Source organism: Triticum urartu, chromosome 6A, assembly GCF_056163025.1.
Source record: "Triticum urartu cultivar PI428250 chromosome 6A, HENAU_Tu73, whole genome shotgun sequence".
Lineage (NCBI taxonomy): Eukaryota > Viridiplantae > Streptophyta > Magnoliopsida > Poales > Poaceae > Triticum > Triticum urartu.
Genome location: NC_141878.1, coordinates 151,654,494 through 151,798,672, shown reverse-complemented (window position 1 = coordinate 151,798,672; position 144,179 = coordinate 151,654,494). Strand labels below are relative to the sequence as shown.

The 144,179-nt window shown below is 46.6% G+C and overlaps 3 protein-coding genes and 2 long non-coding RNA genes across 8 annotated transcripts; 1 reads left to right on the top strand and 4 right to left on the bottom strand.

Annotated features, from left to right (window-relative positions):
* Positions 1–14,730: 14,730 nt before the first annotated feature.
* LOC147964546 (uncharacterized) lies at positions 14,731–15,222 on the bottom strand. Its single transcript, XM_087530023.1, has one exon. The coding sequence runs from the start codon at positions 15,220–15,222 to the stop codon at positions 14,731–14,733; it is 492 nt and encodes a 163-aa protein (XP_087386149.1).
* Positions 15,223–15,342: 120 nt separating this feature from the next.
* On the bottom strand, positions 15,343–15,957 carry LOC147964545 (uncharacterized). Its single transcript, XM_087530022.1, has one exon. The coding sequence runs from the start codon at positions 15,955–15,957 to the stop codon at positions 15,343–15,345; it is 615 nt and encodes a 204-aa protein (XP_087386148.1).
* A 29,118-nt stretch (positions 15,958–45,075) lies between these two features.
* LOC125535440 (uncharacterized) lies at positions 45,076–46,456 on the top strand. The gene is made up of 2 exons (XR_007294679.2): positions 45,076–45,982; positions 46,074–46,456. It is a non-coding gene; the product is annotated as an uncharacterized LOC125535440 (long non-coding RNA).
* A 740-nt stretch (positions 46,457–47,196) lies between these two features.
* On the bottom strand, positions 47,197–66,240 carry LOC125517350 (uncharacterized). Of its 4 annotated transcripts, none has more exons than XR_015607709.1 (4): positions 66,024–66,240; positions 65,053–65,173; positions 55,576–62,386; positions 47,197–50,646 (listed from the first exon to the last, which is right to left on the bottom strand). It is a non-coding gene; the product is annotated as an uncharacterized LOC125517350 (long non-coding RNA). The 4 variants fall into 4 exon arrangements; XR_015607710.1 differs by having other exon boundaries at positions 61,959–62,386; XR_015607708.1 differs by lacking the exon at positions 47,197–50,646 and having other exon boundaries at positions 53,905–61,134; positions 61,959–62,386.
* Positions 66,241–82,067: 15,827 nt separating this feature from the next.
* Positions 82,068–83,085, bottom strand: LOC147964544 (uncharacterized). Its single transcript, XM_087530021.1, has 3 exons — positions 82,582–83,085; positions 82,180–82,332; positions 82,068–82,076 (listed from the first exon to the last, which is right to left on the bottom strand). Exons 1-3 carry the CDS (start codon positions 83,083–83,085, stop codon positions 82,068–82,070), a joined length of 666 nt encoding a protein of 221 aa, XP_087386147.1.
* Positions 83,086–144,179: the final 61,094 nt, after the last annotated feature.

The window sequence follows — 144,179 nt, the reverse complement described above, 5'->3', positions numbered from 1 at the left end:
GGAAGTAATTTGCTGGCTTAAATTAAATGGTGGAATCACAGGTAAATATTTGCAATACAGATGCGTAATGGCGGCTTAAATAAGGGCTAATGATATATGAAGGAAAAATGAGCCGGCATGATAAGCCGCCATGACTAAAGATATTCAAAGGAGGCCAATGACAAAAAATTGGCTAAGTACTAAGATAAACAAGTTTCACAGGTTGTTGCTACTATTTTGGATCAAGATTGTTTAAAAAAGGAAAATAAGTCTAGACCTAAAAAAACTAGTGCAGAGGAGTTCATCAGTTCTAAGGAGGCCTTTTGAGCAAGAAAAAGGGATCCACTAGCATCCGAAATGGATGTGAAACAACTACTGCAGGAGTTTTATGCTTCTTTTGGATCAAAAGAGGATGCAGTGGAGAAACTACGAAGAATGCATGATGAACAGCGAAGAACACCGACGAACTTGCAAACCCTAATGTAGATCTAAGGTGCGGAAAGGCAAAAACTTACGGACGCAAATTTGCTGCGGAGGGTCGCCGCCGTTCTCTAGACAAACTCAGGGTGATGCAACGGCCAAGGTTGAGGACGACGGTGAGCGTTGCGGCGGCGGCGGAGCTCGAGCGACAGAGGGGTCGCGAGAGAAGGAAGAAGAAGAATGAGGAAGACCGGCTGTGCCTATTTATAAGGAGAAAGGTGAAAAGGCAGGTGCGAAAATCGAGGAAGGCTAAAATAATGATTATCCAACTAAATGGACGCCTCAATTTTCAGAAGACATTTAAGATAAGGATCCGTTAAAGATGATGTCATGGAGGGTTTCCAAATTTTCTGAAGGTGACGTCATGGCGGATTACAAGGTTTTCACAGCTGTGGTAGACGGATTTTTTCTAAGTGTTGAAGATTGACATGAACAAAGTTCAAATCAACCTGGGGCCTAATGTTGAGGATATGACTACCAGGAATGACCCGCCCAGGAGGGGCCGGGTCAATCACAATGGCGGGTTGCTTAAAGGAAGCCCGAAGAGTATACAAGGTGACGGTTTATGATAAGGCTTGTAGTAGGCCCAAGCCCAGAGGCGTCTTAAGGCACGTAAGTGTAAACCACCATGTATGAATAATACTTGTAAAGTAAGGCATGTAAAAGATGTCACCGAGCTGGACACGTTGTATGAGCCGACCGGGACTCTGTAGGCCACAGGGCGTTAACCCGTGTATATAAGGGGATGACCCGACGGCGGTTTAGGGCAAGAAACAACAGATCGAGAGCCAAGCTAGCGTATTTCTCTCCTTGGTCATCGAAACCTAGCAATACCACATCAACTGGACTAGGCTTTACCTTCACCGCAAGGGGCCGAACCAGTATAAACCTCCCGTGTCCTTTGTCCCGATTAACCCCTTTAAGCTTCCGAGTTGCGATGGCTCCACGACTAAGTCCTTTCACTAGGACATCTGCCGTGACAATTCCACGACACTAGTGGAGGATACGTTGTTATCTGGTAAACTTTTGCTTGCAAGTACATGTCAATAATATGAAAAGAGATAAAACACATGTTAGTGAAATATTTGACATTTTCATGGAGGACGTTCTCTTTTGTGGTAAACTGTAGTTTGACAAGTACAAGAAAATAATATGTAAATGGGTTGTACTGTAAACGGATGAAAGACATGCAGGTGAAATATTTGTCTATCCAGCAAGAGAAGCATCAGGGCAAATATAAATGGAGACAACAAGTCAGCCAGAAACTTTGACATTGACTCAAAAGAAAGATCTCAATAGGAACATGTACATACAGGTTTTAGGGTCTGTCTGGACCAAGTAGTTTATTTTATTTTAATTTCTTAACTCGGCAAACCTAATTATTATTTTAACTTAGCCAGCCTAATGACAAGTATGGGGAACATCCAGGCTATGCAAGTATTTTCTTTCCTAGGACTAGGACGCCAACCAAAGAATCTCTAAGAGCATCTCTAGCAGACCTCGTATATCGCCGACCTGCGAAACTCGTTTACAGTTCGTGGAAAAATGGTTTTGCTAGCCGGCGCAAGCGACGGCCGAGCAGACCCCGCATAGCAGAACTGTAGAACTGAGTATTCACAAATATTCTATTTTACAGTTTCACTATGCGGGGTCTGCTCGGCCGTCGCATGCGCTGGCCCGCAAATCAGATGCGGTTTGATCTAAATTTCACACTTATGCACATATTAGAGAAAATATCAATACCACAATACAACAATCATCCACATTACAAATAATTATTCAAATCACCGAAGCAAACTAAATAATTCAATATAAAACTTGTCACGGATACAAATCACACATGAATTAAATGAAAATGAATAGAAAAATGAATTTCGTTACTGCCCAACCCTTTGCCAATGGTGCTCAATCAGGTCCTGCTGAAGCTGAAAGTGGGTGTTTGCATTTTCAATCTCCTTGTAGGTCTGAAGAAAAGCTCTAATGCGGTTAGCGTCTCTAGCTGGTTTGACACGGGTACCCACATTGTCGTAGAAGAACTCCAAGTTCATGCCTCTCTCATCTTCGAGAATCATATTGTCAAGAAGAACACAGCATGTCATGATGTTTTTCAAGGTCCGCTTGTCCCAAAAACGAGCAGGACCATGAACAATGGCAAACCTAGATTGCAAAACCATGAATGCTATTTCAATGTCTTTTCGAGCCGCCTCTTGCACCCTTGCAAATTCACATTGTTTCCTAGTTTTGCGTTCTTTGATGCTCTTGACAAATGTGCACCAAGGAGGATATATACCATCTGCAAGATAGTACCCCTTCGTGTATTCATGCCCATTGATAGTGTAGTTGCAAGCAGGAGCATCACCACTAGGAAGCCTAGCAAACAAATGAGACCGTTGCAACACATTGATATTATTGAGAGTACCCGACATAGCAAAAAAGCAATGCCAAATGCATAAATCCAAGGATGCTACGGCCTCTAGCACAATTGTTGCATCACGAGACTTGCCACAATACATTCCCTGACATGCCTTCGAGCAATTTTTCCAAGTCCAATGCATACAATCAATGCTACCTAGCATGCTAGGACAACCTCTTCTCTCATTAGATGCCATCAATTTTTTTGTGTCTTTCTCGTTGGGTGCCCGAAGATATTCAAGACCAAAGACCCGGATGATCACTTTGGCAAACCTACGCATTGACTCAATTGTGGTATCTTCACCAATGCAAAGGTACTCATCGGCATAGTCAGCCCGAATGTCGTATGCAATTACCCGCATAGCTATCGAGATTTTTTTGATATGCAGTAAATCCCTTCAAGCCCGTGACATTTCTTCTTTGAGTGAAATACCGACAATTGGCCTCGCAACCTTGAACAATTTTCACAAAGAGAGATCGGCGCATTCGGTACCTTCTACGGAAGAGGTGCGACGGATATGTTGGATTCTCCGTGAAGTAGTCTTGCATCAACATCTCGTTCCCGAGATGACGATTTCAAGGAATGCAAAGACGGCCGACGGTCGATCCTCGCCGCCTCTTTTGGTTCCAATCTTCGTGCTCCTTCACGGCAAGGGATGCTACCTCTTGAGCATGCGTTGGTTTTCCCTTGAAGAGGAAAGGGTGATGCAGCAAAGTAGTGTAAGTATTTCCCTCAGTTTTGAGAACCAAGGTATCAATCCAGTAGGAGACTACACGCAAGTCACCTAGTACCTGCACAAACAATCAAGAACCTCGCAACCAACACGATAAAGGGGTTGGCAATCCCTTCACGGTCACTTATGAAAGTGAGATCTGATAAAGATAATAAGATAAATATTTTTTTGTTGTATAGATTGAAAAGTAAAGATTGCAAAATAAAATAAATAGTAAACTAGAATTGTAGATCAGAAACTTATATGATATAAAATAGACCCGGGGGCCATAGGTTTCACTAGTGGCTTCTCTCATGATAGCAAGTATTACGGTGGGTGAACAAATTACTGCCGAGCAATTGATAGAAAAGCGCATAGTTATGAGAATATCTAGGCATGATTATGAAATATAGGCATCAGGTCCATATTAAGTAGACCGAAACGATTCTGCATCTACTACTATTACTCCACACATCGACCGCTATCCAGCATGCATCTAGAGTATTAAGTTCATAGGAACAGAGTAATGCTTTAGGCAAGATGACATGATGTAGAGGGATAAACTCAAGCAATATGATATAAACCCCATCTTTTTATCCCCGATGGCAACAATACAATACGTGCCTTTCTGCCCCTACTGTCACTGAGAAAGGACACCACAAGATTGAACCCAAAGCTAAGCACTTCTCCCATTGCAAGAAAGATCAATCTAGTAGGCCAAACTAAACCGATAATTCAAAGAGACTTGCAAAGGTATCAAATCATGCATATAATAATTCAAAGAAGAACCAAATATTGTTCATAGATAAACTTGGTCATAAATCCACAATTCATCGGATCTCGGCAAACACATCGCAAAAGAATATTACATCGAATAGATCTCCAAGAACATCGAGGAGAACTTTGTATTGAAGATCAAAGAGAGAGAAGAAGCCATCTAGCTAATAACTATGGACCCGAAGGTCTGTGGTAAACTACTCACACATCATCGGAGATGCTATGGTGTTGATGTAGAAGCCCTCCGTGATCGATTTCCCCTCCAGCAGATCACCAAAAAAGGTCCCCAGATGGGATCTCACGGGTACAGAAGGTTGTGGCGGTGGAAAAGTGGTTTTGTGGCTCTCCTGGATGTTTTTAGGGTATAAGAGTACATATAGGCAAAAGAAGTACGTCGGTGTAGCTCCGTGGGGCCCATGAGGGTGGGGGCGCGCCTACCCCCCTGGGCGCGCCCCCTTGCCTCGTGGAAGCTTCGCGGACTTCCATACTTGTACTCCAAGTCTCCTGGGTTGTGTTTGTTCCAAGAAAGATCCTCGCGAAGGTTTCATTCCGTTTGGATTCCGTTTGATATTCCTTTTCTGCGAAACACTGAAATAGGCAAAAAAACAGAAACTGGCACTGGGCCTCCGGTTAATAGGTTAGTCCCAAAAATAATATAAAAGTTCATATTAAAGCCCATTAAACATCCAAAACAGATAATATAATAGCATGGAACAATCAAAAATTATAGATACGTTGGAGACGTATCAGCATCCCCAAGCTTAGTTCCTGCTCGTCCTCGAGTAGGTAAATGATAAAAACAGAATTTTTTATGTGGAATGCTTCCTAACATAATTTTCAATGTAATTTTATTTATTGTGACATGAATATTCAGATCTGAAAGATTCAAGACAAAAGTTTAATATTGACATAAAAATAATAATACTTCAAGCATACTAACAAAGTAATCATGTCTTCTCAAAATAACATGACCAAAGAAAGCTATCCCTACAAAATCATATAGTCTGGCTATACTCTATCTTCATCACACAAAATATTTAAATCATGCACAACCCCGATGACAAGTCAAGCAATTGTTTCATACTTTTGATGTTCTCAAACTTTTTCAATATTCACGCAATACATGAGTCTGAGCCGTGGACATAGCACTATAGGTGGAATAGAATGGTGGTTGTGTAGTAGACAAAAAGGAGAAGATAGTCTCACATCAACTAGGCGTATCAACGGGCTATGGAGATGCCCATCAATAGATATCAATGTGAGTGAGTAGGGATTGCCATGCAACGGATGCACTAGAGCTATAAGTGTATGAAAGCTTAAAAAGAAACTAAGTGGGTGTGCATCCAACTCGCTTGCTCACGAAGACCTAGGGCATTTTGAGAAAGCCCATCATTGGAATATACAATCCAAGTTCTATAATGAAAAAATCCCACTAGTATATGAAAGTGACAAAATAGGAGACTCTCTATCATGAAGACCATGTTGCTACTTTGAAGCACAAGTGCGGAAAAAGGATAGTAGCATTGCCCCTTCTCTCTTTTTCTCTCATTTTTTTATTTGGGCCTTTTCTCTTTTTTATATGGCCTCTTTTTTATTTTCTTTTAAAAATTTTCATCCGGAGTCTCCTCCCGACTTGTGGGGGAATCATAGTCTCCATCATCCTTTCCTCACATGGGACAATGCTCTAATAATGATGATCATCACACTTTTATTTACTTACAACTCAAGAATTACAACTCTATACTTAGAACAAAATATGCCTCTATGTGAATGCCTCCGGCGGTATACCGGGATGTGCAATGATTCAAGAGTGACATGTATGAAATTATGAATGGTGGCTTTGCCACAAATACGATGTCAACTACATGATCATGCAAAGTAATATGACAGTGATGAAGTGTGTTATAATAAATGGAACGGTGGAAAGTTGCATGGCAATATATCTCAGAATGGCTATGGAAATGCCATAATAGGTAGGTATGGTGCCTGTTTTGAGGAAGGTAAATGGTGGTTTTATGGTACCGGCGAAAGTTGTGCGGTACTAGAGAGCCTAGCAATGGTGGAAGGGTGAGAGTGTGTATAATCCATGGACTCAATATTAGTCATAAAGAACTCACATACTTATTGCAAAAACCTATTAGTTATCAAAAAAAAGTACTACGCGCATGCTCCTAGGGGGATAGATTGGTAGGAAAAGACTATCGCTCATCCCTGACCGCCACTCATAAGGAAGACAATCAAAAAATAAAGCATGCTCCAACTTCATCACATAACGGTTCACCATACGTGCATGCTACGGGAATCACAAACTTTAACATAAGTATCTCTCAAATTCACAACTACTCAACTAGCATGACTCTAATATCACCATCTTCATATCTCAAAACAATCATCAAGTATCAAACTTCTCATAGTATTCAATGCACTTTATATGAAAGTTTTTATTATGCCCATCTTGGATGCCTATCATATTAGGACTAATTTCATAACCAAAGAAAATTACCATGTTGTTCTAAAAGACTCTCAAAATAATATAAGTGAAGCAAGAGAGATCAATAATTTATATAAAATAGAACCACCACCATGCTCTAAAAAGATATAAGTGAAGCACTAGAGCAAAATTATCTAGCTCAAAAGATATAAGTGAAGCACATAGAGTATTCTAATAAATTCCGATTCATGTGTGTCTCTGCCAAAAGGTGTGTACAGTAAAGATGATTGTGGTAAACTAAAAATCAAAGACTCAAATCATACAAGACGCTCCAAGCAAAACACATATCATGTGGTGAATAAAAATATAGCCTCAAGTAAAGTTACCGATAGACGAAGACGAAAGAGGGGATGCCTTCCGGGGCATCCCCAAGCTTAGGCTTTTGGTTGTCCTTGAATTTTACCTTGGGGTGCCTTGGGCATCCCCAAGATTAGGCTCTTGCCACTCCTTGTTCCAAAATCTATCAAATCTTTACCCATAAACATGAAAACTTCACAACACAAAACTCAACAAAAAATCTCATGAGCTCTGTTAGTATAAGAAATCAAACCACCACTTTAAGGTACTGTAATGGACTCATTATTTATTTATATTGGTGTTAAACCTACTTTATTCCAACTTCTCTATGGTTCATACCCTCCGATACTAGCCATAGATTCATCAAAATAAGCAAACAACATACGAAAAACAGAATCTGTCAAAAACAGAACAGTTTGTAGCAATCTAGAGGTTTCGAATACTTAGGCAACTCCAAAAATTCTAAAAAATTAGGACGACATAAATAATTTGTATATTGATCTACTACAGTTGGAATTGGTATTTTATCGCTCTCTGGTAAAAAATGAAAATTATTCTCGTGAGCGCATACTTTCTATTTTTTCAGCAAGATCAAACAACAATCACCCAAGAAGATCCTAAAGGCTTTAATTGGCACAAACACTAATTAAAATATAAAAACACAATCATAACAGAATATAGATGATTTATTTATTACTAAATAGGAACAAAAATAAAATTGGGTTGCCTCCCAACAAGCGCTATCGTTTAACACCCCTAGCTAGGCATAAAAGCAAGAATAGATCTAGGTATTGTCATCTTTGGTGTGCAATTCTTCAATTGAACACTTAGAACCCTTAGGAGGTTCTTTGTTTTTGCAAATGATCAAACTCCTAGGTAGGAAATCAAGAAATTCATTTGTAGCAAAAGGTTTCTTAATGATATCTAAAAAGTTGGGGTGAACACTTATTGATTTGAGATCTTCGTTTTTCTTACTAGAAGATTCACCCTTATTTTTAGGAACATAGATAAATTTCGCAACTTTGGTAGGAGAAGGATTTGAGGTGTTTTTAATGGCAGAGACCCCAAGTTGGTAATAATATCTTCGAGTTTATCAATCCTACTGGAATCTTGATCTATCTTTTCATTGACTATGGGTTCCTTTTCCTTAAGATTTTTCAGAGTAACTCCTACCTTAGATCCATATTGAGTAATTTGGTTGTGGATCTTTTTATACAAATTTTCAATTAACTCTATAGTGGCAATTTTATTTTCAATAATATCAAGCCTTTGCATCACATGTTCCAAAGTTAAAATAGTTCCATTGACCAAAAGAGGTGGTGGCCCTAACAAATCTGTCATAGCATTATAAGAATCAAAAGTATGGCTTCCCAAGAAATTCCCTCTGGTAATGGTGTCAAGAACATATCTGTACCAAGGAGTGATGCCTACGTAAAAATTGCGAAGAAGAACGGAAGTAGATTGCTTTTTAGTAGATCTATTTTGAGAATTACAAATTCTATACCAAGCATCTTTTAGATTTTCTCCCTCCCTTTGTTTAAAATTAAGAACTTCATTATCGGGAGTGTTAACAATGATAGGGGAACTAGCCATGAGGGAAAAATAAACGATCTAACACACGGACACACAAGAGGCAAACGTTTGAAGGAGAACGGAAAAGTGTGAATAAAACGGCAAAGGTGAAGTGGGGGAGAGGAAAACGAGAGGCAAATGGCAAATAATGTAATCCGAGGGAGAAGAGTTTGTGATGGGTACTTGGTATGTCTTGACTTGAGCGTAGATCTCCCCGGCAACGGCGCTAGAAATCCTTCTTGCTACCTCTTGAGCATGCGTTGGTTTTCCCTTGAAGAGGAAAGGGTGATGCAGCAAAGTAGCGTAAGTATTTCCCTTAGTTTTGAGAACCAAGGTATCAATCCAGTAGGAGACTACACGCAAGTCACCTAGTACCTGCACAAACAATCAAGAACCTCGCAACCAACGCGATAAAGGGGTTGTCAATCCCTTCACGGTCACTTACGAAAGTGAGATCTGATAAAGATAATAAGATAAATATTTTTGGTATTTTTGTTGTATAGATTGAAAAGTAAAGACTGCAAAATAAAATAAATAGTAAACTAGAATTGTAGATCAGAAACTTATATGATATAAAATAGACCCGGGGGGCATAGGTTTCACGAGTGGCTTCTCTCATGATAGCAAGTATTACGGTGGGTGAACAAATTACTGCCGAGCAATTGATAGAAAAGCGCATAGTTATGAGAATACCTAGGCATGATTATGAATATAGGCATCACGTCCGTGTTAAGTAGACCGAAACGATTCCGCATCTACTACTATTACTCCACACATCGACCGCTATCCAGCATGCATCTAGAGTATTAAGTTCATAAGAACAGAGTAATGCTTTAGGCAAGATGACATGATGTAGAGGGATAAACTCAAGCAATATGATATAAACCCCATCTTTTTATCCTTGATGGCAACAATACAATACATGCCTTGCTGCCCCTACTGTCACTGGGAAAGGACACTACAAGATTGAACCCAAAGCTAAGCACTTCTCCCATTGCAAGAAAGATCAATCTAGTAGGCCAAACTAAACCGATAATTCGAAGAGACTTGCAAATATATCAAATCATGCATATAAGAATTCAGAAAAGAACCAAATATTGTTCATAGATAAACTTGATCATAAATCCACAATTCATTGGATCTCGGCAAACACACCGCAAAAGAATATTACATCGAATAGATCTCCAAGAACATCGAGGAGAACTTTGTATTGAAGATCAAAGAGAGAGAAGAAGCCATCTAGCTAATAACTATGGACCCGAAGGTCTGCAGTAAACTACTCACACATCATCGGAGAGGCTATGGTGTTGATGTAGAAGCCCTCCATGATCGATTCCCCCTTCGGCAGATCACCGGAAAAGGTCCCCAGATGAGATCTCACGGGTACAGAAGGTTGCGGCGGTGGAAAAGTGGTTTCGTGGCTCTCCTAGATATTTTAGTATATATAGGCGAAAGAAGTACAGCGGTGGAGCTCTGTGGGGCCCACGAGGGTGGGGGCGCGCCTACCCCACTGGGCACGCCCCCCTGCCTCGTGGAAGCTTCGCGGACTTCCAAACTTGTACTCCAAGTCTTCTGGGTTGCGTTTGTTCTAAGAAAGATCCACGTAAAGGTTTCATTCTATTTGGATTCCGTTTGATATTCCTTTTCTGCGAAACACTGAAATAGGCAAAAAAACATAAACTGGCACTGGGCCTCCGGTTAATAGGTTAGTCCCAAAAATAATATAGAAGTGCATATTAAAGCCCATTAAACATCCAAAACAGATAATATAATATCATGGAACAATCAAAAATTATAGATACGTTGGAGAGGTATCAAGGGCCATCACCAACGTTTGCTGCCGATAGTTGACAACCAGCGTCTCAACATCCGAGTCATCCGAATCAGATGAATCGTCGAGCAAAAACTTCTCGCACCGGCTCAATTCCATCTAAATTCACAAATAGGCACGCCGCGTTAACCAACTGTGCATACCGCTCGGCACAAGCACAAGTAAAAACTCACCGGTTGCTGGGGGCGGTGGCTCTCCGGCGGATCGGGGACGGTCGATCCCGGGCGGCGACGACGACTAGGGGTGTCTCGGATAGGCGGATTTGAGGGAGCTGGTGCAGCGGCTCGATGGAAGAGGGTAGGGGCGCCCCGCATCGTGATTCCGCCCGCAGATTTGGCCGGAATCGTCGGCGGCGGACGGGCGGAACCAATGGCGGGCGGGCGGCGGAAGGAGGTGGGAAAAGGTCGCGGGCAGAAATGTCCCTCCCACCGACCGCTTTCCTAGGATACGGGGCACCGTAGGGGCAAGGCGGAAACCTGCGTATTCGCGGGTTAGGGATGAGATTTTGCCGTGCCCCTCAAAAATATTCATGGGTCAGACGCATTTGTAGGGTCTGGTCGGGCAGCATTTTCCATGCCGACCCTTATTTTGGCGGTTATTTTGCGGGTCATGGCTTTATACGGGGTCTGCTAGAGATGTTTTAAGGCTACTCACAGTGGGGAGTGTCGTATACTAGTATCATGCATGTGATACTAGTGTATGATACTACCTTCATAGTGCATAGTACTCCCTCCGTTTCAGTTTACAAGTCCTGCGCGTATATCTAGGTTGTCAATTTTATCACCCTAATATAAACTATATAACACAAAAATTATATAGTTTGAAAATAGAACATCTAAATTTATGTTGGTATATTTTTTGTAATATATGACTTGTATTAGGTTGGTCAAATTGACGACCTAGGGTACGCACATGCCCTGTAAATTGAGAGAGGGAGTATAATAGAGTAGTATCATAGATGACCTTATTTATTACCATGCATGACACAAAGTAGCATAGTATTTAATATGATACAGTATCTACATGTGTTACGCTAACCCCCTCTCTCTCTTCTTTAATTATATGCCACATCAGCGTGTTTACTATTACCAAGTGCATGATACTAGCTAAGATACCATCACTATGGCCAACCTAAGCTCAAATCTTACATGCAAGTGCCATATTAATACCTACGTTAACTGCTTAATTTGCTGCTAATTAATAACACAATATAAATGACATTTATGAATTTCTACAGATTCACTGCCGAATTAAATGTGTATTAACAATTTTTGAAACAACATCTTTCAATTGCACATTTTTATCACTGCCACATCATCTATATATAACACCACCCATACAATTGTATCCCTACAAGTTCATCTTCACTACAACTAAATATTGAGTTTTGCCAACTACATGGACAGTCACCACAAAGGCAACATGTACGACTATTTCATGCAAAATTGTTTTCTCGGTTCAGACTTTTCAGTCCTAGTGCTTGCATTATTCTTGGATTTATTATAGGATTTTTGGTGATGCGCTTTCAGTGGAAGGAGACGTTCCCGTCGACGACGAGGCGCCTATGACGACTTCATAAATCTCAAGATAATATGCCGGCTCAGTCTCTCAAAGGTGGTCATAGGGGTAGGGTGTGCGTGTGTGCGTTTATAGGAGTGGGTGTATGCGCGTATGTATGAGCACTTGCGTCTGTACTGTGTTAAAAAAACGCATATTATTGATTTTCCTACGGGATGTGATCTTTTTTCGACAAAGGGCATTTTTTTATTAACTCATAATGTAGCATCAAGCGATACAATCACAATGAGTACATACCCTGCCTCTGCATAACTAGGATGCACACAGCCAACACTACACACACTCAAAGATCACACTAGCAAAGAGCAAAGTCAAATAAGACCGAAGCAATGCCAAGGCGAAGAAGAATAAAAAATAGAAAAACGGAAGCGATCAAAACAACGATCGATGATATACAACAACGACCATTGAACCAGTCATCTTTTGACAACCGAGGACTACGGAAAAGGGTTCTTCAAAAGCAACGCCTTCAGTAAGGAAACGACGCATAAGCGCCGCCGTCGTCAGATCCACCACTGAAGGCTAGATCGTGGGCTTTCACCCTGAAGATTAAGTCCGAGCAACTCCAAGCAATGCCTTCAAGAGGGTAACGACGCAAAAAACGCCGCCATTGCCAGGTATAACCAACTAAGGTTAGACCTAGGGTCATCACCCCGGAGCTCGAGACCGGGTACTCGAGAAGCACCACCCAATCGAAGTCATCCAATGTTATCTCCTCCACTTTTCACGAACCCAACAGCTTGATGAGGGAGGAAGATCACATGCAATGCACAAATCCCGAGTTTAGGACACTCTAGCGTACATGGATCGTCCTCACAAGGTAGTAGTAGATGACCGATCTGGATGAGACAACATCATCACATGCCCCCACTATCATCGTCTTTGTTGCATGTGGCAGCAGATTACACCGGGTGGAGCCGTGGAGGACATAACCTTCGTCATGCATCGTCATTGGCGATGCAGATCGCGAACCCCGCTGAATCTGAAGGTACAAGCCTCTCCGGCGACCTTAGTCCAAAGGAGGCCGTGTCCACCTAGGCAGCCAAGCACAACCGTCAGGGCCCAACAGCGCGTAGGCCAGATCAGGCGCGACGGCCGTGATATCTGCGGCCGCCACATTCCTGCTCGGAGCATAGGTGACGACGGACGGCCGCAGCATCAGCTGCGTCGCCACGGCCTCATCCTGTCTCCCCCCGACACAGAAGAGGTGCCTTGGAGCAGCGCTAGCAGCGGCTCAAAGAGTGGGCTCTCCACATCGGGGACATGGTGGTGGTGCCGGCTCCCTTCCCTTTCCTCCGTGGCCTGGGTGCCTGCTATAAGTGCTGCCATGAAGGATTGGGAAGGTGCTCTGCTGCCTCCCGCTAGCCACGAACTGCTGTTGCCCCTGCACCATTGCCTTCATTACTGGATCAGGCCGTCACCTGTACATCGTCAAAGGTCGCTCAACAGCAACAGGAACGGAGCCCCGCCGCCGCCATCGGCCATGCGGGCAAGCCCGCAAGCGACTCCCGGCGGCGGCAAGGTGAGGACGCTCGGGAAGAGGTTGCCTGAAAAAGTGGATCGCGTCGCCGCCCGTGCCAACGGGATGTGATCTGATGCACAAAAAAATTGTTCTACCCCCTTCGTCAACACATCAAACAAAAGAAACACACAAGAATTGCATAGAGGTTGTTAGGAAGTTAGGAAGATGAAGAAAGCTACGAAACTCCCAACAGCAGTGTCTCACTTGAAGACACCACAAAGGGTCATCCATTCAGGGCTGAAGAAAGGAATCCCACATGTGAAAAAATATCTGAAGGAACAAGGCACCAGCGTGGACCACTCCCAAGAAAATTTAAGCACATATTATGATATTTATCCTATGAAAATGTTATGCATCCATCAAATAATCAAGTAAAATAAGTTCATTACTTCATTTTGGCTGAACCTTGCTGCGGAGAATTGTCTAGTTACACAAATAACAATACCGGATTCTCTTGTCGGTGTTTGTCTGTTTAGGCAAGTGAAGGATGGTGGTTTGTTCCTGATCTGCCTAAGGTCTGGGCCATAGGGCAGGTTAGATAGGAAAGATATCTTGTGTGAATTTGGGATGAACCTCACGCACGCACGCACGCATGATGCATTCACGATGGATGCAATTAACATACACAAGCCTGTTTGATATGATGGACCGGTCAGATAATGCATATTGGTTCCTTCACTCACGATAAAAGATGAGACATGAGAGACTAAGAGCAATTCCAACGGGTTGATCCAAACAAACGGCGATTTCGTCCACTTTTTATCAGTTTGGATCGGCCACCCGCCCGGCGTCCGTCTTATTTTTCATATGGGTCGGCAGTACACCCAACACGTCGACCCATATATGCAGGCGTGGCCGGCTGGCCGCCCAATTTTACATTGCATTCAACATATTATGAAATAAAAATTTAACAAGCAAAATAGTTTAGCCGCCCAAATAAATAGTATTTTACAGGCCAAATAAAAATAAAAATGTTTCACATAGTTTTGCAAACGAATAAAAGAAGATACATTTATTGGTTGCCAACATGAGTCCACATATACTCAACCAAATCATTTTGCAGTTGCACGTGAGTTTCTCAATCACGCATGTCTTCATTAAACTGAGTGAACTGCTCAAATATTGCCGATACTTCATGCTCGGGCACAACATCCTCATCCTGAAACTGAAAGCCTTGATCATACAGATGTTCCAGGCGCTCGTCTTCTACGATCATATTGTGCATGATCACACAAGTAGTCATCACCTCCCATAGTTTCTGCGTGCTCCAAGTATTAGCAGGATACCGAACGATGCCCCATCGAGATTGCAAAATACCAAAGACACGCTCGACATCCTTTTTAGCACTCTCTTGCTCTTGGTCAAATCTTTTCCCTTTCTCTCCGACAGGGTTGGGTATTGTCTTTACAATAGTGGTCCACTGAGGATAGATACCGTCACCCAAATAATACCCTTTGTCGTAGTTGTGGCCGTTGACAGTAAAGTTCACCGGTGGGCTGTTGCCTTCGACAAGCCTAGCAAACACCGGCGAGCGCTGAAGCACGTTGATATCACTGTGTGATCCAGCCATGCCAAAGAAAGAATACCAGATCCAGAGATCTTGAGACGCCACGGCCTCTAGTATGACAGTGCAAGCCCTGACATGTCCCTTATACTGCCCTTGCCAAGCAGAAGGGCAGTTCTTCCACTCCTAGTGCATGCAGTCTATGCTGCCAAGCATCCCCGGAAAGCCCCTGCTAGCATTCATCGCCAACAAACGGGCTGTATCTTCAGCTATCGGCTCTCTCAAGTACTCAGGGCCAAACACAGTAATCACAGCCTTGCAGAACTTATACAGGGACTCTAGGCATGTAGACTCGCTCATACGGACATACTCGTCAATGAGATCACCGGGCACTCTGTATGCAAGCATTCGGATGGCGGCAGTGCATTTCTGATAAGAGGAGAAACCAATCTTGCCGATGGCATCCTCTTTGCACTCGAAGTAGTCATCATAGCCGACCACCCCCTCTCTAATACGGTTGAAAACATGCCTACTCATACGGAACCGGCGGCGGAATTTGTGATATTTGAACAACGGGTTTGTTATATCAAAGTAGTCCTTCCAGAGAAGGAAATGCCCGCTCTCCCGGTTACAATTCAACGCCGGAAGGTGGCCCGGAATGGAGCCACGGAACAACGGCCGCTGGTTGTTGAGGTGGTGATGGACCAACACGACAACCAATATCTCCTCCTCGTCGTCGGACGACGAATCGTCGGAGTCGCAAATGAAATTGTGGAAAAAGAACTCGTCGGCGGAGTCCATTTTTGTACTTTGACAAACTGTCGAACAGTTTGCGGGCGTCGAAGAAGGAGACGGCCGGCGAGGGGAGACGCGGCGCCCACAGACCAGCTAGCTGCCCTGCCGGAGTCCGACGAGTGTGATGGCGTCGGACGAGCGTGCCGGTCGTATGTGGCGGGGGCGGTGAGGCGTCTTCTTGGTCACGGGCGGCTGGGCAGTGGGGGAAGCGGCAGCGGGAACCAGTTTGCTCCCCAGTGGCAAAACAGTGACGGCGGGCGACTGGGGGCAAGGGCGGCGTTGCTGAGCGGATGTGGAGGCGGCGGCAGCTGGAAGAGTCGCGGGCAAAAATGGGTGGCGGCGTCGGTGGCGGAGGAGGCGGGGGCAAGGGTTGCTTGTTGGTCGGGGGGAGGGGAGGCCAATGTGTCACAGACCAGCGGGCCCGGGGACAGGAGTAGGCGAGCGCGCGCGTCCGTCGCCTATCCGCGCCAACGCAAATCAGGCTTAAAAATGGACCGGGAACGGGTCGCCCGCGGACGAAAAACGAACGTGCGTCCGTTTAGATCGGCATTGGGCTGCCTTTTCTGTCTGCGCCGACCCAAACGAACGGCCGCGAAACAAATGGGCCACCCTTGCTCTAATCTCATCGTAATTGGCGTGATAAATCGAAGTCAAATTAAACAAAATTCTCTTGTGTACACATGATCGTTAGCGTGCCGCAAGCGGACGTTTCCGTCCGTTGTGTCGCTCGTCTCGGCTGACTAGGACGGACGGGGTCGAGCGAGGAGAAACGAATCAGGCCAAAAACGCAGCCCAGAAACTGATCCTACACACTAAAACTTTTTTCGGTTAATCCCAACCTCAGGTGGATTGGAGGGGATTTGCAGGGATTTTGGCTTGCAGGGGATTAATTCCTCCTCAATCCCCTTCAAATCCACCTTAACCGAACAAGCCTTAAAGAAAACCTACCGGGTTGTCTAAAAAAAAACCTACCGACCGACCTGTATGAAATCGCAACGATAAACGAAATTTTTGAAACAAGTTACACAGCTCCACGTCACCGGTACGATCGAGGTTGGCAAAAAAAAGCGCCCAACAAAAAAAAAAGAAGCAATAATTTGCTGAGCTGGCTGCTCGCTTGGTGCTGCGCTGGCCTACTGCCGCTTTCTAGCTTTGCTGCTTTGTGTTTCTGTATAGTGTTGTTGCTTGCTGCCGCTGGTCTGATGATGTTGTTGTACACGCTAGGAAATGACGAACCAACATGGGACATCGCATCTCTGAAAGCGTACCACAAGGACTTGAAAAGAGGTATGAATGCTACAAATAGACCAGTGTTTTTATCTCATCTCACCCAATCAATTATTCTTTGTCTTTATTGTATGCCATTTTATTAATTATTATTTATTAGTATGTTGTATTGCTGTACTAATGTTTTTAGAAATTGCCGTATCCCATATCCCTGTATCTGTATCGCCGTGTTTCCGTCCCTGTATTGGTGCTTCACATTTAGCTGGGGTGACTCTCTACTTGCTTGGATTGGTTGTAGATTGGAGACTAGCCTATTGGTTGAGATAAATGATAGGTTTTTAGCGTGTCGGAAAGGAGTATGGAGTTGAATTCTAATTTTTATTACCGTGGATCACAACGGCAAGAGGTATGGCATTACTTGACTACACATTTATATTATGATTATCTTGAACAGCGTGTTTCAAAATATGGTGAACAATCATGCCTGATGCCAAGATGTATGGTGTTACTTGACTACACACGTTCATCTTATGATTATCTTAAACACCGTGTTTCAAAATAGAGTGACATAGTAACACATTATCTCGCCATTCTCACTAATTCTATGGGCATAGGTTATATCTATTTTACCAGTTAGCATGTTGCAGCTATTTCAAGGCATGGTGTTCTATGCTTCATGTATTATTTAATTTTGCAATACATCAAGATGACAATTCATGATGGTCCGGATTAAACATCTTTTGTGCTTACCAGGGCAACAGGTTATATGTGCCACATAAAAATAATTGGTTTAACCATGAGTGAAATCATTTCTAGATCTTTTCATCGAGGTGGTGAAATCACTACAAGAAACAAACTAAGGTTCTTATTCATTGAAATGATACTATTGGAATGAGCATGTATAGTAGCTAAGCTCAAATTAGTTCTTTAATACTTGGGCACTGAATACAATCGTTCATGTAGAACATCTTGAATCCAAATCTTTTTAGAGAAACTGGTTGGCTAATTTAACCATCATGCAACCATTATTCAGGTATGTCTATATGCATTTTTTTCCATTAGTCTTGGAACTTTAGACCTGAAAATTGAGCTTGACCAAACTTACTTTAATAGAATGGAGCAAAAAAGGAATTTAAATATACTGGAAGAACAATTCACTTATTTTCCAGTGGTTAACAACCTTTTTTGCTGGTTGGTATCAACATGGTTGAATATGTTCTAGGTTGTTGCACTAGCATTTTATTTCAACCGAGATCTATAATTTTGGGTTGCTAGCTAACAGAAGTAATTTGTAAAGTATGGTACCATGTTGTATTATATACGAATATATTCTTGCCTGTTTTCTGTTGTTATAATTTACATACATTGGCAGTAAATACTTTTTGTATATGGTAATATCAGTCATGCTTCCGAAGCGTCTTCTATTTTTGTAAACAACTATGGAAGTATTGGTCTTCACTGTTGCGTGCGGACCAATGAGCATCTTAATACCTTTTTAGTAACGAATAAGGATAAATAGGAAGCACAAAACAAAATCTTGGTGAAGACATTTCAACAAAGATGTGATAGTGTTGTACAAGATCCCCTTTCCAGGGTTCTTTTTGTGGGCATTCGGTTTTATTATTATGCATTAGCGCCTTGTAATAGAAGATACCTAACAATCATATTTGAAGTGAATCTACATAAGTCATGAGATGGTTATCCATTATTGTCCAAAATGTTATGTTCGATTTTGTTCACCACAATTTGCCCTTTGTTTGTGGTCATATGTCTTTTTTACCAATTATTTATTTACTTTATATTATACTTATATTTCATGCTTTTTCACGAGCAATATATGGACTCTATGCCACTATTGATCTAATCTTGGGTACTTTTAAATGCATGTTTGTCATGGTTTACTCGGCATGTGCAAATCAAGACGTGCGTTGCACGTGCAAGCTTACTAGTACTAGCAAACATGCCCGTGCGTTGCAATGGGAGAAGAAAAAGTACCACACACACCCAATTAACCCAACAAACCACGACAACCACTATAGAAAGGTGCATATCTGGATCATCATAAAGTTATTCTTGCTAAATCTTGTGTCAGTCATTTGAATAGTTACAACTAAATATGCTACATGACCTTCCATATTAGAACTTTTGTTAACCTAATGATGAATTTATATGCAGAAATCCGTTGGCCCATGCTTATCCAACACAAGAGGTGAACTTGATTAGTGACCAGGATCTGTGGCCCTACTTTAGCAAGGGTGGGCAGTGGCTCACCCTGCGACCAGGGTTCGAACTCAGTTAGGGTCGAATTTTCTGGTGACTCACCCCGGCACAAGGGTGGACAGAAAATTGCACAGATATTTGAATAGTACATAAAACAAGACTTAATAATTAGCATGTCAGAAATTACTGCGTATGTAGGATTCTCCACGCTCAGCACAAGAGTATAATTATAGTACAGGAACAATGTGAGTTAGCAGATGCTAATTATAAGTATGACCCTTCTGAATTCAATAATAGGTGGGATAACTTTATCCTGGATAGCCTGATAGACATCACAAAATCAGAACAGACTTCTTAAAAATGAAGCATGTAATGAAATATACGTAGTGATGATAGGTATGTACACAAGGAATGCTGAAAAGCTTGATCACTGTATCGTGCTATTAATGCCTTGTCCAACGAGGAGAGGCAAAAAAACACAGCCAGAGCTTTTTAGTTCCTTCCAACACCTTCCCCTGCTACAACTCAAACAGAGCACTTGCAGGTTGCTGCTGCCCGGCTCGTGACGCCAGGCTCGCTTTCTTCCCTTGTACACACTTCAAGTTATTTTCCGATCTGATCAACACTGAGCTTATTAGGCCATCTCCACCGCGTGACCCTATCCTATCCGGTCTCGTTCGTTTGAGGTAAAAGGAACAAACTAGGCGGCCCAGCGCACGGGAGCAAACGGATTTTTGTTCATTTTGTGTCTGCTTTCGACCCATCCCGGCCCAAGTTTGCGTCGCTTTTGGGGTGAAACGGACACCATGCGGATGCGCCGGCCGTCTGCGTGTGTCCTCCCCTGGCCCGCCCGTCGGTGGCACAGGGCGGGCCTTTTTCTATCCGCCCCCTCCCTTCCTCCGGCCGCACCCCACTCCACTCTTCTCCACTCTTCCCCACTCTTTCCCTTGCCGCCCCCGCCGCCACCGCTGCCATTGCAGCCGTGCAGCTCGGACGCGCGCTCGCCCAGCCCCTTTCCCTCGACGCCGCCAAGCTACCCAACCACGACCACCTGGTTTGCGCACCCGCCGGCTGGATTTGGGGCTGATCCGGTCGGTCTTGAGCTCGCCCGGCTGTAGGAGACTGGGGCGCGCCATGGACTGATCGGGCACATCGCTGGAAGGCCCTGGCAGGGCCGCAAGGCCACATGCAGGCAGTGGCTCCTCCTCTAGCCGCTCGGATCTGCACCGTCGGTGGTCCGCCGGCAGATACACGAATGGCGGCCGGCCGGGCTCGGTGCTTGGCCAAAAACTCGTCGGCGCACCGTTGCCACTCATTAAGTGCGACCACTGCCCAAGGATGGTCGTGCGCCGCGTGTCTACAACGCCGGAACATCCCGGATGGGTGTTCATCAAGTGCTTAAACGATGGGGTATTTGCTCTTTTTAGCTTCGGTTTGTGCTCTCGGATTAGACTAGTTGTGCTAACTTCAAATTTTATTGTGTAGAATGAATGCAAGTTTTGGTATTGGGAAGAAGAGTACATCGATATATTGATAGAGCAAAATTTAGTACATGTTCGTGCACTTTTAGCTAGCATAGAGGTTGTAGATGAGACAAGTGCACTTGTTGCTAGATTAGAAGCTAGACATGAGACTAGGTGTGAGGAAGCAACATCGACTTCTGGCTTGAAGAAGAAAGGAGGATGCAACATCGAGCCTCCTCCACAGATTAACAATGAGTGCATCGAGAAGGCCCTAACCCAACTCAAGGGAGCAGTTATGGAAGTTGGGTATCTTTTAAAATGTATTCTTGTTGTTCTTATTTTCTTTGGCCTTACTTTACTAGTCAAAATGTGATGATGTATTGTCATGTACCGAAAATGAAGGATAAAAAAGTTAAGGACTTGCAAAGAAAAATGCACGTGGACAGAATGCGGCCGAGATGCGTCTGCCGCTAGAACACGGCCACTGCATCCCAAGACACGTCCGGATACGACCCCAAATTCCTATCCAAACGAACAAAATCCGGACAAAACGGACGTCCGTTTGGAGTCGCGCGGTGGAGTTGACCTTAGCCATTGGGCCATCTCCCTTTTACCAAGCAAAGGGCAGATTAGAGGCCACTCTCATGGGCTTCCAAATTGAGCCAACGCAGATTAGAGGTTGATGAGGACAGAGAGCACCAAATGTACAATGAGACTTCCTATATGCCGCATTTTGCGGCCAATAGGTCGCGTGACGCACAGGGGGCGTGCAACTGGGCCGGCCCATTCGTTGTCCGTCAAGGAATGGAAAATTCGCCAAGAAGTAAAGTGTTGTAAGCGAGGAAGAAAAGTGTTGTAAGCGAGGATTCGAACCCACGACCTTGCTTAGTTGCACGCGATGCTCTAGCCACTGTGCGAGGCTACCTACTATGAAAGAATAGCAGCAGGAGTTTAAATAAACTTCGACCGCGGCGAAAAATAAACACCAATTTAGCCAATTCCATAAATTAAAACAAATTCAGCCAATTACAAATTTTCAAAAACTGCAGTATTTTTTGGAATATGTGAACAATTTTTGGAAACAGGAAAAAAATTGAATTAGTGAAAAAAATAAACATGCGGACATTTTTCTGAATTTGTGAAATTTTGAAACATGAACATTTTTTGAATATGTGAACAAATTTTGAATTTCCCACAGATTTTACGAAAACATGAACATTTCTGGAATTTGTGAAGAAATTTTTAAAGCACGAATGATTTTTGAATCTTCAGAACAACTTTGGAAGCACGAAATTTTTTGGAAGCATGAGCATTTTTTGAACCTTGAGAACAAATTTTGAATTGGAGAACAATTTTGAAATATCCTGAACAACTTTGGAAGCGTGAACAATTTTTTAAAGCACGAACTTTTTTTTAATCTAGAGAACAAATTTTGAAGCGGAGAACAATTTTGAAAAGTCCCGAACAAATTTGGAAGCGCGAACAATTTTTTAATATGTGAATAAAAATTGAAATCTCGTACATTTTCTGAATTTTGAAAATTTTTGAGCTTTTTTGTGTAACGAGAACAATTTTTGAATTTGGGAACATTTCTTGGAAACACGAACAAAATTTAATTTTTTGATTTTTTTTGAAAAAACAAAAAGAATTAAAAAAGAAAGTCCTAAACATTTTGTAAAACTGCGAACATGTTCTGAAAAAGAAAAGGAAAGAAAAAACGAACAAATGGAAAAGAAACAGAAAACAAAAAATAAAAGAAAAAGAAACAGAAAAGTGAAAAAAAAAGGTGGAAAACCAATAAAAGGAAAAAAAACGTTCATGGAACCTTCTAGAAGGTTCAGAAAACCGTAGTAGGGCAGTTCATAAGTTATTCACCTAAGTGGGCCGGCCCAAAATATCGCTTGGTCGCTTGCCCCCTGTGCGAAGCCCCGGCAGTTTGCCGCAATGAGCGGCCTATAGGATTTTCCGCGACATAGCACGGACCCCTCGAGCGATCCAGTGTATGGGCTGGCCCATTTTTCTGTTTATTTCCAAGACCGTCTATTTTATGTTTTCTCTACCCGTTTTTATTTTTGTCTTTTTCTTATTTTTTTGTTTTCTTCTATTTTTCTATTTTCCGTTTTCTTTGTTCATCGATTTCGACAAACTTTCCACCATGTAAAAAATGTTCAACAATTGAAAATATTCAGTGAATTCAATTTTTTTCATCAATTTAAAAAATGTTCATCAAAATTCAATTTTTTCCATCAATCTAAAAAAAGTTCCCATCAATTTATATTTTTGTTCATTGTTTTCGGAAAATGTTGATCAAATTCAAATTTTATTAACTGAACTCAAAATGTGTTCATCAAATTTTTCAAAAATATGTTCTTGAATACAAATTTTGTTCATCAAATTAAAATTTGTAAATAAAATACAACAAATTGTCATCATTACTATAAAAATGTTCATAAATTGTTTCACAAGAATGAAAAAAATTTAATTGAAAATTTTAAAAATGTACATACTTTTTTAAACCATGAACAGTTTTTGAATTCAAGATTTCTTTTTGAAAGTTCTCAACTTTTTGAAAATTTAGAGCCTTTTTGTAATCCTGGATTATTTTCACATAGAATAAAACAAAAACATAAAATAAATAACGAAAACTAAAAACAAAAACGAAAAAAACAGCGAGGGTACGCGCTTACGTGACTGGGTGCGCCTAGGTCGCCAAATAGGGGCACCCAGCCATCCGCATATAAAAAATCCACCGTGGAGACAACACGTGATCGGCATAGGAAAAATCACCGGCCGCATGCGAAAGACAGCAGACGCTGAGGGCATGTCCAATGCTGGGCGCCGCGCCAGGTGTGGGTGCTAGGCTAAAAATCCTACCCGATTAGCAGTTAGACTGATTAATCCTGGCGTCCAGACCGGCATCGGCGCAAAGAATGGTGCCGAGCACTTAGGTGTTTTTCCTTCGTACGAGTTAAAAGGCGTTGATGTGTGGCGATCAATTTTTCAAGTTAATTAGCGCCTATAGCTAGTGCCCAACATTGAGTCGGGGAGCGCTTCGATACTTTTTTATTTGATGAGATTTATTTTTTTATCCACAAGCGCCTATGTTGGAGATGCCCTAAAAGAGCCCATGCAAAAGAAGTACGCTGCGCGAGCCCACGTAACTAATTGTCATCTACAGTAGATGAGATGTGAATTAGCAAATCCGTTAAGTATATAGTATACTAATTAGAATATAGAGTTAAATGACCGCTGAGGTAGTTCGGGAGGAAGTCGTGTTTTTTTAACCGAGACGAGAGATGACCTGTAGCTTGGTTTGTTTCCTGTAACTGTAAGCAGAGGAGGCCTGGATTTTGCACCTTGTATTGGTTTGAAATGAAAATGGTTATGTTTTCCTCCTCGTCCCCTAACACTTTCACATTCCAGGACATTACTCTCATACGGCAAGGATGGGAAGCAAGTGCAAAACAAGAACAAAAATATAACGGAACTGACTGAAGCTTATATGACAGCTTGGTGTTACAGAGTGAAACAAACACACGCAAAGATGTCTAAACAGGTTGTTGGTCTACAGCAACACTCAGAAGGAGCGGCACCAACTTTGGAGGAATATATAGTAAACTAATAAGTGCATTCGGAAAGGTTAGCACGAACAGCGCCTTCGACAACTATATAACACCAAGCACCAAGCTAGAAACACTGCGAAGCAGCTATCCATCCCGGCAGTGCCCCTCAGAGCAGTTCTGGGACACTAATCTAAGCATTCATCAATACTTGACAACTCCAGTAGTATGATCCTCTCTTTGTGCAAGGCTGACCGAGTCCCACGGCTTGATAACTTCTTTCTTCTCCTGCAGATAAGATGAGAGACTATAAGAAAGTGTGAGGTTATTTCACTACTGCAGAGTAGTAAATGTGTTACACCCATCCATAGGGATATGCTCAGAGAAAAAGAGCAACAACCAGCTACATGTAGGATTAGGAACATCCAGTAACCAACAACGTGAGCTGCAAAAACTGTAGCGTTGCTGGTTATCAGCACTGCAATGACACATGTACCAACGACAACTGAGATGCTTATGTGCAGTGCAGTAGCTGCATGCATGCGTGCGTCCCCAGAAAACTTCTCAAAAAGGAAACTTAAAGGTTGATTAGTTGCCAGGTGCAGCAATAAGTGACTCGGGGTTCTTCCGTTTACTCAAACTCAAAAGCTGGACTAGCAAGCTATATAAATTCATAAAGCAATGTACAGGGAAGGGATAAAGGGCACTAACCGACCTCCTCCTCCCCTAGAACAGGAGAAACAACAAGACGAGGCCCCCGAGCAGTGACCTCAGCACTGCCGAGAGGCGCTGATCGCAGCTGGCGCTGGGCAGCGGTGGGTAGTCGTCAGGTGGTGGCATCGCGCACTCACCGCCGTCAAAGTACATCTTCCTGATCAGGAACGCCCAACCTGCATCGAAGGTGAAGTCCTGGTCCTTCCTCGGTAGGATCTCTGACTGCACGTAGCCGTCCTGCAGCAACCTCGTGTTGAAGTTCGGGAGCCCCCAGAACAGCTCTGTGTCGTCTGCAAAATCCATTTGTTTTTTTTCGAAACGGAGACAAGAGATTTGCCTCATCCATTAAATAAGAGAAAAATAGAGTTTAGAATTTTTACAAGCGCCCTTGCAACACGGCATGGCAATTACTCTCGTACAACAAAACACCCTAGTTTCTTAGCACCTGCCGTAACACATAATTTTGCCTCAAGCACGATATTTTGGAGCAGGATAGGCGGCGGCGCGCTCTTGTTACGAAACACCCGCGCGTTTCTCTCGTTCCAAATAGTCCAAGAGACGACCATGGTGAGGGAGGCCATCGCTCGTCTATTGGGGTTTCGCATGTCGGTCCTTTTATCCCACCATTGCATGAGGGAATCCTCAAGGTGCCAATTGAAGGTGTGCATGTGCACAAGACCAAACTTGTCAATGACCGATCGCCAGAGCCTAATGGAGAAGCGGCACTTGACGAAGAGGTGGATGCCCGATTCTTGCTCACGTTTGCAAAGAGGGCAAAGCCCACAGTTATCCCAACCACGCCGCACCAACCGGTCGGCGGTCCAGTTCCGGTCTTGCAAGGTCAACCAGGCGAAGAATTTAACCTTAGGGGGGCCCAAGCTCTCCAAACCATGTGGTGAATGGGCGAGTGCGTCACTCCAAGGAATTGCGCCTTATAAGCTGTGGACGCCGAGTACTGCCCATCATCAGCATGTTTCCAAACAATGTCGTCCTCAACCTGATCGTCAAGATGGAAGTCATGCACAAGTGCCCAAAGCGAGAAAAGTTCCCGGATGTGTGCGGCGGAGACAATAGTGGCATACTTGATGTGGGTCATCCAAGCGTTCCCTCGCAGGGCCTGGCGAAGCGTCGATCTCTTCCTTTTTGAGGCTTGAAAAATAAGAGGGGCAATATCCTTGGGCTTGCGGCCAAGCAACCACGGGGAGTCCCAGAACGGTGTTTTTGCACCATTGCCAACGATGATTGTGGTGGAGGCATAGAAGAAATCCATATCTTCGTCGGTGCACGGGTTGCCCAAGCCAACCCAAAGCTTGGTAGGCTCCTTCCATTCGTACCATGGCCACCTTAGTCGCAAGGCCCGAGCAAACTTGTCGGTGTTGAGGATGCCCAGGCCTCCATAGATCGTAGGCCTGCAGACCATGTCCCAATTGACCTTACATTTTGCGCCGGTCGTCTTGTCCGACCCTGACCAGAGGAAGGCCCTCTCAATCTTGTTGATATTATGAAGTGTGCCCTGTGGCACGATGAGAGATGTGATGGAGAAGACCGCTTGAGAGGTGATGACCGATCTGACAAGGGTAGTGCGCCCAATAGTTGTGATGCTTTGTCCCTCCCAAGTTACTAATTTTCCAGCCGCCTTGTCTTCAAGATACTGGAAGTCGACCTTCCGAAGTTGTCGTACTGAGAGCGGGAGGCCCAAATATTTGATTGGGAAAGCGGCGTGGGTCGCCGGAATGCTACTCAGAATATGCTCCAGAGGAAGGTGGCTGCATCGAATGGGCACAACCGAGCTCTTGCGGAAGTTGGTGCAGAGTCTCGTCACCTCGCCGAAACCCCTTAGGATGACCGACAGGTTATCAATGTCCTGCTTGATTGGGGCCATGAAGATGGCCGCGTTGTTCGCATAGAGGGAGGTTCTCATCATGACGCCGCGGCCGCGGATCCTATGGATGGTGCCCTTGTGAGTTGCGATGTCGAGGATATGTTGAAGGGGGTCAATTGCAAGGACGAACAGTAGAGGTGAAATTGGGTCCCCTTGACGAAATCCGCGGTCGTGCTTGATCGGGGGGCCCGGAAGCCCATTGAGGAGAACGCGCGAAGAGGAAGATGAGAGTAGAGCGGCGATCCAATTCCAGAATTTGCAAGGGAACCCCTTGCGTTGTAATAAGTCGAGGATGTATTCCCATTTGACCGAGTCGAAAGCTTTTCTAATGTCAAGCTTGAAGAGGAGGGCTGAAGTCCTGCGCTTGTGCAACCGTCTCGCAAAATTGTGCACATACATGAAGTTGTCATGGATACTCCTCTTCTTTATGAAAGCACTTTGGGCATTGGAGACGAGAACGTCCATGTGAGGGGCAAGCCGCAGGGAAAGAATCTTAGCGATAATCTTGGCCATGGCATGGACAAGACTAATAGGCCTATAGTCAGAGACTCCCTCCACCCCCTCCTTCTTGGGCAAAAGCACCACATTGGCCGAGTTGAGCCATTGCAAGTGGGATGTGTGGAGCGATTCAAAGCTCTGGATGACCCGCATGAGATCATGCTTAATAATTTCCCAACAACGTTTGAAGAAGATGCCCGTGAAGCCATCCGGCCCGGGAGCCTTGTCCCCCGGCATTGCTTTTATGGGCGCCAAAACCTCATCCTCGGTGATGGGATCACCGAGATCATCCAAGTCATGCGACTGGATATTAAGCTCATCCCAATTAAGGTCAACGCAGCTCGTGCTTGCTCTGCCCATGACCTCGGCAAAGTGGTTATGGATGATGTCCTCTTTTTGCTTATGTTCGGTGACCCAGCCTTGTGCGTTTTTATCCTATGGATGTGATTTTTCCTTCTCCTAGCGTTGATGCGGCGGTGGAAAAATTTTGTGTTAGCATCCCCATCCTTCAGGTTCGCAATCCTAGCGCATTGGCTCTTTCTTGCCCTCTCTAGAACCGCAAGACTGATCACGCGCCTCTTAAGCCTAGAGCGTAGGTCAAGCTCCTCCAGGGATAGCAGTCGCTCCTCTTGCGCAATGTCCAGGCGGAGGATGATGATGTTGGCTGCAAGGAGCTGCACCTTGGCCTTGGAGAAGATACGCTTGCTCCACTGAGCAAGGCGGAGCGCCGTTTTTTTGAGCTTATGGTGGAGGACCTGGTACGGTTCAGAATGACTCACCCTCTCCGCCCAAGCATCAAGAACGACCTCGTGAAATCCGGGCAAAGATACCCAGAAATTCTCAAATCTGAATGTACGCGGGCGCCTAGGGCCCTTGTCATCGGCGAGCAACAGAGGGCAATGGTCAGAGAGGGAAGACGACAGGGCATGTAACAAGTGATTGTTGTGAGTGGTGTCCCATTCGGCATTGCAGAAGAAGGAATCAAGCTTGCACAATGTGGGATTGGCGCGTTCGTTGCTCCAAGTGAAGCGTCTGTTCTCGAGGTGGATTTCCTTGAGTTCATAGGAATGAAGCGTCGACCGGAAGCGGTTAATTATGCTCGTGTTGACGTTCCTCTTGTTCTTATCCCTGGCTCAGTAAATTTGGTTAAAGTCCCCGGCAACCAACCAAGCCACATCCGTAGGTGGTTTGTGGTTGAGCAACTCCGCAAAAAAAACATCTTTGCACGAGGAATCAGTGGGGCCATAGACCGAAGTGAGCTTGAAGCAGGTGAAGGAAATATGCCCTAGAGGCAATAATAAAGTTATTATTTATTTCCTTATATCATGATAAATGTTTATTATTCATGCTAGAATTGTATTAACCGGAAACATAATACACGTGTGAATACATAGACAAACAGAGTGTCACTAGTATGCCTCTACTTGACTAGCTCGTTAATCAAAGATGGTTATATTTCCTAACCATGGACAAAGAGTTGTTATTTTATTAACGGGATCACATCATTAGTTGAATGATATGATTGACATGACCCATTCCATTAGCTTAGCACCCGATTGTTTAGTATGTTGCTATTGCTTTCTTCATGACTTATACATGTTCCTATGACTATGAGATTATGCAACTCCCGTTTGCCGGAGGAACACTTTGTGTGCTATCAAACGTCACAACGTAATTGGGTGATTATAAAGGTGCTCTACAGGTGTCTCCAAAGGTACATGTTGGGTTGGCGTATTTCGAGATTAGGATTTGTCACTCCGATTGTCGGAGAGGTATCTCTGGGCCCTCTCGGTAATACACATCACTGAAGCCTTGCAAGCATTGCAACTAATGAGTTAGTTGCGGGATGATGTATTACGGAACGAGTAAAGAGACTTGCCGGTAACGAGATTGAACTAGGTATTGAGATACCGACGATCGAATCTCGGGCAAGTAACATACCGATGACAAAGGGAACAACGTATGTTGTTATGCGGCCTGACCGATAAAGATCTTCGTAGAATATGTAGGAGCCAATATGGGCATCCAGGTCCCGCTATTGGTTATTGACCGGAGACGTGTCTCGGTCATGTCTACATTGTTCTCGAACCCGTAGGGTCCGCACGCTTAAGGTTACGATGACAGTTATATTATGAGTTTATGCATTTTGATGTACCAAAGGTTGTTCGGAGTCCCGGATGTGATCACGGACATGACGAGGAGTCTCTAAATGGTCGAGACATAAAGATTGATATATTGGAAGCCTATGTTTGGATATCGGAAGTGTTCCGGGTGAAATCGGGATTTTACCGGAGTACCGGGAGGTTACCGGAACCCCCCGGGAGGTATATGGGCCTTAGTGGGCCTTAGTGGAAGAGAGGAGAGGTGGCCAGAGATGGACCGCGCGCCCCTCCCCCCCTTGGTCCGAATTGGACAAGGAGAGGGGGCCGGCCCCCCTTCCTCCTCTCTCTCCTCTTCCCCCCCCCTCCACGAATCCTATTCCAACTAGGAAAGGGGGGAGTCCTACTCCCAGAAGGAGTAGGACTCCTCCTGGCGCGCCACACCTTGGCCGGCCGGCCCCCCTCCCTTGAACCTTTATATACGGAGGCAGGGGCACCCCTAGAGACACAAGTTGATCCACGTGATCATATTCTTAGCCGTGTGCGGTGCCACCTTCCATCATAGTCCTCGATAATATTGTAGCGGTGCTTAGGCGAAGCCCTGCGACAGTAGTACATCAAGATCGTCACCACGCCGTCGTGCTGACGGAACTCTTCTCCGATACTTTGCTGGATCGGAGTCCGGGGATCGTCATCGAGCTAGAACTCGGAGGTGCCGTAGTTTCGGTGCTTGATCGGTCGGGCCGTGGAGACGTACGACTACATCAATCAAATGCTTCCGTTGTCGATCTACAAGGGTACGTAGATCATACTCTCCCCTCTCGTTGCTATGCATCACCATGATCTTGCGTGAGCGTAGGAAATTTTTTGAAATTACTACGTAACCCAACAGTGGCATTAGAGCCTAGGTTTTATATGTTGATGTTATATGCACGAGTAGAACACAAGTGAGTTGTGGGCGATATAAGTCATACTGCTTACCAGCATGGCATACTTTGGTTTGGCGGTATTGTTGGACGAAGCGGCCCGGACCGACATTACGCGTACGCTTACGCGAGACTGGTTCTCCCGACGTGCTTTGCACATAGGTGGCTTGCGGGTGACAGTTTCTCCAACTTTAGTTGAACCGAGTGTGGCTACGCCCGGTCCTTGCGAAGGTTAAAACAGCACCAACTTGACAAACTATCGTTGTGGTTTTGATGCGTAGGTAAGATTGGTTCTTGCTTAAGCCCGTAGCAACCACGTAAAACTTGCAACAACAAAGTAGAGGACGTCTAACTAGTTTTTGCAGGGCATGTTGTGATGTGATATGGTCAAGACATGATGCTAAATTTTATTGTATGAGATGATCATGTTTTGTAACCGAGTTATCGGCAACTGGCAGGAGCCATATGGTTGTCACTTTATTGTATGCAATGCAATCGCGCTGTAATGCTTTACTTTATCACTAAGCGGTAGCGATAGCCGTGGAAGCATAAGATTGGCGAGACAACAACGATGCTACGATGGAGATCAAGGTGTCGCGCCGATGACGATGGTGATCATGACGGTGCTTCGATGGAGATCACAAGCACAAGATGATGATGGCCATATCATATCACTTATATTGATTGCATGTGATGTTTATCTTTTATGCATCTTATCTTGCTTTGATTGATGGTAGCATTATAAGATGATCTCTCACTAATTATCAAGAAGTGTTCTCCCTGAGTATGCACCGTTGCGAAAGTTCTTCGTGCTGAGACACCACGTGATCGGGTGTGATAGGCTCTACGTTCAAATACAACGGGTGCAAAACAGTTGCACACACGGAATACTCAGGTTATACTTGACGAGCCAAACATATACAGATATGGCCTCGGAACACGGAGACCGAAAGGTCGAGCGTGAATCATATAGTAGATATGATCAACATAATGATGTTCACCAATGAAACTACTCCATCTCACGTGATGATCGGACATGGTTTAGTTGATTTGGATCACGTAATCACTTAGAGGATTAGAGGGATGTCTATCTAAGTGGGAGTTCTTTAAGTAAATTAATTGAACTTAAATTTATCATGAACTTAGTCCTGGTAGTATTTTGCAAATTATGTTGTAGATCAATAGCTCGCGTTGTTGCTTCCCTGTGTTTATTTTGATATGTTCCTAGAGAAAATTGTGTTGAAAGATGTTAGTAGCAATGATGCAGATTGGATCCATGATCTGAGGTTTATCCTCATTGCTGCACAGAATAATTATGTCCTTGATGCACCGCTAGGTGATGGACCTATTGCAGGAGCAGATGCAGACGTTATGAACGTTTGGCTAGCTCAATATGATGACTACTTGATAGTTTAGTGCACCATGCTTAATGGCTTAGAATCGGGACTTCAAAGACATTTTGAACGTCATGGAGCATATGAGATGTTCCAGGAGTTGAAGTTAATATTTCAAGCAAATACCCGAGTTGAGAGATATGAAGTCTCCAACAAGTTCTATAGCTAAAAGATGGAGGAGAATCGCTCAACTAGTGAGCATGTGCCCAGATTGTCTGAGTACTACAATCGCTTGAATCAAGTGGGAGTTAATCTTCCAGATAAGATAGTGATTGACAGAATTCTCTAGTCACCATCACCAAGTTAGTAGAACTTCGTGATGAACTATGATATGCAAGGGATAACGGAAACGATTCCCAAGCTCTTCGTAATGCGGAAATTGATGAAGGTAGAAATCGATAAAAACATCAAGTGTTGATGGTAGACAAGACCACTAGTTTCAAGAAAAGGGCAGAGGGAAGAAGGGGAACTTCAAGAAGAACAGCAAGCAAGTTGCTGCTCAAGTGAAGAAGCCCAAGTCTGGTCCTAAGCCTGAGACTAAGTGTTTCTACTGCAAAGGGACTGGTCACTGGAAGCGGAACTACCCCAAGTGATTGGCAGATAAGAAGGATGGCAAAGTGAACATAAGTATATTTGATATACATGTTATTGATGTGTACTTTACTAGTGTTTATAGCAACCCCTCAGTATTTGATACTAGTTCAGTTGCTAAGATTAGTAACTCGAAACAGGAGTTGCAGAATAAACAAAGACTAGTTAAGGGTGAAGTGACGATGTGTGTTGGAAGTGGTTCCAAGATTGATATGATCATCATCGCACACTCCCTATACTTTCGGGATTAGTGTTGAACCTGAATAAGTGTTATTTGGTGTTTGCGTTAAGCATGAATATGATTTGATCATGTTTATTGTAATACGGTTATTCATTTAAGTAAGAGAATAAATTGTTGTTCTGTTTACATGAATAAAACCTTATATGGTTACACACCCAATGAAAATAGTTCGTTGGATCTCAATCATAGTGATACACATAATCATAATATTGAAACCAAAAGATGCAAAGTTAATAATGATAGTGCAACTTATTTGTAGCACTGCCGTTTAGGTCATATTGGTGTAAAGCGCATGAAGAAACTCCATGCTGATGGGATTTTGGAATCACTTGATTATGAATCACTTGATGCTTGCGAACCATGCCTCATGGGCAAGATGACTAAGACTCCGTTCTCCGGAGCGAGCAACTGACTTATTGGAAATAATACATACTGATGTATGCGGTCCGATGAGTGTTAAGGCTCATGGCAAGTATCGTTATTTTCTGAACTTCATAGATGATTTGAGCAGATATGGGTATATCTACTTGATGAAACATAAGTCTGAAACATTTGAAAAGTTCAAAGAATTTCAGAGTGAAGTGCAAAATCATCGTAACAAGAAAATAAAGTTTCTACGATCTGATCGTGGAGACAAATATGTGAGTTACGAGTTTGGTCTTCAATTAAAACAATGTGGAACAGTTTCACAAACTCATGCCACATGGAACACCACAGCATAATGGTGTGTCCGAACGTCATAACCGTACTTTGTTGGATATAGTGCAATCTATGATGTCTCTTACCGATCTACCACTATTGTTTTGGGGTTATGCATTAGAGACAGCTGCATTCACGTTAAAAGGGCACCATCTAAATCTATTGAGACGACACCGTATGAACTGTGGTTTGGCAAGAAAACAAAGTTGTCGTTTCTTAAAGTTTGGGATTGTGATGCTTATGATAAGCTCGAACCCAAATCGGAAAAATGTGTCTTCATAGGATATCCAAAGGAGACTATTGGATACACCTTCTATCACAGATCCGAAGGCAAGACTTTTGTTGCTAAGTTCGGAAACTTTCTGGAGAAGGAGTTTCTCTCGAAAGAAGTGAGTGGGAGGAAAGTAGAACTTGACGAGGTAACTATATCTGCTCCCTTATTGGAAAGTAGTGCATCACAGAAAACTGTTTCTGTGACACCTACACCAATTAGTGAGGAAGCTAATGATAATGATCATGAAACTTCAGAACAAGATACTACTGAACCTCGTAGATCAACCAGAGTGAGATCCGCACCAGAGTGGTACGGTAATCCTGTTCTGGAAGTCATGCTACTAGATCATGATGAACCTACGAACTATGAAGAAGCGATGGTGAGCCCAGATTCCGCAAAATGGCTTGAAGCCATGAAATTTGAGATGGGATCCATGTATGAGAACAAAGTATGGACTTTGGTTGACTTGCCCAATGATCGGCAAGCAATTGAGAATAAATGAATCTTGAAGAAGAAGACTGACGCCGACGGTAATATTACTGCCTACAAAGCTCGACTTGTCGCAAAAGGGTTTCGGCAAGTTCAAGGGATTGACTACGATGAGACCTTCTCACCCGTAGCGATGCTTAAGTCTGTCCGAATCATGTTAGCAATTGCCGCATTTTATGATTATGAAATTTGGCAGATGGATGTCAAAACTGCATTCCTGAATTGATTTCTGGAAGAAGAGTTGTATATGATGCAACCAGAAGGTTTTGTCGATCCTAAAGGTGTTAACAAAATCTGCAAGCTCCAACGATCCATCTATGGACTGGTGCAAGCATCTCGGAGTTGGAATATACGCTTTGATGAGTTGATCAAAGCATATAGTTTTATACAGACTTGCGGTGAAGCCTGTATTTACAAGAAAGTGAGTGGGAGCACTACAGCATTTCTGATAAGTATATGTGAATGACATATTGTTGATTAGAAATAATGTAGAATTATTCTGCAAAGCATAAAGGAGAGTTTGAAAGGAATTTTTCAAAGAAAGACCTCGGTAAAGCTGCTTACATATTAAGCATCAAGATCTATAGAGATAGATTAAGACGCTTGATAAGTTTTTTCAATGAGTACATACCTTGACAAGATTTTGAAGTAGTTCAAAATGGAACAGTCAAAGAAAGAGTTCTTACCTGTGTTGCAAGGTGTGAAATTGAGTAAGACTCAAAGCCCGACCACGGCATAAGATAGAAATAAAATGAAAGTCATTCCCTATGCCTCAGCCATAGGTTCTATAAAGTATGCCATGTTGTGTACCAGATCTATTGTATACCCTACACTGCGTTAAGAAAGGGAGTACAATAGTGATCTAGGAGTAGATCAATGGACAGCGGTCAAAATTATCCTTACTGGAATAAGGATACGTTTCTCGATTACGGAGGTGACAAAAGGTTCGTCGTAAAGGGTTACGTCGATGCAAGTTTTGACACTGATCCAGATGACTCTAAGTCTCAATCTGGATACATATTGAAAGTGGGAGCAATTAGCTAGAAGTAGCTCCATGCAAAGCATTGTTGACATAGAAATTTGCAAAATACATGCGGATCTGAATGTGGCAGACCCGTTGACTAAACTTCTCTCACAAGCAAAACATGATCACTTTTTGGGTCTTAATCACATAGCGATGTGAACTAGATTATTGAATCTAGTAAACCCTTTGGGTGTTAGTCACATGGAGATGTGAACCAATCACATAAAGATGTGAACTATTGATGTTAAATCACATGGCGATGTGATCTAGATTATTGACTCTAGTGCAAGTGGGAGACTGAAGGAAATATGCCCTAGAGGCAATAATAAAGTTATTATTTATTTCCTTATATCATGATAAATGTTTATTATTCATGCTAGAATTGTATTAACCGGAAACATAATACATGTGTGAATACATAGACAAACAGAGTGTCACTAGTATGCCTCTACTTGACTAGCTCGTTAATCAAAGATGGTTATGTTTCCTAACCATGGACAAAGAGTTGTTATTTGATTAACGGGATCACATCATTAGTTGAATGATCTGATTGACATGACCCATTCCATTAGCTTAGCACCCGATCGTTTAGTATGTTGCTATTGCTTTCTTCATGACTTATACATGTTCCTATGACTATGAGATTATGCAACTCCCGTTTGCCGGAGGAACACTTTGTGTGCTACCAAACGTCACAACGTAACTGGGTGATTATAAAGGTGCTCTACAGGTGTCTCCAAAGGTACATGTTGGGTTGGCGTATTTCGAGATTAGGATTTGTCACTCCGATTGTCGGAGAGGTATCTCTGGGCCCTCTCGGTAATACACATCACTGAAGCCTTGCAAGCATTGCAACTAATGAGTTAGTTGCGGGATGATGTATTACGGAACGAGTAAAGAGACTTGCCGGTAATGAGATTGAACTAGGTATTGAGATACCGACGATCGAATCTCGGGCAAGTAACATACCGATGACAAAGGGAACAACGTATGTTGTTATGCGGTCTGACCGATAAAGATCTTCGTAGAATATGTAGGAGCCAATATGGGCATCCAGGTCCCGCTATTGGTTATTGACCGGAGACGTGTCTCGGTCATGTCTACATTGTTCTCGAACCCGTAGGGTCCGCACGCTTAAGGTTACGATGATAGTTATATTATGAGTTTATGCATTTTGATGTACCAAAGGTTGTTCGGAGTCCCGGATGTGATCACGGACATGACGAGGAGTCTCGAAATGGTCGAGACATAAATATTGATATATTGGAAGCCTATGTTTGGATATAGGAAGTGTTCCGGGTGAAATCGGGATTTTACCGGAGTACCGGGAGGTTACCGAAACCCCCCGAGAGGTATATGGGCCTTAGTGGGCCTTAGTGGAAGAGAGGAGAGGTGGCCAGAGATGGGCCGCGCGCCCCTCCCCCCCTTGGTCCGAATTGGACAAGGAGAGGGGGCCGGCCCCCTTCCTCCTCTCTCTCCTCTTTCCCCCCCTCCACGAATCCTATTCCAACTAGGAAAGGGGGGAGTCCTACTCCCAGAAGGAGTAGGACTCCTCCTGGCGCGCCACACCTTGGCCGGCCGGCCCCCCTACCTTGAACCTTTATATACGGAGGCAGGGGCACCCCTAGAGACACAAGTTGATCCACATGATCATATTCTTAGCCGTGTGCGGTGCCCCCTTCCACCATAGTCCTCGATAATATTGTAGCGGTGCTTAGGCGAAGCCCTGCGACAGTAGTACATCAAGATCGTCACCACGCCGTCGTGCTGACAGAACTCTTCCCCGACACTTTGTTGGATCGGAGTCCGGGGATCGTCATCGAGCTAGAACTCGGAGGTGCCATAGTTTCGGTGCTTGATCGATCGGGCCGTGGAGACGTATGACTACATCAACCAAACGCTTCCGTTGTCGATCTACAAGGGTACGTAGATCATACTCTCCCCTCTCGTTGCTATGCATCACCATGATCTTGCGTGAGCGTAGGAATTTTTTTGAAATTACTACGTAACCCAACAGCAGGAGCCAGAAGCACGTATACAGAACGTGGCAGAGATACAGTATGCAAAGGTGACAAAGTCGGAAGCATCAAGTAGATTCTCATCCCATAGCAATAGGATACCGCCCCTAGTTCCGTTCGCCGGACGCTGGGCAAAGCCACCCAGTCCGTTTCCCCCAAGTGACGCAACGATGAATTTGTCGACAACACTCAACTTAGTCTCCTGAAGACAGACAAGCTGGCAGGAGGAGTCGGCAAGCGTTGCTTTAACAGTAGCTCTTCGATCTGGGCAATTAAGCCCCCACACATTCCAGCTAATTGTGTTAATCGGTTGTACTGTCATTGGAAAGTAAGGTGGCCCTGAGGTTTGGATGAAGCCCATGATGGGGGCGCACACATGCATGAACAAGATGGAAGCATGGACTAGCACAAGGCCAAATGGACGAAACCACGTACATAGTTGCACTAACATGAGCTATTGCCCTTGAACTGGTACAAACCACGTACAGAGTTGTAGTTCTTCCACAAACAGAGCTATTGCCCTTGAACTGGAACAGACCCTTGCAAAACAACAGATGTTGCACTAACATGAGGAACAACGCACCCAGCAGCAGCTACTACAAGATCTAAACCTCAGGCGTTCACATCCAGCGAGCCCGCGGCAACATCTGCTCCCATAGTGTCGAGGACCCCTGCTCCACCATGCTCGATCAGAGCATCTTCCACTGCTGTAACAGCCCCATTGTCTAGCTCAAAGAACTCTCTCATGGCCACAATTACATCAGGAGGAAGCTGCTCTTTGAACTTTACAGCGAAGGCATCCAGGGTGGCAGTAATGACGTCCTGCCCGTTCTTGATGATGCCCAGGCTGCGGCCAATAAACTGCTCAGCCGCCTGTGCCGCCGATGTCGTTGCTGCGAGGACAACAGGGCGCCTGATCCTCTGCAGGGAGAGGCCACCCACCTTGGAGATCTTCACGCCAGCGAGAGTTTTCTGGCGGTCTGTCGGCTTCCTGGGTGGTGTTGAAGCAAGGGAAGGAGGGAGATCCGGAGCACACATCAACAGCGCAGGCTAGCGAGCACAGAACAACGGCTCTGGGAGAGCCACCCCCAGGCTTGGCACAAGCAGTTCAGCAAGCCCCGCCGGCAACACATCATCATCTGCATGTTTACGAGCCCGTGGAGAGGTCGGGGTTCGCTGCAGGGGGCCACTGCTGAGGAGGGGTGGTGTAGGAGATGCCTCAAAGCCGGGAGGGCGTACTGGCGAGACGTGGAGGAGGGGGCTCAACATGGAGACCGGCGAGCAAAGCTCAATAAGTGCTGGACTCCTCTCTTGAATGGCCTCTGTAGCAGCCCTAGCCTCGTCACGCTTGGAGGGGGGTGGTGAGCAGAGCACGGACGTGGGGGAGAGGGGCGGCGAAGCCGGAGGAGTGCGGGTGTGTAACACCCTCGATGCGACTATAGCTCCCACGTGTCGAGGCACGACTTAGAGACATAATCGCATTGAAGGCACATGTCGCAAGTTAGGCAATCTTCACAAACATCCCATTTAATGTAATAATAAAAGGGGAGATAACATAGTTGGCTTACACTCGCCACGTCAATCAAGAACATAAATAACATTACATCATCCAAACACTCATGGCCCGACTACGGCGCCAAAATAAAAGAGAACCCAACATGCGACACGGTCCCAATCACCCCCAACTGGGCAGCACTACTGATCATCGGGAAAGGAAACATAGTACCGTTGAGAGTCTTCGTCGAACTCCCACTTGAGCTCATACGCGTCTCCTGGAGTGGAATCATCGGGCCCTGCATCTGGTGTAATAGTAATCTGTGAGCCACAGGGACTCAGCAATCTCGTACCCTCGCGATCAAGACTATTTAAGCTTATAGGTGAGGCAAGGTAAAGTATATGAGTGGAGCTGCAGCAAGCGACTAGCAAGTATGATGGCTAACTTATTCGCAAAGGAGAGCGAGGAGAGGAGGCAAAGCACGAGCGAGAAGCTAGAGAACAACCTGCGCAAACATTACTCCAACACCGTGTCCACTTCCCGGACTCCGCCGAGAAGAGGCCATCACGGTAACACACTCAGTTGATTCATTTTAACTAATTAAGGTTCAAGTTATCTACAACCGGACATTAACAAATTCCCATCTGCCCATAACCGCGGGCACGGCTTTCGAAAGTTCAATCCCTGCAAGGGAGTCCCAACTTAGCCCATGACAAGCTCTCACGGTCAACGAAGGAATAGACCTCCTCCCAAGACGTTCCGATCAGACTCGGTATCTCGGTAACTCAAGACACTTCGACAGGTTAAAACAAGACCAGCAACACCGCCCGAATGTGCCGACAAATCCCGATAGGAGATGCACATATCTCTTTCTCAGGGCACACTCAGATTGTCTAAACTTCCGGTAGGCCAGCCCAGAGTTGTCCCTGGTAGCCACCGGCGGCTGACAGTTTGGACCAACACTCAGAGGAGCACTGGCCCGGGGGGGTTAAAATAAGATGACCCTTGAGTCTGCAGAACCCAAGGGAAAGAAAAGGCTAGGTGGCAAATGGTAAAACCAAGGTTGGGCATTGCTGGAAAAGCTTTAATCAAGGCAAACTATCAAGGGGTTCCCATTATAACCCAACCGCGTGAGGAACGCAAAATCTGGGAACATAACACCGATATGACGGAAACTAGGGCGGCAAGAGTGGAACAAAACACTAGGCGAGAGGCCGAGCCTTCCACCCTTTACCAAGTATATAGATGCATTAAGATAACACGGCAATATAATGATATCCCAACAAGTAACTAAAAGATGTTCCAACAAGGAACGGCCTCCAATCTTCACCTGCAACTAGCAACGCTATAAGAGGGGCTGAGCAAAGCGGTAACATAGCCAATCAACGGTTTGCTAGGACAATGGTGGGTTAGAGGTTTGACATGGCAATTTGGGAGGCTTTCAAGCAAGTGGTAGGCATCGTAGCAATGGCATAGCAAAAGAGCGAGCAAACTAGCATAGCAAAGATAGTAGTGATTTCGAGGGTATGATCATCTTGCCTGCAAAGCTATCAGAGTTGACTGGATCCTCAAAAGCAAACTCAACGGGCTCCTCGTTAGCGAACTCGTCTCCCGGCTCTACCCAAACAAGACAAACAAGCAACAAGGACACAATCAACCACGTGCAAGGATCAAGCGATATGATGCAATGATGATATGCTATGCGGGATGCGATGCGGGATGCAAAATGCAAGATATGACAGGAAATGCATGAACCTGGCCTCAACTTGGGAATCCAAGTGTGCCACTGGAAAGATGAGATGAAATCGCTTGAAAACGATATAAAGAACGCCGGAATCGGAGTTACGGTTTGGAAATGGCAAGCGATTCCAAAAATGACACCGGTCTGCGATTTACAGCAAGTAGGCATCTAAATGCAATGAGATGAACATGCCACAGCCACCAAACAAGACAACAAAATACATGACAGGGATGCACACAAGATGCTTAACAAAAGTCTAGCATTGAGCTACAGCCAATTCATCCATTAACAGGTTCAAAAAAGTATGGCAAAAACGCAAATGCAAAACAGATTTCAGACTTAGTGAAATTAACACTTGTCTGAAATTTCAGATCATATAGCCCTCTTCGGAGCAACAAAATAACATGCTACAGGACCTGAACATGACAAAGAAAGACATGGAATGGAGCTACTAAACAAGCTTAACAAAAGTCCCTTAGTGACCTTGAGCCAAAAGGGATCACAAAATATACTAACAAGCACACGAACATAGCAAAAACATAATCAGTTTTCAGACTTAGTGAAAACTGGGACATGCTGAAACATAACTCACGAAGGCATGTTTACGAGCTCGATGCACTCACCTCGGTGCAAGTCATGGCAAGACAAGTATACATCCATAAAGAAGGCACAAAATACAAGCTAGACATGGCAAGAACAATGGCATAGCATGCACGGATCAACTACAATAGCATCGGCAAAATCACAAACAAGTTGACGATCTGCCCAGATTCACAACGAAGCAAAAGTAGAGCTCGATTGACTCAAGCTAGGGTGCTCCATAATTGCAAACAAAGACATGGATGGATAGAGCACTACAAGATTAAAAAAACTCCCTTAATGATCATCCTCAAAAGAGGCACGGATCACTAGGAAACAATATGAACATATGGCATCATGAACTAAATAATCCCAGACTTAGTGAAAACTACCAAGTCCCTGAAAACAGATTTACCGGGTGCCTCACTTTGCAATCTTGCACAAGTCACCACACACATCATAAAAATGCATGGGTTGCACCTCTGGAAAGATAACAAAATCCTTAACAAAACATATGTAGGACTCACAGGCATATCATGCACACAATAATCATGGCAAAAATGACAAAAGTCTAAGATGAACTAGCAGATCTGACAATTAACTCACGAAGCCTCCTTCTAACAGCATTTCGGGCATCAAGATGCACTCAAATGAAAATGATGCAATGGAATGAAATGATGTACTCATCGAGATGAACATTTTGATATGCTATATGCCCAAAACGGAGCTACGGATGCGGAGATATAGCATGATGAAGATTGCATAAAAATTAGGGTTCGGAGGAAAAAGTCAACCCTTGTCCCAGATCCAGATCTGGATCGAGTCCGGGTACTGTAGCGGCGCGCGGCCCGAGGATCGCCGGAGAGGGGCTGAGCTCGCCGGAGTTGGACTTGGCGCGGGGAGAGGCTCGCCGGCCGGATCCGGGCAGTGAGGCGGCGAGCGGCGTGGGGGCGGCGTCCGGCGGCGAGGGAGAGGAGGCGGCGGCCGCGGGCGACGGACGGTGCGGGGAGGTCGGCGAGGAGCTCCGGCGGCTCGGGCGGCCGGAGATGGCCGGTGAAGGCGGCGCGGCGGTCGGAGGCAACCGGCCCCGAGGAAGAGGCGGCGGGCGCTCGGGCGCAGGCGCGGGGGAAGATGGGCCTCGGGGGCCCGGTTTGGGCCTCCCGGACCGGCGGCGGAGAGGAGACCGGCAGGCACGTGGCGGATCGCGGTAGGCGGCGCTGGATCCGAACACGTCCGGCTCGGCGCGGACGTTGTCCGGCGGCGGCGGAGATCTTTTTTTTAGGGTTAGGGGGCAGAAGAACCGTGGATTTTCGAGGGGGGTGTATATATAGGCATAGGAGGAGCTAGGGGAGTCCAAATGAGGTGTGGTTTTCGGCCACGCGATCGTGATCGAACGCTCTAGATGATGGAGCAGAGTTTGGTGGGTTTTGGGCCAAATTGGAGGGGTGTTGGGCTGCAACACACACGAGACCTTTTCGGTCTCTCGGTTAACCGTTGGAGTATCAAACGAAGTCCAAATGGTACGAAACTTGACAGGCGGTCTACCGGTAATAAACCAAGGCCGCATGACAAGTCTTGGTCCAATCCGGAAATGTTTAATCCCCACACACGAAAGAAAGCTAGAATTGGCCATCGGAGGAGAACGAAGCGCCGGAATGCAAAACGGACAACGGGGAAAATGCTCGAATGCATGAGACGAACACGTATGCAAATACAATGCACATGATGACATGATATGAGATGCATGACAAAGACAACAACACACGGAGACAAAAACCCGAACCCGAGAAATAAATATAACTTAACGCCGGAAACGGCAAGAGTTGGAGTACAAATTGGGAAAGTTATATCCGGGGTGTTACAGGGCGTCCCTTGAGTCCCGCCTGGCACTGCCAGGGCGCGCGTGCCTAGACGGGCTGCGACCACGAGCCTCCACAGGAGCAGCCAGAGCCGTGGCTGGAGGGGCTCGACCCATCTCCAGGGCGCTAGCCTCGGGGTCGCAGTCGGCGCCGGAGCCCAAGAGGATAGGGGCGCCGGCCGGCAGGGGCGCCGGCGATGCAGCACGCCTACGGCCGTCGCGGTTGCCGCGGTGGTCAACCCTGCTTCCCCTGTCTTGGTCATGCCGTCGATCGTCGCGAGGCGCACGGGAAAGGCTCCTGTGGGGACGTGCACCGCTGTCTTGACCTCCCCTGGACGCGTCGCGCCCGTCGCGGCGACGACCGCGATCACCATCTTCATCTCGGTCGCGCCGATCCTGACGCACGGGACGGGAGACGCGCTCACGCCTGTCGCGAGCTTTGGCCTCGCCATCCACGATGTTGTAGCGCCACGTGAATGGCTTGGAGACCAGCCTGCCTGAGGAGGGATCCTCATGGATGTCGAGGTGTACGAGGACCCGATGCTCGAGTCCTTTCCTGCCGTAGATCGGAGCACCCCCGTTGCGAGCGGGAAGGGTCATACCTGCGTTATACTCCCTCCTTTCCGGTTTATAAGGCTCAATTCAAAAATCTCATCAACCAAGGTAGATGATGAGTGGTGAAATATTTTTGTAGTTTGCAAAAGCACCCAATTAATGCTCTTGTTTTCCTCAAAAAATTATGTTTACGAATGCATTAATTGCAATGCATGCATGCATAAAATGCATGCATTGGTCAGTTTTCTCTTAATTGCATGCAATGATTTAATGCACCTTGAAGTCTGAAAATGTGATGGGGAACAACCAAATTGAGCCTTATAAAATGGAAAAACTAAAATTTTGAGATAAGCCCTATATATATATATATATCGCGCTATTCGTCACCCTGGGTATTTTTTTGAACCATTATATTTTGAGATAAGCCCTATATATATATATATATATATATATATATATATATATATATATATATATATATCGCGCTATTCGTCACCCTGGGTTTCCTAAATATCTAATACATACCAACTTGTATATACTCAATATTTTTTTGAACCATTATATTTCATTTTTGTTTCCTAACTATCTAATATGGGTATCGAATACCTACTAATGAAATTATTTACATACCTGGTATGTATATATCCAATAATTTATTTTCTAACTATCTAATACTTGTATCTGGTACCTACTGACGATGTACATACGCGGGTACGTATATTCCAGACTGCATAAAATATGGCTACATAGATACCCTGCTATGTAAAATATACCCAATGAACTCCTAGTATACCTTCGTAACAAAAAAAACTCCTAATTGTATCCACATACTTTATATGACATGCTTACATAAATCTTCTAGTATATACCCAACGTACTTAAATAAAACAGTATACCCAATGTGTCTGCACACGTATATACCCGGCTATATGAAAAAGTGTAGAAAACTGTTGTAGGTTTCCTGTCAACGTATATATACAGTAAAATATGGCTACATATATACCCGACTACATGAATTATGGCATGCATAGGTATTTGAATAACCGGGGTACAAATCTCACATCTGGGGTATGAAGAGAAGTATGATTGGTACGCACATACCCAAAAAAATATCCATTTTGGAAAAAGCTTGAAGACGTTCATGTGTATTTTCCTATGGAGACAAAAGATAACCATACCTTCTGTTCCCAAGACAATCATATACGTATGTATCTAATTATGTATATGACTTCCTATATTTATGTAAAAAGAAAGAAGTGCACGTATAAGAAATAAAGTTGGACACGTACCATGCAGCATGCATGGTCTTAATGGACCATTAATTGTTGTTTTTTTTCTCTATCTTGTTTAATCTAGGCATTAAGTGTCCATATGAAGCAATAATTTGCAATAATTCTTTCCTAACATGGTTGACCCATCAATGCTAATACTAATTACACATGCACACATCTCAATGTAATCGAACAGTTATATATATATATATATATATATATATATATATATATATATATATATATATATATAGGACGCTAGTTTGGGACACCTAGGTGCCCAAGCACCTTGCCTACAAACCGTTCGATTACATTGTGTTTCTCTCTTATATATATATATGTTTCTCTATATATATATATATATATCAAACCTATTGTGTTTCTCTCTAGAGGTGGCAATCTAAGCCACATGGTCTGTTTGGAATCTGGTCCCCTTTCTTTCCCTCTAAACATTTTTCTCATTTTGTGTGTGTGAAATTTATTTCCTCATTGAGATAAAGCTGGACCACTTTTACATATGCTTGGACACTAGGCCCAGCAGGTAGGCCGCATGCCTCCTGCACCGCGCCAGTCGTCGGGCCGCGAGCGAAGAGTTCCCAGCCCACGAAAGGTTCCATGCGCAGGAAAGGTTCGTGCTTTTTTTTCCTCGCTGGTTTTTTGGTTCTTTGCATATCAGCCGTAGTCACCCGTGCATGCAGCCCAGCCGTCCACACATCTCACCCTTCTCCCCTGGGCCCCCGCGTCGTCCACCCCTGGCGACTTGAGGGGTGAAGACCTAGCAGCGCCACTTTCTCCTCCCCCTCCCTCCCCTGACCCACCGCCGCCGGAGGCGTCGGCCGACGAAGCTTGTCTGTCTCCGGGGATGGAGACGGCGGGGCGTCTTTCTACCTGGCGGGAAGCGGCGGGGTTGCTTCTCCGACTAGCGCGTGTGGAGGTGGTGGCGGCGACGCATGTTGCTCCGGCATGGTGCCATGCGGCGCACGGCCGTGCTCGAGGCCGTGGTGCACAACGCTGGTGTGAGCGCTGTTGGCCACTGGATGGGGCGGAGGTCCCCCGCGTGGTCTGCTGGATCTCGCGCCGGCGGGGCGGTTGCCGTGGTGGAGAGCATGGGGCGCTGGCACGACTGTGCTAGGGGCTGTGGCATGCTGCACTGGTGTGCGCGGGGTTGGTAGCTGACTTGGGCAGCGGCCTCCCGAGTGGCCTGCTGGTGCTAGTGGGTCTTCCCCCTATCTTTCTGCCTATCTGATGCCGAGATGGCCGGTGGTTTCGACCAGTGGTTCATTTCTACGGGTTGCGTGGTGCAGGTCTCCATGTCAGGCAGGCGGGCTGCAGATGTTTCCTCTCCTGTCGGTCCTCTTGATGTGCTCCGGCCAGATGCCGTGCTGGGGGTGTGGCTGTTATTCCTCTTCCTTATGCGGCAGCGCCGGCGAAAGGACGACGTGGTGCTGGACAGACTCCCTTCCCCTTCCTCCTCTGTGGATATTTCTTTCCTTTCTTCCTTACTGATTTCAACAGTTTTCATGGGTGTGCTTATACTAAACAAAATTAACATTGTGGGTGTGCCGCCGGCTGTTGGTATTGATAAAAGAAACTGATGCTCATATATGTGCGGGGACATAGTTTGTTGAGTAAGATCAGCTAATTCTTCCAACGCTGTCTACCTCATAAAAGAAGTGGTGAGCTTTTCCTTCCCGTGTTATATCCTTCTAGGTCTTGCTCTTGCAGATCCTTGCAATTTTTTATTTCTGTTTCATGAGGGAAGAGAGAGATTTCTTTGATTCAGTGAATTTAAGAGTAAGAAGGGGAAGAGAGGTTGAAAGGTTTTGGTATTGAATGCCTCCGTGGCCTTTCAGCAGGAGCAGTTCATGCTTTTCTGTTTGTGTAGTTACTTTGATATTTCTTCTGATTTATTTGGCTTCAGAACAAGTTTTTTTTTAGGGGAACGTTTCAGAACAACTTCCTTCCTACATATCTCTCACCAACAAGCTGAGATTATATTTGCAGGCTATATGCATGAGAAATAAAAGAACATGATGTACCAAAGAACTTCACAGGCGAGAAATGTGGTGAATTTATCAAAGCACCTTTTTTATTCGTGGTGACATCTAGCCAATGATGGGTGTGCAGCTGAAGGCCCTGTTGTTTTCTCTTGCTTTTTTTGATTATATATTTTGGTTTTGTACTCCTTTGATCGACAAGTGGGATGGTACGTTTGATGGGTGTGCAGGTGAAGACCCTATTGGATTGGCTTGATTAGGAAATGTTGTTTGCCTTGCTGAATTTTGTTCAGTTAGTCAAAGAACCATGTACCTTGCCTTGCCGACAACGTAGTATAATTTGTGAAGTTTTTACCAATGTAAAGAGCGACTCAGAGAGCACGTCGTGCTCATGCTTATCGCTTCTCCCGATACCATTTTGTTTCTCAACGTGATAATGTGTAGTGGACCAAGTACATCGGGTACCCACAATGAGTGGAAGTCAAAGTCTTATCTCCCGGTGCGAGCAGTGGCCCTCCAACTTTCTAGCTTGCAGAATTCCAGGCAGCCTCTGTTTGGCAACGGCATCATTGTATGTGCGGGACGTAAACAGTGCATGTGAGTAGAGAAAAGAATAGAGTAAACCATCAGCTGGCTCAGATGGGATGTACTCTGCCCCCATTTGTGCAATTATATATAGCCATCAGCTGTTCGGTTATGTAATGTACTACCTGATGAAATTGGCCATTTGTGCAATTATATATAGCACACAACTTTCGGAAAGGCCCCACATGTTTACCGTTTATTACAGACACTTGCCTTTTATTGTGCTGCCAAGACCATTATTATTAGTATGGTGGATTATTCATACGCCCTAAGTGAGTACTCAGATCAGTATTCCCATCATCCCAAAATAAGTTTCTTGTCCCAAAGAGAGTACTGTTTGGGATGAGATTGTCATGTGTGATAACATTTTGGGATGAGATCGTCATATGTGTGGTGGAGAATGCTGGTTGTTCTCTGGCTATATGCACAGTACTACTTGTACCAAAGAAAATACTGTTTGGATTTATCCTTGGGTATTATGTACTCAATCCGTTTTAAAATAGATGACTCAATTTTATATTAAAGTTATTATAAAGTTGAGTCATATATTTTGGAACGGAGAGAGTAGTAGTTACGTGGTTTGAAACTTCTTTATCCAATATAAGAGCAAATACAATTGGATATAGCAAATTTCGCTCCCAATACATCCACGTACACCTCTAGACGCGCCTGAGGAGAGGGACCGGTCACCCCTCAAAGGCACGCGCCCACAGCTGGGTATCTAAAATCGGACACCCAAATCTATGTTATCTATGCAACATGATGGACCAAACTACATAGAGAAATGAAAGAAAGTAACAAACGGACATAGATCAATGAATTGCATAGGGGAATATATACATTGCAGTTCACTGGACCAAAATACAAATAGTTCATCGGCGGACGGTTTACGATCTAAACTTAAATAACTAAACGATGACGGAGGAAATTACCATTTCCCCGTCGGCCCATCCCCGTTGTTATAATGACACAAACTTTTATTTTTCATTGTGCAAACCTTTTCACGATTGGATGTGCGCATTCTTTTTATTGTACTTGACACCTTCAATATTCTAGAAAGTGAGTTAGGGGACCTGGCTACACAAGAGCGACCGAACCCTAGCCCCACCAGCACGCCCCTCCCAACCGCCACCCGAGGCACTCACTGGTGCTGCTGCGTGTCTGCCGGTGAAGCTGGTGTTGAGGCTTCGTATGCCAGGGCGGCGGCCCTAATTGGTGAGGGCGGCATCGATCTTGTCCGACAGATGGCATCTGAGCTGACACTTTTCTCCATGCAGCCCGATTCCTTAGACGATGAGCATGACAATTTGATGACAGGTGTGATAGAATAATGCCGAGCAAAACTAAGGTACGGTTGTAACTTTCTTTCTCTGTACTCATCTTCTCAGAGGAAAGTGTGTAATAGACATTTTTTTAACTTCTATTGGGAAACAAATGAGACTGCCCATGACATGATTTTGTCTTCCACTTGTTTTTGCATATAAAAACAACACGAGCACGTGTCCCTCTACCAGTTAATCATGGGCCAAAAATCCTTTGCTCTATAGGTGCTACTCTCAGAGACCATCGAACATACTCTGTGTTACTCATTCTTTGACTTTTTGAAAAAAATACACAGTGGGTCTCGGGGCACAATGTATCTGATTTGGAAAAAAGTAGAAATTGTAAAAAAAAGTCAAAAATTCCAGAAACGTTTTGAAAATAAACTTAATCTAATTTTATACTCGTATAAAAAGTTTTATAGAAGGAATATCCTTCATCGGCTTTAGGGCCAAAAACACAAAATAACAGTTACAAAATGTGTGAATAGTAACATTTATATCGTGTCGATTTTGTTTTTTTCTTTCACCCAGAATACCATGAAAGTTATTTTATCAAGATAATTATCACTAGTATCTTTTACACCTCATGCCCTGTTATTAATCCACCGTGCTATATGTATTGTTCTCCAAACACAAGTCAAAGGCTGCTACGCGTCACAGACCAGCTCTCGCGCTGCTCGTTTTGCCATTTCACGCACAAGCTCAAAGCCTACAGGCTTCATGTAGCTCCTCTGCTTTTTAGTACGTCTCCTGCGTATTATCTTTCAAAACCAATCATAAATCCATTGATTGTTAGTATGTTTATAACCCGAGTAATACTCAGTGAGGTGTGACAATATTTGTTAGCAGGAATAAAAAATATAGTCTCTTGTCGTTTATGCTTTCCCTCTAATCGGTCTAGTAGCAGGTGATGGGTACATACTTGAACATGCATGGATGAATCAATCTTTAAACGGGCCAATCAGGGGCCAGTGCATGGATCATGTGTGTTGTGCATGTGTATGTCTCGTCTGCTAGTCAATCATGACGTCCAAAGGCCTCCAGTTTGCTCCAAAGAGAGTATGTTCTAAGCACTGGTCGTTTGAAAAGACCATCTGATTTCTTAATGACGATGCCTGAAAAACCATCTTCAACCTTAACAATACTCATGAAAATGCTTCCCCTTGAATTACTTCCATGACCATCTCACATAACTCCCACTGAAGCTACTAAGTGAGTGTAATTAGTATTTGATAAGAGGCAACTATATGTAGCGGACGATGTGGGGCTTATCGACGGTGGAGGCGAGGCCAGCGGCGGCGTCGGGGTTCGACGCGCCGTCCATGGCGAGCGGGCGGGGGAGTGAGCGGGCGGGAGGGATTTGGGAAAGGGGGTGAAATGGGGCTAGATGTGCCACCGACTGGCAGGCCATTGGGAGGAGAAGGGTGGACGTCGCGCGCATTCGCTCCGACGCAAACCCGGCTCAAATTTGGGCTTGAAACGGGTGTCGTGTAGACAAAACACGGACACTCGTCCGTTTGCTTCCGTGTGTTGGCCCGTCATTTTCATCCCTTTCTATCCAAACGGACACTCGCGGACAGTTTGCGTCAACGCGTTGGAGTTGCTCTAAGAACCGTCGTGGTTCCTGGCCTCAGCCTTGCATGAGACGTGTTGATGCAGGAAACTATATGGATGCTGAAGACTGAAGACACCAGATCCACCACACTCGCACCTGTCTGCTCTGACCCATGAGGCCGAATTAGCGTGGTCCCGGGCCTTCGAGCCAGGCTGCCGGGGCTTCATCGCCCCCTCCCTCACCACCACATGCAAAGAACCTCCACACACCAGCGGCGCCCGAAGCCATCGTCGGAGCTGCCAAATCCAATGCAGACGCATCGCGTCGGACCTCCGCATGCAAGACCACTGCGCTCGCCGAACCACCACAACTCCCTGCGTGTCTGCTTGAGCACGAGCCCCTTGCAGAATCGATCGACCTGCACCACCCAGACGAGAGAAGGCGGTTAGGGTTCCCTCCCAGACCACCTGCGGGAGCAACACACTCAGTTGCACGTATCTTTTTATTTTGCAAAATCATTTGCACATATCTTGACTTGCTCATTGTGAAAGAAACCCCATAAGCGTGCAACCATCAGCTCGTATACTTTGCTGAAACACTAACGGATTTTCTAAATGATTGCAAGCAAGCTGGGAAAAATGATTAGTTTCTTGTATCATTATGTGAAATATTCCTTCCGTAAACTAATATAAGAGTGTTTAGATTATTATGTTAATGATCTAAACACTTTTATATTAGTTTACATAGAGAGTACTTGTTAAATAACGAGGTACAAAGAGTTAAGGTGCACTGTCCGAATTTCATTTTTTCTGTTTAATATAATGTGTTTGGTAAAACAAAATCTGGACCCATGCATCAAGTGTGGCCTACCATTGCAAAATAGTAGAGACCTGTGACTACACCTGTGTACGGAATGTCAAACTGAACGGCATGTGACCTACTTCCTCGAATCCTGGGATCGTAGGTTGTCTAGGTATTTTGTCAGCGCTCCTTTCCACGTCTGTCTATAGCTAAGCACACATTATCTCCACATTTCTCTATAGCTAACCAGGAAATAGAAACAGATGTACGTACATGCAGTTAGGGTCCATATGCCACCGTTGGCTATCGTCGCCATTCTTGCATGTGTTTAAAGGGAAAATTACGTCCAGACGTGTAGAAAGAGAGTAAGTACTTCCTCCGATCCTTTTTAGTTCGCATATTAAATTTGTCTGAAGTCAAGCCTCGTAAAATTTGACCAACTTTATAGAAAAAATATCAATATTCACAATGTGAAATCAATACTAGTAGATGCATCATGACTTAGAGTTTCATGTTGTATAACTTTATCATGGTAGATGTTGATATTTTTTCATATAAATATGGTCAAACTTTGTAAAGTTTGACTTCAGACAATTTTTATATGTAGAGTAAAAAGGACCGGAGGGAGTAATCAAGGAGCACAATAAAGATAATATTCACTTGGCCTGGTGCATCGCGAGGCACCTACAGCCAGCTCCAAACCATTGCACTGAAGGTACTGAAACTTTGGGTGAAAGATGCAAGCTAGATGTACAGAGAAGAAGTTTTTCGGTAATCCACTTCTGAGCCCAGGCTCAGCCACACCTGCGCTGACGAAAAAATTCAAAAGAAATACTAAAATAATTCAAAAAAATCCAAATTTTTTTTGGGTGATAGATAATTTGCTGCATGAGGTTCGCTTCAATTTTCAAATCATTTAAACATCTGGGCAGCTCTTGACAAAAAAGACAAATTCGGGGTCCGTAAAAATGTTAACTGTTCATGCACTGTTCTGACCCGATTTGTCTTTTTAGCTCAGAGCAGCTCAGATGTCCAAATGATCTAAAAATTATAGCGAACCTGACGCATCAAGTTACCTACCACACCAAAAAAATTGGAATTTTTAAATTTTTTTAGTATTTTTTTTATTTTTTTCCTGAACGGGTGCAGATGAGCATGGGCACCGAAACGCCGCACTCTTCTTATAACGCGTTCACATAGCACAATAACCTCCCGCAGATTAGATTTATTAGATGCCAGTGCGTCAATAGACGGATTGAATGAATGCATGTTAACTATCAATACGTTGGGTTCCATTATATGCGGCAGGACTGCTTGCACTTTTCATACTAAATGAACAAAGAAACCATGATGTGTAATGCAATTTGAAGCTGGCAGGTTTACTTGTCCAAAATACTCTAGATTTATTAGAGATATCATTTTTGTTGCATTAGATGATTACTTTTAGGCTCAAACTCCTAGTTTTTCATGTAATGTAATGCATGTAGATTATGACTGAGTTTATTGCCCGTAATGGAAGGAACGTTTGCAAACATCCAATGCCTGATGCATTCATATAATGCAAAAGGTGTCGAACCCTTTGGGAGTAAAACTTACTAAAAATAAACCGAGATGTATGGAACCTTTCACTGCTAGCTAAGCAACAAAACCTACACCATAGGCCTTCTCTAAATAGGGCATGCCCCCCCCCCCCCCCCCCCCCCCCCACACACACACACACATGCTTTCCTCTTCTATAAATGTGAACTCCAATAATGTAATAATTCTGGTAGGAAAGCTGTTCCCTATATGTGTGTGTGTGTGTGTGTGTGTGTGTGTGTGTGTGTGTCTCTTGTTAGTACTCCTAGCCATGTGTCTCTTGTTGGTACTCCTAGGAGTACATACTCCTAGCCATGTGTCTCTTGTTGAATTTTCCTAGCATCATATCCATTTAAATTTTGATTTAAATAATAATAGTAAAAAGGCTAGGTTGTTGGCGCTCCGATTTTCTAGTCATTTTATTTGCTAATTCAACCACCTCTGAGCTTATCCGTTTCTACACCAGTTGCATCGACATCTAATGGCGGCGGCCGCTCGCACGGCCGCACGGGCCACATCACCGGCTTCCAGAAGGAGATCCCTCGACAGTGGCCTGCATGGAAGCAGACCAGCGGCGCACTGCTAGGATCAAGTGAGGAAAATGTTTGTCGGCGGCTACTTGCACATCTAGATACGTCGTGATTTTCTTCTGTCTTTGGTAGAGGTTCTAGTTTCTTCCCGTGTGAAAACTGACATGATGAAACCCCCAACAGGAGAGCCAACAGACTAGAGAGCAGAGATGATGTGCGGATTTTATCAATATTTCCATCTAATTCTAACAGCTGCGTGTGATAATGGACCGTATGGACTTGTATTCTACAACGGAGCTACACAAGCGATGTCGGCCGTCGACGCCCCACGGCTCAAAGCATGATGAAGCAGCAAGGGCAGGAAAGCCGCAGCATCTGCCGTGATGGTAGCACGTGGCCACAACTCCCATAGTGCCCAGCTCCTCTGAATGGACGTCAGATCAGAGATGCTACTACAAATATAATTCATGAGTTGATTGCTTGTTACTTCATGCATCTTCAACTGATGGCGTTTCTTGAAGCATTTGTCTCCTAATTATTTTGTCTACATGTACGGAAGATGCAGAGTGAAGTACTAATCTATGATCATTTGTTTGCTACGTAACTATGCTCCTGATCTAAATACTAAAGTTGTATACGTTGTATCAACTCACCTGATCTAAAATATTGTACTGCTACTTTGTGCTTTCTAAAATATGTTGTATGTACTCCCTTGTTTTCTAACAAATGTAGTATATACTCCTTTGTTTTCTATCAAATGTAGTATATAGTTGCCTTGGAGCATATATTCTGATGAAGTATATACTTATTTTCATTACAGGCAATTCATGCTGCTTCCGAAGGAAAAAAAAACAGTATATACTTCCTCTTTGGAACTTAAACAGTATATAGTCCATAAAAATTAAGCAGTATATACCCTGTAAACGCAATACACAATCCTTCAAATAAAAAGTATATTCTCCAGAAAAAACAGTATATACCACCCATAAAAAGCCTTGGCGTACTTCTTAAAATTAAAGTATGTACTCAAAGAAAAAATCAGTATGTACTCCTTAAAACAACGCAGTATATACTCCTTGGAATCAGTATATGCTCCTTTAAAAAGCAGTATATACCCCATAAAAATATATAGTCTTCTTCAAACTTCTGTGTGATAAGCGTCTTCATGGATATACTACTCCATTTCATCCAACAACGTAGACATCACGCATTATACTACCAGTAAATCATATGCCGATTCGTGATTAATAATTAAATAGTACTGCACACACGCTCCCATGATTCTAGTCAAGTAGTTCCATGCATGGCTGCATGCACGCATGGTCACATAACCAATTTAGTTGCATGCAAGCGGTTAGTTTGCTACCGGATTGGATCAACCCAAAAGTATCCGTTAAGAGGTGGGAGTATATGTACTCTTGGGAGTACAGAAAAGGTGTCCGGACTCCTTTTTTATACTCCCAAGAGTATGTACTCAATTAGCATGCATAACTACTTCCTACGAGTGGGCATCCAGCCGCTAGCTTTAATTAAATAATTAGGAAATTTGGTACGTAACTTGCACTCCTCAGCTAGCTAGCGTACATCTTGGACATTTTTGTTAAAAATGAGTGTACATTATAAGTACATGTGTACGAGTTATAGTTCATTAACAATTTACGAGTAGGTATACCTAAAGTAAGAAAAAAGATTATGAAGGTATAGCTTAAGCAATTTCCATTTTCATGGACTAGATAATAGCCATTCTTAAAGTGTAGACTGCACTTTTCTAAGGATTCGATAAGCTGCAAAAAAATTCTAGGAGTATATACTAACGTTTCTTCTTCAATGGATTTTTCTGACATTATTTTGAAGGAGTAGATAGTGCATTTTTATAAGGAGTATATGCTGATTCTATATACTGCAATTTTTTCTAGGAGTATATACTGATGTTTCTTCTTCAAGTGAATTTTCTCACTTCATTTTGAAGGAGTATATAGTGCATTTTATAAGGAGTATATACTGATTCTATATACTGCATTTTTTTCTAGGAGTATATACTAATGTTTCTTCTTCAAGGGAATTTTCTGACTGTATTATGAAGGACTATATAGTGCAATTTTATTAGGAGTATATGCTAATTCTATATACTGCATTTTTTTTTCTAGGAGTATATACTAACGTTTCTTCTTCAAGGAAATTTTCTGACTTTATTTTGAAGGAGTGTATAGTGCATTTTTATAAGGAGTATATGCTGACCTTTTAAAGGAGCACATACTGGTTTTTTAAGCAGTATATACTGACAGTTTTTTTGAATAAAAATCAATTTTCAGGTTTGAGTGGGAAATTTTGAGAAACAATAGTAGGTAGGTCTCTCAATAAATTTTAGGGAAGCAATATATAGTAAGGGATTCCGTAAGAAAGGCTTTAAATTTGTTGCTAAGTGTGGTGGAACTTACTTATTGTGCCATACTGGACTAGCGGGTGGTGGTTGAAGCTGAAGACTTTTGTCAGGTTCTGCATACCGGGGTGCTGCACTAGCAGGTTCCAGTCACTAAAGTTCTTCAGCGTGTTGAAGTTGTTAACAGTCATCTTCACACGCCAGTACTCCCGGTAGCTCTTCTTGATGTGCCAGTGCACCTGGATTGGGCACATGTGCCCAGTGCATGGACAGCAGGCTCGGCCTTGGGTCCCTTGCACTGCGGCGCCATGGAAGTCACTGGGCAGGCGCCGCAGATGCAACGCTGACACTCCACGATCACGCTACTGTAGAACGCGGAGAGCGACACGCAGCAAGACTTCCGTGGGGCCGCCACTGTCTGTGAGTAGAAGCACAAGACCTGCCAAGTCACTGCATGTCACACCTAATCAGCTGATGAGTGTGCCTAGGTGCTGGCTGGCGGGCCCAGCCAGTTGGCCTGCCAAGTGGAGGCGTGGGTGCGTTAAGGATGGCCGCCTGTGGCCGTGTGGAGGCATGCGTGTGTAGATCATTTTCTGTATCCAAACCTTCCTCTACAATCCTAACCCCCTTCTCCAAGCTCATCCCCCTTCCTCACCTGCTCCCTCTCACCTACTCTAGATCGCCGATCCCCTCTCCGATCAGGGGCGTTACATTGGTATTCAGAGCCAAAAAAAATTTCCCCCTCGCCGCCGCTGCACCTTCTGAAGCTTGGGAGGTGGATCGGTAACATCCACCGCGCACGGTGCGAGTCCGCTCGCCGGATCTCGCCCAAAATCCGTCGCGGGGTTCGATCCCCTTTCAGGCAGGAGCAATGCGCCCTCGAAGCCCTCCGTTGCGACGCGGCAAGTCCTGAAGCCATGGAGGAAGGGAACGCCCACATCGCGAAGATGCACGACTCCCTCCTCACCAAGCTCGACAAGCAAACCGCTCTCCGCGACAAGCAACTCGAGGCGCAGATCGCCTTCAACAACCAGATCTCGGCGGAGCTGCAGGGCCTCTCGCGGCAGCTCGATCTGACGCAGGCAGACATCGATGCGACCCGCAAGACTGTCGACGGCTCGACCTCACCAGCGGGCTCTGTCACCACGCTGGTACCACCACCACCACCACCGCCACCACCACCGCCTCCGCGCCATCAGCCCCCCCACGCGGAGCCCCATCGTCCCGCCTCTGCTCACGCTCGTCTGGGGGACAACCGACCACCACTCATTCCGGTTCCCCCTCTCAGTGCTGGGCGCTGCTCTGTACATCGAGGGGCAGGCGGCGCACTGGCTCCAGGCGTTTCGCCAGAGTCACCGCAACCTGACATGGGACATGTTCTGCGTCGCCGTGCTCGAAGAGTTTGGTGCGGACGAGTTCGAACTCACTATGCATCGTCTCCTTCAGCTACGGCAGACGGGCAGCGTCGCCGATTATCGCACGGCGTTTGATGAACTCATGTATCACCTTCTGGCGTTGGATCCCTCCATCAACAACAAGTTCTTCATCACACAGTTTTTGTTGGGACTGAAGGACGAGCTGGGCGCTGCGGTTCGTCTACAAGCCCCGTCGAGCATCACCCGCGCATCCGTGCTGGCGTGCATTCAGGAGGAAGAGCTGGGCACAACACGTCCACGGGGCCGACCAGTTCCTCCAGGGCGTCCTCCTCCACCAACAAACGCGGCTCAACCGCGCCAAGCGGCAGCCCCACGCGCTGTCGGCGACGAATTCGCTCGGGAGCGCCAGTTGCGGGATTACAGGCGCGCCAACAGCCTCTGCTTCAAGTGCGGCGACAAATACTCACGGGAGCACCGCTGCGCGCAACCGGCACAGTTGCTCACCATACACGTGGGGGAGCATGGGGAGGTTCTCTCCGACGACGCGATCCATGCTCTCCAGCTCTTGGACGAGCTCGCTCCACCAGATCGGCCTGCGGAGTGCTGCGTTCTGTCAGCCCAGGCGCTGGACGGCTCCGACTCGCCGAGCACTATTCGCCTGCGCGCCTTGGTCGGGAACCAAGTCATGCTGCTCCTCCTCGACTCGGGCAGCACCCACAGCTTCGTCAACAAGAGCTTCATCGACCGCATCGGCGCACAAACCCAACCTCTGCCGCCGGTGGAAGTACGGGTCGCCAACGGCGATCGCCTCACCTGTGATCGCATCGTACCCGACCTGAAGTGGTGGATGCAGGGGCACACCTTCTCGACACCAATGCGCGAGCTCGACATCGGCGCTTACGATGGCATCCTGGGCATGGACTGGCTGGCGCAGCACAGCCCCGTGACCTGCCACTGGCAAGACAAGTTCGTCTCATTCCTCCACGACGGCGAGCAAGTCACGCTGCGCGGCGTCAAACCCAAGGCCACCGAGACCCTGACAGCGGTGGAGCCAGCAGAACTTCGCAAGTTGATCGCCGGCAACGAGGTTTGGGCAATGGCCATGGTGGATGCTTGTCCGCCCGTGCAGACCAAGCGCAAGTCACCGAGCCAGACCCCACTCGCCGACCTCCTCGACGAGTACACCGATGTCTTCGCCGCGCCCCAAGGACTGTCGCCGCACCGTCAGTACGACCAAGCCGTCACATTGGTGGAAGGGGCGATTCCGGCCAATACTCGCCCCTACCGCTACTCTCCCCTGCAGAAAGACGAGATCGAGCGGCAGGTCCGCGAGATGCTGGACTCGGGGATCATTACTCATAGCATGAGCCCCTACGCGGCACCGGTGCTGCTCGTCAAGAAGGACGGCACCTGGAGGTTTTGCGTCGACTACCGTCGGCTCAACGACGCGACGATCAAAAACAAGTTTCCCCTGCCGATCGTGGATGAACTGCGCGATGAACTGGCGGGCGCTACGGTCTTCTCCAAGCTTGATCTGCGGTCTGGCTATCACTAGATTTGAATGCGCGAAGAAGATGAGGCCAAGACGGCGTTCAAAACCCATCACGACCATTTTCAGTTCCGCGTCATGCCGTTCGGCCTCACCAACGCACCGGCAACATTTCAGTGCCTGATGAATGCAATCTTCAGTAAGTACATTCGCAAGTTCGTCATCATTTTCCTTGACGATATTCTGGTCTTCAGTGAAACGATGGAGGAGCACCTGGAACATGTGCGCACGGTGCTGGAGTTGCTCCGGCAACACCAACTCTATGTCAAGGCCTCCAAGTGCGAGTTCGCCACCGACCACATCGACTACCTCGGGCATGTGATTTCACGCGAGGGCGTCGCCACCGATGCGGAGAAGACCCAAGCCATGGTGCAGTGGCCTACGCCAACGACGCCGACTGAACTTCGCGGTTTCCTCGGCCTTACAGGCTACTATCGCAAGTTTGTGCCGCACTACGGCATCATCGCCAAGCCACTCACGCAGCTCCTCACCAAGAAAGGCTTCGAGTGGTCCGAGCACGCCCAAGCTGCGTTCGACCTGCTCAAGCAGGCCATGGTCACCACACCGGTGCTCGCGCTTCCCAACTTCGACAAGCCGTTCGCCATCGAGACGGATGCCTGCGACACGGGCATCGGCGCGGTGCTCACTCAAGAGGGGCACCCCGTGGCCTATTTCAGCAAGGCGCTGGGTGCGCGCAACCAGAAACTCTCCACTTACGAGGAGTTCCTCGCGGTTATGATGGCTGTGGACAAGTGGCGACAGTATCTACAACGCGGGCCGTTCGACATCCTCACGGATCACAAGAGTCTCTGCAATTTGGGCGAGCAACACCTCGAGACAGACGTCCAGCGCAAGGCCATGTCCAAGCTCGCCGGCCTTCAGTTTCGCTTCCTGTACAAGCACGGCCTCGACAACGGAGCCACGGATGCGCTCTCCCGGGTGGGCAAGCTCATGGACGTGGCCGCGCTCTCGATCTGCCAGCCGGCGTGGTTGCAAGAGGTGGCTAACTCCTACGCAACGGACGCGGAGGCTCAAGAGCACCTCCAACATCTAGCCGTGTCCAGCCCGGATGCAGACGGGTACGAGCTCCACCGCGGCGTCATTCGTCGTTAAGGCCGGCTTTGGATTGGGGCGAACACAGCCCTGCGCACCAAGCTGATCGCCGCGCTCCACAACAGCGCGGTGGGCGGCCACTCGGGCGTCACGGCGACTTATCACCGCGTCAAGAAGCACTTCAAGTGGCGTGGCCTGAAGAGAGACGTGGAGGAGTTCGTGCATCAATGCGCCGTCTGTCAACATGCCAAGCACGAGCACACCAGGCTGGCCGGCCTCCTCGCGCCTCTGCCCATTCCTTCGGCGCCATGGGAGGACCTGACGATGGATTTTATCGAGGGCCTGCCGGCGTCCGAGAGCTGCAATTCCATCATGGTGGTCGTCGACCGCTTCACCAAGTTCGCGCACTTCGTGCCACTCCGCCACCCCTTCACCGCCGCGACTGTCGCCCGCGCGTTCTGGGACAACATTGTGAAGCTGCACGGCATCCCTTCGTCCATCGTCTCTGACCGCGACAAGATCTTCACCAGCAACCTCTGGCGCGAACTGCTCGAGAGCGCGGGCACCAAGCTCTTGTACTCAACGGCGTACCACCCGCAGACCGATGGCCAGAGCGAGCGGGTGAACCAGTGCCTGGAGATGTACCTGCGCTGCGCCGTCCATGATTCCCCCAGCAAGTGGCGCCGCTGGCTACCGATGGCTGAGTTCTGGTACAACTCAACCTTCCATTCATCTCTCCAGTGCACACCCTTCAAGGCCCTGTATGGCAGAGAAGCCAACTTGGGCGCAATGGCAACCTGGGCGGAGGCGACACCGGCCGGCGACGACCTGGACTGGGCAGAGCATACAGATGCCATCCGCGCCCAGCTGGCGCGTGCCCAGCACCGCTTCAAGAAGCAGGCGGACAAGCACCGCGTCGAGCGCTCATTCCAAGTGGGAGAACAGGTCTTGCTGAAGCTGCAGCCTTATGTGCAACGCTCCGTGGTCTCGCGCCCATGCGCCAAGCTCGCCTACAAGTTCTTCGGCCCCTACACCGTGCTTGAGAAGATTGGACCTCTGGCTTACAAGCTGGATCTGCCGCCGGACAGCCGTGTGCACCCGGTCTTCCACGTCTCCCAGCTGAAGCCGTTCACGCCGGACTACTCACCGATTTTCGCCGAGCTTCCCCGAGTCCAAGACCTGTCTGCGTCGACGACAGAGCCTGTCAAGATCCTGGAGAGGCGTATGATGAAGCATGGCGACGCGCATGTGGTGCAGCTCAAGATACAATGGTCGTCGCCGTCCCCGGACTCGGCCACCTGGGAGGACTACGACGTGCTACGCCAGTGTTTTCCCACGGCACCCATTTGGGAGGGGGAGGCCTCTTCTTAAGGAGGGGAGAATGTCACACCTAATCAGCTGATTAGTGTGCCTAGGTGCTGGCTGGCGGGCCCAGCCAGCTGGCCTGCCAAGTGGAGGCGTGGGTGCGTTAAGGGTGGCCGCCTGTGGCCGTGTGGAGGCATGCGTGTGTAGATCATTTTCTGTATCCAAACCTTCCTCTACAATCCTAACCCCCTTCTCCAAGCTCATCCCCCTTCCTCACCTGCTCCCTCTCACCTACTCTAGATCGCCGATCCCCTCTCCGATCAGGGGCGTTACACTGCACAGGAACAAATAGAATGATGATGGTTAGAAATAGCCCTGCTGTATAGTAAATGAATGGCTGCATGCTTGAGAAGAAATAGTTCACTTGTATAGTAAATGAATGGTGTTTTTAGCTTCTCTTTACTGAACTTTGTACTGTTTCTTGCGCATTTACATAAGTACGATATCTTTTACCCAAAAGAATATAAGTATGATACTTCTAGATTCCATGTTACTAAGGCCTGATTAAAGTGGATTTGAGGTGTGCTTAATTGATCTGCTAGCTACACTCGTGTTTGAACAAATTAACGAGCTTTAGAAGCATAGTTCTCATGTGCAGGAGGCAGTGTATTTTCTCTGTCCCGTCGGCATCAGGTAGTTGCAGCCACCACTATCTGTGCAGTTGTTAGTTGTAACGCTATAGCATCTATTGGTTTGTGTCACAAAGTTCCGTCTCCGAGTATAGATTTTGCTGTACAGTGTAAATTATACCGCTTTTGTTTCTACCATATATTAAGTAATAGGTATAGCGTTGGTTAACTTCTCTCAATGGACGCCGTCACCACGGCCAGAACGATTATCGAAGCAAAATACTCTATTAGTTTATGATTTTTATTTTAAATGAATTGTAACTTGATTTGATTTTGGTTGATTTGGGTGGAGCAAGCAAACTGTGTGTTTGACTATCACTCGTGTATTTTCATTGCCTGGTGTTGTGATATTTGTTAATTCCTATCTGCAAGACTGCAACTATACATTGCACAACAAGAATAATCAGATAAATGCTACGTATTGCAAGACCTCTACTAAATAAATTACACTCGCAAGTAAAAGACATACTCAGGGCCTGGATGTGCCGCTGCTTGTTGATCTGGGCCTGGATGGGGGCACCACTGTGGCATTGCTGCAAGTGTAACCTGGCACCCCAATGCTGAAATTGAATGGCATCTGGGGGCTGCCGTCGCTGGAAGGAGCAAAGTTGCCGACGGTCATCATGAACGTCGATGTGGCCGCCTTGCTGTTCTGCATGACCGAAGACAGGACACCGCCCTGGCAGCAGTTGGCGACCTGAAGGTTGTACGGCGCGCCGGGGCCCAGGTCCATCATTACAGGCTGCTTCTCGCAGCTGTGAGCACCGACGAAGCGAGTGCAGTTTCCCTGCTCGGTCGCCTCCGCGCCCTTCGCGTCCAAGATCACCTCATCGCCAGCCGCCACCCTGGATCCTCGAGGTGGCGGTAGAGCTGGTAGTTCTGGAGACTAACCGAGACCTGCGTAAAGAAAATATATATTATGGTTAGCTCATTGATTTCTATATTAGAATACGCTAATGAGCTATTGAGCAAATACACGGAAGATAACATGGATGCAGTTGTTCATCTATATGACTGCCAGAGTTACTGAGCAAATAGGAGGCCACCTTAGTTTCATGATTCGGGATTCAACACCGGTTTGAGATTGAAGTCCGTGTTATAGAGATTATAGTGCTACAAAGTTCAGGCTGTCAAGATTCTTTACTTTATTTCTAGGCAAGAACGACACTAAATGGTTACCGTAGAATAGATCACTCACTGGATTAGATCCAGCTGACTCTGAAAGAGTGGTTCCCACAATCTTAATGTACTCAAGACAGGATCTGTTCAAGATATCAACAGTGAAGACTGGCCCACACAAGGCAATACTCGCAATAGATACTCCTATATGCCAGTCACGTGGAAACGGGCCATATAGAATTCCATGACAATGATTTTGCCATCGATAACTCTTATCAGACTGCTACTAAGTTCCCGAGAGGAAACTATTGGTCTATTGCAAACCAATTAAAAGACAGCAGGACAGTCAGAGCTAGCATGAATGCATTCTTTATGCAATAAAATCAGCTACAGTTGCAAAGCAGAGCACTTTAATGTTCTTCTGGTTGCTTCAATTTCATGATAGTTGCCTTTGTGCTTATCAATTCCATAGCTACAAACCTCATATATATGAACTGTAGAAAATCAGCTACATTCGTTCACATGTTCTAAGAAGAAGCAGCTTGCATGTGTGATTATGCAAGAACGCTTCAAAATTTTAACTGAAGGAAGGGTGATCATAGTAATATTATTTTTAATGCGAACACATGCAGATAAATTAACAATCACATGTTAAAAAGTTAGATCAGAAAATGCTAAGTCTAGTTTTAACAGGAACAACAACACCCAATACTGATGTCTTACATTATTTTCCTTTTAGAGATGCCCAATCATCATGTCTTAAATAGTTACTCCCTCCTTCCATCTATATAGGGCCTAATGCGTTTTTCGAGGCTAGCTTTACCAAATGTTAGAGCAATAATATATGGCATGCAACTTACACAAAACATATCGTTAAATACGTATGTTGTCGTGGAATTGTCACGGCAGATGTCCTTTTGCAAGGACTTAGTCGTGGAGCCATCGCAACTAGGAAGCTTAAAGGGGTTAATCGGGACAAGGATACGCGAGGTTTATACTAGTTCAGCCCCTTACGGTGAAGGAAGGCCTACGTTTAGTTGGGTTGGAATTGCTTGAGGTTTCGATGACCAAGGAGCGAGATACGCTATGCCTGGCTCTCGATCAGTTGTTTCTCATCCTAAGCCGCTGGCGGGTCGTCCCCTTATATACACGGGTTGACGTCCTGCGGCCTACAGAGTCCCGGCCGGCTCATAAACAGTGTCCGGCTCGGCGACTAGTTACTTCTACCTTATAGTACAAGTTATACCATCATGGCGGTTTATCTTTACGGGCCTCAGAGTCGCCTGTGCGCCCTTAAGCCTTTTAGTGAACCGCCATCTTCATGCCTTGGTCTTGGGCTTCTGATGAACCTCTATTTGCGTAACCCGGCCCCTCCTGGATGGCTTACACAAATAGTCATATCCCCAACATATGTGAAAGGAGCTTCCAATGATATAATTTTCACATTATACATTTCATGTATTATTAATCTTGTAAATAGTCAAAGACGGTCTTAAAAAACGTATTAGGCCCTATATAGATGCAAGGAGGGAGTAACCAGTATCACAATACAATGAAGCCCACTAATAATGCAGGACTGATAAGCCCATCGTGTGAAGATATTAGTCTGAATATAATCATAATAATAGCATATCAATTTACAACAATTTACATTGAATCCTTCCTGCACTTGTAATTTCTGAGACAAGGGATACTTTGAGTTGCCACTCTCAAAATGGGCAACTACCTTTAAGAGGTCAGAGCTTTTAAGGCAGGTGTAATGGGACAAACGACAAATCTTTGACCTCAAAACTATGAATTAACCCGTCAACCAGTACCATCGAGGAACATTGATAACTCTCCAACACAAGTAAAAAGAACTCAAGGCTAAAGAACACCGTCCATGGACCAAAATATTATGGAACACAGAGCTAGATATGTACAAACACTAGCATAATAAATGTAACGAATTTATACTGGTACTTTAATTTCTCTCCAAGAATATTCTGGAGCATGTACAAGATTTATATAGACCAGATGAATAGTTGAAAAGGGGTACATGAATACATAGCAAGGCCAAAAACCAATCGCATCAACCAAATGGAGAAAAGTAGTAACTTTAGATTTTTTTTTAACAAGTAGTAACTTTAGCTGGACAGACAATACTATTCGCATCATGAAATAGCCCAACAAACATCGAAGGAAATAATACAGGACAAGTTCACTAAGCTTCATAAACAACAATCTGTCATATACTAGTATTTCAGAACAGAATACTGGGCATGCCAGGCTTTCTAAACAAACTACTACATTACTGTATATGTCAGCATCAAATGCTGAACAAGTTAAGCCTGCGACACGGCCCAGTGCTTTGATTTTAGCATAGAATTCAGAACAGGTTAAGCATCGCAAAGCACGGGCACCTTACTAGTGAACTAGAAATGAGCTAGACAGAAATATATTACCGAGTAAATGTCCTTGATGTCGACGAAGTCCCAGCTAACGGTGATGTTTCCGCTCGGATCGAGCGGGTCGTAGGCGCTCGCCTGAACGCAGCAGAGTAGCAGCAGAAGAAGCAAGAGCAAGCTGCAAATTAAAGATAGGTAATATACTGATTAAAGGTAATCCCAAATGCAGATTAAAATTTGAAGTATTTGAAGGAAATAAGATGCACATGTGAAACATTTGTTTTTTAGAAAACATGCCAAAGCATACAAAAATATGGCTGATTGCACAATAAATGCAGAATTCGAGGTCATCTCTTGATGATCAAACAAAGTTGATAAAGCATGACAAAAACTGATAGTGCAAGGCTACAAAAGGTAGTAACAATCATCCATCAATGGTCTGGTTGATCTGAATCTCCCATGACCACACCAACAATAGTACAAGAACAAGTTGTCAGACAAAATCTGATTCTGGGAATCTCCCATCCAAAATCAGATTCTGGGAAACTTCCATCAGAATCAGCCATTGAGTTCTTTTCTAGATTGTAATCTGAGATTGTGGGACAAGTTCTGTGTTGAAATGTCCAGAATGTCCCTGGATTGAAATTGCTTGTTGAATTCTAATGCTTGTTGGTTTCGAACATGGAGAATGAAAAAGATTTACGAATATCATCTAGCACCATCCACCATTGACAGTAGCAAAAAATTGAGACATATTTATCACCATCCACCATTCACAATAGCCAAAAAATAAAGCGATACTAGCAAATTCACCATTCACATTAGCTACTAGCGCCATTCACAAACACCAAAACATCTAGGACTAGGAGTAGCAAATTCAGCTTATCCATCCATCTATCTATCTATGCAATATCCATCAATCCATCTAACAACAGCAGCCGGCGGCCGGGAGACAGAGGAGACAGAGAGAAGGGAAGAGAGGAGGAGACGGAGAGATGGGAAGAGAGGAGGAGACAGAGAGAGCTCACGGGCGGGTCGGAGGCGACCACGGAACGGGGCGGGGTCGGGCGGCGTGCGCCGGCGATGCTGCCGTCGACTGGCGCCGCGGCCGGGAGGGGTCGAGTCGGGCGTTATTCTCATGTTTGGCTGCTCGCAGTGTCTAGTCTAGGGCTGAAAGAATTTCCAATCCATGGTGAGACCGGAGGAAGAAGAAGCCGGACGAGAGATTCAGGGGCTGTTTGGATAACCATACCAAAATATTGGCTGGCCCATGTGATTTGGGCTTTGCCTTTTCTTTAGATGAAGTTTGGGCTTTGCCGAGACAGAGAAAAACGGAGGTGCTACTACTGGGCTGGACCCGTTTTGTGGTGCTGATGGGCTACCACACAGGTCAAGTAAATCGTATTTATATTTATTTTTTTGCAGTTACACACATTACGTAGCAGACGCTCAAGGAAATCCCTATTCGCCGCTTGCTGCGGCAAAATGTCGGGCTACCGCACAGGGCAGCGCAGCGAGCGACAAACCTGGGCCGGCCCACTTATACATAATGCGTCCAACCGGTTTTGGGAACCTTCTAGAAGGTTCCCTGAACCGGGTTCTTTTCTGTATCGTTTTTTTGGGTTCTTTTTCGGCTTTCTATTGTTTTTCCATTTCTCTTTTTTCGTTTCTGTTTTTTTTACTTTTTTGTTTTTTGTTTCATTTTCTTTTTCAAGTTTATTTTTCTTTCTCAGAACTTGTTCACAATTTTACAAAATGTTTACGATTTTCTTTTTTATTTCTTTTCCTTTTCTTCTCTTTTTAAAAAAATCAAAAAAATAATTTTTGTTCGTGTTTCCAAAAAATATTCTCAAAATTCAAAATTGTTCTTGTTACACAAAAAAGTACAAAACTTTCGAAATTCAGAAAATGTACCAGATTTCAATTTTGTGTTCACATATTAAAAAAATGTTTGTGCTTCCAAATTTGTTCGGGATTTTTCAAAATTGTTCTCCGTTTTAAAATATGTTCTCAAAATTCAAAAAATGTTCATACTTTAAAAAATTGTTCGCGCCTCCAAATTTGTTCAGGATTTTTCAAAAATGTTCTCTGTTTCAAAATTTGTTCTCAAGATTCAAAAAATGTTTGGAAATTGAAGAAAATGTTCCAGCTTTCCTAATTTGTTCACAGATTCAATAATAGTTCATGTTTTTAATTTTGTTCACAAATTCAAAAAATGTTCTGGAAGTTTATAAAAGTAAACATTTTTATTTTTTGTTCACAAATTCAAGAAATGTTCCCCTTTTTCAAATATGTTCACATCATCAAAATGTTCTTTTTTTACAAAATTTGTACGAAAATTCGAAAAATGTTTTTATTTTGAAGAAAGTATTCATAATTTCGAAAAATGGGCTGTAGTTTTTTGGATTTTTTGCGAATTAATGTTTAACATTAGTCTCTCTCGTATACGTCTTTAACTGTCCGGCTGCTAAGTGAACATGAGATGGTCTTCGTTGCGGTGGTTACCACGGCAGGCCAATTGGTGCGAAGTCGCGTGTTCGAGTTACAGCGCTAGCGCGATTTTCTTTTCTGCGATTTTTTCATCTAGGGAAGGTGCCGTCAGGTGCCACTGTAAATGGGCCGGCCCAACGCTAGCCACTCCTGTGCGAAGCGCTGGCATTTTGCCGCAGCTAGCGGCCTATAGGAGCTCCCGATGCTCAAAAACAATTTCTCAAATAAAAAAACACAAACAATGTCTACAGGTCACAGTAGACATTTTTCATGCTATCTATTAACACCCTCCGGTTGGCGGCTGGCGGCTGCCACTGCTATAGCTCAGCCGTTCGTGGATCCACGAACGTGAAGACTTTTCTCGGATCCTCGAAGACGAGTACCACGGCTGGCCAACCCCAGGGTCGTGTAAGAAGATCTTGCAATTTGGCTACACAAATTACTAACTCCGCAAGTGCGAGGAGGGTGGACGACGTTCGTGGACGCGTGCTTCCGAGAGTTCGATCAGGGACTGGGCCGGTGCAGCAGCAGCACTGGACCACCATGGAGTGGACTAGTCCGCCATCGCGGCCTACGACAGCGGCGTCTTCCCGCCGTGCCGCTGCTCCACGCCCTACGGCCGGGATGAACTGCACCACGCGTACGGGGGACTCCACCGTGGCGCACCACTCCTTCCTGGCACTAGCACACGCCTCCGCCGTCAGGCTCTACTGGGACAAAGACAAGTACCAGGCCACACAGCGGGGCGTCGTCTGCATGAACATCTACGGCTTCTGGAGCTATCCCTTCTCCCCCAGCCCCGCCTACGTCTCCGCAACGCAGAGATCGCTCGACCTCATGGTCGGCTGGTGAGAACTAACATCATCTTGATTTGTAGGCGTGCATTTCGACCACGTTTTTTGGCCTTCTTGTTTAGGATTGATCTTCGACCCCTTGGTGAAAGGAGACTACCCTTAGATCATGAAGAAGAAAGCCGCAGCTAATTAAGGTGCGTGGAACCATACCTATAGCCGGGCGTTGAGCCGCTGCACGGGGTGGTGGTGGAGGTGGCCTTGCTGCTGGCCAGCTGCAGCCGGCGCACGCGCGCCTCAGCATCGACTCTCCCACCGCCGTGCCCGTGGCTACTTCTGTTCTAGACGTCTGCTGAGCAGAATGCGCCTAGCTAGGGCTGTTGCCTGTTGATACTTTTGCGTTTCCTGCCAGTCTTATCAGTAGTACTAGTCTTTTAGTTTCCTTGAACTGAGACTGGCATATGTACCTCGCTCGCTATATTCGCTTTCCCTTAATGGAAATCGGTGGGGGCAGCTGATTGAAAAATAATAATATTGGCAGCGCCCCACTCCACGCCTCGCCGTCGCACGAGCTTAACAAACACTAGATACAACCTGGAGCAAATGGAATGGATACATGCATGCGATCGAGTTAGCATAATGGAGGGCAGATCCAGAGCCGCTCCAATGTATTTTTGGGCCCGGTGCGATGTAAAATAATTTTTTTCATATTAAACTTTTATATTTATTGTCGGTGTCAAAACCGGCGGATCTCGGATAGGCGGTCCCGAACTGTGCGTCTAGACCGGATGGTAACATGAGACAAGGGATACGAAGTTTTACCCAGGTTCGGGCTCTCTTGATGGAGGTAAAACCCTACGTCCCGCTTGATTAATATTGATGATATGGGTAGTATAGGAGTAGATCTACCACGAGATCGGAGAGGCTAAACCCTAGAAGCTAGCCTATGGTATGATTGTTGTTCTGTCTGGTGTCCTACGGACTAAAGCCCTCCGGTTTATATAGACACCGGAGAGGGTTAGGGTTACACAAAGTCGATTACAATGGTAGGAGATCTACATATCCGTATCGCCAAGCTTGCCTTCCACGCCAAGGAAAGTCCCTTCCGGACACGGGACGAAGTCTTCAATCTTGTATCTTCATAGTCCAGGAGTCCGGCTGAAGGTATAGTCCGGCCATCCGGACACCCCCTAATCCAGGACTCCCTCAGTAGCCCCCGAACCAGGCTTCAATGACGATGAGTCCGGCGCGCAGATTGTCTTCGGCATTGCAAGGCGGGTTCTCCTCCAAATTCCGTGTACCTGTTGAATAAAGTCTGGTTTCTTGTAAATGTTGCGCTCCTCGGCTTCTACGCCCAATAATGGCCGTCTCCCACGTGTCAAACGAATATGAAAAGTCTGAGTGTTTTTACATCCACATCCCTAGCCGCGTAAATGAGCCGCCCAATTAAGGGGACGAGGATTTAGATCCAAACCACACCTTCTCCCCTTCGCGAGTGTTCATCAGAGCGCATCCGACAAAGGTCCATACCACCATGGCCAGCCGTCGCAACTCCTCCTCTCGCCCTTCCAGCCCTCAGCCTGGATATTGGGAGAGATGCTCCATCCCGCATAGCGAGCTAGTGACGCTCCAGACCAAGGGATTTCTCCCCCCGGCCTATATGGTCCCGGTTCGAGCTGGTCTTGCCATCTATAATGGCGGAGAGCAAGCGGAGAGTGCCCCTAATCCCTCCAAAGGAGAGCGGGTGCGCCTCGTCCCTTATTTAATAAGGGGGCTCGGATTTCCAATCCATCCATTTCTCCGGGGCTCCTGGAGTTCTATGGCCTCCAGCTACACAATCTCACGCCTGCCTCCGTATTGCATATCGCGGGCTTCGTAGCCCTCTGCGAGTTGTTCTTGGGTGTTGAGGCTCATTTCGGGCTGTGGAAAGAGCTATTCTGCCTTGTGCCCCGTTCTTAGAAGGGGTCGATATTTCAAGTGGGCGGAGCCGAAGTGTGGCGCATCGTCGGGACCGGATATCTATCCGGAACCCCAAAGAAGGCGTCAGAGGACTGGCCTTCGGAATGGTTTTACATAGAGGACGTCCCGCTGCCGGATCCTGTCCGGATCGGCCTCCCTGAGTTCGACAGTGCTCCACTAAAGAAGTGCCTAAGTTGGCGTCCACGGAGCCCTCAGAGGGAAAGTGACAAGGACGTCCGTTACCTGATGGGCCGGATAAGATTGTTAGCTCATTCCGTACTGACTATGATCGGGGTCATGGCCGCATGCATCATGCGAGGGGTGCAGCCGCTACAGTGCAGAGGCCACCCCATGTGGGACTTCAACGGAGAGGATGACGCCACCCGCTACGGCCGTAAGGGGCCGGATTCGGCTGCGGCTCTAACAAAGACCTTGTCCGCTTTGTACAAGGGAGAAGAGGAGGATTTTCTCCGCGTCGACCCAAAGGGTGGATTTTCTATGTACAATCCCCCAAGCTGGGTAAGTGGTCATATTTACCTGTCCATTCGTTTTATATTCCCATTGTCAAATATTCAGTCTAACGACTTCAACGCAGGAGCTGCGCCAGGCTATTAAAGAAATGAACAGCCCTCCTCCATAACCCGAGGACCCAGGATGGTCCCTCGGCCCGACCTCTCAAAAGGATCTGGACTTATCTGTGGAGCTGATTGATGGAGTGTTTCATCAATTGAGTAAGGACAACGCCTTGGTGGCCATTATGGCCGATTACCCAGGGCTAATCCCGGCCTCCCAGGTAACTGAGATCGAAGTCCCAGTACCCCGAATAGGGGTCCGCCCTCTCGTGTTTTCAGTTTCCTGATTACAACCGAACTTTGTAGAGGAGGTTTTTGAGATGGGAGGCCGAACCTGTGTCGACAAGCCAACGAGGGGTCGCAGGGCCCCGTGGGCAGAAAAGAGGTGCAGTCCGGACCGAGGCGTCAGCGCAAAGGTATGGCGCGCCCCCTTATCCAGGTGTTATACCTTCAAGGCATATTAACACTCGTGCTCTCTTCAGGACAAAGAGACCTCGCCGGACTATATCCGGAGAGGCTGCCAATCACGCCTCCACCAACCAAACTCCAAAGCCTGGTCCGGAGGCGGGGGCGAACACAAGGCGCGCACCGGACGCTCCTCCGACGGAGGATGTGGACAGGTTGTCTGCCACCCACTCTGAGGTGGAGAGTGCCATGAACCACAGGCGTCGCCGGACAATTCTTCGCGACGCTTGTTTCTCCCAAGAGGCATTAGATGCCTTTAATTCGGGAGATGCGTACCTCTGTGCCGCTCAAAATGGTCTAGCCAGAGCCACAGAGCAATATGTAAAAGACATACGGGTAAGGAAATTTTGGTAATTATATATATATGCCAGTAGCCCCCGAGACTTGAAACAGTTAGAATAACTGATTTAAGGATCATTTGTTATGCAGGTTCTTACAGAAAAGAATTCCTTACTGTCCAAGGAGCTGGAAGAGTGCAAAGCCCAACTTGAGGCCGCACTAGCCGCGGCAGGGGAGCCCAAGGAGACCCCCTCTGGTAATATACACTTCAAAAGATAAGTATTTTGCGAAGCACGGCATGGGTGCGAATCTGACAAATGAAATTGCAGATGGCGCCGGTTTGAATCCGGAAAGGCAACACCTCCTACGCCAGCTGAAGGCTGGTGAGAAGGTGCTGACAAAGGTGAGGCGGGAGAAGAACGATCTCCAAGATGCCAACACCAAGTTGGGCGTCGACCTGAAAGATGTTCGTGCCCAGCTGTCAGACTCCGTTAAGGAGAATCAGCGGCTTCGGCACGGCATATTTAGTAAGTGCTTGAACGAACCTTTGAAAAAAAGTTTGGCGGGGAAGTCGACTAACAGAGTAATGTCTATAGGTGTACTAACAGGTCGTCCTGCAGAGGAGATGCCCGGTTCTACGGGTGACCTTCTTCCCGAGCTCTCGCAACTGCTCGAGCGAGTTCGGAAGGCGATGCAAGGCGTCGCCCAGGCCCTGTGGCCATCCATCTCCATGCCCGAAGGTCTTGGAGAGCTTGCGGAGAAGCTAAAGGGAGCACGGCGGTGCTTCCGATTGTGGAAGATATCGGCCTGCCGTCAAGGCGCTAGAGAGGCCTGGGCCATGGTGAAGACGCGGTACACCAAGGCTGACCCCAACCACATGGCCGAGGTCGGTCCTGTGGGGCCCGATGGGAAGGAGATCCCTGTAAGCTTAGTATACGGCCAAGTAGAATTGGCCGCAAAGTATTCCCGGCAGGACTGTAAATTAGACAGCCTGTTAGATGGTATTGAAGAGGAATACAATCAGTCAGAATGACTATGTAATTTAATTGACATTTATAATGCCTTCTAGCTGGATTGTAGATCGTTTGTCATGGCCGACCTTTTCGCTTCAGCCTCGGGACCTGACGGTCCGGAGTGTGTCCGAATTCTCATGCGGTTATATAAGAACCGGGGAATGCATGGAGACCAGGCGTAGGGGTCATTAGTGCGTGAACAGACAAGTGCCCGACTAGTTATGTTATATTACATGGTTAGTAAGAAACATCTTCCAGGGAGAATAGTTCCGTTAGGGGTTCCTTTCCCTGGGAGGCATGCCCTAAAGTGCATGCCCATTCTGCGAAAAGGACGCATGAAAAAGCATCTGGGGGGGCATAAATAAATAAGTGAAAAGATCATCTTTTAGGTCACCGACCGAATATTCTCTTAAGAACGCTAGCTTTCGGCTTCACCTAGTCTGAGGTACACATCCGGCTGATCCGGCAGTAACAATCGCAGAGGTGCTCCCTTTACTGCCTAGCCGAATAATCGGGAACATAGGGGTAAGCACAGGAGCCAGGCAACCCAGCTTGGCCAAAACTTAAGTCATATCGATGCATATAATGGTGAAATAAAAGGTACATGCGGAAGTGTAACACATGTGTTGGGCATGAAGCCCGTATAAATAAGCTTCTGTTAAAAGAAGCCCCCAGGTTTAATGAGTGCGAATAGCACATCATTTGATGAGCCTTTAAAGGCTATAAGAGAAAGGAAGGGGAGAAGGAGAGAAATGTAAGACATACAGTATATAAAAAATGGACAGTGGAAGGAGACGAACACAGAGTCCGGCGTTAGGCATAGAATCTTCGGAGACGGGCTGCGTTCCATGGGTTCGGCTCGAGTCGGTTATCCGATTCATCTCGCAGGCGGTACGCTCCACCAGTCAGGACTTGGTCAATTATGAAGGGACCTTCCCACTTGGGCTTGAGTTTGTCCTTTTTCTTGTCCGGCAGGCGTAGAACTAATTCGCCAACGTTGTAATTTTTGGCCCGTGCTTCTCTGCTTTGGTATCTTCAAGCCTGCTATTGATAGAATGCGGAACGGGCTTTTGCCACGTCACGCTCCTCCTCCAATGCGTCCAAACTGTCCTGCCGATCGAGTTTGGCTTCTCTTTCTTCGTACATGCGCACTCGAGGTGAGTCATGAATTATGTCGCAAGGCAGAACTGCCTCTGCGCCGTACACCATAAAGAATGGTGTGTATCCGGTGGTGCGATTCGGCGTGGTCCGCAGCCCCCAGAGTACGGAGTCGAGCTCCTCTACCCAGTGCGTGTTAGATCCCTTGAGGGACCGCACTAATCTGGGTTTGATGCCGCTCATGATAAGACCATTTGCACGTTCGACCTGACCATTAGTTTGTGGGTGATAGACGGAAGCATAATCGAGCTTGATGCCCATGTTTTTGCACCAGAGTTTTACCTCGTCGGCCGTAAAGTTCGTGCCGTTATTAGTGATGATGCTGTGGGGGACGCCATAGCGGTGTACAACCCCGGATATAAAGTCTATCACCGGTCTGGATTTGGCCGTCTTAACAGGCTTGGCTTCTATCCATTTGGTGAACTTATCCACCATGACCAGTAAGTATTTTTGCGCCTTTAAGGGGTCCCACCATGTCAAGCCCCCAGACCGTGAAGGGCCAAGTGATGGGGATAGTTTGGAGGGCGGTGGGTGGCATATGGCTTTGGTTTGCAAAGAGCTGGCAACCGGCGCATCGTTGGACTAAGTCCTGGGCGTCTGCCCGGGCCGTCGGCCAATAAAAGCCTGTACGAAAGGCCTTGCTTACAAGGGACCGAGCTGCAGCGTGATGACCGCCGAGTTCGGCATGAATTTCAGCCAGGAGGTTCCGCCCTTCCTCTTCGGAGATGCACCTTTGAAGTACTCCGGTAGTGCTTTTCTTATAAAGTTCTCCCCCGTGGACTTTGTAGGCTTTGGATCGCCGCACTATGCAGCGTGCCTCATTTTGGTCCTCGGGGAGTTCCTGCCTAGTGAGGTAGGCGAGGAATGGTTCTGTCCACGGGGCGATGACGGCCATTATTACGTGGGCTGAAGGTGTTATTTCATTGGCAGAGCCTCCGATTGTGTCAGAATGTTCGGTGTCGGGCAGTGTGGTTGGGTCTGGGCTGTTATTGTTCGGCTCCCCTTCCCATACTACGGATGGCTTGAACAGCCTTTCCAAGAAGATGTTGGGGGGACTGCATCGCGTTTTGCACCGATGCGTGCCAGGACATCTGCCGCCTGATTATTTTCCCGGGCTATATGGTGAAATTCAAGCCCTTCGAACCGAGCTGACATTTTTAGGACGGCGTTGCGATAAGCTGCCATTTTTGGATCCTTGGCATCGAAGTCTCCATTTATTTGGGATATTGCGAGGTTCGAGTCCCCGCGTACCTCTAGGCGTTGAATGCCTATGGATACTGCCATCCGGAGACCATGTAAAAGGGCCTCATATTCGGTTACATAATCTGGAGTACGTATTGAACTGTGTCTCCTGTGGGGGACGTCAAAACGACGCCAGCCCCTAGTCCGGCCAACGTCTTGGAGCCGTCGAAATGCATGATCCAATTTGAATATGTGCCGTACTCTTTAGGGAGTTCGGCCTTCGTCCATTCTGCGACGAAGTTGGCCAAAACTTGCGACTTGATGGCTCGCCGTGGCTTATAAGTTATGTCGAATGGGAGGACCTCAATGGCCCATTTTGCAATCCGGCCCGTTGCGTCACGGTTGTTTATAATATCGTTAAGTGGTACTTCCGAGGCTACTGTTATTGAACACTCTTGAAAGTAGTGTCGTAGCTTCCGGGATGCCATGAATACTGCATAAGCAATCTTTTGATAATGCGGGTACCGTGATTTGCATGGAGTGAGTACAATGGACACGTAATAGACCGGCTTTTGAAGGGGGAATTTGTGTCCGTCCGTTTCTCGTTCGACGACGAGCACTGCGCTTACAACCTGATGTGTTGCTGCGATGTACAATAGTATTGGTTCGCCAATGTTTGGCGCGGCCAGGACTGGGTTTGTTGCCAATATGGCTTTTATTTCGTCGAGTCCGGCCGTGGCTGCATCCGTCCATTCGAAGTGTTCGGTGCGCCGAAGGAGGCGGTAAAGGGGTAGGGCCTTTTCTCCCAAGCGGGAGATAAAGCGGCTTAGAGCCGCCACACATCCGGTTAACTTCTGTATTTGTTTGAGGTCTTTTGGGATATCCAATTGTGACAGAGCTCGGATCTTGGCTGGATTTGCTTCAATTCCTCTACCGGATACAATGAAGCCCAAGAGCTTTCCGGTTGGAACGCCGAAAACGCATTTTTCCGGGTTGAGCTTGATGTCGTATGTTCGGAGGTTATCAAATGTGAGCCTCAAGTCGTCTACTAGAGATTCGACATGTCTTGTTTTGACGACCACATCATCTACATATGCCTCCACTGTTTTGCCGATCTGGTTTGCCAGACATGTCTGAATCATGCGCTGATATGTTGCGACGGCGTTTTTGAGCCCAAAGGGCATTGTGTTGAAGCAGAATGGGCCGTATGGTGTGATAAATGCCGTTGCGGCTTGGTCTGATTCTGCCATCTTAATTTGATGGTAGCCGGAATATGCGTCGAGGAAACACAACGAATTGTGTCCTGCGGTGGCGTCGATAATTTGATCGATGCGAGGGAGGGTGAAGGGATCCTTTGGGCAAGCCTTGTTAAGGTCTTTAAAATCAACGCACATGCGCCAGGATTTGTCCTTCTTTGGTACCAGCACCAGGTTTGCTAGCCAGTCCGGATGTTTTATATCTCTGATGAATCCGGCCTCCAATAGCTTTGCTAGCTCCTCTCCCATGGCCTGTCTCTTAGGTTCGTAAAAACGCCGAAGAGCTTGTTTGACAGGTTTGAATCCTTTTAGGATATTTAAGCTGTGCTCGGCCAGCCCGCGTGGGATTTCTGGCATGTCTGAAGGGTGCCAGGCGAAAATGTCCCAGTTCTCTCGTAGGAACTCTCGCAGTGCGGCGTCTACATCAGGGTTTAACTATGCCCCGATGGAAGCTGTTTTATTGGGGTCTGTTGGATGGACCTGGAATTTGACTATTTCGTCCACCGGTTTAAAGGAGGTGGACTTGGATCTTTTGTCGAGTACCACATCGTCCCTATTCACCGTGGAGCGCAGCGTAGTCAGTTCCTCAGCCGCTAGGGCTTCGGATAGTGCCTCGAGGGCCAGTGCGGCTGTCTTGTTTTCGGCGCGGAGTGCTATGTCCGGATCACTAGCGAGAAAGATGATCCCGTTAGGCCCGGGCATCTTGAGCTTCATGTACCCGTACTGGGGTATTGCTTGGAAGATTGTAAATGCTTCCCGCCCTAGCAGAGCGTGATAACCGCTGCTGAACGGAGCCACATGGAACGTGGCCTCTTCGGACTTGTAATTATCCGGCGTACCGAACACCACATCTAGTGTGATTTTTCCTGTACAACGCGCTTCCTGACTAGGGATTATTCCTCTAAAGGTTGTGCTTCTTCGCTCAATGCGTTTCCAGTCTATTTCCATTTTTTGAAGGGTTTCCTCGTAAATGAGGTTCAATCCGCTGCCGCCGTCCATGAGTACCTTGGTAAGACAAAAGCCGTCCACTATTGGACTGAGGACCAATGCGGCTGGTGCTCGGGCTATTCAGAATTTAGGTTCATCACTGGCGTTAAAGGTAATAGCCGTGTCACTCCATGGGTTTATTGTTGCTACTTGGTAGACTTCGGCAAGGCTGCGGAGTGTCCTTTTTCGCATATTATTGGATGCGAAAGTCTCGAAGACTATTAATACCTTATTGGTGTCTCTGGGGTGGCTTTCTGTGGCCTCCAGAATTAGGAGATCTTCGCCAATTTTGGCCACCTGCCGGAGTATAACATGCTCTAAGGCTGTGAGTTGGTGTGGCGTCCTCTGTACTATGAATTTTACAGGGTCCATTGAGCCATCCTTCTAGTATGGTTCCATGCCCTGTAGAGGGTTTTTGCTTTTTGGAGTTTGATCCGGGTGTCTGGCGATGATGCACCCTTTTATTTCGGACTGGGTTTGTATTCAGGGCCGGATCGTCCCAAAATTTTATTTCGGTTTTCCAGGCGCTTTCCATCGCACAGTACTTTCGTACGATGGACGCCAAGTCAGCGAAGCGTGTCATATCACGGCGACTTATGGCGTTGAGGATTCCCTTGTCCGTGCAATTATTGCAGAAGATTGAGATTGCGTCTTCCTCGCGACAGTCCCTTATCCTGTTCCTAACCAGGAGGAATCTGGCACAGTAATGATGTATTGTTTCTTCGGGCTCTTACCTGATTTGGGATAGATCGCTTGTGTTCGGGTGGGTGGGTGGGTGGAATTAAATCTGAAGCTTCACCCAATCTGAGGCTCAGAGGCCGAGGAGTTTCTGAACTCAAAAATTTGGATTCCTGGATGTTGTCCAATGAATCCAGCCCGTCGCCTGACTCTAAATTCAGGTCTTGAGTAATATCCTCCCCTCCACGGGTATCCGGCTTGGAGGGATCGGGAATCCGGACGTAGCTAGTCCTTAAGATAGATGAAGGGTCGCCGCACTGTCCCTCTACCACGGCAACATGATGGGTGACTTGGGGAGAGTTAATCTCTCTCAGATCGGGTTTAGGTCCAATCTGGTCGTAATCCGTAGCGACTCCCAGGGCGGCGATGCGATCCAAGAGCTCGTTTATGGAGGAGAGCTCCATTGGATCTAACTGCTCGGCCAGTTCCGAGCTGACATGAAGATTGTTTTCGATGGCTCGAGAGGTCATCGTCGGCGTAGAAGCCGAACAGGCGGTCATAAGAAAACCACCTAGCCGGAGGGTTTGGCCGACAGCCAAAGCTCCCTTAGCAACAGTGCCGTCTTTAAAGACGGGGAGAGGCATCCTTCCTGATGGCGACGACACAGAGGAACTCTCAATGAAAGCACCAATGTCGGTGTCAAAACCGGCGGATCTCGGGTAGGGGGTCCCGAACTGTGCGTCTAGACCGGATGGTAACAGGAGGCAAGGGACACGAAGTTTTACCCAGGTTCGGGCCCTCTTGATGGAGGTAAAACCCTACGTCCTGCTTGATTAATATTGATGATATGGGTAGTACAAGAGTAGATCTACCATGAGATCGGAGAGGCTAAACCCTAGAAGCTAGCCTATGGTATGATTGTTGTTCTGTCTGTTGTCCTACGGACTAAAACCCTCCAGTTTATATAGACACCGGAGAGGGTTAGGGTTACACAAAGTCGTTTACAATGGTAGGAGATCTACATATCCGTATCGCCAAGCTTGCCTTCCACGCCAAGGAAAGTCCCTTCCAGACACGAGACGAAGTCTTCAATCTTGTATCTTCATAGTCCAGGAGTTCGGCTGAAGATATAGTCCGGCCATCCGGACACCCCCTAATCTAGGAATCCCTCACTTATTTTAAAATAAGTGTACCAATTATAGTTTTAATTAATATTTTTTATTACTTAGCCACATAATTTTTTCAAATAACATTTATATTATTAATTGGTATGCATCTGTAATGTATATAATTGAAATTTTTAATTCCACAAAATGAAAATTTTATGATGTACCAAAACTTTTCTTTATTGTTAAGACAATCTTTCATATTTATCTTTCTAATATTGCATAAACGATGTAGTGTATACACATTTGCATATACATGCGTGTGTTCACATATCTTTTAATATTATATTGAATATTATGATAGAGATTTATAAGTTATAGACACACTAACAAATATTTTTATAGCGATTTCTAGTGTATATTAGGCGGTCATATTCATGGAAACTTCTAGGGCATAGAAAATGTGGCATGTTAGGTTTAGTAATTCGAAGAACCAAAAATGTTGTTGATTATACTTTTACGCATGATTCGATTACCTAATATGCTCGTCCAGATTCACTTGGTTTAGTTTGGTGCAAATGAGATGCCTAGACGTTTATCAAATTAAAAATTGTGCATTGGTTTAAACATTGAAATCGAGATATCATACTTTTCATTATGATACTAAGACATGCATCGTAAAGAGAGACTAATGTATTTGAACTCAACTCCGCCAGTCGGGTTGGTTTGCCTAAGCGTGGTATAACTTATCAGTATGTGGTGTGAACTTATGCTTCTGCAAATTGAAGCTTTATTTTTTCCATTTAATAATCTTTTAGATTTTTTTGAGACAAACTCGGAAGCTTTTATTAACTCATCACAACGTTTACACGGACGAAGGAAAGTCCATCCGGCTGGCCTAACCACACATGTCGGCCAGCTGAAAGCGATAAAGCATGCTTCGCGAGTTTGTGAGCCTCGACATTCGAGCTCCTAAATTCATGATTAAAATTACAGGCTTGAAAAGTAGCCTTACGTTCTAATATTTCATGTATGAGTGCTCCATAAACAGTCGGGTTTCTTTCTCTGACATCTTCCACGACCACCTTGCAATCTGAAGCAACTTGAATCTTCCGTTCGTACAGATCATCTGCCAGGGAAAGAGACTCCCTGATTGCCAAGCATTCAAGAGTAGCTGGGTCTGAGATTCTCATGAACACCATTGCCGAAGCTCCCAGGAAAGCACCTGAGCGGTCTCTGCATATTGCTCCCACAGCTCCATATCTTCCTCCTCTTCCAACAGCGGCGTCCACGTTAATTTTAGCTGCTCCCTCCGGTGGAGGTATCCAGTGTGTCGGCCGTGGACCAGGCCTGGGAACTGATGCTGATGGCTATTTAATAGCCTCCAACTCTCTCAGATATGACTGCACAAAAGAGTGTGTTGCGAATGGGCTTTTGTATATCTGCTCGTGAATTGCCTTACGTCGTGCACCCCAAATAGCCCAGAGTGTAACCACAAATTTTATGAACTCTGGTTGAGGGAGAACTTCTTGCATGGAGAATAACCAGTCTTTGGCGTTGTCATTGATGTTTGTACTTATCCCGTCCAAGATTGCTTCTGATGAAAGCACCCACGTACTCCTTGATACAGTGCAGTTTAGAAGAGCATGGCGCCAAGTATCCTCCGCTCCACACAGGATGCATGAGCTGCTAGTAGACATGTTGCGGCGATTCAAAAGTCCTGCCGTTGGTATCGTATGCTGTGCCAGCCTCCATAGAAAGTTCTTCAGTTTCGAAGGAACTTGCACCCCCCATAGCTGTGACCAAAATTTGCTGTCTGTGTCGCTGTGTGAGGATCCCCCTTGCTCGTACAACCAAGCTTCCCGGCTGAACTTAACTCGCTGGATCATTCTGTATGCCGACCTGACAGTGAAGCGTCCAGTTCTTTCCTCACTCCATGCCCAAAAGTCCTCGGTCTGACGTGTGCACAAGGGTATTTGCAAGATTGCCTCTGCATCTATCGGGATGAAAGTCGACCGAACAAGTTGTTCGTTCCATGATGAAGTGGCCGGGATGATCAACTTGGAGACTTTCGTAGGAGGATGTTGTAGTAGAGATGTTAGAGGCCGTTTCAGATTCGACCTCGGGATCCAGTTCGAGCTCCAGATCTCTGTTGATTCACCATTGCCAATTCGACGGATGAGGCCTTGTACCATTACGTCACATCCATCCATAATCGCTCGCCAAATCTGCGAGGGGTGAGATCCCAAAGTTACCTCAAAAAGAGAAGTGTCCGGATAGTAAATTGCTTCGATCATTCGTGCACTTAGAGACGTAGGGTGATGTATCAATCGCCATGCTTGTCTGGCTAGAAGGGCTAGGTTGAAGATCTCCAAATCCCGAAAGCCAAGTCCCCCCATATGCTTCGGTCTAGTCATGACGTCCCAGGCCACCCAACTGGGCTTCCGCTTCCCTTGTTTGCTGCCCCACCAGAACTGCCAAATCAGTGTTGACACACTCTCACAAAGGCCCCGAGGTAGGCGGAAGCAAGACATGGAATATACGGGAATAGCCTGCGCCACTGATTTTATTAAGATTTCTTTGCCAGCATAAGAAAGCATTTTCTCCATCCATCCTTTCACCTTCTCCCAAACACGGTCTCTCAGGTATTTGAACGTGCCATTCTTCAAGTGTCCAACATCGGTGGGCACTCCCAAGTACCGATCGCTCAAAGACTCATTGTGGACATTTAAAGTGTTCTTGATACTGTCTCTTACCACCTGAGGGCAGCCACGGCTAAAAAAGATTGAGGACTTCTCATGATTAATGCGCTGACCCGAAGCCATACAATAGTCATTCAGTAGGTTTGACACCAAAACAGCCCCATTAGTACTTGACTTAAAAAGCAGCAGGCTGTCATCGGCAAAGAGGAGGTGACTGACGACAGGAGCCGTTGGAGCCACCTTGATCCCCTCAAGCTGGGATGACGAAGAACTGTTTTTGAGGAGGCACGTGAGGCCCTCTGCTGCAATTAAGAAAAGGTATGGGGAGATTGGGTCTCCCTGCTGAATGCCCCTTCCCGGGCTAAACTGATCAAGTCTCTCGCCATTGAAGAGGACTGAGAAAGAAACAGTGCGTACCATGCTCATCACAATATTCACCCAAGCTGAATCGAAACCCAGTTTCAACATCATTGCTTGCAGGTAGTCCCACTCCAATCTGTCATATGCCTTCATCATATCAAGCTTCAAAGCACAGTGGCTATGTACCTTGGATTTGTTCCTTTTCATAAAGTGAAGGCATTCATATGCACTAATTATGTTATCTGTGATGAGCCTCCCCGGTACAAAGGCCGTCTGCTCTTCAGAAATAATATCCGGTAATACCTGCTTGAGCCTATTGGCAATGACCTTGGATGCAATCTTGTATAAAACATTACATAAGCTTATGGGTCTGAATTGTGACAGAAGGGACGGGTTGGATACCTTTGGAGTTAGCACTAGGACTGTGTCGTTGATGTATTCCGGGCTTTCCTCTCCCCTTATAATTTTCAACACTGCCTCTGTAACCTCATCACCACAAAGATCCCAGTGATGCTGATAAAAATGAGCCAGAAATCCGTCTGGACTAGGAGCTTTTGTCGGGAACGTTTGGAATAAGGCTGATTTTACCTCATCCTTGGTGTAGGGGGCGCACAGGAGCTCATTCATCTCCCTTGTCACCTTGACTGGCACGGTGTCTAGCACCACATTCATATTGTGAGTACCTTCAGCCGTGTACAGAGATGTATAGAAGTTTTGGACCATGACCTTTAGTTCGTGGGGATCAACAGAAATCACACCAAGAGAGCTTTGCAAAGCTTTTATCATGTTCTTCTTCCTCCTTATACTTGCTCTCAAATGAAAAAAGTTTGTGTTCTTGTCGCCCGATGTTAGCCACTGAATTCTGGACCTTTGCCTCCACATCAATTCCTCACGGTGACAGAGTTCCACCAGTTTCTCATTTATCTTGAGCTCAACATGGGTTGGTGCCGTACGATTGGGGTCTGACTGAAGTTTCTCAAGTTCCTTCTTCAGGTCCTTGATCTCCTTACGGACACAACCAAAGGTGTTTCTGTCCCAGCGCCCTAAGTCATTTGATATCGCATGCAACTTATCCTTGAGCTGTTCCACCATTGTGCTCACACCCTTCTGTAACCATGCTGTATCGATCGTCTCTCCCCAGTCCGAGTGGCCCTCCCACATAACCTCATATCGAAAAGTTTGGGGTGGCCGAGCCACCCTCTCCTCTCTGTTTAAGTTCAATAAAATTGGACAATGGTCAGAGGTGGCTGCTGTTAAGTGTGACAGGTCAGCCATAGGAAACAGGGTGCGCCACTCTGTCGTGGCCAGGGCCCGATCTAGGCGTACGCGAGTGTACGTTCCTCCCCTCACTTTCTTCTCGAAAGTCCAAGGCCGTCCAGAGAAGCCAATATCCATTAAACTGCAGACGTCCACAGTATCTCGAAACGCTTGAATTTGTGCGTTGCTTCTCTGTCCAATCCCGACGTGCTCATCGGGCATCAAAACCTCATTGAAATCTCCTAGACAAATCCAAGGGAGATTATTGGACTTGCTCAGATTCTTGAGAGTGTTCCATGTTTGTGATCTGAGGTGTGTTTGAGCTTCTCCATACACTACAGTTAATCTCCACGGATCCATGCCTGGTTCTGTCACAGAGCAATCAATATGATACACCGAGTAACCTAAAATCTCAAGCTTTATTTCATTGTTCCAAAAAACACCGATGCCACCACTTCTACCTTGACTATCAATAGCATATCCATTATCATATCCAAACGAGCCAGCTAATGCTTCTACCCTAGTTCCATCAATCCGAGTTTCTACAATACACATTAGGGTAGGGGCAAACTTATTCGTGAAATCGCGAATTTCTCGAACCGTCGTGGCTTTGACCAAACCACGACAGTTCCAACATAATGCATTCATTTGGCCCGGGAATAGATTTTACTAGTGTAAGTTTTAGTTGGGCCCCTCCCCTCTCGGGGCCCGGGGCGGTCGCCTCTTTTGCCCAGCCTATGGGCCGGCCCTGGGTAGATCATACGTTTATACTCGTGGCTTCACCCGTGCACCTGATAGGGACAACCTGACGATATTCTTAAGCTTGTATGTTCCGGTTGGAGCTGCTACTAGCTAGCATCCACGGCAGAGCGGAGGGAAGAGATGAGGTCCGGGCCCATGCTCTGTGCTCGCCGGCGTCGGTGAAGGTGATGAGTTGAACGCGGCTGTGCTTCTCTACTGCACATGCATGCTTCCGCCTTCCGGTGTCCGATGGAGAATTCTGGGTCAAGGGTGGCTGTACTGCTTGGTTTAGTGAGGATTATATAGGAGACACTGGGAGCACTCGATTGAACGAGCATAAATCGACGGTTCATTTGAAGATATCAGACAACGATTACAAGTATTTACCAAAGTACTCTTTAGGTGCCTCAAGATTGTTCTTGTGAGGGGATCCGGCTTGCCTGCTCCCTTCCCATGCTCCCACTTAATTCTATGGTTGTCTTTTTTTCTTTTTTTCTAATCTAATCATCTCCCCCTAATTTTAAGGGGTGGGGCCAGGCCTTATTTTGTTTCAATAAAATCAAGCCACGTAGATGGGAGCACGGATGGGCACACAACGGGGAAAAAGGCAAGTCTCATCCCTTGTGAGGATAGCACCTATACTAGATTATGAATTCGGACATGCGGTTTGGACTACTTTTTATTTATTTTTTGAATCAATTTTTAAATACATGCATGGTATCACTATGTATGCCTTTTCCTTGTGTATACCTAGCATATCCTCTTACTCTTCCGATGTGCACTACGTAGCAAGATGGCAATTTTCATGTGTGCAGCGAGTCGCGTGATATAGGGAGCAACAGTGAAACGAGCGCGCAACATAAATTTCTAAAGCTAAAATGACACTGCGCCTTGTTCCTAAATAAGAACAAAGGGAGACTCCATACTTTATGTACGCATGTGTCTCAAAGTAAAAGCACTATGGAATTCTTATGTTGCGAACAATGCTATGCCTATTGTCGGTGTCGAAGAACTTGATATTGCGTTGCTTGCTACAACACTTTGTGAGTTTGGCCAAGGACTCAACGCGTTTGGTATCCTAAGTCATCGATCACCGGAAAGAAAAGCAGAAACTAGAGCACACCGGAACTACACAGATTCAGGCCACGGTTGAGGTGTAATACCTTACTCCTGCTCTAGGATGATATTGTTCTGTCTTTGTGGCTGAGTGGCTACAATGTGTGTTCTTAGTTGGGTATGTGAGTCGACACGCTCTCAGGTCGTAGACGGCCTCTATTTATACTGAACCTGGTCCTCCCATTCTTCCAACGGGGGGTTGCCACATGTTCAGCTCCAACCAAGACGAGAGAGTGGAAAACCATCCCCGCCGGTCGGACACGATAGGGGATGGCTTTTGACCCATCCCGCGTGAGCTGCTACAGGAGACTCTTGTAGTAGCATGTCGGGTAAGTGAATCTCCGGAATGCATGCTCCCATCGATGCCCAAAGTCAAAAGGTGCCACTATTGCGTCTTGGCTCGGTTGCTGACACCATCCACTGTAGGGGCGTGGCTTGAATTAAATGCCCTTGTTAGACCATCTCTCACCTCCTTAGGCGGAGCTGCACAAGGCAAGAGGACTTCCCGGATCGATCTCGAGAAGCCATAGCCGGGTTTTACTGCCCCATGGCAACATTTTTTGAGGACCCCGCGTAGGGTTGGGCAGTAGAGCTTGCAGCTGGGTCATCGAGCGCGGGGTTTCTTGCCGGGTGACATCGTCAAGGCCTTGGTCTGCCGGCCCTAGGTACACCGTTTCCCACTAGGCCAACAGTAGCCCCTCAGGCCCATGCTTTGGTTGTGCCCCATGGGGGTGCACAGAAGGTGGATGTGGCCTTTGGCCGTCGGGACTTGACGCGTGGCGACCTATTCTGGTTGGTGGGGTTCTAACCCCACATCATTGCTTTCGCCGCATTTAACACGGTGGTGGCTCGGGTTGCCGAATCGTGGGGACGCCCGATCGGTTACCGCGCTACATAGCTCGACCTCGGGAATTGGGAGTACTGGGGCACCGCTCCTCGACTGGTCTGTAGTTGCTGCCCCATCTGCCTTAGCCATAAAGCAAGGAACAGGTGTTGCGGCATATTCTATCTGTTTCTCTGTCTTCCTCCCTGGGCTCATCCCATCCTGCAGAAGCTGGGTGCGCCTTCTTATGACTGCTCCCTTCAAGCTCACAGTGGATCTCTCACTAGCCTCCATGGCCCCGGGCGAAGTCATCCTGATGGCCGATAAGGGGAAGGGGAAGAAGAAGCCTCGCCCGACGAGTCTGCCGCGAGCCTTGCACGCACCGGGGGTCGTCAACGCCGAGGGACTGGACAAAGTCCGGGACCTCATTGGCATGACAAAACCACGACAATTAGTGTTCTTGCTAATAACTCATAGCCAGATCTTGTGAATTGATTTTGAATGTCCTACATATATGTTTGTGCCATTTGTTTCCTTCCAAATCTTGAAAATTGATTTTGAATGTCCTACATATATGTTTGTGCCATTTTTTTTCCAGATTGATGTTTGCAGATGAGGCTCCGGTCAGCGGCGCCGCCGGTTGTAGATCCTACACTCGGGAACGTGGGCAGAAGCGGCCATAGTCCCCCTGGATCTGATGAACCCGTAGAATTTCGGGGGGGGGGGGGCATCAACGATCTCCTGGACGCCAACCATGGGGAGATCATCTCCTTTCTCCCTACCAAGGATGGCTGGCACACATAGGTCATTGCATCTCGGTGGCGCCCTCTATGGCACGCCACACCTCTTAATCTTGATTGTCGTTAGCTATTTGTCGTTCATGATTTTGAACTCCACAAAGCCATCATCTTCTCCTACCAGGGCTCCGTTAAGCGCCTCTACATCCCGGCATGTTGCCTACTACACATACCCTGCACGGTGGACGCCTGGCTAACATCACTACTAGGGAAAACCCTAGTAGTAGCGTTGGTTTTAGAGCTACTAGTAGCGATTTTACAAGCGCTACCAGTAAGGCGCTACAGCTAATTAACTGGTAGCAGTAGCGCTGGTTACCAGTGCTACTACTATACCTAGTTAGCAGTAGTGCTCGTGGTGGAAAAGCATTGCTGATAGTAGTAAGTAGCAGTAGCGTTTCTTTTAAAAAGCGCTACTGCTTATTTTTCCTATATTTTTGAAATTGCAGCTTATTTTCGCTGTATTTGTATAGGTTTTATATACAGTACTTTCATCATATGATTTTATGACCATGATTAGTTAGTATATACAACAGTGGGTGAAATAAATGTGGATTAGGTTCAAGTGGAGGCAACATGTGGTGCATGTCAAAAGTATACTACTAATCCAAACTTGATCTAGTTTGGATTGGTAGTACTTTCGATGTGCACCACATGTTGCCTCCACTTGAATCTAATCTGCGCTCCTAGTCATTACCACCAACACTGGCTATTTAATCATCACAGTAATTACCATCAACACAAGCTATTTAATCATCATCATAGTCATTACCACCAACACTAGCTATTTAATCATCAGTCATAGTGTAGCACATCACCATCTTCAAACTCATTCTACCTAGCTAATCACCACCAACACTAGCTACGATAGCTATCTAATCACCACCAACACTAGCTAATTATAATCATCATAGTCATTACCACCAACACTAGCTATTTAATCATCACAGTTATAGTGTAGCACATCATCATCTTCAAACTCATTCTACCAAGCTAATCACTCATGCTGCTCTCTCTCTCTCTCAGGTAAAATAGCATAAAACATGTGTAGCACTCCTGCTTCATCATATTGGAGCATGCAGATGAACCTGTCTCCTAATTGTGGGATGCGCTTCTGATTGCTGCCCCTAGTACTTCTCTGTTGCGATCCTTCACAATTTTGCTCTATTATTTGACTATTAAGACTTGCTCGCTTCGAGAAATGATGAATGCACTCATGTGCAATGCAGGATATCGTAGCCGTAAGCTAACCATTGTCATGCGACCTTTAGGCTCGATCCAATGAGGCACAACACTCATCGGGAGTCCCCGTTGAAGAACGTCATAGTAACATACTTAGCAATGAAGTGTAGATTAAAAATAATGTATGTAAAAGATGCACTGAGGACAAATAGTAAAAATCTTACCATCTTTCCTAAACAGATGTAACCATAGTTCAATACACATACTAGTGGTCGCACGTTTTGAGTACTAATATCTCGAAGTCCAGGAAAATAACCTGTCTTGACAGTATCAAGATCCTCAAGCCATGAAACATAATGACCTATCTCCTCATAGTTTAGTTCACCCCTGTAGGATCGAAAGTATGTCTAGAGGGGGGGTGATTAGACTACTTGACCAAATAAAAACTTAACCTTTTCCCAATTTTAGTTCTTGGCAGATTTTAGCTATTTTAGGACAAGTCAAGTAATCATCACATAATTCAAGCAAGCATGCAAAGAGTATATAGGCAGCGGAAAGTAAAGCATGCAACTTGCAAGAATGTAAAGGGAAGGGTTTGGAGAATTCAAACGCTATTGGAGACACGGATGTTTTTCCCGTGGTTCGGATAGGTGGTGCTATCCTACATCCACGTTGATGGAGACTTCAACCCACGAAGGGTAACGGTTGCGCGAGTCCACACAGGGCTCCACCCAAGGGCAACGGTTGCGCGAGTCCACGGAGGGCTCCACCCACGAAGGGTCCACGAAGAAGCAACCACCCACAAAGGGTCCACGAAGTAGCAACCTTGTCTATCCCACCATGGCCATCGCCCACGAAGGACTTGCCTCACTAGCGGTAGATCTTCACGAAGTAGGCGATTTCCTTGCCCTTACAAACTCCTTGGTTCACTCCACAATCTTGTTGGAGGCTCCCAAGTGACACCTAGCCAATCTAGGAGACACCACTCTCCAAGAAGTAACAAATGGTGTGTAGGTAATGAACTCCTTGCTCTTGTGCTTCAAATGATAGTCTCCCCAACACTCAACTCTCTCTCATAGGATTTGGATTTGGTGGAAAGAAGATTTGAGTGGAAAGCAACTTGGGAAGGCTAGAGATCAAGATTCATATGGTAGGAATGGAATGTCTTGATCTCAACACATGAGTAGGTGGTTCTCTCTCAGAACAAATGAGTTGGAATGATGTGTGTGTTCTGATGGCTCTCTCTTGGAATGAGAAAGAGGTGGAGGGGTATATATAGCCTCCACACAAAATCCAACCGTTACACAGTTTTCCAATCTCGGTGGGACCGAATCATAAAACTCGGTCAGACCGAAAATGTAAACCTAGTGACCGTTAGGAATTTCGGTGGGACTGACATGCAACTCGGTAGGACCGATTCGGTTAGGGTTTGGGCATAACGTAATCTCGGTGAGACCGATTACACAAACTCGGTGAGACCGAATTTGGTAATTACCTAACCAGAGAGTTGGTCAGGCAAACTCGGTGGGACCGATTTGCTCTTTCGGTGGGACCGAGTGGAACTCGGTGAGACCGAAAAGTTACAAAAGGGAAACACTGAGTTTACATTGCAATCTCGGTGGGACCGATTCGCTCTTTCGGTGGGACCGAAAAGTTACGAAAGGGAAACAGAGAGTTTGCAACCCCATCTCGGTGGGACCGAGAACCTTATCGGTAGAACCGAATTGCTAGGGTTTTGGCAGTGGCTAATGACAAGTGAAACTCGGTGGCGCCGGATAGGAAAAATCGGTAGGACCGAGTTTGGCTTAGAGTTTAGGTCATATGTGGATATGGGAAAGTAGTTGAGGGTTTTGGAGCATATCACTAAGCACATGAAGCAAGAGGCTCATTAAGCAAAACCTCATCCCTCCTTAATAGTATTGGCTTTTCCTATGGACTCAATGTGATCTTGGATCACTAAAATATGAAATGAAGAGTCTTGAGCTTTTGAGATTGAGCCAATCCTTTGTCCTTAGCATTTTGAGGGTTCCACTTTCACATCCATGCCATGCCAATCATTGAGCTTTCCTGAAATAATCATCTTGGAATAGCATTAGCTCAATGAGCTATATGTTGTTATGAATTACCAAAACCACCTAGGGATAGTTGCACTTTCAATCTCCCCCTTTTTGGTAATTGATGACAACATATAGATCAAAGCTTCGACAAATGATAATAAGCATGAAATATATCGTCGCTTTGAGAAGTATGTGATAAGTAAGAGCTCCCCCTAAATTTGTGCATATCTAAAATTTGCTTTGGACTGCAAATGCACAAAGAGTTAGAATCATGGGTTACTCTTCCATGTCACATACATCTTGGTGGAGCGCTCAAATGATAAGATTGAAATACATGCACTCATCACCAAGAATAGTGAATGATCACAAATGATAGATATAATGATAATATTTAAACAAGCATCAAGCAAACATTAAGTGTAGCTTATGATCAAACACATGATCATCGATGTCTCACAAATAATGACATAGTATCTCACACACAAAAGCAAACAAAGTTCGAAGAAACCACCAAATAAACAAGAGAGAAAAGCAACACTCTCTCTCTCTCGAAGCCTATGATCTATACATCTTCTCCCCCTTTGGCAACAAGTTACCAAAAAGTTCCTAGAAAATGCATAGTGCTAAGTCGTCGCTCAGGCTTGATCTTCAGGTGGTGGTGGAGTCCGGATCACTCCAAGGACGAAGGCTTCTGTAGATGTTGAAGTAGTTGCTGGAGTTGGAGCTGAGGTAGACGCTGGAGCTGAGGCTGAAGCTGGTGCTGAAGTAGTGGCTCTGGTGTTAGCGACTGGCAGTGCAGACGACCTCGGGCCTCGTGGCACTCTAGAAAAAGCATGAATGGTAGTCCTTCCTCTCCTCTCATTCATGTCCTCCTGAAGCTGCTCCACTATAGACTGAACTTCCGTTACCTTGACATCCAAGTCATAGAACTTCTGTTCCATGATCCTTTCTAGGCTCTGCTAATTTTTAGTGAGGTTGGCCAGACTTTGCTCAATTCTCAGCGAGGATGCAATCAAGTAACTGAGCTGCTCTTGTTTGGTCTTCAAGAAGTACTCAGATGCCTCCTCTTGAGTAGGCATCCTGGCAGCTTTTTCCTTCTTTGCCTTCTCCTTCTTTGCAAATGCTTGTGCAGATGATGGCTCATTCTCTGTCATCACAACTTCATTGTTCTCAAAATCTGGACGGATGGGCAGGTGTTCCTTATCCAACAAGTATATGCCCGTGCCCATCTTGGAGTTGATGAGCTCCTGAATCTGAGGGGCATATCCACAACTCCTCTTCTGATCTGCAGCTGTCCTCTTAATGGTTTCCACAATGAGACTCATGACCTTGAATTTCTGAGGCACGTCAAAGACATGAAGCAAGTTGATCGCGTGACCTCTGATCATCTTGTGATCTCCAGACTTAGGCAACAGAGTGTGCCTTAGTATCCAATTGATAGTAGGCAATCCTGAGAGCAGGTAGTGCACTGAGCCAAACTTGAATATGTCAAGAGCTTCATTGGGAATTTCCTTGTACATGTTGGACATGGAGTTATGATCCATCTTCTTCTTGGCATAGATGTCCAAGTCCTCATCTTGCTCTTCTGGGGCATTGATGATCTGTGCCCACTCAGCCACTGTAGATTGGTACCTTGTACCCTCTGACATCCATGTGATTCTCCCATCTGGATAAAAGTGAGCTGTGGAGTAGAACTGCATGATGAGTTCCTCGTTCCACTTTGTGAGCTTCTGCCCAACAAAGTCCTCTACTCCACACGCTCTGAAGCTGTCCTGAACTCCTGGGAAGTACTCCTCATTCTCCTTGATGTAGGTCCAGTCGACCCATCTCATGTCACAAATGATTGGCTTCTTGTCAAGCAAAACAGTCTCGTAAAAATCTTGTTGCTCCTTTGTGTGAAATCTATAGTCCACGGCAGTCCTTCTCCTAGAAGCATACGGGTCTGCTTCTCTCCATTTCCTGAGCCCTGAGTCTCTCCTGAGCTTCATGTCCTCAGCTACAGGATGAGCATCGTTGTGGTCTGGGATCTTGGGCTTGAGCTTTCTAAGCACACTCTCTTCTTCTTCTTCAATAGCTTCAGGCACTGGGGCCTTGTTCTTTTCTGCGGCAGGTATACTCCTTGTGTTTCTCTTGGGTGCACTCTTAGGCTTTGGAGCTGGCTTGGCCTTGGAAGCAGCTCCCCCTGACCTTATGGCATCTCCCATAAGTTTGGCTGCCTTGGGCGCTGGTGCAGCTGCCTCTTCTTCCTCCTCCTCTTCTACCATGATGGAGGCTCTCCCAAGCACTTTGGCTACAGTCTTTTTCGCCCTCTCTTTCCTCTTTTTGCTCTCAGCTGCAACAGGCTCAATGGGAGCAGGTGCAGGCTTCTCAGTTGAGGCTCTAGCCTTTGACATTGGCTGCCTGCCTGCTGGCCTCTTGACTTTCAGGCCTGGCTTTGAGCCTTGAGCTGGCTCAACCCTTTTGGAAGTGGCCTCTTCCTCTGCCACATAGTCTTTATCCTCAGAATCAGACGTTCTCTTCTTCCTTTGACGTGTGGCAGCCTTAGGCAGATTGCTGGGTGTGCTCCTGCTGCCTTCATCAGAAGAACTTGAGGGGCTAGTGCCCTCACTCATGACCACTTGCTGCTCTGAGAGGTTTTGGCTGTCACTTTGATCAGACATGTTGCAAACTGACTGCTGACCCTGTGAATAGATTATGGATAAGATAGAGTGGATGAGCATCACAAAAAGCAGAGATTTTTGCAAAAGATTAACTCAAAAACTTAGTTTTAGTTTTCCATAGAAAGCATTTCGGATCTACCGATTTTCAAACTCGGTGACACCGAAGCAGTTTTGGCACCAGAACTGGTGAACTCGGTCAGACCGAGTCACAGTTCGGTGGCACCGAGACTGCTAGGGTTTCACAGAATTCCAGAATCGGTCGCACCGATAAGTTATTCTCGGTCAGACCGAGTTTAACTTGTGCAATGGCAAAAGCCAGATCGGTGGGACCGAGTTTTTCAACTCGGTGGGTCCGAGATGGTTTCGGCGGAAACCTAAACCTAGAATTTTCGAATTAAACCTAATCTACGAGCGTTTTGACTGGATAGAAGTTTATCAAACGTGGCCAGAAACATCATGATCACAATGTGCTAGGAATCAGATTGAGGAATAGCACAAAGATCAAGTCCATACCCTAGTTTGGCGTGGACTTGCTACAGCGGCAACGGCGGGGCAGAAATCCATTGACGGCGGTGAAGACCAGCGACTGGAGGCTGCTGGCCGTGAGGAGACGATCCGGAGACCTCGGGGGCAGAGCAGGCTATCGCGCGGGCGAAGAGGTTTCGGAGAAATTTCCAAAATTCTGCCCGTCACTATATATAGCCCGACCCTGTCGGTGTGACAGAGTGGAACGACTCGGTGGCACCGAGATGCAAAACTGTGTGCAGTTTTTGCAACTCGGTGTGACCGAAAAGTTCAAATCGGTTGCACCGAGATCGAAAACCTAGATCAACTTAATGAACTCGGTAGGACCGAAAGTGGAGTATCGGTCAGACCGAGATTCATAAAGAGGTTTTGGAAGTTTAAGTCTATGACGAATCGGGGACTCCGAGCGCTCCTCACACAGAGTGGATCGAATCTGACTTGATCAAGTTTTGTGATGCAGCATGAATAGAGTTTGAGACGAGAAAATCATAGATAGCTAGAGGAGGTTCTTAGGCATTCTTGTCCATCCACTTGGCAAAAGAAGATAAAGCCAAACAATCAAAGCAACAAGTGGATGTCCTCGAATGAGTCAAATATGCAATTAGCATGCTCACACAATAAGATAGCAAATGAAATATGTGGCAAAGCATGCACAACCAATTCTAGCATCTATCAAGCAATTTGCGATGACTAGGTCATCTATATATGAGTATATTGACTTAGGAGTCAAGTGAGAACACTTGATCGTAGGTCATACTCATCGTTTAAGCTCAAGTGGGGTTACCACTTTTACATAAAGCATTGTTTTGTTCACATCTTTAGAGTTGCTTTAGCTCAAGTCTTAGAGTAAAGCTCCCCCTAGATGTGATATCCCCCCTAAGAGGGATGAACTAACCTTGGGTTTTGTCGATGATGACTTCATGTAGATATTGAAGATGTGAATGCTCAATGTTGATGTAGATCTCTTGGAGCTATCCTTTTGAGTGAATTGCACTTTCAATACCTACATGGGTTAGTCCCACAAGGAACAAACAAGGATATCCATAGACATAGAGTGATGCACACACAAGATGATGTCCATGAAAACTTTAGGTTACCTTGTCCCTTGTCTTACCAACAAGAGGGTTTGTGACTCCTTGAACTAGTGCAAGATGTGGAAGTTGAGTGCACTTGTTCTTGCCAAAATGATAAGAGTGAAGTATGTTGGCGGAGTCACCCTCAAGAACTCTCTAGTTATTCTTCTTTTGGATCCACATCATCTTGATGGGAATCCTTGGAGTTGTAGTCGTACTTGATGAAGTGGAACTTGAAGTAGTCTTGGGAATCCACTTGACTAAGGTCTTAGGAGCTTCTTCAAATGCATCAATTTCCTCTTGAAGCTTGTCCTTGCCTTTTTGCTCGTAGTCTTGTGGTGGAAGATCATCTTGAGCTTGTGTCCCGTTGAAAGACTTCTCTTGTTGAGGGACAAACTTCGTCTTGGGGTATTGATCTTCTTCCCATTCAACTCCATTGGCATTGAACTTTCGTTCAAAACCAACACCTTGATTCTTCCGGTGCATTCCTTGCTTGCGCACAATTTCCTCGAATTGCTTACTCCCGGCAAGGCTTTTGTACACTCCTTTCTCTATAATTCCCTTCAATAAGCTATTTTCTTGCTCAAGTGTAACTTGGCTAAGAGAATCATTAGTGGAATCAAGAGAACTACTAGAAGCAAAAATATTGGATTTAGCATGATCATTTTTACTACTAGCGGAAGAATCTTTCTTGTTAGACTTGACTTGAGGCATGTAAGTGGATAAGAGTAAACGCTTGGCAATGTAAGAAGAACTTTTCTTGCGGAGATCATCATTGATTGCCTTTAAGAACTCATGCTCTTGCTCAAGATTGAGCTTTTCAAAGCGTAGCTTCTCATGAGCCCTTAAAAGTTCTCGATGATCTTCGAAGATAGTGTCATGAGCTAACTTAAGAGTTTTTAGTTCTTTAGTTAGAGCCTCAATCTTCTCCTTATCATTGTCATTCGTTTTATCTTGATTAGCATGATTAATTGATCTTTCATCATAGTATTCATCACTAGAGTTGTCACCAATTAAATCATCACCTAACAAGTCATCTTCATCACTGTTGAAATCAACATACTCGGGGTGTGTTACCTTAGAACCTTTGGCCATGAAGCATCTTCCAATTCCTTCATTTGGTGAGTCAAATATGTCGTAGGAGTCGGTTGACACAAGTGCTAGACCGGCAACACCTTCATCTTGAGTATCTTCGGAGTCGGAGTGATAACTTCTCTCGGAGTGGCTGTCGGAGTCGGAGCCGGATACCCATTCACCAACATGAGCTTGATGTCTTCGTCTTGTGTAGCTCCTTGATGATTTTTCCTTCCTTTCCGAATCCTTGCTTCTCCGTGAATATCTTCGTTCATAATGATCATCTCTACTCCTTCTCTCTCTTGGTGGTGATCCTTTGCTTCTTCTTTATGGAGAATCTTCTCTTCTCTTGTAGGGAGCCGTACACTCATTGGAATAGTGTCCGGGTCTTCCACAATTGTAACAGTTTCGCTCTCGACTAGAAGATCTTTTGTCATTGTAGGACCTTGATTTGGAGTTTCTATCTTTGCTTCTATTCTTGTAGAACTTGTTGAAGTTCTTCACCATTAAGCTCAATTCTTCATTGAAGTCTTGTTTCTCACTTGATGATGTAGGGGCTTCACATGATGCTTTGTAGGCACCACTTGATTTGTTGTGAAGTTCCTCTTTATCCTTAAGTGACATCTCATGAGCAACAATTCTTCCAATCACTTCTGTTGGCTTGAGATCTTTGTAATTGGGCATCATTTGGATCAATGTGCACACGGTATCATATTTTCCATCCAAGGCTCTTAGGATCTTCTTGATGATGAATTTATCGGTCATCTCTTCACTTCCTAAGCCGGCAATCTCATTTGTGATGAGAGCAAGCCTAGAGTACATTTCAGCGACACCTTCACCATCCTTCATCTTGAACTTATCAAGTTGGCTTTGAAGCACATCCAACTTGGATTCCTTCACGGAGTCGGTACCTTCGTGCATATCAATCAAAGTATCCCAAATTTCCTTTGCATTCTCAAGGCGGCTGATTTTGTTGAATTCTTCAGGGCACAATCCGTTGAAGAGAATATCACAAGCTTGAGCATTGTATTGCAACATCTTCAACTCTTCCGCGGTAGCTTCACGGTTTGGTTCTCTCCCTTCAAAGAAGTCACCTTGCAAGCCAACACACACAATAGCCCAAACAGCGGGGTTATGTCCAAGAATATGCATTTTCATTTTATGCTTCCAACTAGCAAAATTAGTACCATCAAAGTAAGGACCTCTACGGTGATAATTTCCCTCGCTAGATGCCATACTCTCCTAGGTTGTGAAACCAAGGCTATGACCACCAAAAGCTATGGAGATCAAGCAAATGGAGACCAAGCTCTGATACCACTTGTAGGATCGAAAGTATGTCTAGAGGGGGGTGATTAGACTACTTGACCAAATAAAAACTTAACCTTTTCCCAATTTTAGTTCTTGGCAGATTTTAGCTATTTTAGGACAAGTCAAGTAATCATCACATAATTCAAGCAAGCATGCAAAGAGTATATAGGCAGCGGAAAGTAAAGCATGCAACTTGCAAGAATGTAAAGGGAAGGGTTTGGAGAATTCAAACGCTATTGGAGACACGGATGTTTTTCCCGTGGTTCGGATAGGTGGTGCTATCCTACATCCACGTTGATGGAGACTTCAACCCACGAAGGGTAACGGTTGCGCGAGTCCACACAGGGCTCCACCCAAGGGCAACGGTTGCGCGAGTCCACGGAGGGCTCCACCCACGAAGGGTCCACGAAGAAGCAACCACCCACAAAGGGTCCACGAAGTAGCAACCTTGTCTATCCCACCATGTCCATCGCCCACAAAGGACTTGCCTCACTAGCGGTAGATCTTCACGAAGTAGGCGATCTCCTTGCCCTTACAAACTCCTTGGTTCACTCCACAATCTTGTCGGAGGCTCCCAAGTGACACCTAGCCAATCTAGGAGACACCACTCTCCAAGAAGTAACAAATGGTGTGTAGGTAATGAACTCCTTGCTCTTGTGCTTCAAATGATAGTCTCCCCAACACTCAACTCTCTCTCATAGGATTTGGATTTGGTGGAAAGAAGATTTGAGTGGAAAGCAACTTGGGAAGGCTAGAGATCAAGATTCATATGGTAGGAATGGAATGTCTTGATCTCAACACATGAGTAGGTGGTTCTCTCTCAGAACAAATGAGTTGGAATGATGTGTGTGTTCTGATGGCTCTCTCTTGGAATGAGAAAGAGGTGGAGGGGTATATATAGCCTCCACACAAAATCCAACCGTTACACAGTTTTCCAATCTCGGTGGGACCGAATCATAAAACTCGGTCAGACCGAAAATGTAAACCTAGTGACCGTTAGGAATTTCGGTGGGACTGACATGCAACTCGGTAGGACCGATTCGTTTAGGGTTTGGGCATAACGTAATCTCGGTGAGACCAATTACACAAACTCGATGAGACCGAATTTGGTAATTACCTAACCAGAGAGTTGGTCAGGCAAACTCGGTGGGACCGATTTGCTATTTCAGTGGGACCGAGTGGAACTCGGTGAGACCGAAAAGTTACAAAAGGGAAACACTGAGTTTACATTGCAATCTCGGTGGGAGCGATTCGCTCTTTCGGTGGGACCGAAAAGTTACGAAAGGGAAACAGAGAGTTTGCAACCCCATCTCGGTGGGACCGAGAACCTTATCGGTAGAACCGAATTGCTAGGGTTTTGGCAGTGGCTAATGACAAGTGAAACTCGGTGGCGCCGAATAGGAAAAATCGGTAGGACCGAGTTTGGCTTAGAGTTTAGGTCATATGTGGATATGGGAAAGTAGTTGAGGGTTTTGGAGCATATCACTAAGCACATGAAGCAAGAGGCTCATTAAGCAACACCTCATCCCTCCTTAATATTATTGGCTTTTCCTATGGACTCAATGTGATCTTGGATCACTAAAATATGAAATGAAGAGTCTTGAGCTTTTGAGCTTGAGCCAATCCTTTGTCCTTAGCATTTTGAGGGTTCCACTTTCACATCCATGCCATGCCAATCATTGAGCTTTCCTGAAATAATCATCTTGGAATAGCATTAGCTCAATGAGCTATATGTTGTTATGAATTACCAAAACCACCTAGGGATAGTTGCACTTTCAACCCCCAGGACAGTAGTAGGTGTTGTCTACCAAGCGCCGGACAAGTTTGCTTGAATGGAAATAAGTTGTCAATAGAAATTAGTTGTCAACTATTTTTAAATAAACAATATAAATTACTTAATAAATATGGTTGAGAAACTCACATAATGGTAGAACTAGAGGCATCTGCACATCAACCTAGATGTCGATATTACCTTCAATTTCATCTTCCGGGCGAATATCAAAGGTGATAAGCATATCAAGCTCGAATGCATAAGTCTTGCATAGTGATCTCCAATTTTTGCACTCAAAATAGGTGTAGGTTTCTGCATTGTATAATTTTACGGCAAAAGTACAACCATGCTCGGTCCTCAAGTGAACTCTCTTTACCTCCATATTTTCCATAGTACTGAAACCAATCTTATTCAAGACATAAATTCTTGCATGGTAGGGGATACACTAGTAGAATAGTAAAAAATTAAAATTATAAGTTGAAGCAAAAGAAGTAGAAGTCATGCTTAATTGTGAAAAAGACTTGTCGTTGTGACTTATTGTATCCACTTCGAAGTTCTCATCCAGCATGATGCTGAAGGCCTACCACCAACTAGGCGAGGCCTGTCACACAGGCCGCGCTCATCTTTGCAGTATTCACACATACCGAATTCCTTTTTGTCGTCAGAAATTTCCTATGTTCATAGTTGAAACATTAATTGAAATTGATCGAAGGCAACTACCAGGAAACTCAACACACAGAGCACTATTACTCAATATGCCACGAGTTGAATTTAGGCATGTCGAGTCTTCCTTCCTAAACTCTCATCTCACGTATATGGTGGCCACTCCCTCTCTGATAATGCGACCTTCGGTGATGGTCGCTACTCCTCCTTTCCCTAGTGCATTACAAATATCTAGCACAAGGAAAAGAAGGAGAAGCGACTCCCATGACAACAGTCAGCATTCTTCTTCTCTCATATATGGTGGACACTCCCTCACCGATTTTTTGACCGTCGATGATGTCGCTATTCCTTCTTCTCCTAGTGCATAACAAAGGTCTAGCACAAAGAGAAGAAGGAGAAGTGACCCCCACGACAACAGTCGGCATTCTTCTTCTCTCATATATGTGGAGACTCTCCCTCACTGATTTTTTAATTGTCATGTATGGATCCCCGACAGACTTAAAGTCAACTCGAAATTTCGTTTAATTCTCTTTCTAGCAAATTCGGGGCACTCGATATTTCCTACATATTCTAGCACAAGTCATGCTTAAATTCACGGAAAAATCTGGCATGACCTTTGCTAAAATAGGACATATCGAGCGCCTGAAATTTGCCGAAACGGAAATGAATCAACACTCCGGCAAAACATAGGCCACTCGAAAATGCATCAACACTTCGCACATGAGAATAAACTAGTGCTCATTGCATTTCAATGGTTCAATATTGACAAAAACATTTCAATATATCTTATAACCCGAACATTTCATTTGGTTAAGAAGCATAACTAAATACCCTAGTTCTACTTTATTCAACACCGAGGACTGGAGAAGGAGGAGGTGGACTTTTAGCTCACTAACTCGGGTGTAGAGGAAGTAGAGGTAGCTCGGATGACGATCACTCCAAGGAGACATGACTCTACAAAGCCTGCATATTCCATCGAGTAAAATTTTAATTAGATCATCAAATCTCATATAGCATTCTTTGATGACAAAGTGATAATGACATAAATTCAACTAGTTCTATCAATTCAACTAGTTAAACTAAGCACTTACTAAAAATAAACTAGTTCTATTAATTTTCTTACTAAAAATAAACTAGTTCTATAGTAAAAAAATAATTAGATCAGAAAATCTCATATACCTAAATTTTCTTACTAAAAATAAACTAGTTCTATTAATTCAACTAGTTAACCTAAGCACTTACTATAAATAAAAATAATTAGTTTTCTTACTAATTCAACTAGTTCTATTAAGCACTTACTATAAATAAACTAGTTCTATTAACCACTTCCTAATTAAATAAACTATTTCTATTAACCACTTACTAAAAACAGTAAAAAAAACTACATTATACAAGAACAGTAGGGTGGGATGAGGGAGGAGGAGGAGGAAGGAGAGAGGAGGAGGGGGAGAAGGGCAGTGGGAGGAGGGAGGAGGAGAAGGGATGGGAGGAGGGAGGAGAGAGGAGGAGGGGATGAGGGCAGTGGGAGGAGGGATGTTGTTGGGGATATTACTACTGGACGTATACCGGCCAGGAGTAGCCGGGTTAACTCTATGATGATTAGAAGCCCAGGAAGACAAAGGATGGTGGCGCTTTATGAAGGCCCAAGGCCCAAAGGCGGGTTAAGACCTGTAGATGTAAACCGACATTATCATGTAACTTGTATTGTAAGATAGGAGGGATAGAGATCGAGTTGGACACGTTGATGATCCAGCTTCGGGACTCTGTAAACCGACAGGCTTCGACCTATGTATATAAAGGGACGACCCAGCGGCGGTTAAGGAACAGACAACAACTCGAAGCCAGGCAAAGCGGATTCGCTCCCTGGTCATCGAAACCCTAGCAATTCCATCACAACTGGAGTAGGCTTTTACCTTCATCGTAATGGGCCGAACCAGTATAAAACTCTCGCGTCCCTTGTCCACTTTAACCCCTTTAAGCTAACCCATAGCGATGGCTCCATGACTAAGTCCTTTCACAAGGGCATCTGTCGTGAAAAAACCACGACAGTTGGCGCCCATCGTGGGGCTATCGCATGATGGTTTCGAGTTCTTGAAGGGCAGCTTCGAAGGACTCAAGGGATACGTTGTGGGCCGGATGACTAAAAGTCGTCGCGGAAAGCTCTACATCGACGACGCAGGATGGGGTCCCGAGGCCGGTTCAATTGAATATGGGTACCGGGTCCCTTTTGGTGGAATTCACGTCTTCATCGGCAAGATCGGTGAACCGGGCCCTGAGCCGGACATCTGAACCGACATCATCGAGACGGCTCAGCGTGCAAGCTCTGCCCCGGTTCAGCCCGCCGTAAAGCATGTCTTCGTAGGTGTCATCCATGGAGCGGAATATGAGGATGGATCGGCATCTGGTGGCGAAACCGTTGTCTGCTCCGATGACGAGTCTTCAACCGGAGAGACCGAGTCGCTATACCAGCTACAGGATGACTGAATTAGTGGAGGTTTCGAGGCCAACAGTATTCCGGACCCCCTTGATCTGCCAAACTGGGTCGCGGTCTTCATGGCCGGTACACAACCAGCGCAACACTCGTCTACCACTGCAGCAATGATCTCCTATTCAGCAATAGCAACACTAGCGGGGGCAGGGAGCTCTGCGCCGCCTCCGGCTCAGGTTTTGTCCGATCTATTCGACACTTTAGGAACGTTGCTCGCGGCGGAGGTGGACGCGGCAAACCGGGATTAGCACAACGCAGATATTGCAAAGGTGAAGGATCAGATCACTCAAGCTAAAGCGGACCTGGCAGCAAAAAATACCAGGATGGCTACAAAGCGGGCCGGATTGGAGGCTCAGGCGTACCAGCTTATGCTGGATCAGAGTGCGTTGGATGACGTCATGAGGAGAAGATACCGATCGTGCCTTCCGTCGGTCTTGGAGGCGAGGAATCTCTTTAACACACCCGGAGCAGGCACCAGCAACCAACCTGTGGTAAACCGGGCGGAGGCACCTGAGACCGGGGCACCGGTTCAGCCTCGTGCGATGGATCCACCTCCTCCGCCTCGTCTAAACGACCTTCCACCACATCACATCTCAACACCTCCGGGTCATTACTCTAACCCATTGGATAACATTGTTGCGGCCACTTCACAATTGGCAGCTCTCCCGATGGATGGTGAGTCCCCCATAACAGTTGAGACACGACGGGCTAGGGAGCTCCTACAGACGGCTTTGACTCAGCAGCAGGCCTATTCATATAGCCGCGAAAGGATTCATTCCACTCCCCGCCCAAGCCGGAGCTATAGCAGGCACATCGATGAGCTGGCCGTATCAAGCAGTGCGAGGAATCGTAATCCGCCCCGTGGCAATAACCCGGTGGGTGGTGGTGGCATGCCCAGGATGTAGTGGATCGCGCTAGGGCACGTCGGGAAGCCGAGTTAGCGGCGCATCACAAGGCTCCGGTTCGTCAGCTCACGCCGGTTCGCCAGTTCACTCCGGTTCGTCCAACAACATCAGTGGAACCAGGGGCTAATTGCAGTTCTTTGGGAGTGCCGTGTCTTGTTCCAGTGCTGCGCAACGTACGGTTGCCCAAGGACTTCAAGGGCCCGCGTAAGGTGCCAAATTACACCGCCGATTTATACCCTGAGTCATGGGTGGAGAGTTATGAGATGGCAATGGAGATGCTGGATGTGGACGAAGCAGCGTGTGCCAAGTACTTTACCATGATGTTGGAGGGAACAGCTCGCACGTGGCTAAAAAATCTGCCAGCCAATTCTATTGGATCATGGGCCGAGTTAAGGTCCCGGTTTATCCAGAACTTCAAAGATACGTGCAAACAACCCATGTCCATTGTGGATTTAGCTGCCTGTGTCCAGGAGGAAGGAGAATCAACGACCCATTGGGTGCGCCGAGTTTCGGAGATTTTGCATTCGTCAGACCGCATCAACGCTGACACAACCGTTTTAACATTGGAGGGCAATTACTGGTTTGCACCTTTGAAGCTGAAATTGGGACAGCTTAAACGCCATTGTAATGACATGGGAACACTCATGGCGGCTCTGGTGAAGTATGCCGACTCTGATAGTACCAAGGATCCCGAGTCTGAGGATGACAAGACAGTGAAGGGAAAGAAGAGCGGCAATGCCAAGGGGCAGCAACATAATCCAGCAGGTCATGGGAACAATGGTAAACGCAAGGCAGACAATAGCTTGGACTTTGTGGCTAACACCAACGCCTAGGATAACGGTCAGCGGCGTAAGGGTAAACCCTCCCCCCCAACGGTGTGGAGGGTCAGGCCCCAACCTAGAGCGCTTGTTAAATCAGCCTTGCCCAAAGCACGGGTCAAAGGAGAGACCCGCTACGCATCTTTGGAAAGATTGCTTCATTATGCGGGAGTTCAAAAATTCAAATCTTTTTCAATATGACAATGGACCGCCCGGCGGTTCAGGAGGCGGTTTCCATTAGCCGGGTTATGGTGGTGGCAATTCTGGTTCAGGGTTTCAGGGCAACCAAACCAGACATGGCAATCAGAACAGCCAAGGCAACCAGGGAGGTTACAACCATCAGGGGAATCAACAGCAGCACCAATCCGATTATCAAAGCAATCCAAAACATTTGAATAGTGGGCGGTATCATGTCTTCACCACTAGCCTATGTAAGCGTGATCAGAAGCTTCATAAAAGGGCTGTTAACTCTGTTGAACCGGCGGTACCTCGCTATCTGCGCTGGTCTGAACAACCCATCCTGTGGAGCCGAGAGGATCATCCACCTTGGGTTGACAATCCGGGTCATCTAGCTTTAGTGGTGGCACCCTGGGTTGGGGGGTACAAATTTACCAAGGTGCTTATGGATGGAAGAAGCAGTATCAATATCCTTTACTATGAAACCTTTTGTCACATGGGGTTAATAGATAAGAATCTTAAACCGTCGAACACTGTGTTTCATGGGGTAGTGCCTGGTAAACCAGCATACCCAGTTGGTAAGATAGCTCTGGAAGTTGCTTTCGAAGACGATCATGATTCAAGATCAGAGGTGTTGACTTTTGAAGTGGTGAAAATCAAGAGTCCATATCATGCCCTGTTTGGACGGCCGGCTTATGCTAAGTTCATGGCCATGCCTTGTTATATTTATCTACAACTTAAGATGCCGGGTCATAAGGGGACCATCATGGTGCATGGAAGCCGGAAGATCGCTTTGGAATGTGAAGAAGGGGATGCAGCTTATGCTGAGCCGGTTTGTGCCACGGAGGAGCTGAAATTTTACAAAGACAATGTTGATCCGACAGATATGACTTCTTTGAAAAAGCCAACTACCGAGCATGATCCGGCACTGAAGTTTAAATCTGCTGAGGAGACTAAAATGGTTGACTTTGTTCCTGGCGATTCATCCAAGCAGTTCAGTATCAGCGCTAACTTGGATCCGAAATAGGAAGGCGCGCTCATCGAGTTCATTCGTGAGAACCGAGACATCTTTGCATGGAAGCTTTCTGACATGCTAGGTGTACCGAGGGAACTCGCTGAGCACGCCCTTAATATAGATCCTAAGTTTAAACCGGTCAAGCAGTTTCTTCACCGGTTCAACGAAGAAAGGCGTAAGGCTATTGGTGAGGAGGTAGCCCGGCTTTTGGCAGCAGGGTTTATCGTGGAAGTCTTTGACCCTGAGTGGCTAGCTAATCCGGTGCTGGTACTTAAGAAAAATGGCACTTAGCGTATGTGTGTGGATTACACAGACTTGAACAAAGCCTGTCCAGCTGATCCCTTTGATCTCCCTCGTATTGATCAGATTATTGATGCTACGGCAGGTTGTGACCGTTTGTGTTTTTGGATGCTTACTCTGGTTATCATCAGATCAAAATGGCAGTTAAGGACCAGGAGAAGACAACCTTCATAACTCCCTTTGGAGCCTTCTGCTATGTATCTATGCCTTTCAGGCTCAAGAGTGCCCAAGCAATTGTGTTCAGAATTGTCTACATAAACAGATTGGATGCAACGTACATGCATATGTGGATGATATTGTGGTGAAATCCAGAAAGGAGGAGACATTGATAGGTGACTTGAGGGAAACTTTTGATAACCTCCGGGTTTATACGATGATGCTTAATCCGGCCAAATGTGTCTTTGGTGTATCGGCAGGCAAGCTTTTGGGTTTTCTGGTGTCTAACAGGGGGATTGAAGCTAATCTGGAGAAAATCACAGCTATCACGTCTCTGGCTAAGCCGGCGTGCATTAACAATGTTCAATGTCTGGTGGGCCGGATTGCAGCCTTAAGCCGGTTTATCAGTCGCCTTGGAGAGAAGGCTATCCCTTTGTATCAGATGTTAAAGAAAACGGATCACTTTGTCTGGAGTGATGCTGCTGATGAAGCACTTGCAGATCTGAATAGACAGTTAGCCGAGCCACCTGTCCTTGCAGCTCCGGTTGATAAGGAGCCTTTATTGATATATGTGGCTGCTAATGCCCGAGCTGTTAGTGTGGCCGTGGTTGTGGAGCGCAAGGAGGCTGGGAAAGAGTATCCGATTCAACGACCGGTTTATTATATCAGCGAGGTGCTTATAGAGTCCAAACAGAGATACCCACATTGGCAGAAACTGGTGTATGGAGTTTTTATGGCAAGCCGGAAGCTCAAGCATTATTTTCAAGGTCATCCTATCACAGTGGTCAATTCAGATCCACTAGGAGATATCATCCAAAACAGAGAAGCAACTGGCCGAATTGCTAAGTGGGCTATTGAGCTTGGACCTCACGGGCTCAAATATAGACCTCGCACAGCAATCAAATCCCAAGCACTTGTGGACTTCATCAATTGTTAGGGATATTACTACTGGACGTAAACCGGCCAGGAGTAGCCGGATTAGCTCTATGAAGATTAGAAGCCCATGAAGATGAAAGGATGATGGCGCTTTACTAAGGCCCAAGGCCCAAGGGCGAGTTAAGACCTGTAGATGTAAACCAGTTCTCTCATGTAACTTGTATTGTAAGTTAGACAAAATAGAGACCGAGCCGGACACGTTTATGATCCGGCCTCGGGACTCTATAAACCGGCGGGCGTCAACCTCTATATGTAAAGGGACGACCCGGCAGCGGTTTGAGGACGACAGACAACAACTCGAGAGCCAGGCGAAGCGGATTCACTCCCTGGTCATCGAAACCCTAGCAATACCAACACAACTAGACGTAGGCTTTTACCTTCATTGAAGGGGCCGAACTAGTATAAAAACCCTAGTGTCCCTTGTCCGGTTTAACCCCTTTAAGCTAACCCGTAGTGATGGCTCCACGACTAAGTCCTTTCATGAGGACATCTACCGTGACAAAACCACGACAGGTGGCGCCCACCATGGGGCTGTCACACGATGGTTTCGAGTTCTTGAAGGGCAGCTTCGAAGGACTCAAGGGATACGTTGTGGGCCGGATGACGAAGAGTCATTGCGGCAAGCTCTACATCGACGACACAGGATTGGGTCCCAAGGCCGGTTCAATTGAATACGGCCACCGGGTCCCCTTTGGCGGAATTCACGTCTTCATCGGCAAGATCGGCGAACCGGGCCCTGAGTCGGACACCTGCACCGACATCATCGAGACGGCTCAGCGTGCAAGCCCTGCCCCGGTTCAGCCCGCACCAAGGCATGTTTTCTGATACGTTTCCAATGTATCTACTTTTCCAAACACTTTTGCCCTTGTTTTGGACTCTAACTTGCATGATTTGAACGGAACTAACCTGGACTGACGTTGTTTTCAGCAGAATTACCATGGTGTTATTTATGTGCAGGAGCAAACGTTCTCGGAATGACCTGAAACTTCACGGAGCCACTTTTCAGAAAATAAGAAAAATACCTGCCAAAGATGAAGGCCAAGGGGCCCACCACCTTGCCATGAGGGTGGGGGCGCGCCCCCCTACCTCGTGGGCCCCCTGTTGCGTTTCCGACTCCAACTCCAACTCCATATATTGAGTTTCGGCGAGAAAAAAATCATGAAGAAGAAATCATCGCGTTTTACGATACGGAGCTACCGCCAAGCCCTAAAACCTCTCGGGAGGGCTGATCTGGAGTCCGTTCGGGGCTCCGGAGAGGGGAATCTGTCGCCATCGTCATCATCAACCATCCTCCATCACCAATTTCATGATGCTCACTGCCGTGCGTGAGTAATTGCATCGTAGGCTTGCTGGACGGTGATGGGTTGGATGGGATCTATCATGTAACCGAGTTAGTTTTGTTAGGGTTTGATCCCTAGTGTCCACTATGTTCTGAGATTGATGTTGCTATGACTTTGCTATGCTTAATGCTTGTCACTAGGGCCCGAGTGCCATGATTTCAGATCTGAACCTATTATGTTTTCATCAATATATGAGTGTTCTTGATCCTATCTTGCAAGTCTATAGTCACCTATTATGTGTTATGGTCCGTTAACCCCAAAGTGACAATAATCAGGATACTTACCGATGATGACCGTAGTTTGAGGAGTTCATGTATTCACTATGTGTTAATGCTTTGTTCCGGTTCTCTATTAAAAGGAGGCCTTAATATCCCTTAGTTTTCGTAAGGACCCCGCTGCCACGGGAGGGTAGGACAAAAGATGTCATGCAAATTCTTTTCCATAAGCACGTATGACTATATTCGGAATACATGCCTACATTATATCAATGAACTGGAGCTAGTTCTGTGTCACCCTAGGTTATGACTGTTACATGATGAACCGCATCTGGCATAATTCTCCATCACTGATCCATTGCCTACGAGCTTTCCATATATTGTTCTTCGCTTATTTACTTTTCCGTTGCTATTGCTATCATCACTACAAAATACCAAAAACATTACTTTTACTACCGTTACCTTTTGTTACCGTTATCACTACTATCATATTACTTTGCTACTAAATACTTTGCTGCAGATATTAAGTTTCCAGGTGTGGTTGAATTGACAACTCAGCTGCTAATACTTGAGAGTATTCTTTGGCTCCCCTTGTGTCGAATCAATAAATTTGGGTTGAATACTCTACCCTCGAAAACTGTTGCGATCCCCTATACTTGTGGGTTATCAAGACTTTTTTCTGGTGCCGTGCCGGGGAGCATAGCTCTATTCTTTGAGTCACTTGGGATATATATTTGCTTATCATTATGAAGAACTTAAGAGATCCAAAAACCAAGATCTATCCCTCAACTATGAGGGGAGGTAAGTAACTGCTGTCGGTGTCAAAACCAGCGGATCTCGGGTAGGGGGTCCCGAAATGTGCGTCTAAGGTGGATGGTAACAGGAGGCAGGGGACACAATGTTTTACCCAGGTTCGGGCCCTCTTGATGGAGGTAAAACCCTACGTCCTGCTTGATTATTCTTGATAATATGAGTAGTACAAGAGTTGATCTACCACGAGATCGGAGAGGCTAAACCCTAGAAGCTAGCCTATGGTATGATTGTCTGTTGTCCTATGGACTAAAACCCTCCGGTTTATATAGACACCGGAGGGGGCTAGGGTTACAGAAGGTCGGTTACAAAGGAGGAGATATACATATCCGTATTGCCTAGCTTGCCTTCCACGCCAAGTAGAGTCCCATCCGGACACGGGACGAAGTCTTCAATCTTGTATCTTCATAGTCCAACAGTCCGGCCAAAGGATATAGTCCGGCTGTCCGGAGACCCCCCTAATCTAGGACTCCCTCAGTAGCCCCTGAACCAGGCTTTAATGACGACGAGTCTGGCGTGCAGTGTTGTCTTCGGCATTGCAAGGCGGGTTCCTCCTCCGAATACACCACGGAAGAATTTGAATACAAGGATAGTGTCTGACCCTACAAAATAAGTTCCACATACCACCGCAGAGAGAATAATATTACCACAAATCTAATCTACTGACACATTTTCGGCAGCATGACATCACGCCACAGCCCGATAATTATTTGAACCGTTTTTCTTTAACCAACCCCTGCACATGACGCGAGGCGGTTTCTTGACACGTCTTGTCAAAGCAGAGATCGTGTTCCCCTTATTACGGGATTCTCATCAATACGGACATGGGTAACCCAACCGTGCCATCAATTACGACGCTTAGGGGATAAGCGAGTTTTACCAGGCTAGTGGGGGCACATAGTTTAGTCCGCCCTTATAAAGGGATAAGATTTCACCTTTTTCTACCCACGCCTTCTTCCTCCTTGCTCATCCATTCTCGCGCACTCGAGCTCCAGCGCCCAAGTCCGCATCCTTCTCCTCAACTCTCTCCAAAACATGTCCGGAGCGGGAGGCAAGTGGATGGCCTCCTCCGCCACGGAGGGACACATCAAAAAGCTACATGGAGCCGGATACTTAGCCGCAGATATCGCGCACCGGCTGCCAGCCGCGGGGCAGATCGTCCCTACCCTGGAACCTCACGAAAGGGTGGTTTTCCTCCCCCATTTCGTCCGCGGATTGGGGTTTCCCCTCCATCCATTCGTCCGCGGCCTCATGTTCTACTATGGTCTGGACTTTCATGATCTGGCCCCGAATTTCATCCTCAACATCTCGGTGTTCATCGTCGTGTGCGAGGCTTTCATCCGCATCCGGCCCCACTTTGGCCTATGGCTGAAGACCTTCAATATCAAGCTGAAGGTTGTAGGCGGCCAACAAGCGGAATGCGGCGGAGCCATGGTGGAAAAAATGCCCAACGTTGCATGGCTCGAGGGCTCCTTCGTGGAGACCGTAAAGGGGTGGCAATCGGGGTGGTTCTACATCACCGAGCCGCGCGACACCAACTGGGTGGCGGCCCCCGAGTTTCGATCCGGAATCCCCATGCGACTCACTTCCTGGAAGGAGAAGGGCCTGTCCTGGTGTTCATCGGTGGAGCTGGACGGACTCCAGAAGTGTATCTGGAACATGATAAGCAAGAAACTTAAGCTTGTCAACATAGTCTAGGTCATGCTCTTCCGCCGGATCCTCCCGTGTCAACAACGGGATTTCAACTTATGGGAGTTCGCCCCGGCCCAGCACCAGAATCTACACTAGCTCTTCTACACGACGCATAAGGACGTCTGGAGGGTGCTGTTCAAGGGCGCCGAGGTCCCTCCCTCTCTTACCGAGGACCACAGGCTAAGCGCGAAGCGCCCTGCGAATCCGGTAAGTTCTGTACATCTGGTAGGATATTTATTTACCATAGCTTAACCATGTGCGGGGTCTGAGCTCTCATGCCTTTGACAGGGCTGGGTGGAGGCATCGGAGCAGATTGACTATCCGGCCCCTCTGCCCGAAGACACCGCTGACGCTCTCCTGAGGGAGATGCGGACTCCGGCTCCTTATGAGGTGCCGGAGAAGACCAAGAAGAAGGCCAAGGGAACCCGAAAGAGTTCCCGGCGCCAGGTGGTATCGGACTCATCGTCCGATAACACCGAGACACCCTCCTCCCCTGAAAACGAGGAGAAGGAAGATGAAGATTCTCCCCCTCCAGCCGGGGGAGACAAGAAAAGGAAGGCCGCCCCAACCGGGGAGGCCGAAGGTTCCAAGAAGGGAAGAACTCTCCTTCCGGACTGCTCCACCACCGCCGCCGACGGCGAAGACGAGTGGCTGCTCAGGGCCAAGCCCCTGGCGAAGTCGTAAGTATTCAGATACCATAGTAACTCATAACATACCTTTGTCACACTGCTTCTCCTAACGCCGAATATGATTATGCAGTCCGCCCCAAGCCCGTATCGATGTATCATCGTCGGACGGTTCCTTGGACTCGTCGGACATGAATAGTGATACACTTCCAACCGCCATCTCTCCTTGCCCTACGGACAATGCCGAGGTATTGTCTCAAGGGGCACCGAGCCGGGGGCAGACAGTCCCGGAGGCGCCTCAAGGCGACCTTCCGGACTCCAGGAGCAAAGGGAGCAAGGCTCCCGGGGGCTCCAAGTTACGCTCTCAGCCGAACAACGCGCCGGAACCTCCAGTGGTCCCGGACTCGGGCAGGCGGCCCCCTTCCAAAAGGGGCAAGAAGCCCGTGCCAGTGACCTCTGTCCATCCAGAGGCACCGGACAACCTGCCGGGAGCGCTTCACGGCGCTTCCATCGACGAAGAACACCGCACTATTATGAGTGCGGTGATCAAGAAGGTTCAGTCCGCCAAGAGCGGACCGACTGAAGCCTGTGCCAGCCTTCTAACAGGCTTTGAGGTAAGTGTTTAAAATATAAGAAAAATATTACCGCATAGACAGTAGCCCCTTATGCTCTGTTTGGTGTTCACAAAGAAAAGCCGAATAGAGGATCAAATAATATATGCAGGAGTCTAATATAAGTATGTCTGTATGCGTATGCAGGCTTCGCTGCTGACCTCTGCCGCACTGATTGCGGAGGTCACCGCACTAAAGCAGGACCTCGAAGGGTCCGAGAAAGAGCTCGGTCTTGCCAAGAGGCAGCTCGAGGAGAACAAAGGTAAGTAATACCTTGTCTATATATATAAAAGAAAATGTGGTTGCGAAATGACAGGATCATCATGAATGTGCTAGGGGCCACGACCGAAGTGGCGACCCTGAAGCAAGCGCTGTCCGAGGCCGAAGATAAAGCGGCCAAGGAGCGCACCGAGCGGGAGAAACAAGAGGCATGGGTGGGCGAGGTGCACCAAGAGCTCCAGGCTCTCGTGAAGAAGCACGAGGCTTTGGAGCTTGACTCGAAGACGCGAGAGTCCGAGCTTGCCGCGGCCCTCGAGAGCACAAAGCATGCCAAGGCCGAAGCCCAAAAGGCCCTCCGGGAGATTGAGGCGATGAGGAGGATAGCGGCGGGTAAGGCATTCAATATGCAAAGCAAGCATGTGAAAGTAAATTACTTGTTACTTACCCGAGTCCGGAGCTCTCCAGGAGCATTCACAGATTTGCCCTGCAGCGTGTCGGATGCCGCGAAATTTTACCAGGCCAAGGAGGGAAGCTCGACGGAGAAGCTGTTCTGGTCTCAGTATACTGGGACTGAACACCCGATGCCTATGAGCGACCAGCTGAAGCAACTGGTCGAGCTGCATAAGGCGGACGAACAGGCCATGAAGGGCTTTATAGTCCGGATGTGGCCTGGCGACTCCCTTCCCAACAGCTACTTTAGCCTGGTGAGGCGGCTTGTAGATGCCTGCCCACGGCTGGAGGCCATAAAGCGGTCCGTCTGCATCGAAGGTGCACGCCGAGCCTTTGCCCGTGCGAAGGTGCACTGGGCCAAGCTGGACGCCGAGAAGCTGGTGAAGGAGGGGCCGCCGCAGGGCAAGGAGCATCGCCACCCCGAGATGTATTATGAGGGTGTCCTGAAGGGTGCCCGTCTTGTGGCGGACGAGTGTGCGAAGGATGTAATTTTTGAGTGAACTTGCTCGTGTGATCCTGTATTATGAAAACTTGTTCATATGCGCTATGCAATGCTTGTTTGAATTTAAAATATTACCTTATGTGCGGCTGTTTATCAAATCCGAGAGATGGCCAGCCGTCGGCTTCTGCCCCAATGCACGAGTGCTGGGGTGTTTGGGATAAACCTGAGCACTCTTTTTCCCATTGTTGGGTCCTTCGAGGGAGGTGCTCAGCACAACGAACAAGGCAACCAGACTATAATGCTTTATCACTCTCACTTAGCCATAGAATTCTACAATTTTACATTTTGGCGAAGCCCTTAGTATTCGTAAGGCCGAATCCTGGGCGCTATACACGCCTTAAGCCGGACAAAGCCGACTCCTCGCTCTAAGCGGCATAAGTCTTTAGGGACTCGAAACCTCTCGAACAGCGACCAACTCTCGCCTTATCATGACAGTCAGTTTTAGCTTTCTCTACTGAGGTGCTTAGCCCAGCTGAACCGGGGCACAATCGCAGTAGTTCTCCTAGTGCTACCTTAGCCGATATAGCAGAACGTAAGGTACCAAAACATGGGAGCTGGGAAACCCAACTATTGACCCAAGACATGATTCGGAGTTGATGCATATAATGCTATAAGTTCGGGGTGCCGCACTGTCGAAAGTGTTTGGACTTCTCAGCCGTATTATGGGGTATGCTTAAGCCCCTAGCGTATTGGCCGTACCAGAGTGTACGGGTGCTGGATGTCATGAATGAACACATACATATATATATAAGAAGAATAAAGAATGCGATAATAGTCTAGTGCTATGCATTGTTTATTCAAAAAGGTGCGTTAAAGCAGAATGATATAAGTAGTGCAATAAGCAAAAAGTAGGACTATTTGACATGTCCCCTCCATGGGCAAGCTGAGGAATGGTATTTAAAGCAAGTATTTCACTCGTTGTCAGAGACCACCTGGGAGTTCCATGGTGCGACGTAGCTTTCTGCCTCCTTGGTTGTTGCATCGTGTGTCCGGCAACCGTACTGTCGGACGGGGTTTCCAGAGATTAAAGTCCTGAAAGAGAGAAAAAAACAAAGCGGGAAGCCCCTAGTGCGGTTGAGCCGCGTCTTGGGGCGTGCCGTAGTCGTGCCCGCCTCCCCACCTGTGCCCATGGTATTTTTAATGCGTAATTATGTACGTGTGGTACGGATTTCGCCGTTTGGCTGGTACTGGGGTGGGGGCCGCATTGCTATGCGAGCTCGGAACGTGCCAGGCGGTCTTGTTGCCGATTACTCCGGGCGTGCTTGAAGGTGTCCGGGTCTTGAATTGCCGAACTGGTGGATTGCCTTAAGAGGCTGCTTTGCGCTTCTGCTGCGAGGGCCGTAGTGTGCTCCTCCGTACGGAGAGAGCGCTCAGTGTTTCCATTGACTGTGATGACCCCCCGAGGTCCTGGCATCTTGAGCATGAGATATGCATAGTGTGGTACTACGTTGAATCTCGCGAATGCGGTTCGCCCGAGCAGTGCATGATAGCCGTTGCGGAACGGGACTATATCGAAGATTAACTCCTCGCTTCAAAAGTTAACTGGGGATCCGAAGACCACTTCCAGTGTGACTGAGCCTGTACGATGGGCCTCTACACCTGGTATGACGCCTTTGAAGGTCGTTTTTGTGGGTTTGATCCTTGAGGGTCTATACCCATTTTGCGCACTGTGTCCTGATAAAGCAGGTTCAGGCTGCTGCCACCGTCCATAAGGACTCGAGTGAGGTGAAATACGTCGATGATTGGGTCTAGGACCAGTGCGGCGAATCCGCCATGACACATACTAGTGGGGTGGTCCCTGCGATCGAAGGTGATCGGACAGGAGGACCATGGGTTGAACTTTGGGGCGACTGGCTCCAACGCATATATGTCCCTTAACGCACGCTTCCGCTCCCTCTTGGGGATGTGGGTTGCGTATATCATGTTCACCGTGCGCACTTGTGGGGGGAACCTCTTCTGTCCTCCGGTGTTTGGCTGCCGGGGCTCCTCCTCGTCATCGCTATGTGACCCCTTATCTTTGTTTTCAGCATTTAACTTGCCGGCCTGCTTGAACACCCAACAATCCCTGTTGGTGTGGTTGGCTGGCTTGTCGGGGGTGCCGTTATTTGACACGAGTGGTCGAGTATATGGTCCAAACTGGACAGGCCCAGAGTGCTTCTTTTGAATGGCTTTTTCTGTTGACCGGGTTTAGAGCCTTTGAATCTGGCATTGACTGCCGTATCCTCGGTATTGTCGCTATTAATGCGGCGCTTGTGTTTGTTGCGACATGACCTGCCATTGCCATCCTTGGTATCCGAAGTACCATGGTTCTTTGATATGTTATTGCTGCGAGCCAGCCAGCTGTCTTCTCCCGCGCAAAAGCGGGTCATGAGTGTCGTGAGGGCTGCCATAGATTTCGGCTTTTCCTGGCCAAGGTGCCGGGCGAGCCACTCGTCGCGGATATTGTGCTTAAAAGCTGCTAAGGCCTCTGCATCCGGACAGTCGACGATTTGATTTTTCTTTGTTAGGAACCGTGTCCACAATTGCCTGGCCGATTCCTCTGGCTGCTGAATTATGTGGCTCAAGTCATCGGCATCTGGTGGTCGCACATAAGTGCCCTGGAAGTTGTCAAGGAATGCGGCTTCCAGATCTTCCCAACGAGCAATGGATTCTGCTGGTAGGCTGTTGAGCCAATGCCGAGCTGGTCCTTTGAGTTTAAGTGGGAGGTATTTGATGGCGTGTATATCGTCACCGCGGGCCATGTGGATGTGCAGGAGGAAGTCCTCGATCCATACCGCAGGATCTGTTGTGCCGTCGTATGATTCTATATTTACGGGTTTGAAACCCTCTGGGATTTGATGATCCATTACTTCGTCTATGAAGCATAGGGGGTGTGCGGCGCCTCTGTACTGGGCTATATCGGGACACAGCTCAAATGAGTCTTGTCCCCTGTGTTCGGCCCGGCCGGACTTACTTTTACTGTATCTGGCGTGATGGTTATCGTCTCGCATAGTGGCGCGCCCTCGCGATCCGTAGATCGATCTTGCGTGTTTTGCTTTGTTCTCCAATACGTCTCGCAGGTTTGGCATATTTCCCCATGTCTTGACATTTTTATTTGAGTGGCGTCGGGGTGCGGGCTGAACTTTTGGCTGGAATGCCTCTTTGTCGCGGCCAGGAGGTGGCCGATCAGCCGCGTCATACGCTGGAGATGTAGGTTTTGGTGCTTCCTCCTCCAGTCGGGGTAGCAACCTGTGCTTTGGGTAACTCTTGGAGGGGCGTTCGAGTTTATATTCCTCAGCCGCAAGGACTTCAGTCCATCTGTCAGCTAGCAAATCTTGATCAGCTTGAAGCTACTGTTGCTTTTTCTTAAGGCTATTTGCCGTGGCTATAAGTCGGTGCTTGAAGCACTCTTGTTCGACGGGATCCTCAGGCACAACGAATTCGTCATCGTCGAGGCTTGCCTCGTCTTCGGAGGGAGGTATGTAATTATCATCCTCCGCCTCTCCATATGCCGCTCTCTCGGGAGGGCTGGCTTCTCCATCCTCCTTCCCTAAATCTTGATGGAGGGGATTTTTGTCGTCTTCGGCACTGTCCGGAGTGCTATTATCTCCTGTGCTGGTGTCACCGCTTTTGCTTTGGCGAGACTTAGAGTGGCGCCGCTGACGTCGGCACTTGGGTTGCTTCTTGGAGGGGTCATCCTCCGATGTCCCGTCGCCATTGCCTTCTTTGGGTGTGTCCACCATATATATGTCATATGACGAGGTGGCTGTCCAGTGCCCTGTGGGCAGTGGTTCTTGTTCGCCTCCTGCATCGTCGTCCATGCCGTCGATGTCTTCGTAGTCGAAGTCGAGCATGTCGGTTAAATCGTCGATAGTGGCTACTAAGTGGGTGGTGGGTGGGCGGCAAATTTCTTCGTCATCCACATCCCAATCCTGCCGAACATAGTTCGGCCAGGACTCTCCTGACAAGGAGAGAGACCTTAACGAGTTCAGTATGTCGCCGAAGGGCGAGTGCTGAAAGATATCTGCGGAGGTAAACTCCATGATCGGCGCCCAGTCGGATTCGATAGGCACGGGCGCAGGCGGTTCGGAGTCCGTGGCCGGGGAAGAATCCGGTAGTTCGGCGTCACGGCTCCCGTGAAGGGTAAGGTCGATACTCGGCTCGATCACCGATGAGAGTGCGGCCTCCATGGGGGGGGGTCTATCCACCTGTCCATGGATGGCACAACTGGCTCCGAATTGAGGGTCGGAGCGGTTGCCGGCGCGATCTCCTGAACACTGTACGATGGCAGAGCTAAATCATGCTCATCGTGACCGTGTGGCGCACTAGGCAGGGGCTCGAATCCGTTGAAGATCAAGTCTTCGCGGATATCAGCCGTGTAGTTTAGGCTTCCAAACCTGACCAGGTGGCCAGGGGCGTAACTCTCGATCTGCTCCAGATGGCCAAGCGAGTTGGCCCGCAGTGCAAAGCCGCCGAACACAAAGATCTGTCCGGGGAGAAAAGTCTCACCCGGAACTGCATTGCTATCGATGATTGAAGGAGCCATCAAGCCTAATGATGACGACACAGAGGAACTCTCAATGAAAGCACCAATGTCGGTGTCAAAACCGGCGGATCTCGGGTAGGGGGTCCCGAACTGTGCGTCTAAGGCGGATGGTAACATGAGGCATGGGACACGATGTTTTACCCAGGTTCGGGCCCTCTTGATGGAGGTAAAACCCTACGTCCTGCTTGATTATTCTTGATAATATGAGTAGTACAAGAGTTGATCTACCACGAGATCGGAGAGGCTAAACCCTAGAAGCTAGCCTATGGTATGATTGTTTGTTGTCCTACGGACTAAAACCCTCCGGTTTATATAGACACCGGAGGGGGCTAGGGTTACACAAGGTCAGTTACAAAGGAGGAGATATACATATCCGTATTGCCTAGCTTGCCTTCCACGCCAAGTAGAGTCCCATCCGGACACGGGACGAAGTCTTCAATCTTGTATCTTCATAGTCCAACAGTCCGACCAAAGGATATAGTCCGGCTGTCCGGAGACCCCCTAATCCAGGACTCCCTCAACTGCCATCTAGCTCTGCACTTGATTCACCTTCTGTTATGAGTAAATTTGCGACATCTACACCTGCTTCTGCTATTCGTTCTGATATGTCGCATGTTATTGATGATGCCACTTCTGCTATGCATGATACTTGTGATGAAACTACCTCTATGCCTGATACTACTATGCCACTTAGTGATTTTCTTGATGAACAAATTGCTAGGGCTAGAGAGATTGAAAATATTGAATCTGATGATACTGATGAAAGTGATGATGAAGAATCACTTGTTATTCCTAAGGGTTATGTTTTTGATCAAGAAGCTTCTTTCGCTATCTTAGCTTGCGAAAATAGAAATGAACTCAAAAGGTTATTATCTAAATGGAGTAAGCAATCTCTAAGTGCTAGAATCAAACTTGACCCTACTTTTGCTACTTCACCTATTTGTGTTACTGATAAGGATTATGAATTCTCTATTGATCCTGATATAATTACTTTGGTTGAATCTGATCCTTTTCATGGCTATGAATCTGAAACTGTTGTGGCACATCTTACTAAATTAAATGATATAGCCACCCTGTTCACTAAAGATGAGAGAACTCGTTACTTTTACATCCTTAAAATATTTCCATTCTCATTAAAGGGTGATGCTAAGATATGGTTTAATTCACTTGATCCTGGATGTGTGCGTAGTCCCCAGGATATGATTTATTACTTCTCTGCTAAATATTTCCCTGCTCATAAGAAACAAGCTGCTTTAAGAGATATATATAATTTTGTGCAAATTGAAGAAGAGAGTCTCCCACAAGCTTGGGGGAGGCTTCTCCAATTACTTAATACTTTGCCTGATCATCCTCTTAAGAAAAATGAAATACTTGATATCTTTTATAATGGACTAACCGATGCCTCCAGAGATTACCTGGATAGTTGTGCTGGTTCTGTTTTTAGGGAAAGAACGCTGGATGAAGCTGAAATTCTATTGAATAATATGTTGACAAATGAAAATAATTGGACACCTCCGGGGCCAATTCCTGAGCCTATTCCTAAAACAACTCTGAAGAAGAGGGTATTCTATTTCTCAGTCCTGAAGATATGCAAGAGGCAAAGAAATCTATGAAAGAAAAAGGTATTAAAGCTAAAGATGTTAAGAATTTACCTCCTATTGAATAAATACATGGTCTTAATTTACGGCCTGTTGAGGAAACATATAATCTTAATCCATTACCTATTGAAGAAACTCATGGTCTTGATAACCTGACACAGGTAGTAAAGGTAAATTCTCTCTATAGATATGATAAAGCTGAAATCCCATTTACTAAATTTGCTAGCCCATGTTTAGACGAGTTTGATAAATTTATGGCTAAGCAAGAAGATTTAATGCTTCTTTTGGTAGACAATTGAAATACAATTCAAATATGCTTGAACACTTGGGTGATTATATGGCTAATGTCAAAGGTGAACTTAAACTTATTAGTAAACATGCTTCTATGGTTACCACTCAAGTAGAACAAGTACTTAAAGCTCAAAATGATTTGCTCAATGAATTGAATAGTAAAGATAATGATTATGCTGTTAGAGTGGCTACTAGAACTGGTAGAATGACTCAGGAACCTTTGTATCCCGAAGGCCACCCTAAGAGAATTGAGCAAGATTCTCAGAGAAATAATATAGATGTACCTAGTTCTTCTAAAAAGAAGAAAAAGAAAAATGATAGGACTTTGCATGCTTCTAGTGATCCTATTGTTGAAACACCTAAGAATCCAAATGATATTTCTGTTTCTGATGCTAAAACTCAATCTGGTAATGAACCTGAAACTAGTGGTAATATTAATGATAATGTTCATGATGATGCTCAACCTAGTAATGATAATGATATAGAAATTGAACATGTTGTTGATCTTGATAACAATCAAAGAACCAATGTTATGATAAGAAAGACTTTGTTGCTAGGAAACATGGTAAAGAAAGAGAGCCTTGGGTTCAGAAACCCATGCGTTTTCCTCCCAAACCATCCAAGAAAAAGGATGATGAGGATTTTGAGCGCTTTGCTGAAATGATTAGACCTATCTTTTTGCGTATGCGATTAACTGATATGCTCAAAACCAATCCTTAAGTACATGAAAGATATCATTACAAATAAAAGAAAGATACCGGAAGCTGAAATTTCCACCATGCTTACTAATTATACTTTTAAGGCTGGAATACCAAAGAAACTTGGAGATCCCGATGTGCCAACTATACCATGCTACATTAAAAGAAACTATGTTAAAACTGCTTTATGTGATCTTGGAGCCGGTGTTAGTGTCATGCCTCTCTCTTTATATCATAGACCTGACTTGAATAAGTTGACACCTACTGAAATATCTTTGCAAATGGCTGATAAATCAACTGCTATACCTGTCGGTATTTGTGAGGATGTGCATGTTGTAGTTGCAAATGTTACTATTTTAATGGACTTTGTTATTCTTGATATTCCTGAGGACGATAGTATGTCTATTATTCTTGGAAGACCCTTTTTGAATACTGCATGGGCTGTTATTCATTGCACTAAAGGCAATGTCGCTTTTCATGTTAATGGTAATGAGCATACGGTACACTTTCCGAGGAAACAACCTCAAGTTCATAGTATCAACTCTATTGGAAAAATTCCATCGATTATATTTGGAGGTTTTGAATTTCCTCTTCCTACTGTCAAGAAGAAATATGATATTCTTATTATTGGGGATGTGCATATCCCCGTTGAGGTAACATAGTGTTATTCGAAATTTCTCCGGTTCCATGTTATTCGGAATGAGTTCGTTAACAAGACTTGATCAACCTTGTTAGTGGATTCCTTTTGATGATCATGAGATGGATGAAACTAGAAGGCACAACCTTCTATACCCCACTTTTACTTTCTGTTATTTACATTAAATAAAATAAAAACAAATATTTTTCTGTCTGTTATCTGATTATCCGTGCAATATAAAAATACCCCCAAAATAAAAGTTCTCCAAATGCCCTGAAATTTAAATATGATTTTTTCTAGAATATTTGAGAATATTTTGCAATGAGAACACAGCAGGGGGGTCAACCACCTGCCCACGAGGGTGGAGGGCGCACCCTACCCCCCTGGGCGCACCCCCCTGCCTCGTGGGCCCACGGTGGCCCTCCTCCACTTATTCCTGCACCCACACACTTCATCTTCCTCCCACAAACACGAATATCCAGCTCAAGCACGAGTTCTAGCTCATCTTGCTGCCATTTTCGATCTCCTTGCTCAAAGAACCTCTCACAAAACTACTTGGGGAGATTGTTCCTTGGTATGTGACTCCTCCATTGGTCCAATTAGTTTTTGTTCTAGTGCTTTATTCATTGCAAATTTTTGTTGCTTAGGTGACCCTGTTCTTGAGCTTGCATGTCAAATTTATATGGTCAAAAGTAGTTTTGATGCATGATATAGGCCCTAGGCACCTGTAGGAGTAGTTGCTATCAATATTATTGAGTTTGGTTTACTTTTATTTTGAAGTTACTAAAAAATTTCAGAATTTCTCAGAGGAAGAAATATGCTTAGGAAAATGTTCCAAGGTGGTTCTTCAAGGAAGCAAGGACCCAGGCTTGCAATGCGTGATGCTGATGAAGAGCCACCAAGAGACGCTCCAGTGCGTCCTTGTGAATGGCCTTCTGAGAACTTTATGGATCGAGCGGGAATTAAGGAAGAATTCAACGCATATTTGCGTAATGCTGATCTTGTGAGCTTCGAGGAAGAGAAGTGCAGCCAGTATCACAACCTCACCAGTACCTTTGTGAGGAGGTTTGAATTTTCAACTTCACGTAATTCTCCAACTGTCCTGTTATAAATCTTACACTATGGACTTAGAGGATTTTACCACTTCATGCAAACTTCCACAATGGGGTAGTATAAGGGATCCTCGCAAATCTGAATTTAGAGATTTTCTTGCTAGCATAACCGTGGGAGAATCTAGAGATATTACACAAGCTACCATAGGGAGCATCCACTTTCCTGCTATACATTATTTTGCTCTCTTCATAGGTAGATGCATAAATGGTAAAGATGAGGCATGTCACATGTGTGTCCCCGACACTACAAAAAAAGACACATCCGTGACATTTTGGGCCGAACGAAATTTTTTTCTGTCATACATATGATACTTCTATGACGATAATTGTGACAAAACCCGGTATCATCATAGATGTGGTGGGCTCCTACTTCTATGACAAAAAATCATGACAGAAAATGGGCTTTTCGTCCTGGGCGGGCCGGAGACGCAGCTGCATGACATTCTTTGGGCCTTCCATGACGGAAAAAACCATGGTAGAAGCGAAGGGGAGGAAAATTTCAGGGAGTTCCCGGTTACGGTGGGAGGTCGGGGGCCGAGCAATGCGCGTTTCTCGTCAAGTATGCGCGTGTGTGCGAGGCGTTGGCTCTAACTGAACCCGAGCGAGGCGTTAGGCTCTAACTGAACCCGAGCGATTGCACTGCAGGCTACGCGTTACTGAACCCGAGCGATCGATCGATGGCTGTTAACTGAACCCGATCGAGCGATTCCTTCGCTACTGCTGCTAACTGAAGCCGATCGATGGGATGAACAGTGAGCGGTGGCGTTGCCTCTGGATGAACAGGACCCCGTGGTGTGGTGGAGGGCTGGATGAACAGTAGATGGTGGAGGGGTGCCCGTGGAGGGGTGGATGAACAGGACCCCGTGGTGTGGAGGGCTGGATGAACAGTAGACGGTGGAGGGGTGGTTGAACAGGACCCCATGGTGTGGAGGGCTGGTTGAACAGTAGACGGTGGAGGGGTGCCCGTGGAGGGGTGGTTGAACAGGACCCCGTGGTGTGGAGGGCTGGATGAACAGTAGACGGTGGAGGGGTGGTTGAACAGTAGCTGGTGGAGTAGCGCGCGGTGGAGGCTGGATGAACAGGAGCCCGTGGAGGCTGGATGAACAGGAGCCCATGGAGGCTGGAGGAGGTCGACGGTGGAGATGAACAGTATCCCATGGAGTCCCGTTTTGCGGTAAGCCACACCTCTCCCGATGAACAGGACCCCCGTTTCGACCATAGCGCTCCAACACAAGTCCGTTTCCTCCGTTTTGCGGTACGCCACACCCCTCCCGATCAACAGGACCCCCGTTTCGACCATAGGAGGTCCGTTTCCTCCGTTTTGCGGTACGCCAGACCCCTCCCGATGAACAGGATCCTGTTTCGAACATGGCCGGTCGAACATAAGGCCGTTTCCTCCGTTCTGCGGTACGCCAGGCCTCGTTTCCATCACCTATTCCGTCCAAGCCCTCTCGATGAACACGACGCATTCCATTGCCTTCCCATGAACACGACGCATTCCGTTGCCTCCCCATGAACACGGCGATGACGCTGTTTCTCCGTTCTGAGCCAGCCATGTACACGAGCCCTGGCCGTACGTATGCGCGAGTAGGCGTTCGAGACCCCGCCTGTATGTACACATACGTGGCCGTATTTTCTTTCTTGCACCCTGGCCGCTATACGTACGTGTAAATGCTACGTGTGCGCCTCTACTACGACACGTGTGCGCCTCTACTACGACACGTGCACGCCTCTACATCGACCAGTATGTACGTACACGTTCGCGACCAGAATGACAACGCTACGTACGCTTTGACCAGGTGGGTCCCGACTGTCAGGCACTTCCTTGCCTGCGAAGATGTAGCTGGTCAGTCCCAGCAGTCAGGGGGAAACGTTTTTTCATGAAATACAGTGGCCCGTCCGATGGGTCCCTGCTGTTAGGTGGAGGAATCATAATTTTCTGCGTAATAAGGAGGCACTTCCTTGCTGCGGCCGTGGACCCAGCTGTCAGCCTCTCCACGTATATCCATGTCCGATGGAAGTCGTTCCTTGACCACATTGATCACGCCGCGCCGAGAGCACCAGGGCGGTGGACGACGGCGAGGCCTAGGAAGGGGACGACACGGAGGCAGGGAAGACTCGACAGTTGTTTCCCATGCGGAGGGGAGTACGACTGTACGAGGGTTTACTGGTTCGTCAGCCGTTGCTGGAGAATAACAGCAGGTGTGGGTGAGTAGAGGGATGGCTAGGCCAGCGATGGGAGTACGGTCGGGCGGTGAGGCCTGCGCGGCAGCACAGCCGGCCGCGAGGAGGAGGGAGCAGGCAGTCCCGCCGGCGCTTGTTTGAGCGGCTGGAGCAGGAAGAGCAGAGATTGAAGAAGCACGACGGCCGTTGGATGGACATCCAATAGTTAGTTCTTGTGCGTCAACCTTTTTTTAGGAAAGCCTCAAATCTGTGGAAAACAGCATACAACCCATCTGCCATTATTTCTAATAATTTACAGCCCATTTGCTAATTCTTAAGGTTTTTTGGGTCCCATATTCTTTTTGTTAGCATTACAGCCATATTGTGGCAACGGTTAAAAAATATACGAAATTTTGCATATTTCGGTGCGGTCCGAACTGTTTTTAATCCCGAAATTTCGACTCACATTCAAACTGATTTTAAAAATAAATGTATATCAATATAAAATCCAACAAATTCTCCACGCATAAAAATTAATGTAATTTAAAATCTTGAAATGAAAAAAAGATATTTGAAACTAATTGCCGGTTTGATGTGTTTTAAAAATGTACAACCCATTGCTCATTACTGATGGGCCATTTTCTTGGCCAGCCGAATGAAAGCTCTCCTCGTCTTGAAAGATTTGCAGCCCAACAGGCCTGACAAAGCGACTTACTTGGCAAATCACAAAAAAACTAGGCTATGGCCGTGGACCCAGCTGTCAGCCTCTCCACGTACAGTACTCTTCTGATGGAGAGCACCACAGCGGTGGACGACGGCGAGGCCTAGGAAGGGGACGACGCGGCAGTGGAAGCCCGCGCGGAGAGGACTACAAGGGTTCACTGGTTCGGCTGCGGTGTGAGGCTGTCGTCGCCGCAGGGCCTGGCCAGCGGTGGGAATAGTAGGGGGCGGTGAGGCCTCTGCGGCAGCACAGCCGGCCACAGGAGGTAGGAGCATGCGGCAAGACCGGCGCTGCTTTGGGCGGCTGGAGCAAGAAGACCAGAGGTTGAAGAAGCACTGCAGCCGTTGGATGGACATCATACGGTCACTGGAGCTAGAATCGTTCATATTGACTAAGTTGACAAAGCCCTTCGTCCCCGTCAACTTAGTAGGCCCACAAGTCAGCCTCCCAGCAAGGTGGGTCCCAGCTAGCCGGGGGAGTATTCATTTTTTTGTGCATAATAAGGAGGCACTTCCGATGGGTCCGAGCTGACAGCGGGGGGAACGTTTTTTCGCAAAATATGGTGTCCCGTCCGGTGGGTCCCAGCAATCAGGGGGAAACGATTTTTTTCGCAAAATACTGGTGGCCCGTCCGGTGGGTCCCCGCTGTCAGGTGGAGGAATAATTATTTTCCGCGTAATAAGGAGGCACTTCCTTGCTGCTGCCATGGACCCAGCTGTCAGCCTCTCCACGTACAGTACTCTTCCGATGGAAGTCGGTCGTTGACCACGTTGACCACGCCGCGCCGAGAGCACCAGGGCGGTGGACGACGACGAGGACTAGGAAGGGGACGACTCAGAGCCGGGGAAGACGCAGCAGTGGATGCCCACGCGAAGAGGAGTACGAGGGTTCACTGGTTCGGCTGCGGTGTGAGGCTACTGTCGCCGCAGAATAACAGGGGGTGTGGGTGAGTAGAGGGATGGCCTGGCCAGCGGTGGGAGTAGTAGGGGACGGTGAGGCCTCCGCCGCATCACAGCCGGCCACGGGAGGCAGGAGCACGCAGCACGACCGGCGCTGGTTTGGGTGGCTGGAGCAAGAAGACCAGAGGTTGAAGAAGCACTACGGCCGTTGGATGAACATTGTACAGTAACAGGAGTTGGGGAGTGTTTTCGGGGCGGGCGGGGCGGCGCACCGCCGGCCACGGGCGGCGGGGGGCTGCTGTTTGGCCGGCTCGGGGGGTGGAGGTTGAAGATGAACCGCAGGCCCTTGATTTCGTATCCAACGGCTGCAAAATCGACTGACTAGAGATGAAAAAGTCAGTCGACCAACATGTAGCCTCACCTTGCTAATGCGTTCAGTTTCGACAGCAAAATTCAGTTTCGACAATTAAGTTCAGTTTCGACAGTTAAGTTCAGTTTCGACAGTTAAGTTCAGAGATGAGCGGCTGATGTATTTTACATCTAGCACTTTGTGGTTATGTATTTTACGTCATGTATTGGAGATGCTATTAGAATTCCACTCAGGTTAACGTTGTTCGTTGTCTCTCTTGTCCTGCTTCAGCCTCGGCGTCGTACAACTCACCGGAGCTGCTCCAACGACGAAACCCTCCATCACAGCGGAGCAGTACCTCGGGCTCCATCTCCAGATGCCTAAGATCTTCTTCCCCTCCTCTGACAGCCAAGTCAGCCGGAGCATCCTCACCGGCCAACCCAATCACGCTGAGATCGACATGGCTTCGCCAAAGAGGTTGTACACTTGTTGCATCTCTTTTTTACTCTACATGTTATATATATATTGTCCATTGAGCACTCGTAGTAACGGGAAATACGATTATTTTATCCTACTATACGACAAGCAGTGAGGTACCAGGCAACTTAGCTATCCGTGATGGACTCTCTTGAATGCCATCATTATTTATCTCTGCGCGTTTGAGCTATGAATTTGTCGATGGGCCTGGGAGTTGAGCTAGTATGGCAGTGGCCTGGGTCCAAAGTAATAGAAGTAGCACAAAAACATTTTTTTAGTGTAGGATTTTCCTTGCTCAAGCCTGCCTACTAGAATCGCTAGTGCTTGAAAGGAAAAGTGAATGAAAAACATCGGAATTGGAAAGTTTCCTATGGTACTACTTTTCATGAATTTGGTGCAAAGGAATGGAGCAAAGGAAAACTGTAGGATTTGTTCCTTTAGTGTCTCCTTGAAAGAAAAACCATAGGAATTCTAATTTCCACTTCTCCTCCTTTTCATATTCCTATTCATCAAGCACAAGACTAAGAGATAGTACCATAATAGCATTATAACCGTACATTTTCTGTGGTTTGACTTAATCTCACCATGCTTCTTTGCATCCTGTGATCTTCCAATTGTTGTGAATCAAACACCCAGATTGGCAGAAATCCTGTGTTTTTAAATTCTCTGTTTTGCATGTGCATTCCTATCCTATTCATATCTATTTCCTATCCCTGCATTGTTAGAATCCTCAAATTCAAACAAGCCCTTACTCAATTACTTCTGTTACAGATATGTGTCAAAGAAAACCTTGTGTGGTTTGTCCTGCTCCTGCGGCGCTGTGTTCCACCCCAGCTCAGCTGCTCCAATGACAGAAGGGTTCACCATAGCAGGGATCCACTCTCCAAACTGTCTTTCACCGCCTCAGATCTTCTTCCCCGCCGCCGGCAGCCACGACAACTACATTACCATCATCAACTGAGCATATGACCTTGAGGACTACACGGGTCCGCAAGAGAGGTCGCACTCTTCCGTGTCTGCTTACGTTATGCGTCGCTTAATATGATGACATGCTACATTATCGTCGTGTTCACCTATTAGACTCCGAGTCAGGTCCAAACTAATGCTGAAACTTGAGTTTTTAAATGGTTGTGGGGTACATATTGGGGCAGCAATCAGTACTATCTGTCTACTATCTGGTTAATCTCCGGTGTCTACTATGAGTTTCATGTTGGGTGCAAACAAAAATTAAAGGAGCCATTATCTGTATTTTTAACTAAAGCTATTATCTGCCCGCTATCATTGGTTTTGGGTCTATCCACAGTTTGCTACCATCACTCTGGATTTGTGCATGCACTCCTTACATAATCTCACTATGTTGTATTCCTATGCATGCCAGTTATTGTACACAATGGAACTGATCATGTAGAGCAAAAGAGACGAGCCTTGCGTGGCAATAAAATTTCATGCAGACGTCGTTCCATGGTGGGCGCAAAGGCAGCCCCCCTCCACCCATTTCGGATTGTAATCAAGAGGAAGATAACTGTTATGAGGGGGATTCAGAAGGAGAAGACCACTCCTATTTACCCCATGAGGTCTTCGCTCTAACTTGGCATGCTAATGTTGGTAATATCATGCATATGGTGCCTTGCATTGCTTACTGTATACACTAAAGATGTCATCTGCTTAGTTTAGACATGCTTTGTGTCAATGCCATCTGTTTAGTTTCTTTATCGTATATGTGAATCATGCAATGCCATCTTGTCTAGCCAGGCATCATATATGTGAATTTTGCAATGCCACCCTGGTTAGCCAGTCATCTTATATGTGAATTATATCATGCCATAATTTTTTTATTACGTGTTAAATTTGTCAACAATTTTAGTACATTCAATTACTCTTCCTGTGCATCGGCCATTTGGCACGGTCATGGAAAAATCTGGAGTGGGAACAGGGTCTTCAGAGCAGACAATGCTATCTGACGAAGCGCATGCCTTGCTGGTTACCGATAGCTCCTTAGAGGAGGATTCAGAGACAGATGACCAGTCATATTTCCCCCCCCCCCCCGAGGTGCATGCCCTAACTTGGCAGGGTTATGTTGCTCATATCGTGCGTATGGTATCTTGCATTGCTATGTCATTTGCTTAGTTTAGACATGCTTTGTGTGAATGCCACCTGTTTGGTGTCTAATTACCATATATGTGAATTATGCAATGCCATCTTGTTGCAAGACATTATATATGTGAATTATGCAATGTTATCTTGTTGCAAGGCATTATGTATGTGAATTATGCAATGCCATGCTGTTTAGGCAAGCGTCATATATGTGAATTATATCATGCCGTCCTTTTTTTGTATTTCTCATTACTTTTGTCGACAATGTTTGTATATTCAACTGCTCTTCCTGTGCATCAGCCATTTGAATTGGTGATGGAGAAATCTGGAGTGAAAAAAAGGTCTTCAGAACAGACAATGCTACCTGCTGAAGCAGATATCTTGCTGGTTACAGATAGCTCTTCAGAGGAGGATTCAGAGGCAGATGACCCCCTGAGCTGGTTACAGATATCTTGCTGGTTACAGACTATTATCCCCCCTGAGCTGTATGCTCAAACTTGGCAGGTTTATATTACTCATATAATGCATATGTTGTATTGCAATGCTTAGTTTTTACATCATATACACAATATTGAATGCCATCTCCTTAGTTGACACATCATATATGCGATTGCCCTCTGCTCACTTCCTTAGTATATAAATCATATATTTGAATTATGTCATGCCATGATGTTTACATAGACAACATGTATCTGAATTATGGCATGCCAACCCATTTTCTAAAGACATAATATAGTTATATCATCTCATCCTGTTTACATAGTCATCATATTTAAATTATGTCATTCTATCCGTGAATTATATCATGCCATCATGTTTCCATCGACGACATGTTTGTGATTTATGGCATGCCAACCACTTTAATAGACACACCGTATAGTTATATCATGTCATCCTGTTTACATAGTCATCATATTTTGAAGTATGTCATTCTATCCTGTTTAGTTAGCCATCATACATGTGAAATTGTGTCATGCTATCCTGTTTAATTAGCCATCATATATGTGAAATTATGTCCTGCTATTCTGTTTTCTTAGACAACATAAATGTGAATTATTTCATGCCCTGTTTTCTTCCCTACTATCCATTGCACCTGTCTATCTTACAATGTCTGTACATTCAATTACTTTTCTTGTTTATCAGCCATTTTAATTGGAGGGAGTGATGGCAGTATCTGTGGGAGTTAAAACACGGTCTTCAGAAAAGATCGTGCTACCTGTCGATGCAGATAGAACCATGGTTGTACTTGCCCAAGAGCCAGCCCCACCACACATAACCCACACTCATGCAGATTGTACCCCTACCCAGTTGGACAGAGAACCAGCTACACCCCTTCTAACCCCAACCCCAGCAGATAGACACCCAGTTCCCATTGACACAGCACCGTCTCCACCACAGAGCACCCAAACACGAGCAGTTAGTAAGGCAACTGCAGTGCCCAAATCACGAGGACCACCACTCCGAACCCGAAGTCAATGCTTAAAGCAGAAGAAGAATTGTTCTCAGGTCAGGTTCCGTAGCTATCGTTCATACTACTTTGCTGTTGCATCACTGCATTTACTGATACCAACTAATTTCAAATTTGAAGGATGCAATTGAAACTCCAATGGCGCAACAGGTATGTTTTAAACCTGATTCTTCAACGTGTTTGGCTGTTTGCTGTTGTAACTTGCTCTATGTTGATTTCAGTTTCAATTGAATAAACAATTATGTTCTCATGCCATGCACATTACAAGTGTTGTTATTGCTGTGTAGTTTCCCACACTTATATTCTGTCTATGCTGCTTTGTCTTAAATAGATATGATTCGAACTGTATCTATCTTGATTTGGCAACATAAACTAGAATGATATAGACCATACAGTGACCATACTACATAAATATATGTTTGTTTCATGCTGTTATCCTGTCCACCTTACTACTGAACTGGTTTACCAAAATGAGTTTCATATACTACATTGTAAACCTAAGATGTGTTTGTTTGTTTCTCTTTTAGAACGCGGATAAAATATTAGAGAAAAGTACCCTGTTATGCAATGGTAAAGGAAGTAATGCAGATAAGGTTCAAGATAGTGAGACATCCCTGTTGGTCTCCAAGAAAGCTGATAAAAACTATATTGAAGACACTGAGACAACCCCAAAGTCCTGTCTTGATGTAGTGTTCGAGTTATTGGCTACCACTGCTGGCACCAGCTCTTCGAACTCATTGTGTGAATCAGTTCGGCTTCTTGAGTCTCAACTTCAAGTTGAAAGACATCGATCAAATGTTATGCGACAGGAAGCCGAAGGACTGAGGAAGTCCCTGCAGAATTCAGATGCATACTTTCTAGTGCAACAGCAAGCGCTGGAGGACTTAAGCGCCAAACAAGAGAAACTTAATAAGCTTGCTAAGCATCTTGCCAGCATTATGGGTACCCAGGATATTGTTTCTTGAGCTCTTCTGAAGTGGTTTCAGTTCTGGACTTGTTTTGCTATGGCGTTTATATGCTGCTGTGTTCCCTATATTTGCACTGGTGGCAAACTTTGATGCCAAGTGGATGTAATATGTGTAATAGCCGTGATAGCCTAGTGTAAGTTGCTTGCTTATTTATTTCCTTGTTGTCTTGTTTATTTGTTTGCTTGTAGTCAGTGCAGTTCTTTTTCTGTGGTTTGCTAGTGGCTGCTGTCGGTGTCAAAACCAGCGGATCTCGGGTAGGGGGTCCCAAACTGTGCGTCTAGGCTAGATGGTAACAGGAGGCAAGGGACGCGAAGTTTTACCCAGGTTCGGGCCCTCTCGATGGAGGTAAAACCCTACCTCCTGCTTGATTAATATTGATGATATGGGTAGTACAAGAGTAGATCTACCACGAGATCAGAGAGGCTAAACCCTAGAAGCTAGCCTATGGTATGATTGTTGATGTGTATGTTGTCCTACGGACTAAAACCCTCCGGTTTATATAGACACCGGAGAGGGTTAGGGTTACATAGAGTCGGTTACAATGGTAGGAGATCTGAACATCCGTATCGCCAAGCTTGCCTTCCATGCCAAGGAAAGTCCCTTCCGGACACGGGACGGAGTCTTCAATCTTGTATCTTCATAGTCCAGGAGTCCGGCTGAAGGTATAGTTCGGCTATCTGAACACCCTCTAATCCAGGACTCCCTCAGTAGCCCCTGAACCAGGCTTCAATGACGACGAGTCCGGCGCGCAAATTGTCTTCGGCATTGCAAGGCGGGTTCCTCCTCCAAGTACTTCATAGAAGATTTTAAACACAAAGATAGTGTCCGGTTCTGCAAAATAAGTTTTCCACATATTGCCATAGAGAGAATAATATTTACACAAATCTAATCTGCTGACGTATTCCATGGTGCGACACACCACGGCCAAGCCTTTATCCGAGTCATTTAATTATCCCACCTCAGCGCGTCATGCGAGGCGGCTTCCTTGGCACGTCTTGTCAAAGCAGAGATCGTGCCCCCTTATTCCGGGATTCTCATCAATACGGGCGTGGGTAACCCAACCGCTTCTAGGACTCCTAGATCATAGGCAAGTCCAAACGGACACGGAGAGGACGCTCGATATCCACCCTCTTTATAAAGGGACGAGGCCTTTTATTTTTCCCTCCCGTGCTCAATCGAATCCTTCCCCCACCTCAATCTCAAACGCCCAAAGTTCAGGTCAGGTGCTCCGAACCTTCAGTTATGTCTGGATCTAGCCTTCAAGGCTGATGGGTGCCTTCTTCCGTCACGGAAGAAGACGTCAAAAAGTTGAGGGAGGCCAGATATCTGACCGCCGAGATTCTACATCGGCTGCCTCCCCGGGGGCAGGCCGTCCCCTCCCCTGAACCCAACGAGAGCGTCGTGTTCGTCTCCCACTTCCTCTGAGGTCTAGGCCTTGCATTGGATCCTTTTGTCAGGGGCTTGATGTTTTACTACGGGCTAGATTTCCATGATCTAGCTCCGGACTCCTTTCTTCATATCATGACGTTTATTGTTGTGTGCGAGGCCTTCCTCCGGGTTACCCCTCACTTTGGCCTATGGCTCAAGACTTTTGAAGTAAAGCCGAAGATGATCAAGGGGCAACATGCGGCGTGTGGAGGTGCCTCAATACGCAAGATGTCGGGAGCTGCATGGCCCAAAGGTTCCATTCCAGAGGTGTCTGAATTGTGGCAACAGGAGTGGTTCTACATCACGGCTCCTAGAAGTGCCAAGTGGGCGGCCGCCCCCGTTTTCCGCCCGGGCCCTCCTCCACAACTGATGTCATGGATTAGCAGAGGATTGAGCTGGGGCCCGGCCAAGGACGTGCCTATACTGCAAAGCCGCATTCAAGATCTCTTTAATGGAGATTTCAGTTTGGTCGCGGTAACACAAGTTATGCTGGTTCGTCAAGTCCAGCCTTGCAAACGCCGACCTCTTCGCTTGTGGGCGTTCAATCCCGAGGGACTACGTGCCATTCGAAATTTCCTCGGCCTGACGCACGAGGAGATGTACAAGTTGTTCTTCAGACCTCAAGTGGAGTGTCCGGAAATTACCGAGGACGTGGGCCTGAGTAGCAACCGTGCCGCCGAACAGGTAAGGCATCTTCCGACCGAGCGTACTACCTCTCCTTTGATGCGAAGTTATTTCTGAGAGCTCGCTTTTTGACCAAGACTGGCTAACGAAGGCGAAGTTGATTCGGTGCTCGGCCCCCCTCCTTGAGGGTTTGGAAAATCCGATATTGGAAAAGATGCTCCAGACCGCACCTTGCCCGGAGCCCTTGAAGGAAAACGCGGGCGGTCATGGGCCCCAAACGCCGGCCGCTCTAGCCGAGGGAGCGAGTGCCTCCATGAAGGAAGATGACCAAAAGAGGAAAAGGATTGCGTCTGGGGATTCGAAAGCCGAAGCTTCCAAACGGGAGAAGAAGTCTCCCACAGAGGGTCCTACCCCGGGGGGTGCGGTTGCCGCACAAAGTCCGCGGGGGGATCAATTCTCCCACGAGTCGTAAGTGACCCAAAATACCTTAATAGTACAGATATGTCGTCTTTTCTTCTGAGAAGATAACCACTGCATGTATCTTTGCAGTTCGGGCCTTAGCCCCTCTCAAATGAGCTCGTCTTCGGGGGGTCTTCTTCCAGAGATGATGGAGAGCGAAACGCTTCCTCCGGACTCCTCCGCTCCGGAAGCGGGCGACCCTAAAGTGTCGTCGCGGAGGGCCTCTCCGAGTCCGGCGAGGCCAGAAGATAAAGTGTGCCCTGTGTAGATAGTAGCCCCTGAGACTCTGGTTTTCGTTGGGAACGACGACGATCAGAGGATCATAATCCCAGGTAGTAACCATACTGCCTCTATGAGTAGGTGATGGAAGCTCCGGTGGCTAGCCGGACTAGCGAGTTTGCCCATTTAAGACGGCAATTGGATGCGGCAGACGCCGACATCGAGCTTGTTAACAAAAGGCTTGACGAGGCGCAGGTTAAGTGTTATTATCTGGTAAACACCGCATAGTGAGAGAAGCATGAAGCCAGTATGTTTAACGTGTTATGGCTGCAGATGGAGCTGCCACTGTTGAAGCCTTGCGGGCGGAACTTTCCCGAGCCAAGGAACAAGCAAAATTGGATAATGCGGCTGCTTTGAAGGCGTCTGAAGAGTTGCGAGCCGAGAAGGCCGTGCATGGCGAGAGCCGAGATAAGATGGCCAGTATGGCCATAGAATTAAAAGCCGCCGTCGACCGTTGCCGGGTTCTTGAAAAGGAAAACCAGGCAAAGGCATCGGACCTTGAGAAGGCTGCTGCAACGGGAAAACACCTCCGCTCTGCAGTGAGGGCAAAGAAGGAGGAGCTGCGGGAAGCCGGGGATATTGTAGCCGAGAAATCCTTTATGCTGCAGAGGAAGTTCGGAGATCCACTGTATGCCCCTCTGGATCGGCTATGGAGTTCAGAAGATGTGTATATGGATTTGGCGGCGAGCGCTGCCGATGCGGCCAAGTACTTCCAGAGTCGGACGGACCGTGAAGTAGACCAGCTGTTTCGGAAACAATTCCTTTCTCCCGAGCGTCCGCTTTTATTGGCGGACCAATTAGCCGAATGGGCCGAACTAAATAGGTTGTCCGAACTCTCCATGAGGTTTGTTGTGGATCAGCTATGGCCGGAAAGGTTAAAACCGAGCAGCTATTTCAGCTTGGTACAGCAGTTCCTTGACGTGGTGCCGCGCATAAATGCGATGAAGAGGTCGGCGTGCATAGAAGGCGCATGAATGGCCTTTGCCCGTGCTAAAGCATACTGGGCAGAGATGGATGCTACCACTGTTGCAGTGCAGGATTCGGCCATAGGTCGAAGGGCTGCTGAGCACTACTTTGAGGAAGTTCTTGAGGGTGCTCGTTTGATAGAGACCTAGTGCTCAAAAAATATTATGTTTGAGTGACATGTAATCTCATTGTAAGCGAAATGCTTTTATAAATTTTCATAAGGCTACTTCTATACTTTTGCCTGAAAGTATTGTGATGCCTCCTGGGCGGCCGTTTATGTATACATGTGTATAACCTGAAAGATTGCAGTTGTCGGCTTCAACCCCCACGCATATAATGCGGAGGTGTTCGCAGAAACACGCGTTCACACTTAACCCAACGTCTTGGTCCTATTAAGGAGGTGATAGCGGAGCGAGCGAGGCAACCGGACTATAACGCTTTAACACTTTCACTTAGCCATAGGAGTTTGACAGTGGGGCTACTAGATAGCCCCCGGTGGCTCCGCACTCTCCCGATCCCGGGGTGCGTACATGCCTGGCCGGAAAACGGCCCTTCGTTAAGGCGGAGGAATTCTAACATTCCCATGGGTCATCGAGTGGTTGACCAGTCTCACGCTATATCATGACAGTCAGTTTTCGGCTTTCTCTACTGAGGTGCTCGTCCGGATGAACCAGGGCACAATCGCAGTAGTTCTCCTGGTGCTACCTTAGCCGGTAAAGCGGAACGTAAGGCACCAAAACACAGGAGCCGGGCAAACCCAACATTTGACCAAAGACAATGATTCGGAGCTGATGCATATAGGGCCAAACTCGCGACGCCGAACACTCCCTAAGGTATTCGGTCTTTGTGGTATAAACCAGGCCTGAGTAATGGCCTTTGTGAGAAGCCCCTTGTGTCCAGGTACGTGCATTGTTCTGGCGTGGCCACATGCCAAGACATCAGCATCCTTCTCAACGGTGGATGTGTATCAACAAGAGACAGTAAGAAAGGTTTACGCAGGGTCTTAATCTAAAAAGAATCCTTGGAGCGGGTCCCTGCTGCACGTCTGCGCCTGTGTCTCCGTTGTGCCGTATCCTGGACGGGTGTAGCACGATGATCGTTTTTCTGCGCGTTGAGCCCCTTGTTTTGACAAATAGGGGTGTGACCATTTATTCGATATAAGTAGCGGCGCCGGACTCGATTAGTTGTGTCTGAGGTCTTGACGACCTATTGGATGCTTTTGCTAGTCCGGGCGCCTTTAGTGTGCGGCTGCCAAGGCAGCCTCACTCTCTTTTGCGCGCAGAGATCGCTTGATATTTCCGTGCACTGAAATGATGCCATGTGGACCGGGCATCTTGAGTGTGAGGGAGGCGTAGTGCGGTATTGCATGAAAGCGAGCGAAAGCGTCGCGTCCTAGCAGTGCTTGATAGCCACTTTGAAACGGAGCGATGTGGAAGGTTAAATGCTCGCGGCGGAAGTTATCGGGGGAGCCGAATATAACTTGTAGTAGGAGGGAGCCCGTACAAAGAGCCCCTAGGCCTGGCGTTACTCCTTTAAAGGTAGTATTGCTATGGCGAATTTGTGTTGGGTCTAACCTCATTCTGCGGATTGTATCCTGATATATTAGGTTTAGGCTGCTGCCGCCCTCCATCAAGACTCGTGTGAAGTGATATCTGCCAATTACTGGGTCTAATACTAGGGCATCCCATCCTGCATGTCGGATACTTGCTGAGTAATCACGATGGTCGAAAGTGATCGGTTGAGACGACCAGTGGCAGGACTTCGCGGTGACAGGCACTTGGGTATATTTTCCTGGGAGTGCCGCATTGTTTTTTCCCTTGATCACGTGTAACACGTTTACTGTTTTGACTTCTGGTGGAAATTTCTTTTGTTCCCCCGTGTCTTTCTTGGGGGGATCGTCCTCGTCTTCACTTGGTGTGTCCTCCCCCTTGTGTACGGCGTTGAGCTTGCCGGACTGCTTGAAGACCCAACATTCTCTGTGGGTATGATTAGCAGGTTTACCCGGGGTACTGTGGATCTGACATACTTGGTCCAGAATTTTGTTGAGGCTGGACAGTTCATCCCTGGTGCCTTTAGTGGGCGGCTTTTGACCTGACCGAGAGATTTTGAATCCGGCATTTACTGTCGTGCCCTTCGTGATGTCTTCTTTATTCCGGCGTTTGTTATTGCTGTTGCGCCGTGATTTCCCATTTCCATCTCTAACTTTCCGATGTACTGGGGTCGCTGGTGCTGCATCTGGCTAGCCAGCTGTCCTCACCCACGCAAAAGCGGGTCATGAGGTTTGTTAATGCGGCCATCGTTCTCGGCTTATTTTGGCCGAGGTGTTTGGTGAGCCATTCGTCACGGACGCTATGCTTGAAAGCCGCTAAGGCTTCGGCATCCGGACAGTCGACAATCTGGTTCTTTTTAGTGAGAAACCTGTTCCAAAGCTTTCGGGCTGACTCTCCGGGCTGTTGAGTTATATGACTCAAATCGTCCGCATCCGGAGGTCGGACATAAGTTCCTTGAAAATTTGCCCGAAAGGCGTTTTCGAGCTCTTCCCAACTTCCAATGGAGCTTTCGGGGAGGCCTTTGAGCCAGTGACGAGCTGGCCCTTTGAGCTTGAGGGGCAAGTATTTGATGGCGTGGAGATCATCTCCTCGAGCCATATGGATATGAAGGATATAGTCCTCAATCCAAATCCCGGGGTCTGTTGTTCCATCGTATGCCTCTATGTTTACGGGTTTGAATCCCTCTGGAAATTCATGGTCCAGCACCTCGTCGGTGAAACATAGAGGGTGTGCGGCACCCCTGTAGCTGGGTGTACCGCGTTGTTCGGATATTTGTTGTGTTGCATTGTATGCTGGGGGGCGCTTGCGTGGTCCATAGATGGATCTTGTTGCGCCGTCCTTTGGGTGCGAACCCTCGCCTGGGTCGCGTGTTGTATTGTGAGCGGCGCTGTATGCCTCTCTGTGTTGGTAGAGGGGTCGTCTATCCGACCAGGTGGCTGCTTTGATATTTGGTTGTGGGGGGTCTACGGCCTCCTCATCGAATTCGGGTAGCAGCTTCCGCTTTGGGTAGCTTTTGGAGGGGCGACTGTCGCCGTACCTTGCTGCAATGTTGAGTATTTTGCTCCATCTGAATTGGAGTGTGTCTTGCGCGGCCTTGAGCCTTCGCTTCTGCTTTTTAAGGCTCCTCGCGGTGGCAACAAGCCTTTTACGGGTGTTCTGCTGCTCCGGGTGCCTATCCGGCGTTATGTCGTCCGGACCATTATCCTTGATAGGATTTGTTTGTTTGGTTTGATTATCCGGATTGCCATTGTCCGGCAGCGGTTCGCCCTGCTCCAGCGCTGGGTCTATGTGATCGCTATTTCTGTCGAGGCGGGATTTGGGGCAGCGCTTGTGTCGCCGCTTTGACTTCTTTTCGAGGGAACAATCCTTCGGTGCGTCCTTCCGCTCTTCGTCGTCATCTTTTGGTGCGTCCACCATGTATACGTCGTATGACGAGGTGGCATTCCAGGGCTCAATAGGCGCTGGTTCTTCATCGTCTCCTTCATCGGCGTCCATACCATCAATGTCGTCGGAGTCGAAGTCGAGCATGTCGGTTAAGTCGTCGACAGTGGCTACGAAGTGGGTGGTGGGTGGGTTTTGAATTTCTTCATCGTCCGTACCCCAACCTTGCTGACCGTAGTCCGGCCAGGGCTCTCCTGATAAAGAGAGAGACTTCAGTGACTTCAAGATATCGCCGAAAGGCGAGTGCTGAAAGACGTCCGCGTCTGTGAACTCCATGATCGGCGTCCAATCGGATTCGATCGGCAGGGGCACGGAGGGTTCGGAGTCCGGAGAAGAATCCAGCTCCATGGAGTCACGAGTCTTGCAGAGTATGGGGCTTGTGTTTGGCTCAACCGTCGTTGGGATTACAGCCCCCGAGGTGGCGTCCAACCGCCCATCCTCGATCGACGCGGTTGGCTCCGAACTAAGGGTCGGAGCCGATGCGGGTGCGGCCTCCAGGGCACTGTTTGGCGGCAGAGCTAGATTGTGCTCGTCGTGACAGTGCGGCGTGCTCGGCAGTGGTTCGAATCCGTCGAAGATCAAGTCTCCGTGGATGTCAGCCGTGTAGTTTAAACTTCCGAATCTAACCTGATGGCGAGGGGCGTAGCTTTCGATCTGCTCTAGATGGCCAAGCAAATTGGCCCGTAGTGCGAAGCCGCCAAAGACGAAGATCTGTCCAGGGAGGAAGGTCTCACCCTGGACTGCATCGCTATTGGTGATCGTAGGAGCCATCGGGCCTGACGGCGACAGCACAGAGGAACTCTCAATGAAAGCACCAATGTCGGTGTCAAAACCGGCGGATCTCGGGTAGGGGGTCCCGAACTGTGCGTCTAGGCCGGATGGTAACAGGAGGCAAGGGACACGAAGTTTTACCCAGGTTCGGGCCCTCTCGATGGAGGTAAAACCCTACGTCCTGCTTGATTAATATTGATGATATGGGTAGTACAAGAGTAGATCTACCACGAGATCAGAGAGGCTAAACCCTAGAAGCTAGCCTATGGTATGATTGTTGATGTGTATGTTGTCCTACGGACTAAAACCCTCCGGTTTATATAGACACCGGAGAGGGTTAGGGTTACATAGAGTCGGTTACAATGGTAGGAGATCTGAACATCCGTATCGCCAAGCTTGCCTTCCACGCCAAGGAAAGTCCCTTCCGGACACGGGACGGAGTCTTCAATCTTGTATCTTCATAGTCCAGGAGTCCGGCTGAAGGTATAGTTCGGCTATCCGAGCACCCCCTAATCCAGGACTCCCTCAGCTGCAATAACCTATTTTTTAAAACTAGGCCACAATAACCATGGGCTAATATTTACTGTAGTGACACTGGGCCTCCTACGGGCCGTAGAAACAGTGGGCCTTCTACGGGCCGTAGAAACAGTGGGCCTTCTACAAGCCGTAGAAACAGTGGGCCTTCTACGGGCCATAGAAACAATGGGCCTTCTACGGGCCGTATCATCATTGGGCCTTCTACGGGCCGTATCATCAATGGGCCTTATACGGGCCGTATGATCGATTGGCCAAACATGGGCCAAACAGACCGCATTCTGGCCATAAATGGGCTAGAGTTGGAATCGTCCGTTCATGGGCCGACCATAACGGGCCATCGTTAATAGGCCGTATTTGATGACGCTATGAAAACGACCCAACGTATTAACGGACCACAAACGGGCCGACTGACGGGCTGAATTTGGCCCACAAGCAGAAAATGACAGTAACGGGCCGTAAGTAAATGAATGCTGGAAATGAGCCCAAGAATAAATGGGCTCTGAGAAGGCCGAAAGATAACATGGGCTGGAGACGGCCCAACGGAATAACGGGCCGTTAATCGGTATAAAGTGATACACTGTCCATTACGGGCCAGTTTCACCACGGGCCGTTAATGGGTGTAAAGTGATACACTGTTCATTACGGGCCAGTTTCAGCACGGGCCGCTAATGGGCCAAGAGTTACAAAGGGCCTCATATGGGCCGAAATACGTCATGGGCTATACATGGGCCAGAAGTGAAAACGGGCTGGAATCATATTGGACGGCCTAGATGACGCTACTGGGCCTAATTCAGATAGGGCGTAACGGGCTATATGCGAAGAGGCCATGAATAGGCTTTCCATGGGCCGGCCCGCCAGCTTTTGACCAAGTCAAATGGGCCGGCCTTTCCACAGGAATGGGCCACTGTTGGGCCATGCCATGTGTCGACGTATCATAGGCGCCTACTGTCCAGTGAGTGGATGACATCTGTCCCAACGATGAGCCGACACATGTTTCCTCTAGCCAATGATGATTTTACACGTGTGTCGTGGTTTTGTCACGGCAGATGTCCTAGAGAAAGGACTTAGTCGTGGAGCCATCGCGACGGGTTAGCTTGAAGGGGTTAAAGCGGACACAGGGACGCAAGAGAGTTTATACTAGTTCGGCCCCTTCGATGAAGTAAAAGCCTACGTCTAGTTGTGATGGAATTGATGGGGTTTCAATGACTAGGGAGCAAACAAGCTTCGCCTATGTCTCGAGTTGTTGTCTGTTGTCCTTGAACCGCCGCCGGGTCGTCCCCTTATATACACGGGTGACGCCCGTCGGTTCACAGAGTCCCAATACCAGCTCATAGATGTCTCCGGTTTGGTCTCTACTTATTCCTAACTTACAATACAAGTTAAATACCAACGCCGGTTTATGGCTACAAGCCTTGAACTGACTATGGGCCTTGAGCCTTCATCTGCCTTCTTGGGCTTTAACATACTTAACTACTGACGAAGTTAACCCGGCCCAGATAGGCTGGTTTACGCCTAGTAGTGATATCCCCAACAACGTGGAAAATCCCCATTGGCCGGGGCTGTTAACGGGTTATCGGATCCAAAACCCGACCCGATAGCTTAACGGCGTTCCGTTACGGTGGATGCCATATGTCGGTCACCCTTGACGAAAGCACTTCTGTGACGCACGATTTATTGTCATGGAAGTGGACACTTCCGTGATGATAATTTTGGTAATGTCATGGAACACTTCTACGACAGCACAGGTATGACTATCTTGATTCTGTCATAAATTTGTCATGGATGTACATGCATGACAAAAAAAGCGACCTATTGTGACAAACACGTATCATCACGGAAGTGTATTTTTTTTGTAGTGCGATCTCAGTATTCTTAGGAGTGATGTGTCAGGAGACAAATCATATAATTTGGGAGCCATTGTTGCACGTAGGTTGCATCTTAATAGAATTAATGGAGATTTCTTTGGTGGAATTTATGCAACCCGCATAGCTAATTTTCTTGGTATAGCCATACGCGAAGATGATATTGAATTACCTCATGCTTATCTAGATTTTAATGCTATGGTTCACCACCATTTTGTTGAGAGGAACAAATCACCTCTCCAGTATCAACTAATCTTTGACAGATGCCGTGCTGTCCGTATTACTCTCCCTGCTCCTGCCTTCTTTGATTATCAGGCAAGAGGAGGATATACTATTACCAGAGAGGAGGAAGATGAGTACGAGAGGAGAGAGGAGGCTGCTCGTCGCCACGCTGCAGCTCAGCAGGCGATAGCCGCTGCATCGCAGTACGACCCCAACTACTATTATGGATATCCGCCAGGCCAACCGTGGCCATAGACCAACTTAGGCCAAAAGCCTAAGCTTGGGGGAATACGTATTTCTCACCGACATTACATTTATGTTCACACACTCATTGCTAGACGTCGGTGCTCGTACTTTTTCATTGTATCATCCATGCTTGTTTATTTTCCTTTTTATGCTTTCTTCTTGTGTGTTTAATAAACCTTAAGAAAAACCAAAAAATTAGTTGTAGCTTTTAATTAGTTTACTTTCCATGCTTGTAGTAGTAATTAAAAAGAAAACCGAAAAATATTTCCTGTTCTTCTTTTGCTTGTTGGGAGCTTTCCCGTGTAAATAGTTTTATTTATTTTCTTTTCTTTGTGGCTCGATAGGAGAAGACCATGATTAAATTGTTGAAGTGGCTCTAATATGCATTATTGTTTATCTGACAAAAGAGCCCATATTGCCTTGTCTTCTCCTGTTTATTGAATGCTTGTAGATTCCAGCTTAGTCCAATGCACGTGCACTATTATTATTATTCACACTATTCGGTCGTGCAAGTGAAAGGCAATTATGACCATATATGATGGACTGACTGAGATGAGAAAACCTGGTATGAACTCGACCTCTTTTGTTTTTGTAAATATGATTAGTTCATCGTTCCTGATTCAGCCTATTATGAATAAACATGTTTGCAATGACAACTAGAGATCATAGTTTCTTGTACCATGCTTGATTAGCTATGAGTTATAATGGTTTACCTTGCGTGCCAACATGCTATTGAAATGGTTATGATGTGGTATGATAGGGTGGTATCCTCCTCTGAATGATTTAAGTGACTTGACTTGGCACATGTTCACACATGTAGTTGAAACAAAATCAACATAGCCTTCACGATATTTATGTTCATGGTGGATTATATCCTACTCATGCTTGCATTCGATGTTGATTAATTTTAATGCATGTTCATGACGGTTGTCGCTCTCTAGCTGGTCGATTCCCAGTCTTTTGCTAGCCTTCACCTGTACTAAGCGGGAATACTGCTTGTGCATCCAAACTCCATAAACCCCAAAGTTATTCCATATGAGTCCACTATACCTACCTATATACGGTATCTACCTGCCGTTCCAAGTAAATTTGTATGTGCCCAACTCTAAACCTTCAAATAAATATCCTGTTTTGTATGCCCGAATAGCTCATATATCAACTAGGGCTGTGTGTATATTCCATGTTAGGCGGGTTATTCTCAAGAGGAGTGGACTCCGCTCCTCACTCACGAGATAAATGGCTGGTCACCGGGATGCCCTGTCCCAAGCTTTATGCAAACTAAATCAAAATAATTGCAAACAAAACTCCCCCTGGGACTCTTGTTAGTTGGAGGCACTCGTTGTTTCGATAAAGCCATGGATTGATGCTTGTTGGTGGAAGGGGGAGTATAAACTTTACCATTCTGTTTGGGAACAGCCTATAATGTGTGTAGCATGGAAGATATCGCCATCTCTTGGTTGTTATGTTGACAATGAAAGTATACCGCTCAAAATATTATGCACCTCTATTTCAAAACCGAGCTCTGGCACCTCTACAAACCCCTGCTTCCCTCCGCGAAGGGCCTATCTATTTACTTTTATGCTGAGTCATCATCCTCTTATTAAAAAGCACCAATTGGAGAGCACCGCTGTCATTTGCATTCATTACTGTTAGTTTACATTGAGTATGACTTGACTGGATCTCTTTTACCATGAATTACAATGTCTAGTCAGTCCTTGGTCTTTAAAGGTGCTCTGGAATTATGTTTTGCGGTCTCAGAAAGGGCTAGCAAAATACCATCTTGTTATATCATATTATGATTGTTTTGAGAAAGTGTTGTCATCCGAGATTTATTATTATGGCTCGCTAGTTGATTATGCTATTGATATGAGTAAACTTGATATCTATGCATTATTGCAAATGTGGTTGGTTATAATCTTTGCTGAAAACTTGAATGCTGGCATTACATATTTACAACAACAAGAGCAAATAGAGTTTGTAGAAGTTTTTCATTATCACTTTCAGTTTGTCAACTGAATTGCTTGAGGACAAGCAAAGGTTTAAGCTTGGGGGAGTTCATACGTCTCCAACGTATCTACTTTTCCAAACACTTTTGCCCTTGTTTTGGACTCTAACTTGCATGATTTGAATGGAACTAACCCGGACTGACGCTATTTTTAGCAGAATTACCATGGTGTTATTTAAGCAAACGTTCTCGGAATGACCTGAAACTTCATAGAGCCACTTTTCAGAAAATAAGAAAAATACCTGCCAAAGATGAAGGCCAGGGGCCCACCACCTTGCCACGAGGGTGGGAGGGCGCGCCTGCCCCCCTAGGGCACGCCCCCTACCTCGTGGGCCCCCTGTTGCGTTTCCGACTCCAACTCCAACTCCATATATTGAGTTTCGGCGAGAAAAAAATCAGGAAGAAGAAATCATCATGTTTTACGATACGGAGCCACCGCCAAGCCCTAAAACCTCTCGGGAGGGCTGGTCTAGAGTCCGTTCGAGGCTCCGGAGAGGGGAATCCATCGCCATCGTCATCATCAACCATCCTCCATCACCAATTTCATGATGCTCACCGCCGTGCATGAGTAATTCCATCATAGGCTTGCTGGACGGTGATGGGTTGGATGGGATCTATCATGTAACCGAGTTAGTTTTGTTAGGGTTTGATCCCTAGTGTCCACTATGTTCTGAGATTGATGTTGCTATGACTTTGCTATGCTTAATGCTTGTCACTAGGGCCCGAGTGCCATGATTTCAGATCTGAACCTATTATGTTTTCATCAATATATGAGTGTTCTTGATCCTATCTTGCAAGTCTATAGTCACCTATTATGTGTTATGATCGGGATACTTACCAGTGATGACCGTAGTTTGAGGAGTTCATGTATTCACTATGTGTTAATGCTTTGTTCCGGTTCTCTATTAAAAGGAGGCCCTAATATCCCTTAGTTTCCGTAAGGACCCCGCTGCCACGGGAGGGTAGGACAAAAGATGCCATGCAAGTTCTTTT

Bases quoted from the DNA above. Each gene is read 5' to 3' on its own strand.
- LOC147964544 (XM_087530021.1), bottom strand. From the start codon at position 83,085: ATGGTGGAACAGCTCAAGGATAAGTTGCATGCGATATCAAATGACTTA. The intron at 82,333-82,581 runs GTAAAATCAGCC...GTTTTATACAAG, and splicing joins CCCCCTACACCAAGGATGAG to ATTGCATCCAAGGTCATTGC.
- LOC147964546 (XM_087530023.1), bottom strand. From the start codon at position 15,222: ATGGCTGGATCACACAGTGATATCAACGTGCTTCAGCGCTCGCCGGTG.
- LOC147964545 (XM_087530022.1), bottom strand. From the start codon at position 15,957: ATGGACTCCGCCGACGAGTTCTTTTTCCACAATTTCATTTGCGACTCC.